Source organism: Panicum virgatum, chromosome 3K, assembly GCF_016808335.1.
Source record: "Panicum virgatum strain AP13 chromosome 3K, P.virgatum_v5, whole genome shotgun sequence".
Taxonomy (NCBI): Eukaryota; Viridiplantae; Streptophyta; class Magnoliopsida; order Poales; family Poaceae; genus Panicum; species Panicum virgatum.
Window position 1 is genome coordinate 672636 of NC_053138.1, and position 114315 is coordinate 786950.

Genomic DNA, 114315 nt, shown 5'->3' on the forward strand with positions numbered 1-114315 from the left:
GAAATAAACTGAGGCATTAGAAGACATCAACAGGAACCTTGACAAATAATCATTTGTTTTCATCTTATTTTGTTTTCCTGTTGCAAAAAAATCAACATTCTTCTACCCATGTTGTCAATTTAAATAACTTATCTAACCTCAGTGTGATCCCACACCCAACGTGCTTGATATATTCATAATTTTCTTGTTAGAAATTTTGATTTTTCCGACCACGGCCCATACTCTTTCCAAGGCAAATGGATTTCTTATGTAGTCCAATATGCTTGATATTCATAATTTTCTTGTTACAAATTTTAATTTTTTGGTTACAATAACACGTTTACGGTTATTGAATCTTTATTTTCCTGTTTCAGCCTATCTCGAGTAATTTTCTGGGTAAGTCACAATTTTCTGGTCTGAGAAATACATTTTCTGGTTCCAGATCCCTGAATAGAGGTGTGTCATGTTCTTTTCCGGTTAAGATTACAAGTTTCCGATTTTGAGATTTCATTTTCCAGTTTTAAATCCCTGTTCATGTGTTTTTCCGGTTGAACAAAGAATTTTTAGGTTTCGGGATTCTATTTTCGGGTTTTAAATTTCTATTCATGTGTTTTTCCAGTTGAACTAAGAACTTTTCGATTTCGGGATTCCATTTTCCGGTTTCAAATCCCTATTTATGGATTTTTCCGGTTCAACAAAGAATTTTTCAGTTTTGAGATTCTATTTTCCGGTTTCGGGTTGAGGGCTGGTGTGTGTGGGGGGAGGGGGAGGGGCGCTAAATAATAATCCAACACCCAGCGCACTCTCTCTCTCTATATATATCTATATATCTATATATATATCTATATATTTATATATATATATATGAAGAAACCGTCGATCGGAACGACAGCTGCTAGCTGAATCCAAAATACCTGAAATCCGATAGGTGCACAAGTTAGCGCCCCATGCATAACGCCCTTCAGTTGTTCACATGGAAACAATGCAAAAATATGTGTGAATGCATATACTTGAGATGCATGCCTTTTCGTCTATATATGACACAAACATTTTGATTTAATTTCATTCTACCTTCACAACTTTACAGCAATATAATTGCAAGAATAGCGAACGCATGCGTAGCGCGTTGGCAAGGCTGCTCAGTGGAGCGCCTGCCACCTGCGTTCGAGCGCTGCTCGGCGCGGGTTCGCATCCGAGAACAGTATTCTTTTAATTAAATATGCAGTCTCTCACACGTGGAGCCACAAAAAGAATGCGACGAGCCCGTCGCACATGGAGCCACAAAAGGAATGCGACGCGCCCGTCGCCTACGGAATCTTCCGGTGATCTCGAGAAATCTGCAGCCTCTCACGCGTGGAGCCACAAAGGAAATGCGACGCGCCCGTCGCCTGCGAAATCTTCTGGTGATCTCGAGAAGGACGCGGTCTTCGATTCTGAGTGTAGTTGTAGGGCTGTTTGTACGTGTATAGTGGTATGTGTGAGATGTGCGTGTGTAGGGGTGGATGTGTGTATACATGTATAAACATATACTACAGCTGTACTCAGATGAGAAGCGTCAAAATATAACTGCAAGAATAATAATCGCATATATATGCATCAACACATCTATCTGTGTACACGCAGGCCAGGTAGTAGAAAGAAAGAAATGGCGGCGGGCGAAGAAACCGTCGGAACATCCAAAGTCTAGTCCACACGTACGTACGGTTACATTTCCTCCAGTAGTAGCTAGCTACTAGTCAAGTTGACTAGAGGTTGTACTATGTAGCCAGCCACATGCTGTTCACTACTAGATGAATATGTGGCGACGACCACAGATTTTCATTATTGTTTCAGCTGCGATGACAACCACCATGCATTACATCACGTCGCGTCGACGACGTGTGTGTGTCCTGTCCTCACGCTGACGAGGAGTGAGGGCCCACACCATCACCTTTATTTTTTTTTAAGAAGATTAACATTATATTGTTTGTTTCCACTCCATTAAGTTTATTCAAGATGGACGCCGGCAGCGATGTTTCCAAGGCCACGGAGCAGCACTTTGTCCTGGTGCACGGTGCCTGCCACGGCGCCTGGTGCTGGTTCAAGCTTGCGTGCCTGCTCCAGGGCTCCGCCCACCGCGTCTCCTGCATCGACCCCAACAACGTCCGATCGTTCCATGACTACGACGCGCCGCTCCTCGAGTTCATGGCGGACGCCCACAAGGTCATGACCGCCATATCTGTCCTATCATATATACTACGTGAAGCATGTTTTTATTAACAACCTTAAACCTTGATTGATTCAGAGCATCATCTGTTGGATATATAGTACTCGATCGATCTTAAACAACCTTCACGTACTGATGCAGAGCATCATCATATCTCTAGTTTGGATGATCATTTATCTAGGTCTCTTCTGTTTGGATTATTAGAGTTTTTCCTTGGGAAATTCAAAGGGCTTCTACTTTCTTAGCTCAAGCCCCAAGCAAGTGCCGAATTGTATGACAAAAAAATGGAGGCCTGGCCGATGTCTTGCGACCGCCAGTTGCCCATCCACGACAGGGAGAGGGTTGACTGATGACAGCCACAAGAGATGCATGGGTGAGATGAGCGAGCCTCGCTCTTACTGCAATGACAGCTGGATATGGATTTGTTTTACAGACCGTACGTGGATTTTATCAACCACATGTTTTGTGATTTCAGTGATCCAAACACCTGTTTCTCTAGTACTTTCCTATGTCTCCTTATCTTTCGTTTTGCCACGGCACACTGATCTTATATCATATCCCTTTGTTTTTCTTAATTAAACATCTACATCTTGTCAATACTTCAGTTCAGACAATACATTGCTTCCAGAAATTAGAGACAACTCTGTATCGTTGTTTGTCAGGTAATTCTGGTAGGACACAGCGCAGGAGGATTAAGCGTGATGCATTTGTTCGGAGACAAAATTAAGCAAGCAATCTTCATAGCAGCAACCATGCTCCCGTTTGGCTACCAAACAGAACAAGACATCAAAGATGTGATTCAAAAAATTTCCCTCTGCTTTCTTGTCACAACTTTGTTCAAGTATCCCTCTTGTGTCTGAGAATAAGAAATGTTAGCATGCACGGCCTAAAACTTTGATTGAAAATGAACAGGGTGTACCTGATTTATCAGAGTTTGGTGGGGATGTGTACGACCTGAACTTTGGTCTGGGAGAAGATCATACGCCTACAAGCATGGTGCTAAGAAAGGAGTTCCAGCGCCCAATCCTGTACCAACAATGCTCCCAAGAGGTTTGTATAATATAATGCAAGGTCAATGAATAAATTGCTGCAGCGAATCATTTGCCAAGGATATTTTCCAGCACATTCATTGTTAACATTTGTGCAGGACTCCACGCTTGCTTCCATTCTGCTGCGCCCATTTCCAGCCGTGCTTCAAACTGCAAGGTTTGGTTGCATCGATGATGGTGTCAAGAGCCCTGTAAATGCAGTCCATCGTGTATACATAAAAACGGCAAATGACCGTACGTTGAAGGTGGAGCAGCAGGAGGCCATGATTCATCGTTGGCCACCGAGAAAGGTGATGGTCATGGACACAGACCACAGTCCTTTCTTCTCTGCACCAGACCATCTCTTGGAGCTCATCCTCGGGTCATTGTGACTGGTGGCGAACCGTATCGGCAATCCAATTGGAGGCTTGATCTGCTCATTAAGTTATGTTATATGCCAATTTGAGTTGCAATGTATCAATAGATTGTTTGTCAGCTGTCTACCACAAAACATAATTAGTTAAATATATGTATGGTGCATGTCTATATTACCTGTATGTACTACAAGGTTTTGTAATGAAGGATCAACTATATTTGAGCCTTTAATATACCAACGAGCAACTAGATTACAGAAAGATAGGAGATAGAAAACCATCAGAAGGCCAAATGTCAATCAGTCACATAAACCGCAAGGAGAAAAACTAGCTGGTCCACACAATGTACCCTGCGTCATCTACCATATTAAGCCGTTTTGCATACCACAAATGGAGACACGGCATGAGACCCCCTCTATTTAGAGTAGAACTCACTGGATGCCTGCTTGGTTTGACATTTGGAATTGGCCATGCAAATGCAGTTACCCTGCTGCATGTCCATCAAATAGTTAATATCCATGGTAACAGAAACTTGGATTGATAGGGAGAGGCCAAACTAATGGGCATGGCAAAGGAGCACTTTGTGCTTGTTCATGGGGAAGGTCATGGAGCCTGGTGCTGGTTCAAGCTCCGTTGGCTCCTTGAGGGCTCCGGTTACCGCGTCACATGCATTGACCTTGCCGGAGGTGGAGTTGATCCTACCGATCCCAACACTGTCCGATCATTCAAGCAGTACGACAAGCCGCTCATGGACCTCATCTCAACCTTGCCAGAGGGTGAGAAGGTGTGTGCCTTGTTCTCCCTTTTTGCCAGAAAACTTATATTAAATGGTTGAGTAACATCTTGGTATATAATCTATAATATTAGTAATATGAATTGCAACAGAAATGGCCAGAAACATAATGATTTATGCTATTTTTTAAAAAAAAAACACATTACATGAAAGTAGGTGGAACCAGTTTCAACTAACTCTTAATTGCACTTAAGTCATGATCCTTGTAGTTGTATCTACAACAATACCTGATGAAATTACACGCTTGCTATACAATATTAATAAATGTCAGGAATTACAGTTGGCTCCAGCAAAAATGCTTAACTAAGGATCTATTTATGATTAATGCTCAGTGTACCATGCTAACTTTCAATCTTACTCCAGGTGATTCTAGTCGGGCATGGTGCTGGAGGGCTGAGTGTAATTCATGCAATGCATGAATTTGTTGACAGGATCAGTCAAGCATTTTTTGTGGCAGCTACAATGCTACCATTTGGATTGCAAACTGATGAAGATAAGAAAGATGTAATGTTTTCAACATTCACTTTCCTTTCTTTGTAAATTAAAGCATAGACCCCGTAGGAGCTGATCAGAATGTAACCCATAAACAATACAACAAATAAAGATACATATAGCACAAATGCGAAGAACATCAACATTAAGGTCGAAATGTAATAACTCATGAGCATCACATAGTTGCAATAGCTAAACTATTTATGATAGAAGGTAGGGCAAAAATTGACTTAGCCGTGAAGCAAAAAGTACAGAAGATTTCGATAGAACTCTGAAATAATTATATGAACTTACCTTATTTTTTATTAAAAAAAATCGAACACGCAGGAGAGACCTTATTTCTTTATGAGTTCACTATTATTAAAAATCTTCTGTCATAATATTATGTGCGGCGAATTACATCCTTTGAATATTAACATGTAACAGGGATTACCAACTTTGCCTGAGAATGAGATTGAATTAACATTTGGTGCAGCAGCAGATGATCCTCCAACAACCGTTGCCTTGAGACTAGAATTCCAACGTGATCGACTATCCCAACAAAGCCCTGAAGAGGTATTATACATCTATGTTGTATGAAATGTACCTTGGGAGAAAAATGTTAACATACCACCCTCTTTACTAAACTACTACTTATACGACCAAAATCTAAACGTAGTATTACAATAATCCAACTTCTGAAATGATATTTTTTTATTACTTCCTATTCGTATTTCTTTAGCAATAATTTCTTGACAAACTTAATATCTGCTCCAATGAACAGGTGAATTCTAATGTGAAATTTACTTGTACATACTTTTTTTATCTGGTAGGAATCAGTCCTTGCTTCAATGCTGATGCGACCGTGGCCTGCAGCAGCTATTAGTACTGCAAGCTTTGAAGGAGACGATGAGAGATTAAATCGAGTCAAACGGATTTTCATAAAGGCAGAGCGTGACCATATGCTGAACCCTGAACAGCAAGATTCCATGATCAAGAAGTGGCCACCCAGTGAGGTTTTGGTCATAGATACAGATCACAGTCCCTTCTTCTCTGCACCAGAACAGCTCTTTAATTTAATAGCCAAATCTCTATGATACAAGTATGCAGAAAGCTACAGTGTGGGGCCTACCCTACTCGTAATATTAGCCACACACAATAATCAGCACCAGATTTAGGATCTCACTTTTGTGAAAGATGTTTCTAAGTGAATATTCAAGGTACATCTGCATAAATGGTTCAAGGGTGCAACTAAGATATGGTCTTGTTCCATTTTAAACATGATCACAAGTCACTCATGAAAAAGGGAAAAATATACATGTCACTTCGGTAGCAGTTTTAATTGCACCGGAGGATTCAGATCTATATACCTTAGGGCCTTTGGTTGGTTAGTGTTAATCTAACAAAGACCTTTTATGAGTTTTTGATGTCATAAAGTACATATCTATAAGGAATCATATTTCTTACATGTCTAAAAGTTCACAGATGATGGACAATATAACTTTCACTTCAAACAATTTCATGATAGACAACCAACTCAGGGCATATAAAGGATGAAACAACAGTTTGTATTCAAACAAGAAAATACTCCAGTACATAAGGATATTGTTATGATGCCATTAGGTAAGTGCATGATGGAAGGGTGGAATTTCACCTTACAAATTAGTATTTTAGCTTTTCTTTACATAACATAACATTAGTTTTGAGAGCCAAAAGACAACATATACTAGGGCCTTACAATTTACACACTGAGCATTCAAATTTTCAGATGTCTTTGGCTTGAAAAAGAAACTTAGAACATGGACCGTGTAATATAGGTAAGAAGAAAAGTAGGCAGCACATTCTCAATATTCCAGAGTCCTTGAGTGATTTGAAAGCACATTTAATGTGGATGATGATTTTCTGAAAATAACTGCATAACCATCATCCATGTGCTCTGCACTTTCAGGGAAGAGCTGCCAAACAAGGCAGCCTCCCCCAATCACTCCACTCTTCCAAGAGCTCGAGAAAATTGTGTAAACTGTCTCCATGAAAGATTCTCGGAATTCATTGCCGAACCTCCCGTCCTTAAGTGATACCCCAAACTCCCCAATCAAAATTGGCATCCCAAGCAAGTTGGCTGCATCATCAATATCCCAAGCAAGTTGCCACGCATTTCATCAAACATGCATCGTGCCGTGCCCACCCGAAGCAGCCAAAGCTCACCTGGAAGACCTCTTCGTCGTAGGAGGAGGGCTTCAGCTGCAGCGCGCGGTCGCCGCCGTCGTTGAAGGCCCAGGTGCGGCAAACGTTGAGCCCGGCGTCGGCCGCCTCGGCGAGGGCGGCGGTGACCGTGGGGCGCGTGGCGGGGTCGGCGGCGAAGTACATGAGCCAGTAGGTGTTGAAGCCGTGGACGACGAAGGGCCGCCCCGACTCCAGCAGGTGCGGGCCCCGGCGCTCGACCACGGCCCACTCATCGGCGTCCGGCGGCATGACGGTGATGCAGGAGGCGACTAGGATGCAGCGGAGGAGAGACGCGCGGCGTTCGTTGCGAAGGCAAAGGTTGTTCCATCGCACATCGCACAAGAGTGAAAATATTGTTGGATTTCGCGGGCAGATACAGACATTCTAAATTTCTAATCTAAACTGATTCGGCTCCCAACCTCCTTAAACAAAACAAAACAAGATTACTATGCGACAAGTTCTGTACATAATACTCCTCTCATCTCACGATTTGTTAAAGACGAAAATTTTCCCCAGGGAAATTACGGCTCGCCGGCTCCGGCTCCGGCTCCGGCGAGAAGAGGTCGTCGAGATCACCGAGGTCGCCGAACTCACACTGGCCAGCCGTCGGCGCCGACGGCAGGCAGAACTCCATCGATTCGAACGCAGGCTCGTCCTCAAACCACCGCATCCCCGCCACGTCCTCGTCCGCATCGACCACCGACGACGATTGGGTGGACGGAGGAGAGGCCGAGGAGCTCTCCGCCTCGGAGAAACGCACCGGAGGAGTAGGAGTAGGGGCGATTGCCGTCGAGCTCATCGGCGACGGCACGGACGAGAACGGCGTCGCGGAAGACGTCGAGAAGGGGAAGTTGGTGACTGCCCGGCGGCCGCGGAGGCGGATCGCGGCGGCGTCGTAGACGGCGGCGGCCTCCTCGGCGGTGTCGAAGGTGCCGAGCCAGACGCGCTTCCCGAGGTTGGGGTCGCGGATCTCCGCCGCGAACTTGCCCCACGGCCGTTGCCGCACGCCGCGGAACTGGCGGCGGCCCCTCCCCTGGCCCTGCCGCTCCCCGCCGGGGCGATCGTCGCTGGGGTAGTGCACAAGCTTCTTCCTTTGGGGCACCCTTGCGGAGGGCGGAAGCAGATCGATTACCCGGACGCTGCGGCGGCGGCCGTCGTCGGAGTCGGAGTCGGTGGCGTCGTCGGGGTCGGCGAAGTGGGCGCGGACGACGCGGCCGGGGGCGTCCATGGCCGAGTATGAGGTCGGCACGGCGGGATCGCGAGGAATTGAGGGGATCATCACATCACATGAAGGCAATGCAAGTGAATCGGAGCTGGTGGTTTTGGAAGGGTTTTGGGGGGATGCGGCCACGGGAGGGGAGGGACAAGGAACAGACACGGGAGGAGGAAGGAAGGTGTGAATTCGCCAGCCGGGCGGGCAGAGGACGATCTGAATTCCATCTCTCTCTCTTTTTCTGTGAAAACCAATCAATTTGAATATCAACAAAGAAGACCAAACCAGGAGGCCTAACAACTGCGATCTGGACTAAATTCTTAGGGTACCTCAACATAATTCTTTCATGTTTCTACCCAGGCTTTAATTCGTTTGGGCAAACAACTTCCGACTTGATTTCTCTGCTCATGCCAATTGCCTCCGGTGACTGCTGACTAGGGGGCTCCCACTGAATTTGCTTCCACCAGTCACACCATCATCACCAACCAAGAAATCAAATACAAACCGCTACCAGTCACATCAGCTCCAAACTTTACAACACGGTTATAAAAAAATCCATTGAGTTTCAAAAACACACAAATCATGCAAGGACAAGATCATCAGGATTCAAGAAAAGAAACACAACCACTGCGGGCAGTAATCGACTTCACTAGCAGTCACTCATACCAAATGTAAAGAGCACCTTTAATTAGAACAGGGTGTTTGAAGTGCCACCGTAGACATGAAAACACAAGTATAACGGCAACAACAGGCCAGGCATTGTTTTCATGTAGCTCCCAGCTAGTGATATCCAAGCATGCCAGACTACTGTCGTAGCCATTTGTGTAGGAACACATGGCTACATGAAGATTTCTTTAACCAACCCTTCCTAGCAGTTTCGCTGAGCAGTAGAAGCACCGGCAGCACAAGTCACTCCATAGTCAAGGCGCCTGAGGATCGTCTTGTTCTGGTTCCACAATTTCCTGCAGATGCTCCCCTGCTGCTTGCAACTTATTTGTCTCACCTGCATTTTGCCAGAAACCACAAAATCACAAGGTGTTCGTGCCTCAAATTACCAATAAGGATTATTTTATATGACAGCTACCACATACGCCGCTTCTAACGCTGTTGCTACTCTCGAGTCAATTCTTTTCTTAGGATTGCTCCAGGGTATAAGCTATGTCTTGACTAAAACACATTTTCATCTAGAAAATATGACGTCATTTTCACATCCCATTATTATGGAAATCATAATGCAACACTCATAAGACCATCAACATGAGGTAATGTTGTGCGGGCCTTTAGCTTTCATGGAAGAAGAGCTTCATCTTTCAGTATGATGCATGTGTTTTATTGCACACCTGTATGTGTCAGCACACTAGATACCCAAATAAGTATATTTTAGACCCTACTTATAACTACATAGCTATACCATTTTGGTGCTTTACATGATTTTAGACTCTAGTTACCTACTAAACATTTAAACATATGGGAAAGAACCTACAATTATTCAGAGTCTGACCCTCAAAAAAAATTATTCCCAATCTAGGACAAATAATTTGATTCTGCTGAGAAAGAATGGAAGCAATTATAACGTTTTAATATATTGCTAAATCCTGCAGGGGGAAAAGTGTGAACATGTGTACCTTGTGAGAAAAGCCAGGTTGCTGGGACATCTCCACTCTTCCAAGATACCATAGGCAAGGCCGAATAGACCTTCTCATCTTTCATGTCATACACTCCGCAAGATGTGGTTGTTTTCTTCCACATCCAGTTGGTGTAATCATCTACGAAGAAGATACAGTCCCGTGAAAGATCATATGGAGACACACAGACAGCCCTCGAGCATCCTCGCCCAAGGAACAACGCTTGGTCATTCCCCAAAGTCCTCACTTCAGACCACAAGCCCTCCTCAAAGTCAGCCTCAAACACTTTAAACTCACTGTTACCAGCCACAAAAATGCCGCCGCATCTTCTTTCAGACGGGTGCTCTGCTTTGTAGGAAAGCTTTCTGTGGATCATTAGTAGTGTGCCATGTGATTCAAGAACGTAGTGCTGGTGTTGAAAATATTTTTTGGGTGGCAAGGAGGCACCTACAATGAGGCGCTCAATTCTAGACACAAATAACAAAATAAAATAAAAAAACAAACATAGTAATAGCGAAACTACAAGCCACACTCTTCTTCCTAAATGAACATGATCGTGAGATGACTAATGATTAGCTTATGGAGGACCTTCTCCTCTTGGGCTTCATCACATGCGTCATGGCGTCCCTGCTGCTGTCAGCGAAGCTTGCCGTGTCCTGCTTGGCCCACCCGCCCTTGAACGGGTTCAGCCGGCTCAACGTCCGCGACACCGACCCCAGGAAGGTCGCCTTCTTCCCCGCCGGCGACCTCGACGACCCGCTCCCCTTGCTGGGCTGCTGCGTCCCCGACACGAGCGCCCGCATCCGCGCCAGCTCCGACCGCAGCGCTTCGTTCTCCCGCGCAAGCGACGCGTCCGCCCTCGCCTGCGCGCGGGCCTTCCCGGCGGCCGTCGTCTGCGTGTCGTCCCACCTGTCGTCGCCCTCGCCGCCGGCGCCGGCGCTGCGGAGCTTGAGCTGGTCGTAGTAGAGCGCGCTGAGCACGGCCTGCAGCGGCAGCCGCCTGTTCTGCGACGCGTGCAGGCGCGCCTGGTACGACAGCTTGAGCGCAAATGTTCTAGTGCGCACAGCGGCCCGTGCCCACGCGGTAGCCGACGGCTGTGATGAAAAGTAAGACGTCAAGATTCGTGTTCCTCTGTTGAGTGGTTACTGACTAGGAAGCTGTAATTTAAATCTAAGCTTCAGCGGTATGTTACAAAAGTCAAAGCGAGGAAGACGGTTTGTGTTGAGGAACTGCACTGTGGTGTATCCAGGTGGGAACGCGTAGACTTTTGGCTGCAGTCATCTGCTTGCATCCAGAACGTTCGAACGTTTGGAGATGCAGAAATGCCGTCAAGCAATCCGATCTAGGGGGGGAACGAGAGTCAGAGCGTGACGCTGGAGGCGGCTGCATGGAAGTAGGAATGAGATGGAGAAGGTAGAAGAGGGAGCTGTTCATCGGTCTGGAAAAATCGATATCGAGTTGAAGAGGTGAGAAGGTTGTACGGTTCTATATGGAATTTGTGCGAGGTTCCACGAATCCAATCAAAGCAGGGTGTCATAGCGGCTATGGAGATCAAGTCGACCGAAGGATATATGGGAGAATGTGGCGAAATTTATGTTCCACAGCCTAGCACGGAAGATCGCCTTGGTGGTCGTGAGCAGCAGATTGTGCATTGCCCGGTGACAGAGGCATCGCTTACAGGCAAGAAAAGCTATGGTAATTTGGAGGTAATTTAGCATTTTGCTGGACTTGTGTGATGCAACGAATTCATTTGCTGATGGTACGCAGTAGGTGGCCAATTAGTGGTGCAGATGCAAATGCTCATACATTTTTGGGAACTAGGATGCTTTGCAGTGGTTCAAGGCATGTTTAGTCCTGGTGTGCATATACATGTATAGTATGTAGTTACTACATGACACAATTGTGGTAGTTTAAGTTTAGCTTATATGGGTTTATCCAGTTCACTGGTATTCCTAGACTACCTACTGCAGCAGCAAACAACTAAAATGAAAAGGTTGGTTTTTTGTTTCATCTGTTTAAGACCTATAGTGATCATGCCTACAGATTTTAGGATGAATCTTATTCGATCTTGATTATCATAAAGAAGTACTTTATGGCGATTTAATTTATAAGGGCATATGAGCAGACTATTAGGCATTGCTGCATTTCCTTGCTAATTGGGCATAAGGCCCTCCAACTTGTACTTTTGTATTCATTTTGTTTATACTCTTGTTCTTCCAAATTCCTAAATCATTGTAACATTGCTGGGAGATAGGTCATCATTTTTGGATGGCACTGTCAGGTCTGGAAGTACATTGGTGTTGGTCAGCTCAACATTGCAAGAAAAAGAGTGCTGAGGTAGTCCAATATTGAAGTGCACATATTGTGCGTGATCTCCATTCTGCCACTATATCTTTCTATATCTAATAGCTGAGATTATTAAATGTTGGTCTGATTGAATGAAACAATTCTTATCCTGATGAAACAATTAGTTTGTTGTAGTGGAATACTTTCTTATCTGTGCTTGCATTTTCATGCCTAGAATAAAACTTGCTGACCTATTACTACTTACTTTGCTAATTGTGCTTGCAATCAGATTGTTATTTTCATGTTGTGTAATTTTTTTTATTTTGGCACAGTCAATCCTACCACAGTGCCTCTTGCAGGCCTGAAGCCTGATGGTTGCATGCAGATCCTTGCCCTACGGTATCCAGAAGGCAGGAAAGCCAAAGATATTCTGGTGGTTTATTTAATTGATGAAAATAGGCATCATCTCACAAAGCCATTTATGGATATCTCTTGCCTGAATGCCTTGTATGGGATGAAAAAAGAGATATAGATTAAGCCTAATTGCCTTGTATTGTTTCTTTTTGCTTCAAGTAGATTGATGTATTGTTTCCTTCTGAACTTCCATAATGCAATGATCTCTGCTATTTGTATCTACTAATCAATTTGTGAAAGAAACAAAGATGGCAGATTCTTACTTTCAGTTTTGGTTAACTGCAAGAGCGAGATTGTATGATCATGTGTTATTTTTGGACTATGGATCATGTGTTATTTTTTGTATGTTTTAAATTTATCCGTAGCGTTAGCACGGGCATACTTACTAGTAAGCACCTAAAGCACCACCACTGCTGTCAACAAAATATCCGCTTGATCAAGAAGCCTGTGTCTGGTATAGCAGAAACTTTGTCAAGCATTTGAGACACCAGCTCCTGGCCCGTCACTGGTGGAGGGCGCTCCCAACTCTGCTGAAAATACTTGAATCAGGAAGGCATCAACTGACTGACGAGCCAATGGAAGCTGGCTAATCAAGTAGAAAAACATCACTACTTCCCTATCGAGAGTTCCACCGTTCATGTAACAGCACCGATAATAGAGAGAAGATTGATTCATAGCATGAAGGGAATACGTATATCATAATCCATACTTCTGTTGTTACTAAATAAATGAAGCACAGCATAAGCTTAATACCTGTGGAGTGTAGAAGCTCTTATAGGGAATAACAAAACTGACGTCACTGAGCGTGGCTATCTTGGTGACCCGGCCCAACTTCAGATCAGTAGCAAAGACACCAATGCCACCATTCCAACAAATTAAACCAGCACCGCCCGCAAGGGCAGCAATGCCCAAATCATAATCCAGGATCCAGAAGTTTGGCTGTAAAATGAAGTAGAGCCCATTCCGGATGAAGGCATTGTGCCCAGGCGATACATAGTTTCGGGGGTCCAGTATTGGTACTGTAGCTCAAAATAGAATCCTGAACATCGTTCATGATTCCTGACCCAATTCGACGAGCAAGACGAACCATGATGCACGATCAACACCTGCCGAATTGCCGGTTGAAAAATTGTTCCATTCAGACTGAACGGAAGTGCAGAACCATGCTGATGGGTGACGAATTGTTCAGGAAAGTGAAATAAGCAACGATGAATGAGATTTCTATGTATTACGCGTTAAGCAGACCTTCGAACGACTACACCATACTGAGTGGCATAGCTTGATTCATCATCACCGGCCGTAACTGCTCTGAAAATGGTGAAGCTTAACTTGCAATGCTTGTTTGCTGAACCTGAACCAGAGTCATTTTTGAGGAAAGAAATGTGCTCATGTTCAGTTCAGCACAACCAACTTCATTCCCAAGAGGCTCTGCCGAGCATGCACAGAAATTAAACTTTAGCAACTCAAAGTGGAAACCATGAACAGTGTCCATGCTTCCTGACCATATTCGATGAGTAAGACAAACCATGATCCAATATCAACACCTGCCTACAGAGTCTTGTCCCATTCAGACAGGAACACAAGTCCAGGACCATGGATGCTCATTCAAAATCAGGGTATCGAACTTCAGATATTGCAGCAAATTTAAAAAAAAATCTCACTTCAGATATACAAGCCATAAGAAGATGAATTATGCGGATAACATAAGTATATAAATTACAATGTACTAATTTTGTAATCCTCAATTTCTTGTGCCTAGATTTTTTTTAGAAAGAATAATATGCACATTCCAAGCTATCATTGCAAGCAGAAATACTGAAGAACATTTAACATTTAGTCACGGACCAAGTAAGGCAGTAAAATGTTAAGAGCTTACATACAGAGCTGGTATAACTCGAAATCAACGATCAAGGTGAAACGTTAATAACAAACTACAGCTGAAACACTGAAGGCCAACAAGTCCAGTCCACGAGCATGCTAAAAGTCCTGTCACACCATAGCTCGCGTGCTGTTGACAATTGCTGCTACCCAGTTTTCCCTTGACCGAGAAGCTCCCACGAGGACCTTAAGCTTTTTCATGCGCCCGCGGAACCGGTGCTTGATCCCTCACCAGTACAAGCTGCTCCTAATGCTGCAGAAATTTACAAATTTTGAGAACATTAGTTGACTAAGGAATCAAATCTGCCCTTGATAAACACTTGTTTCTCACCAACTAAACAGTAGAAATTCACAGCAACAGCAAGAAACATCAACACTAGTACAAACTCTCAGTACGGTGGGTATCAAGATAAGCCCAATGCTCCACAGTACGGAAGGATTTCAGCATATCCAAGTCGATGACTCTCCTCGCAACAAAAGAAGACAGCTAGCTGAGTCGAAGATGCCAGATGATAATGCAGAAGCTTAATTGGCATGGACTTTCTCTCCTCCCCCACTTCTATGTATTATCTTTTGGTTGTCATGCAAATCGGTTAATGTGGTTCTGAACCTATGTTTCTGTGAACTTTTGCTGTGGACAATGTGGACCTTTTTTTCGGCGACAGTGCTTCTGCTGCTCACCTCCAACGAGCCAATCTATCGCCGCTGCCCGCTGGAATACTGGAGATCTAATACACCCAAAGGAACAAGTATGAGACTGCAAATGGATGTGATGGGGCAGGAATTAACACACCGCGTCTATGGCGTTCCGACCTTGGCGAACCGGACGCAGGAATGAATCTAACGACTGCACCCTCTTCCGTTTTTTTAGAAGAGGACACTCCACCCTCTTCTGTTAGCTTCCGGATAAATTTAGAACAGTCCAGTACACGGCCCAATGCCATGTCAGGCCCATTTGCTAGCTTACCGGCCCTTTTCAAATGTGCAGCAGTGTGGATAGGTGTGAACGGTTCTGATTTTATTACAGTCTGAGCACCATCTGTAATTACGGGCCACATAGCTGATCCTCTTTACCGGTTGGGCCGTTCGCAAATCTTGGAATGCATCCAACGGCCAGGACATCGGGTGGGCACGGGCCGATACGCTCCAAAATGGGGTGGGCACGGGCCACTGTGCGCACAATCGGGTCCATGACGCTGCACACCTTCTCCCGCTCCATCTCGTCCAGCGCCGGGTGCGTCTTCAGGTAGATGTCCACCGCCCTGTACACGCCGTCGTGCTTCGCCCGCGCCTCCTTGGGCACCGCCCCCGCCACGCCCACGAACTTGGAGATCGCCAGCGACTCCTCCGTCGCCAGCTCCGCCGCCACCTCGTCCACCATCCTGGCCACCTTCTCCATCGCGCCCGGATCGACCTCTGCAGCTCGGCTGCCGGACAGCGACGCCCGCCGGCGGCTCCGCCCGCTTTCCGTCGACGCCGCCGCATGCCGCTCGACGAAGGCGGCGATGACGCGCCGCACTGTGTCGGTGTTCCTCACGCGCTCTCCGGCGCCGTCGAGCGCGACGCCCAGCAGGTCCCCCGCGGTGGCCTGCTCCAGCACCGCCGCGACGCGGAGCTCCAGGTCGCGGCACGTCTTGGCGGAGGCCTCGGTGGTGACCGCGGCGTGGAGGAGGCGGCAGAGGAGCGCCGCCGGGATGGGTGCGTCGGCGGCGGAAGGGAGCACGTCCACCACGGACTCGACAAGCGCGCGCTGGTCCTCCTTGTCCTGGGGGTCGGCGAGGACCTCCGCCAGCGTGAGCTCCGCGTAGGCGCTCGCCGCGTTCGCAAGCACCTTGGGGTCCGCGCGGCGGCACCGCAGCGCCGTGGCGACCTTCTGGAACGACGCCGGCGAGAGCGCCGCGAGCTCGGTCGTCCACCACCCCGGCGGCGTCCTGGTCGGGAACAGCGCCGCGTTGCAGATCCTGAGCGCGACGGCGTCCGCGGCCCGGCGCACGACGCCGAGCTCCTCGGCGGCCGGGAGGAGCGCCTCGCAGGAGCGCAGCACGGTCACCGCGCTGGGCAGCGCGCGGAGGCCGGCCTGCGCGAGGAACTCGTCGACGCGGCGGGCCAGGTCCGCTGGGTGCTGCATGTCGAGGAACGCCGCGGCGCAGCGGAGCGCGGCGGCGTTGCGCGAGGTGATCTCGAAGTTGGCGCCGTAGCAGTAGCGCGCCGCCTTCTCGAACGCGTCGGCGCCGCCGGGCAGCGCGGAGAGGTTGAGCTCGACGGCGGCGGAGGGGTCCTCCTTGGCGATGGCCCGGCGGATGTAGCCGCGCCTGGGCACCATGACCGCCTGGGAGTATACAGAGAAAAACAAAGTTCGTTCACGTCATCAGACGTCGTTCCTGATCGTGTTTCATTGTGATTGTGTCGATCAAAATTCAAAGCAGAAGTCGTTCCCTTGATCGAATAAAAGCAGAGTTTGATTACTGTGATCGTCAGAGGACGTGGTTTCAAACTTTTGTTTTGTTGAGATTGAGATGGATCGTATGTAAATTTACAGCGGTTATGTTTTGCCGCCACAAAAAAAAAATAGGGGGATTCATTTTGTGAGGAACAGCAGCGCAGTACCTTGTGGAGAGGGAAGATGGAGTCGGCGATCCGGATGGTAAGGTCGGCAGGGACATCCTGCTGGGACGAAACCCTGCAGGCAACGCATGCACATAAGCATCATCATTCACCCTGGATTGCAGCAGCAAGCTACCAGGCCATGAATGAATTATGTACGAGATTGCGAGTTGTTGAAGATGCATATCTTACCACTGGGTGACCCTGTCCATGGCGGAAGCAGAGATGCTGCAGCCTTGTTGTATACAAGGATCAGAAAAAGATAGCAAGTCGCAGCATGAGCTACGGAGCTCACACTGAAGCTAGGCAAGGTCTGAGGTGAGCAGGAGGAGCAGTCTTTTTGACCCATCTCATCTCATCTCATATATAGAGATGCTGGCCTCTCTCTTTCAGCTACTAGTATATGTTATTCATTTTAGTGCAAGCAATGGATTTTGGGAAGAAGGAAGATCCAAGCAGATCTGATTGGGTCCGTCCTACTAGGATTTTTGCATGGCTGGTGTTTATTGGAGCTCGGCAACTCGATCGATGAGCAACTAGAAAATCGGGCGTCCGTTTGCAAGTTGGGGCTTGGAATGGCGTCCTGGTCTTCTTCATCGTTGTTTCAGTTCTGGGCAACTCAACTCAACTAGTGGTCACTGCTTGCTGAGAGTCGGTCTCTTCTTGGTCTTGGACCAGAGCAGCAGACAGGCCTCCGTCTTGATGGCTACGTACCTAAAATTTCCATGTTCTCCTACAGTATCGCTGTTTCAAAGTTGCGTTGTTCTCAAGAACGCTGTGTTTATTTGCTTAGGTGCAACATAAGCATCCAAATTAAAGTTGAAGAAAAATAATGCGATCTAGTTGCATGCATATACTCTTCCAATGCAATATCAAATAAATAAATAAATGTAGCTGTATTTACGGCTCCTAATCACTTGCACACAAACTGTTCAGGAAAAAGAAAGTGATCATGAGAGAAAGCAAAGTACTAAGCTGATGCATCTCATCAGTGTTTCCCATTGCCACTTTGTGATATTGTTTTGCAGCGATGTTTGCCAACTCCACGCACGCATCAACGTCAACTAGCTAGCTAGTGTCCAAGAAAGTGCCATCTCATCAACTAGATAACTGAATACGTCCACAACTTTCAACAGCGCAAGTATACAAAACTCGTGCAGCAAGCAAGTCCATCTCCGCCGGAGCAGACCTCGCCGGAGACTACTCTTCCCTCCCGTCCCGTGGACTCCGGCCAGCCACGTCGGAGGATAACGCTGCGGGCCCACGAGAATCCAGCCGCCGTACGCTGCACCAGTGGGAGCTTGCCACGTCGGGACCAGCATCTCGGGGGTGCAATGCGATGAGCGCAAAAGATTTAGTAGTAGGAGGATCAGATACTGATTGCTTCCATCACCTGCAGGAGCTTTCTTCTTTTTGCTGGAAGCAGCGCAAAAGATTCAAAGAGATATTCACGATTTTGGATACGTTATTATTCAAAGAGATTCAAAGGATTCAGGTTCTCTTTTTTTTTTTCTATCAATCTTTCCCCTTTCTCCAAAGTATCCCTTTTCTCCTAACTATCTCGATTAGGGGAAAGGAAAAAAGGACAATCGACCTGCACTGCACACAAATCAGACGATATATTTTGATTACTGAATTGAATTTCACTCAACAACAGAGGTGGCTGAAAAACAACAACCTGTATGAACATATTTCACTTCAACCTCGCTCGTGATACTTGTAAATGTTTCATTAATTATCGGCTTAAACACACTGATTATATAGGCACAAAAGAAACACAATAATGGACTTATATATAGGATCGAATATTGCTTGCTTTAACCTTGGGCTAGAGCTTTCTTTTTTCATTATTGGAGGAGCGGTGGTAATAAAGTAAAAGATTCGAAGAGATATTCATGACTTGAGATGGGGTTTGTTGAGTTCCCTTTTCCTTTTTTTTTTGTCCCTTTTTTCTCGATAAAAAGATACCCTGTGGATGTCTGGACCTTGGGCTTCAAAATAAATCAGCAAAGAAGAAAACAAAGGGCCGGCCCATGGGCCAAGTAGTTGATGAAGCCCAAGAGCGCACAACGAACGATTTGTGCACTGCTCTCTGGACGCACGTACTATAGTAACTAGTTGAATACCCCGCGCGTTGCTGCGGGATAGCATTGGAGATATACATGTATATAAGATATATGATTAAATATTGAAGTCAATGTAAGGATAAGTTGAAGTTGATGAAACTCATAAAAAGAGGAACCATAATAGGTAATAAGGTTGCTTTAATTTTATTCTAGGAGGAAATGGAAATGTCTGCATCATTTTGTGAAGTGATTGGACTTTGTATTGACTATCTTGGATAAGTGAAGTTATGGATTCTCCACTATCGTTATCTGCATTGGTGTAGGATAATAGGGTGTTAGTAATGGGTGTGATAAAAATGAGTGAGGGAGTGAGGGATGTTAGCACTTACATTATTTTTTTGACGTTTTGCATCATCTGGCGTGGATGGTGCATGTGTTTCGCTGAATTGAATGGTGTAATATCAATACCAGGCAAATGGAAATTTTTTAAAAAATTGCAATAAGTAGGAGTGCTTGAACAACTGTGTACCTATGATCAAAGTCTATAGTTCTCTTCGCAGCAGAACTTGGTTTTGTGTTGAAAGGAAAAAATGAAATAGTTAGAACATATTAGAAATACACATGAGGTAGTTAATTTTAAATTGTAATTATTTAAAAAAAAACTGGTGACGCTGGATGTGTCATTAGTTGCTGGAAGAGGTAATATAGGCGATGCAGGTGTATTCTGAAAACACATGTTTTCCATAAGATATGGTAATAAATATAACATGATACATTCAGAATAGTTGGCTAACCTCATTATGTGACAGAAGTGATGTTGAGGGTGGTTTGTCGATTGGAAAACTCTTCCGGATGACATATTTAATGGAGAAGTTTGATGACATATCAGTACTCATTCCTATGTGGAATAGTCTTATTTTCCCAACAGCTGTTTGTAAAGACGCTGCATGGTCTGTTGCATGTATCTTCATGTTTTGAGAAGCTTGGTATGCATTACGCTCTACTAAATCTTCAGCTATGGAAGAGAAAGCTATTGCTTCTATGCTTCCTGTATCATCTGTAAGTGCAAGAGGAAGCTTGAACCTGTTGTATTGATACAGTGTTAGCAATGTGACTAATATGTTGGTTTGGAAATTTTTGAAAACATATTTGAGAAATAAGGAAGTTACATAGGCATGGGCTGTGAAGTAGCACAATCACATCTTGGAGTTTCTGAAATGCTGTTGTATCCTATTTTGCAAGATAGGCAGGCTTTGTAGTACCATTTTATTGACGGTACTATGGCTGTTATCTTTGCGATGCAGCTATATATAGCACCCCTCTGTTATTTGCATGGAAGAGAAAGGAATGAGAATATGCAGTAGTATAATTTGGTTTAGGACAAACTCATTGTCAGGACAGAATAGTAAAGAAAGAGCAGACTATGTTTGACTAAACAGTAAACAACTCAATGTACGAAAATTAGCTCAAAGTCATTGCTACAGAAGTAAGGTAGCAGTTCCAGAAATCGTTATGTGATGAGGAACATGTAGTGTTACCTGGAAAGAGGAAGGCTGCAGTGCAGTTAGCTGCTCAATCTTGTATATTTGACCAGCTGCTTCAATTGGTGATTTTTGTAGAATTTGAGGTAAATGTCGTTGTAAAGCTGGAGGTTCCCATTGGTAGCTTGAGAAAACATTGGTATGTATGTATTAATTTGTTTGCTATAGTTTTTTGTTTCACTAATATTGGAGATGAACATTTCTAGAAACATACCTTTCACGAAATTTGACGATTTCCTGAAGGTCCGAGTCAATGAATACTTGAGTTGCAGAACTGGATGATGCCTCTATTTGTCCTATAAAGTATGATGGTATTATAGAGGGCATATATGCATAAGGTTAGTTTTGAGAAAGAATTATTTAAATTACTAACCTGAAAAGTTTCCTACAGTTAAGCCTGCAAATATTGCCACCACAATTCCATTTTTGGATTGTTGAATGATGTTGTCCCCATCAAATGATTCACCATGTTCAGACCAGAGGAGCAATTGTTGCGTTTGTTCCCTATCATAGTACAAATATTCATAAGAAGGATAGTGGTCAGGTTGCTAGAAAATCATATCTTTGTGAAGATGCATACTCTAGGTCACAAATTTGGATTTTTCGCAGTTTTTTATTTGATGTAGGGCTAGCAAAGTCATATGGACCAACATCACTGATGACTCCAATTAAATCTGTAAAAAATGAAGCTTTGTTAAGATATATCGGTACAAACAATTCTAGGTAAAGATAGAAGGGCATGAAATACCTATGAGGGGTTTTGAGCGGATGTTTTTTGATGGAAGTTGATCAAATGGGCATAGATTGAATGCAAATCTGGGGATGGTTCCTCCTCGTGTTTGAAGACGATTAACCATCGAGGTGTGTTGGAACTGGAGCATGTAGTCCTGATGGTGATATATATATGCCTTTTGTTTTGTATCAACAGCAATGAGGTTTGTAAACATATAGACAGATCCTTGAGTGAGTGAAGGTCGAAACTGTTTTTCAAGTTTTTTGGGGACACTAATGTGAGCCATTTTTCCCTGGATCCAAAAGGAAATGGAGGTTTGATTATGCTTAATCCATATAAATATGTGCAAATTAGCTGGAAAAAATAAAGTAAGCCAATAGAGAATGTACATCTTCGTCAAGGATGACACCATCAATGCTAATGAGGGGATCCGCAGCTCTAGAGTTCATATTTTTAGAATCCCATAGTCTTGTAATGCGGGCTAAGACCTTGCAGTTTTGCTGCCCTGAAGTAATGTCTGCAAGCTTTGTCATTGAGCTCATGTCTAAGGATCGTCTGAAAGAAGGGCGAAGATAAATTAGAGGAATTTATAATGAAATTACATAACAAAAATAGCAAGCAGCAACTGGGATGTAACTGAAGAAATACCTGTAACAATAGGTTATGATACTGGTCAAATTTGTGAGAAGACTTCACCATATACTATGTTATGAGTGCAATCTTCAAATAAAGGAGGGCTGTTTTCAATTACTATTCGCAGACCCTTAGGTGAAGTTACTCGGGAAAAAGCAACATATAATTGACCATGTGAGAAGACAGGAGATGGTAAATATACACCGACTGTGTTTAGTGTTTGTCCTTGGCTTTTGTTGATGGTCATAGCATATGAAAGTCGTATTGGGAATTGGCGACGTTTCAATTTGAAGGGCCATTTGGATTGATTTGATGTAGTAATAATGCGAGGAATGTATGCTTTTGAACCCCTGGCTTTTCCTGTGATTATTTCACCTTCAATGACACGAGTTGTAAGCTGAGTGACAATTAGTCTGGTCCCATTGCAAAGGCCTCTGGAGGGATCAAGATTGCGTAGAAGCATTATAGGAACACCAATTTTCAATTTTAAGACATGCTCTGGAAGGCCATTGATTGTAATAGTATTCAGGAATTCAGTCGGGTATAGTGACTCCAAAGTAGAATGGTTGGTTGAGGTGTCGTCTATTGAATCTGAGCTATAGTATGACATCTCATATGTTGTCAGCTGAGAAATCATTTTATTGTTTTATTTCTGTCACAACTTCATTTGTAGGAGCTAAAATTGCACGATCACAGAAGTAAGATGGTATATCTGTAGGTTGACATCCAGATGAGTAAACGAAAGAAATCAATCCATCAAGATTTCTATAATCTGGGTGCAAAAGAAGCGATTGTGGTATTTGTATGTAAGTACTGCTGGGTTCATTTTGGATCTGAATAAAAGGCTCTGTACCATTCCCAACACGTAGAAGCCATTCAGAAAACAGCCGAAGGTCTTCTCTGTCAGAGGGTGTAAGGAATGTTGATGTTAGTCTCATATTTTGAGTCAACTGTAGAACTATGCAGTGCCGCCATAAATAAGAATTAACTATGCAAGCTCTTAAGATTTGGCGTTTTGTTGCATTCTGGACAACAAGAAGAGTTTGTCGGAAGTCTCCACCAAGTGCAACAGTTATACCACCAAATTGTTTATCTTGTGCATTAGGTCTGTTCTCTGAAAGTATATCCCTAAGTGAGCGATCCAATGCATCAAAAAGATACTTATGGTTAACTGGTGCCTCATCCCACACAATTAGAGATGTTTGCTGAATAAGTTCAGCAAGATGTGTGTTTTTCTTAATACTGCACATATAATTCTCACGTATGTCCAAAGGAAATTTAAATCGTGAGTGTGGTGTTCGACCACCTGGAAGTAGTAGGGATGCAATTCCTGATGATGCAACAGCTAGAGCCAATTATCCTTTGCTCCTAACAAAGTTAAGCAAAGTTGTCCATAAGAAAGTTTTTCCTGTACCTCCGTATCCATAAACAAAGAATGTTCTGCCTTCATTATTCATAACAGAACTGGTAATGGCATCAAAGACATCCTTCTGATTGTTATTTAGCTTTGGAATATCATCAGCTACAGATGCTTCCAAGATAGGCATATCATAGCTAAGCTCATCTAATATAAGTCTATTGTCTGAGGATGCAGTACCAATATATTCAGGGATGGGTAAGTTAAAATGAGATAAAGAATATCCAGCATCTTTTAATAACTTATCCAATTCAAATAGGAGGGAAGAAGTAACGAAGGAGTCCAGAACAAAATTATTTGTTTGGGAAGAGTTGCGATTGATCTGGTATAAGATATCTTCACTCATATGTGATGCATGGTCGTCAAAAAGTTTTGAAGGATTTGTTACTTCACAAAATAGCAACAAAGTGACAAAAAGTTGTCGCAATTGTTTAGCTGTGGCCCACTGTGCAGCATCAGTGAGAGCATGGGACCACTCTTGATCATCTCCAAGAAGACCTAAAGCCTCACATGTTGCACGAAATGTAGGGTACTGGTGGCCTCCTATAGTTTGTATTTCAGAGAATGATTTTGCGCCTTTGACTATGTGGAGTAACATGCGCAAATAATAAGTTTCACCCTTTGCAGGATTGACATGTGCTATACGACCAATTTTGTTGGATCCTTTTTGTGTATCCCAAAATTTTCCATTTGAATGCCATGTGAAGTACTCAGGAAATTCAATGTATGTGCGTTCTCTTGCTGCTGGGAATTGATTGTTGACTTCAAACCATGCAGTGAGTTTAGTAATCAAATTGTTTGGATTTTCAATGACTTCTTCAAGATCATCTTCTTCTGTAAAGACAACACTATTTTCAAAAGGCAGGTGGACAGGGAGCCTCTCTACTGATGGATCTGTATGATGGATGTCATATTGAAGCAATCGCCAAGCAGCATCATGTGGTGTCACATAACGACACTCTAGATAATTCTGTATTTCATTAACAGTGTCATTGGATGAGCCTTGGGTTGAAGAATTGCCATGAAATCCAACTCTAGCACAATCAAATCCTTTTGTTACATACTTGAAAAGGTACTTGTGCATACCATCATGGTTAACTCTCTCTACATTTATGTGAGCTTGATACTTAACTACCAGGTCAACATTGTGAGGAACAATAAATGTGTTGTCAATATCAACATTGTTTTTGGTGACAACTAAACCATTGTTAGGGCGGGCATACTGGACAAAACCATTTTCAAGGATGGTTGTCTTCTCACAAAACTGTTTGGGGTAGAATTTGGAGCATTTTCCTTCAGACATGCATGGGGAAGAGGTGTTTAGAGCACCGCAAGGACCATGGACCATGTGGGAAGAAACAGCAGCATATCCAATTGGGTCGGTTGTAGGATCTGGCAGTTGGGCAGAGATGAAGTTATCTATCATTGCAGCATCAAAGGGCCCTTCTTTTGCTAACCATATAATAATATGCACATGGGGAAGGCCACGTTTCTGGAATTCAATTGTGTAAACAACTGCACATAGATATCTTGTTTTTAGAGATAGGAAAATTAAGTAATGTGAACAAAGCATGGGTAGGGAAATTTTTACCTGCATTGATGGGGCCAAAGAATTTTCTCTTCTTTATATCATCCATTAGAATATTAAGTTTCATTTTGAAAACTCGATCGATAATATCTGGTCGGTCAGAAGGTTGGAGGCCTGGAGGTAGAGCCTCCATAATTTCGGGCCAAGTAGGATTAGAAGTAAATGTGATGAACAAATCTGGGCAACCATGCTTTCTGCAAATCCCTATGCAATCTTGGTATTTTTGATATAAATAGCGAGGGCTTCCAGTAAATGAGGCTGGTAGAATAATTCTTTGGCCAACGGAGGAAGCAGATCTAATACCACTTGAAACAGAGTTTGCTAAACTGTTGTATGGTGCTGATCTATATTTTCGTTGGAAACTTGGGGTTCGATAGTGATCAATTCTTTCTCCCTCAACTGAGCAGTAAGCATCCACTTCATATGCTTGGGTTAATCTTCCACACCTTAATGGAGTGTTGAAATCTGATGGCCTATCATGTAGCCTATAAGCAAAGTACTCAGCCATAGTTGCCTTTGAACGCTTGAGAGAGAGAGACCTTCCTATTTGACGATACATAAGCGATTCATGGTAACCATCCTCTCCATATGGAAATAATATTGGATATTGCATGGCCATGAACTTGCAATGTTGTTCATTTATTCGTTGCAACCTTGAAGAGCGATCCTCTATGATGATATCCCTACCAACATCAGTTTGGCCAATATCACCAACTATCAGACCAACAACTTCAGATGCGACTGGAGCACTATAGATATCTCCATGTGCGTCCGCTTTACCAAATAGCCTAATGTGGTACTGATCAGATGAATCACCTAATAATCTTTCCCTTGCTGTTCTAAATAGCTTGACAATTGGATTGTGCATGTCTAACATTTCTATGAGAGAAGCAACGATATTCTGATTGGCGTGAAATGGAGCGCGAGAAGAAGATGAAGCAACATTTATTCGATTGGAGACCTCATGCTCTGTATCAAATATGTACAGCTGAGCATATTCTGGTCGATGGCCTTCAGATGGCATTAAAGAACCCACTCGATGGCAGACCTGACCACTTATCTTGAAAACATATGGAGCACGACCATCATTTATGGATTCAATTACTTTAGCTCCCATTGATGTCATTGCAAACATGGTGTTGTACTGTCGGATATGGTCAAAGAAGTGTCTTGTAAGAGGGTTTCCATGTTGCGTTAACAAATCTAGGAGGGGTTGTGGGGGAGGCTGGTATGGTGGAAGAAGGATGCGGCCATCTTTACAACATAAATTATATTTTGGGTTTGGTGTGTTCCTATCACGCCGAAGACGCTCTTCATACCAAAACAAAGCACCACAATGTTGACAGGAACAATGGGGACCTCCAAGATTTAAAGCACTGAAGATTGTTCCTAGGAAAATATGGAGGTTAGAAGAATAAGATGTTGAGGTGTAGTAGGTCACCTAATTGAGTCTGTAATGAGAATTCTTACTTTTGTGGTTAAATATTTGATTTGAAGTTGTTGGAATAGACTCTGATGAATGGGAGGCTGTGATGGTACCAATAATACGGTGCTGGGTGTGTGAGGCTGATGTTAATATCGGTGAAGGAGGTGTCCGAAAGGTGTCCAAACTTGTAGTGTTTGATGTTGACATCAAGGAATCTGTAGGCAATTTTATAGAAGATATTTATTTGCATAATGCTAAGGAGCAGATTGGATTGTACGATGAAGCAAAAAAGGGTTAAGTAGAAAATATCTAGACAGACCTCCTGTTCTCTTAGCATACATAAGCATTCGTCGTTTAAGGCGATTTTGATGAGCAGATGCAATGTCAGGTTGCGGAACCAAAATTTGTGATGCACGGCGGCGTGGACGGCCACGGGTAACTGGACGTCTTGACTCTCTTGAAGTACTTGGTCCTTCGTCCATTATGAACTGATTTCACATGGTTTTTTTTATTTGGGAATGAATAAGACTGAGGTAGGAATTTTTTTTAAAAAAAAGCAAAGTAGCAGAATAACACTAAGTATAATATTTCAATTTCATCAAAGGTGTCACTGCAGTGTACACGAAGTAGTACTAACCTGATTGCATATGTTTTTTAGTATTTGGGAATGCATAAGACTCAGGTAGAAATTTTTTTGATTAAAATAAAGGAAAGTAGCAACATAAGACTAAGCACAATATTTAATCAGAGGAATGACTGCATTGTAAATGAACGATTACCAACCTGAGGCTTGCGTATCCACGATCAGGAAGAGGTAGTGCACCTGTCCCAAAATGAGATCTAGAATGGAAGAGTAAACTAAATTAGAATAGAATGGTTTATACATCAGTAATAACCTAAACCAAATAGGAAAATGTTGGATATGCTAGCTAAACATTTCAGCAAACATTTAAGAAGCATCAAAGCAAATAAAGAAGAACATTAGCAATATAATGTATCGAGAAGGCAGGATTCAAAGAGACTGAACAAAAAGGAATAAGGGAAGGAATATGTCCCTGCTAGAGGCTGACGAAACGGAGGGGGATCTGTAGGCGGAAATGAAGATCAAGCCAGCACAGCAGCCAATAGTAGAACACTCGTGGGAGCAGCAAGCTGGGAGTCGCGGCGGCAGCACAGAGGAAGAAGAGAATATCGACAGAACGGAGGAAGAATAGAAGAATCGCAATAGTAATTGCGTGGGTGCCGTCCGCCGTCCGGCAGGCGCTGGATGCCGGTAGGGGCGAGGGTGCCATCCGCCAGGCGCTGGATGCCGGTGGGGGTGGGGTAGGAGGAGGGCGAGCAACTGAAGGGTCGGCGTAGGAGGTAGCCTGAGCAAGTGGTGCAAGCGGTCGGCCCCGACGCTCGACGACGGTGCCGGCGGCGGGGGCATTGGCGGCGAGTAGGCGGTGGAAGTGGTCGGCTGCGACAGTGCCATCGGCCCGCGACGCCCGGTGACGGTGCCAGCGGCCTAGGTGTTGGCGGAGAGGTGAAAAAATAAAGGGAATCAAAACAAAAGAAGAATCATCATCTCTTACCTCAACACACAGCAGACGGAGGAGACATATTGCTACAACTGCCGGTAGCAGGAAAAAATGCAGGGGAATAGGAAGGATCCAGATGCGCTGGGAAGAGAAATAGAGTAGTAAAATCTGTTGGGGAAATAAATGAATCATAATTTTGCATGAACAAACTCTTGGGCTCCTGGTAGATGAATGGTCTTGTGTGAGATGGTGGATATATTGGATTATAGAACAAACGCTTCGTCTGGTCGATTCAATCTAGGCCAAGCGTCGAGGGGGATCATCCAGGCAGCCAGCTCGAGCATCCAGATGGTCGGCTCCAGGCCAAGCGTCGGGGTGGAGGGGGCATCCAGGCTGCTGGGTGTGGGGCGGGATCCAGGAGGCTCACCGCGCAGGTGCGGGTGTTGCCGAAGGGGTGGGCGCGCTGCTCTGCACCGGGCAACCCAGGTGCGACGGTGCGCACGAGATCCACGGAGGCGCGAGGGCCGGCGCGGGATGCGAGGGGCGGCGTCGCAGTCATCGAGCTGGTATGCGAGGAGGGGCGACGCGGGTGCGGGGCGAGGAACCCGCGGCTTACTGATTCGGTGCACTGACCGCTGGTGCGCTTACCGGATCCGATGACATGGTGATTCGGTGCACTGAGCGTTGGTGCGCTTACCGGATCCGATGACATGGAGATGACACGAAGATGACGTGGACGGGTTGCATGTCAAGAGAAATACAATAAATGACAGGTAGTGGGTTCTGTTTATATAAGATATATAGATAACACGTGTGAATGATTTGCACAAAGACTAGGATAAGAATATTACAGTGCTAGTTTTGTTTGCTGCACCTTTTCTTATTATTAGCAACTTAGCAAGCAAACGCATGCATGCAATTGACCCGGCCCGGTCATAGACGATCGAGCTGACCCTGCCCTCCCTGCCCAACAACTCCCATCTCTTTCTGCATGCGTTCCTCCTCCTCGCCTCGCCGCCTCTGTTCGTACGGCCACCGCCCCAACAACCAGCCAACCATTCCAATTCCATCCCTTGCCCACTCCACTCCACTCCACGCCGCAGCACGCGCTCCTCCGATCGAGCCGACCTAGAGGCGAGGCAGATGAAGGGCCGGCATGCCGTCGGCATGTCCCGCCGCCACGTGCGCGACCGATGCTTGGAACTGGAGCGTGTCATCACCGGCCGCTTCCACAAATTGCTCCAGGTCGCCAGGCCTGCCTCGATTAGCGCCTTGAACCATATCCTCACGGTCGTCTCTCGCGCTCAGGGAAGGGGCTCTGCGCTCCTCGTCTCCCTCTTCAACCAGATCCGGATGGTCCGTGCCTCCCCAAACAAGGTAGCTGTAGCTCCCGACCTGCACACCTACAGCATCATCATCTACACCTTCTCTACCATGGGCTGCCTTCATCTCAGCTTCGCCGCCTTTGGTCTCGTCATTAAGACGGGTTTTAGGGTGGATGACATAGTCATCAGTCAGCTTATCAAAGGTCTCTGTGACAGCAAGAGGGTTATTGCTCCGACGAATGCCTGAGTTTGGTTGCACGCCTGATGTATTTTCATACACCCAAGTTCTAAAGGCTTTATTATGAGACGAAAAGAGAGTTGAGGAGGCACTTGACCTGCTCCACATGATGGAAGATGATGGACGTGGTAGCTGCCCACCAAATTAATGTTGTGTCATACACCACCGTCATCAATGGCTTCTTTAGAGGCGGCCAAGTGGACAGAGCTTACAACCTATTTTGTGAAATGGATGATCGCGGGATTTTGCCGACAGTTGTGACCTACAACACGGTCATTGATGGCCTGTGCAAAGCACAGGCAGTTGATAGGGCTGAGGGTGTCCTTCAACAGATGATTCATAAAGGTGTCAAGCCAGATATTCAAACATATAATTGTCTGATCCATGGATATTGCTCTTCAGGACAAGAGAAAGAGGTGGTTCGGGTGCTCAAAGAAATGTCCGCACATGGTCATCAGTCAGATGTTGTCACTTGTAATTTGTTGCTTGACTATCTTTGCAAGAGTGGAAGATGCACAGAGGCTAGAAAGTTTTTTGATTCTATGATTGACAAGGAAACAAAACCTAATGTAAGTACATATAATACTCTGCTCAATGGGTATGCTACCAAAGGATCTCTTTCTGATATGCATGGTCTCTTGGATTTGATGGCAGCAAATGATATTTCACCTAACCATTGTACCTTCAACATAGTTCTCTGGGCATATACCAATGGTGGTATGATAGATGAGGCAATGCATATATTTGTCCAAATGAGGCAACGAGGGTCGAGTCCTGATGCAGTCAGCTATGGAACATTAATAGATGCACTTTGCAAGTTGGGAAGAGTGGATGAGGTGATGCTTAAATTCAATCAGATGATCTATGAAGGGGTGACTCCTGGTATTGTTGTTTTTACCTCACTAGTTTATGGGTTGTGCACTGTTGATAAATGGGAGAAGGCCGAGGAATTATTTTCTGAAATGTTGAATCAAGGGATCCATCCCAACGCCACATTTTTCACCACATTAATGCGTAACCTTTGCAACGGAGGACATGTCACAGAAGCTCAGAGTCTCTTTGACTTGATGGTACGTGTAGGTGTGAGGCCTAACGTTATCTCATATACTACGTTACTAGATGGCTATTGCTTAGCTGGTAGGATGAAGGAAGCAATGAAGTTACTTGATGATATGGTCCGAGTTGGCTTGAAACCAAATGCCTTTTTTTATAATACTTTGCTTCATGGCTATTGTAGAGCTGGCAGGATAGATGATGCAGTTAGACTATTCAGAGAAATGTTAAGCAGTGAAGTTAGGCCTGGAATTGTCACTTATAACATGGTACTTCAGGGTTTATTTCAGTCTGGAATGTTTTCTGAAGCAAAAGAATTCTATATCAATATGGTCAAAACTGGAATGCAACTCAACCTTCTCACGTACAACATAATTCTGAATGGTCTTGGCAAAAATAGATGTGTTGATGAGGCACTTAAAATATTTCAGAGTCTATGTTCTAAGGGTTTTCAACTTCACATTATTACCTTCAACATTTGAAAGCGATCGGGTGCTCTAGCCTAAGAGGGGGAGGGGGTGAATTAGTCACTATTAAAACCTAAACATATGGCTCCAACTAGTTTGCACAAAACTTAAACTAATTCAAGCTATCTAGATGTGCAACTACGGTTCACCTTAGTGTGAAACCCTCATCCCAAAAGAGTTTTGCAACCTATAGCCAATCCTAGCAAGATACTACACTAAGAAAGTAAAGGCACACAAGTTGCAATATGAAATGCGGAAGCTTAATGAGAGGGATGAGAGGAAGCGAACTCTCGACACGAGGATTTATCCCGTGGTTCGGATTGCCACAAAGGCGCCCCTTTGTTGAAGCACTCACGAAGAGTATCGCTTCCCGGCAATCAAGTCTCTTCCGTGAACACAATCACGGTCACCTTGATCCCGATCTTCACTAAGGGAGATTGCCCACGAAGGAGGGGTCTCCGTCCCCTGCACAATGTCGTCGACGCTGCTCCACACCAAACCGGAGGGTCGTTGACTTGCCGGCGAGCCACCAAAGCTCCAAGGATGGCCGGCGCACCAAGATACAAGGATGGTTCACTCTAGAACCACAGCACAAGGATCTAAACCTTGCTTGATCACTCACTCAAGATCTAACCTAGCACTAACACTCACAAAGCTTGTGCTAAGGACTAAGAATTTGATCTTTATGCTCTTGGATGGCTTGGAGGTGTGAGTGGGTGTGAGTGGGATGTCCAGCAACTCCAGCAAACTTCAAATGGCCAGGGGAGCACATATATATATAGGCCTCCAAGTCGAACTAGCCGTTTGTAGCCGTTGACAGAATTCTACGTAGGCATCGGAACTTCCGGTGAAGAGGCGTCGGAACTTCCGGTCACTCACAGCAACTGAAGTAGCCGTTGGCTTGCTGACACAGTTGCAGCGACTCCAGAGACCATCGGATGAACCGATGCTACGGGCGTCGGTTAAACCGGTCACAACAGCAACTGGACTAGTCGTTGGACTTATCTCTTCTGCTGACGTCATTGCTCCGACGCACCACCGGGTCAACCGGTGCTGAAGGCTTGGCTCCTGCGCAACTTGCATCGTCTCTGGAACACAATACATCGATTGCATCGATGTCCCTTCTTAGACCGTCGGTTCAACCGGTGTTTCACTTGTTTCTTCACTTGATCTCCAGAGGCACTCAGACTTGCACCAATGACAAGGTGTCGGATCTTCCGACAACCATCGGATGCACCGATTCTATAGGCATCGGTTCTTCCGGTGCTACTGATTTCAGTAGAACTCATCCAATTCAGCATTTCTTTGAGTTCTTTCTCCGTGTTTTGCTTTGTATGGTCTTTTTACTTCATCTCTGGGATCTAGAAATGTTCACTTAATAAAAGCATTAGTCCCATTGATTGCATTGTCATTCGATCACCAAAATCACTCGAAATGGCATAAATGGTGCCATGTTCGTTACAACATTATGATTGATGCTTTGCTCAAAAGTGAAAGAAAGAAAGATGCTATGGATATGTTCACTGTTGTCTCTGCCCATGGTTTAGTCCCAAATGTTGTGACCTATGACTTAATGATACAAAATCTCATTAAAGAAGGGTTGCTCCAAGAGTCTGACAATCTGTTTCTAGCAATGGAAAAGAGTGGATGCACTCCAGACTCATGTATGCTCAATGCTCTAGTTAGGAGGCTGTTGCACAGAGGTGAGATAATCAGGGTTGGTGCTTACCTCTCCAAAATTGATGAGATGAACTTCTCGCTTGAGGCATCCACTACTTCCTTGCTAATATCAGTTTTCTCGAGTGAGGAATATCATCACCAAATGATGTCCCTGCCTAAAAAGTATCATTTTGTTATGGATGTCAATAAATGAGTGTTGTGTTCAATGAATCAAATTCTCAACAATGCTGATACATCATAATGGGATATGTTAATTGGTTGAAGTAATTATTCATGTCTCATGCTCTAATTTGCTTATAATGTTCTGTTGTCCCATTTGTTTTTCTCTAGAGAAATGCTGTTGTGTTGGTGCAGTAAAGTGTTTATCTCCAGGTAAAATTATCTTTAAGCTTTACAGCAGAATCAGTTTACAAAATTAACTGACAGAACTTAAGTCTATGCATTTTGCTGCTTGTTTGTGAAGATACCCTGCACTCATGGTGATAAAATATACGGTCTGGACCTCTTGATCCTTGAGGTGATTCCAATAATTTAAGCTGCGAACTGATCTATTTCCTTGTGGTTACAATATGAGGGGAAGCACGTTGGTGGTGAGCTGAGTACAATTGAGCAGAAATGTTTTATACTCTCTACTGCAAGTAACTTATGAATTGAATGAAAAAACGTTTCCACATCTGATTGGCCGAGGAATGTTCATGAAAAGGATGAGCACCGATCAGATATTTTGGTCACTAATAGTTCTATCTTGTTGGTAGAAAACAGACCGTTACTGACTTTCACTCTGACCCTCACAACACCTGCCTTTTATGGTTCTCCTGGATTTCACTTCACTCAAGTCTAACCACTCTCGTCCTCTGATGCCATCATTGTTACCATGAGACGTGTCTTAGTTCTCGCTTTCGTCTCCGTGAGCCCTTATTTAAAGCAAATCCATTCCCTGAGTGCCGAGCAAAACTGAAAAATGAGAGGCAAAGTTTGCAATCCTGCATTCGGGCAAAGGGAGCCTCACCAAAAATAAGCATACTCTACTCTCATATACTAGACTACTAGTAGTATTACGTACAGTCAGGTATGAAGATGCGTACAGGTACGGTTGTTGGTGTCTACATATTCATGATCCTGCATTCCCGCTAAAATCTCGCTCACAAGCAATTAAGCAAAGCTTGTGGCAAGCACAGCTATCTTCATCTGCTCCTCCATCCTATCCTATGAGTGATGAACTGAACGCGCAGGCATGCATCCTCCCCAGCCCGCCACTGTTATCCGGAGTATCAGTGTTGATTCCAATAAGCTTCAGACGCCTTGTGCCGCCTCCGGTTCTTCCCCTCCGACCCCTGCGAGCTCTTCTTCCTCCTCTTCTCCGGCCCGCCAAACATGCTTATCCGCCCGAACCCCCTCGACAGAGACGCCAGGAACGCCCGCCCGTGCTCCCCGGCCCGCCCCTCCCCGCCGCGCATCCCCTGCTGCTTCATGAGCCCCTGCTCCCGCTCCAGCTCCGTCAGCCGCACCCGCATCCGTGAGATCTCCAGCTTCAGCTCCCGGTTCTCCCGCCGCAGCGACGCGTAGTTGTCGCGCTGCGGGGACACGCACGAGCTCGGCACGCCGCTGCTGCACATGAACCGCTGCGACAGCCCGCCGGAGCCGCCGCCCGAGAAGGAGGACTTCAGCCGCAGCTGCTCGAAGTAGAGCACGCGCACCACCATCTGGATCGGGAGGCGGTCATTCTGCGCCGCGTGGCTCGACGCGTCCGGTGACAGCTTCTGGCAGTCGATCAGCTTGCACAGCTTCTTGCATTCTGATTCTGTCAGGGATGGGTGTGCCTGATCATGAATAATAAACACAGGATACATCTGGTCAGACATAAAGAATTAAAGATTGGCCGGCCACATTTTTTTTAAATCAGGCACAGAGAGAGCAATGCCCAGTGATGATCAGCTAAATATATTCACTTTGGTCATATAAAAAACACATTTTTCTTTTTCATCTATGATACTAGCTTTTTTTCTAATGCAGTTTATCTTCAGACTTCAAGATTGATTCAGGCATTCAGCAAGTTTTAATCAGCTAGAGTTTATTCTATTTGATTGCACACATACATTTTCATCAAGAGTGAATAATTTTGTCTATACGAACATGGTAGTATTGGAGTACTTAGATGGGAAACCTGTCTACTAACAATATGGAATTCGTTGCCACTGAATCAAATATATGTATATTAAACCTCTGCATTTTCTGAAACAGCCAAATCTAGTGCACATTACCTTCAAGTATATGTCAATGGCACGGTAGAGTCCGTCGTCAACAATGCGTGCATAATCTGGCAATAGTTCAATAAGCGCCATGAACTTCTGCAGTTTCAGATATGGATCTGGTGCTATCTCTGCTAGATAACCATCCATCAGCCTTCCAACCTTCAGGACCGAACTGTGGCTTGGAGATTTTAGTCCTTCAGAATCATATCCACAAGGTGACAACTCTCCTGAATCATCTTCATCAATCCTTTGCAAGAAGTTTACCAATATGCGATGGACAGTGTCAACGTCAAACATTGAGTCACTTGTTTGAGTGGAGGGGATCAGAAGATCATCTAGTGATGCCATCTCAAGCTGTAGACCAATCCTTTTCTCGACTTCGATTCTACAATCTAGACTTGCATCAACTTCAATTGCCATCCTTAGCATGCCAAACAAGAAGGACAAAGTAACCGTCGTAATATTTTCAGTCGCCAACAGATTGATGAGTGTTTCAACAACCATTCTCTGATCGTCTCCCACAAAGGGACCTGAGTCCCATACATGGCGTCTTTCAACACCTTTTAGAGATGTTTGGGCATAGTGCGTAATAGAAGTGCCAATACTCTCTGGCCTCACCCCAGTTTTCCTCATTGCAGAAATCACACGCCGATAGTGGTCGATTCTCAGTGCAGAAAGGTCTTCAACCCACCAATCCTGGGAGTGCATATGCAACTTTCCAGATCCCACATGACATTCCAAGTGCGCCAAGCCCGAAACTAGCTGTTCCTTGCTTGCATTCATCGCAATTGCATCAACACACCTGTCTACAAGACCGACTTCCTCCACTGATGGGTCCAATCCATCACATTTACAAAGAACTTCCAGGGATTTATCAAGGTTCTTGAGCACAATCTCGTTTAAGTATGTCTCTGTCCTGAAAATGAGGTTCTCCTCTTGATAGTCCTCTGTCATTTCCAAGTACTCTGCAACGCATCGGAGATGGGCCACATTTGCCGTGGTTATCTCAAAATTGCTACCATAACAAAACTTAGCAGCAAGTTCGAATGCAAAAGCTCCCCCTGGTACATTTACAAGCTCCAGCTTTAAGAGATCTGGATCCTTTGAGTCCACTACCATTTTTCGTACTCGACCACACCGAGATACTAAAGGAAACTGCAAAACAAGTGCAGGGCAGATAAGTATGATGAAATTTATTCCAGGAAGCATAAAACTTTGCTTCAGTTTATGTAGTCTGCATGGAATATGTAGAGAGATGAATCAACAAAATTTTCATAGTTTTCCAGTAGCTCAATAAGCATCTGCATCATAACTGAAAAGAAATATAGATAAGGGTCAATCCCCTGATGTATTCGTTGATTGTTTACTTTTCAGCTATTCGAGAAAAGCTGATACTTCAACCACTAACGGCACTACAAAAGAACTCTGTCCATGTCACTAACAAAATTGCAAGAAAAAATCCCATTTGATGTCTCATTGATAACCAATGTTCATTTCAAACTGCACATTTTTTTTCAATTTATTGAACCCGTGCAATACGGAATTAAATTTGGGATTCAATTGCTAGGGAACAGAAATACAACCACCCAACTGAACAATTGTAACAATAATCTAAACAGGCTGACACTTTAAAGTACTAAATTCAAAAGAAAGAAAGACAAGACAAATGTTGTATTGAGAAGGAAACAGAAAATAAAAATAAGTAAAGCTATTGAAATGGAACCTTGTGCAGGAGAAAGGACTGTCCATCCACTGATACCGTTAAATCCTCTGCAACATCTGAAAATATCCTGCAGAACGGGCATGTTCGAAAAGTTTTAAACATCAAGATTAGTATTTCAAATGGCAATGCATAAACATCTAGTACAATGTTCATTTCCCCTTTGCCACACACTCTCCGGAACATGAGATGCTGCGGAATCAACTAATGGAAACAAATAATTCCAATCGACACTGCCTGTTCCAAAACTCTGCTTTACCAAAACTTTGTTGATGAATTTTTTTAGAAACTGCTCAGGTGGTGTAAGAAGGGATGTCCTACAGACATGAACCTAGACAATTCTTGACGTTCTAGGAAGCAGAAAAAGTATCTAATGTTTTGATTAAGACAGAGTGCCATCTGATGATCTTCAGAGGGGGGATTTTTTTTTTTTTTGACCGAGCAGTGGTGGAGCAAATGCATTTTCAGAGTAGCAGTTTGGTGCTTCCTTCCAAAACCTGCAACTGGTTCAACTTTCAATTGGTTGTGAAAGTGAAACCTGGAGATAGCATTTATTTTGCCTCCTCTTCGTACTTCCGTTCCGCCGAATGCGGCGTGTTCAAAGGAACAGCCCGTGGCGCTAGGGCGTCGTCGAAATCGGTGGAATGCAAACTTGAGCAGCCACAGCAAAAAAATTGTCAAAGGGGACAAGCCGGCTCCACAACTGGTGAGGTGATCTAAGACTACATACGAAGGCATTGCAATCTGTCCCTCCAACCAAGTATGCAAAGCCGATTGAACTCTGGAAAAGGAAGTGGGGAAAAAAGAACAAGAGATGGGAATCCTCACCTCCTATGGCTGATGGGGTTGCAGAAGCGCGGGGACGTGGTGGTGGTGGAGAAGGGAAACGCAGCGCTGTCGCTGCCCATCCCCATTGCTCCTCTACTTGGTCGTCCTCCTTGATCCGCCGCCAGACGCCTCCTCCCTCCCTAGGGATGAGGTGCGAGAGCAATGGAGGAGAAAAGGACGAGGGGAAAGAATGACGGCTGGTCGTCGGCGCGTGGCATTAACAAATTCTCAAAGAAAGAAAGCAGCAAGGTTATGACAGAGTATTCTCGTGTCTTGCTCTTGATGTGGGGGGATTGAGAGATTAGCTGAGGAGGAACAGAGAAAAGTGACTCGCCGGAGCAATAGTTGGGTGACTAGGGAACAAGGCCTGCTCCAGTGTCAGCTTGTGTGTGCTTGATTGCATTGGAGCTACTTGATCTTGTGCGGCCGTGCTCATGTAGCCACGATACTTATTGCTCGTACCTTGCAGAATTATATTGCTCATACACTTATCCAAATATCCATGGCTATATGCGATTGATGAGTAATCCAAAGAAAAATAACCTACTTGTTTTTAGAGGGTGCGATGCACAAATGAACCATACATAGTGAACTACTTGTACGCCTCACAACACTACAAATGGGTCAGCTTTCTTCCATGGTTATCCAATTTGGAATGAACAGCTTTAATTTCATAAATATTATAACAGCTTTAATTTGAAGAAACTGTTTAAATTCTCCAAAACGCTTTAGGATTAGTTATGAAAACGTAGAGTAGATAGAATAACAATGTAGTAGGTGGCAAGAAATCCATGAAGCAAGTAAAACAAAGTAGGAGTAGTATTATATTGCAGCAGCAGAGTAGCTATAGAGTGGAGTCGGGTAGAAGGCCGTCTGTCGGTGAAGAAAGGAAATGATGTTGAAGCATGCATGTTGGTTGTGCAGCGTTGCCTGGCTGCTGCTGCTGCTGCTGTCCACCGATCGAGATGGAGAGCGAGTGGACGCTGGTGCCCTTTACCACCTTTCACTTTGCCTTTCACTCATCAGCCTTGGCTTTCTTGTATTCATATGATTAAGGGCCCCATTGCCTTTGCTACAAATGCGTATTCCTTTGGTTACATACACATGGTCATTTACAAACATTGAGTTTAGCTCTTAATAAGTGAACTATATTTTGGTCTATATGATTATATTATACGCAAGGTGACCTTTGGTAAGAGGGAGGCCCTGCTAGCTAGCTACTACTAGAGCAATCCAGTATCCAGAGGAATTCAGTGCCCGACGAGCCATCCGCCCATCCCGTTGTGAAGCAAGGAGCAACGTAACATATGATCGCAGGACCCGCGCAGTGGCCAGGCACGGAACTCGAGAAAAGTTACCGAGCTCTGACCTTTTTTTCCCCTCCTTGGCCGGGTCCCCCAACGTGTCTTCATTCTTCAAAGGATTTCACGCGCGCGGATTTTTGCTGTTCATTCTTTGCATGCGATGCAAGTAGCTCCCAAAACCGCTGTTTCTTCTCTTCTGACAATGACATTTCCATCCATCCTCGCAAAAAAAAAACAATGACACGTCTTTTGCAAGTTAGCAGTAGGTGACACCTGATCAGCATTCTTTTATTATTTATAAAATAAAATGCTGAAATAGTTCCCGAAAAATTGCCGAGCCCAAAGGACAACCACAAGGCCAACCAGCAGCAACAGAGCACGGCGTTTTTTTATTTTTTATTTTCGTTTTTTACAAAAATATATTTTTGTTTTCAAAATTTACAGAAATATACCCCGGCCGCCCCGCTGCCGGGCGGCCGGGACCTGGCCGCCCTGCTGCGGGGCGGCAGGGGCTGCAGAAAAGCCCCTGGAGGACCGGTCGCCCGACAGCTGGGCGGCCGCCTCCCGCCCCCCTATATAAGGGGTTGGCTGCCCCCCACCCCTCATTTGCCTCACTAAAAATCCAGAAAAAAAAGAGAGGGAGGGAGGGAGAGGAGAGGTGAGGGAGAGGCAAAGCGGTGAAGCCCTGTTGGATTTTCAAGCCGGCGATTGCAGGTAACCAAAATTTTCTACACTTTATAAATAGATTATGTTATAATTATTTTTATTGACACATTAGATTAGCAATCAGTTTAATTATTATTAGGAGTGATTAGTGGCACATTAGCAATTATTTAATTAATGTTAGTAGTGATTAGTGTTAGATTAAAGATTTAGGTTCGGTTATGTATGGATATGTATTTGAACCAGATGGTAGCATGTAACAATATAATTTTATTATGTATGTGTGTAGTTGAACCAGATGGTAGCATGTAACAATATAATTTCGTTATGTATGGACATATAGTGTTGTACGATGGTACTATTTAATTTAGATGTGTGTGATTGTATTGCATTGTTTTTGATCTTACATGGTAGGTATGCCGGGGTTACTCCTGCGTTGCTGGACCCAACAATAGACTCGGGTCACCTGTCCTTTCTTGCTGTGGTTCAGCACCAACAACTCAACGTGCTGCGTCCACGTCCACTTGCAGAGTTGATTCCTGTAGACCCACGATGGCTGCCCAGGTGATATATCGTTTATTTTCTGTTTTCGTCCGTTATACATTTCGTTATATAATGTACTAACGTTTGTGCACTATACGATGCAGGCTGAGCGAGGCATGTCTTCTTACTATGGCTCGTCTTACTGAGAGTGCCTTGATGAAGCTAGACAGGTCTCTACTTTCAGCTCTCGTTGATAGATGGAGACCTGAGACACACACGTTCCATCTCCATTGTGGGGAGATGGCACTGACCCTGCAGGACGTTGCGATGCTGCTTGGCCTTCCTATCATCCGGGACGCTGTCGGGCCCCGCGTGGTACCTTCTACGTGGCTGGAGGACCTTGTGCAATATTTTGCAGGTGTTGCCACCACGATTGATCCTGAAGACTTCAATGAGCACCCACAGTCGAAAGGCCCTTCGAAGTCATGGCTCCTACAGTTCCAGGTACAACTTCCTACAAAATGATGTGTTGATGCATTTTATAGCTTTGAAATACCTCATATGTTTCTTATTCTCAATGTTTGTACTTTATTGCAGCCAGACCTGTTGGCAGCCGATGCTGATGACTACAGCGTGACTAGATCACTCGAGGCATACCTGTTGTGGTTGTTTGGGTACATTATGTTCAACAACTCACATGGCCACTTTGTGGATAGGGTGCTTGTGTCCTACGCACAGGAGATCGCCGATGCAGATGAGGATGCCATACCCTTATATAGTTGGGGTTCAGCGGTTCTTGCATGCACATATCGTGGACTCTGCAAGGCATCACGGTAGAATGATAGCAATGCTGTCCTAACGGGGTGCCCAATTCTACGATGAGCATGCCGGCGCAACTCGAGGCTTGGACCACTCAACGTGATAGAGCCCGAGGCATTCTTTAGGCCTTTGGTACGCGGACGGAGTACGAGGATTTCTACGGATCGTCGCAAGCGTCCACGCCGGTTCCTTGTGGTGCCTCAGTGCCGCAGCCTCCCCCATACCACCAACAGTACGAAGGTATGGTGTGATATTTACTGATCCGTATGTTTGTAGGCAATATTTAAGTACGACTCCACACAGGGTACAGGTACCCCGGTCCTCAGCCCTATGGAGGGTCAGGTGCCTCGCAAGGGGCTCTGTTTCAAGGAACCCAGTTTACCTCTATGACACCAGCTGCAGGGACTTTAGTTAAATATGTGGTGCATAATTTTATTTGCTTATGCTTTATGGTTGAAGGCTCATACATGACTATTTACACTCAGGATCACAACAGTTCACTGGAGCGGGGCCTTCTTCGTATCACCCTATGCCGCCACCAGGAGGATATCAAGGAGTTTATTCCTATCCACCACCACCACCATCTCCAACACAGGTACTGTAGCAGCACCGTCTAAATTAAACCGGCTTAAGTGCACTAACCATCATCTTAATACTTAATCAAGTTATTGTGCACTTAAAACGGTGTAATCTGACTGGCTGTCAGGTAAATTCCGATTAAACTAATGTACTCCAGGATCACAATTGCACTAGTAGACCCGTACAAAGACGAGCACAGGTGATACAAGCATACAACAAAACCAAATTAATTTACAACACTGAGTTTTACAGATAAGTTCGATATATCAAATACGGTGTTTTTAAAAGTACAGCGGAAGTTTAAAATGGGGTTTCAAATACAATACGGCAGAAGCAAACGACGATACAAGGTGAACTCCACATCCTGCCCACCGATGTGATGCCGATCTGCCCGACCTTCACGGAGAAGACGGGACCCACTCGACAGTCCACCCAGGAGGAAGTGGTTGTCCAATCCAGGACGCATAGACCTCTTCGAAGTCAGCGGAGACACAACCTGCTCAAAGGGGTTACAACAACAACCCTGAGTATACTAATACTCAGTAAGTCTTACCCGACTATGGTATATACTTAGCCGACTCCTAGACATGCAAAGCTGTTTGGCTCTGGAGTTGTTTTGCTGAAAAGCTACTAATAGTGGATCCTTACTTTCAGTATTTTAGCTTAAGTTTATTATACAAATACCGACTAGATTTGCCTGTACATCTAGAGCACGCATGGTTGATCACATTATCTTTTCTGAATACCACAGCCATATCTCATATTCTCAACTTTCCATTTCCAATTCCATCATTTACTACGATGTGACAGAGAGATCAAGGTTCTCATATCCGTGAGTCACGGCGAATCGATTCGATTTAACCTTGCAAGGTAGACCTAACCAACACGACACATATAAGCCCCGTCGGGCCACACGCATCAACTGTTTCCATCGTTACCACGACATCTGAATCGCGCCTGCTAAAACCCAGGTGTTGGACCCCTCACGGTGAACTCCCAGAGAACCCGAAGGTGGCATCCATCCAACACCCGCCAACTCCCACGCCCAGCGTAGCTGGTAGGGATTCAAAATATCGTTGTAAAGCGGTACACAACTTACCGGTTTCGACTACCTCCTACTTCCGGCATGTGGTTAGTACTATTCAATCCTCGATCAGTAGTGCCAACAACGGTACGGTCCTCAATCGACACAGGCGGAGACTCACTTTCCATACCTTCCATACCCATAACCAAATTCATCTCTGCCCGGTCTCCATTTTTCCTTTCTTTCCCAATGATTCATTCTCTAGCAACCCTTTCATAAGTAACAAGGACCTATATCTCGCGAGTGACAGGAATCACTCGACTTCTACCGAATCCTGATTTAAGCATTGCAGTACTAACGACCTGTACACTAGTAGAGACTCATAGGTACCTAGGGAGAGATATGCATACTAGGGTTTCATTCAACTCCTAGAAAACTTAATGCACAATATTTAAATAATAACATTGAATACTGAAAGTAGGGGTTATGCTCCGGGGCTTGCCTTGCAAGTCAGCAGGGTTAGTGACTTCTTCGGGAGATTGATCAATGACTTCTCCTGGCTGCGGTTCTCCTACGGAAGGCTCCTGGACCGGTTCGGCAATAAGCTCGTAGGCGACTTCGGTTTCAGCATCTATACGAATAAGAATATGCCATGCATGAACCTCGTGAAACGATGCAATGAAATGCAACACACGCAATTAAAAGCATAGGCATGACCGATAAACAACACTCTCAAAACTACGGTCTAAGGAATGGTGTAGTGCTGAGATGGGGTTTCGGTTGCTAATTCCTTTTAGCCTGAAGTGTCTCCCTCAAAGAAGACTGGAGTTGCCCTTGCTCAAATCAAGCTCAACTCTGAGGTAGATAATAAGTGTTCTAAACCTCAGCGGCGATTAAACAAGCCTAAGCAAAACCACCTAGCAAAACGGTGTGAACTACCCATTACAAGAGTCTAACAGATAGAATATGAAATTACGAAGCTATTGCAACAGGTTTTGCCTTTTTAGCATTTTTCTAGGATTTTCTACGAATTTTGGAAGATTTCAGCCAAAATAAACAATAATGAAAACATTAAAGGGGGGGCTGACAGCCGGGCCCCACATGTCAGTGGGCGCCGGCCCAGCTCCCAGTTTCCACCCCCTCCCCTATTTTCGCTCGCGCCACTGCCGGCGCGCGGCTAGGCGGCTCGCGGTGGCGCTTCCCTCGCCGGCGATGGCGGGCCGGCGGCGCTGCTTGGCTGAGCCGCGGCCAGGGCGGCCGGGGAAGGCAGGGGCGGCCGGCGGCCGAGCAGGGCGCGTGTGGAGGTGGGGCAGAGGGGCGCGCACGGCCTGGCGGCGGCGCACACGGGGCAGAGGCGGCGGCGGCGGCCCGGATTCCGGTGCCGATGATCGCCGGTGGCGAGGGGATGTGGGGGAAAAGGAAAGGGAACCGAGTGCTACCTCTGGGAGGTCTTGGGTCGCGAGGAAATGACCCGAGGTGGCCTGTCCGCGGTGAGGGGCAGCCGGCGGCGGTTCTGCACGGCGGCGACGGCGCTCCGGTGTGGCTGGGCGGTGGTGGCCGGGTCGACGAGCATCAGTGGGCGATGGGGAAGCTCGCTAGCGGGTCAGTTGGGGCGGAGGAGGGTCGGACAGGGGAGCTCCATGGCGAGATAAGGGCGGCGGCGATGTGCCATGGCGGGAGCTTCGATTCCCGGCGAGGGAAGGCTCACCGGCGGTGGAGAATGGGTCTTGGAGCAAGAGGACTTCGAGCTCTACCTATCGGGGGGTCAAATCGGGGTCGGGGATGGCTGGATGGGGAAGCTCCGTGGCAAGCTCGGCGGGACGGCGACCATGGCGTGCGGCGGTGCCTCTGGGCAAGCTAGCAGGGCTGGGAAGGTCGGGTTCGGGGTGAGGGCGAGAGGGAAGAAGCGAAAACGAAATTGGCCTTGACGGGAGCTTAAGCGGTGGCCGAGACACGGGCACGGCGACGCATGGCATCACCGGCGGCGGCGTACACTGGTCTGACCGGAGCTCGCCACCGGTCTGACCGGTCACTGCCCAAAAATTCCCCAACATCTCCTGATTTGATCTTCCACTTCCCAGAACTCGATTTTTTGCATTGTAACTTGAATTTTGGCCAGAATAAAAGTTGTAGAGGAAAAGAAGAGCTACAACTTTTGTTTTGGGCAAAAGTTGATTTGAGGCTCGGATCAAGAAAAAAAACATAGTCGAACACGGCTAAAATGATGTTTAACACGCGAACTCAGTTAACGCTAATGACGCGCTTAAGCCATGATTAACGATTAAACACGGGTTTAGCGAGCACAATTAACACAGGGGTGTTACAGGTACGTACAATCATTTGTACGGAATTGCATTCACCTATTTAACATTGCTTTAAAAAAAGTTTTTTGTGATCCATAGGGTGGTCTCAAGACAACGACGAGGTCTCCTTCAACTACTTTACACGGTTGTTTGCTACGCCTGCCCAGGACGCTGATCCCAGCTTGCATACACCTCTGGCTCAGTTACGCCATCCTGCCAGAGACGTGAGGCCACCGGACCATCATAGCTATCCTACAGATCACATACACGCACAACGTAAGAGAGGTCGGCACGGTAGGGGTGGTTAGTTGTTGCCACTTGTTTATCTATTGTTATTATGGATCAGTCGTCTTGGTGTAGTCGTTGATCTTCTAAATGCACGAGACTGCGCTGATCAGTTCGAATTATGAGTTCAGAATGCTGCAAGTACGGGAACCGCCATTGGTTACAAACCAAAGGCATATTCTTTTTATTGTCTTTTATACAAATAGTATTACGACAAACCGAGAATTTTTTTTTGAATTTTTGGTGAAGCAAATGAGGGTCGGCGGTATCTGGGAGGCGGCCGCCCCGCTGCCGGGCGGCCTGGGGGCCGGCCGCCCCGCTGTCGGGCGACCGGTCCTCCAAGAGCTTTTCTGTAAAAAATTTCGCAAATTTTTGCAGAAAAACCCCTGCCACCCTGCAGCGGGGCGACTAGGTCCCGGCCGGAGTATATTCCTGTAAATTTTGAAAACGAAAATATATTTTTGTAAAAAACGAAAATATAAAATATAAAAATAAAAAAACCGCCAGCGCACGGGCCAACAGAAACCCAGTGCAGGTATTATGGCACAAGACAGCCCACCATGTTGCGGTTCAGGAGGAGGCCCACCTGATGATCGCTCTTGTTGGAGGGGAGGCAGCAGCCCAGCAGGAGTCCTGCCTTGCTCCTGTCTGCATTTGTTGAACGCTGCTGCAGAGTTCCCACTGTTTGCTCGCTTGTTGTTGCTGCAGCCCGTCCATCAGCTTATTAATCATCAGAATCAGTGGTACCTACTAGTACTTACTGGCACATCGATCGTCATCTGTGACGTCTGAAAAGCATTGCATTCCTAGTACCATGAAGTAGCCGACATTATCCTTTGCTTCAGCAGCAGTTTTTTACTAGGAACAATGGTTATTACTACTTAATACTACATCACAGCTAGTATAGTATGCTAGTCGATCTGGTGATTCATCAGTCTACCGCGCATCTCGATGCTCATCAAGTTACCAGAGCAGAGCAGAGCTGGCACCGGCACCAAGACAATACAAAATTAGCTCAAACACAAACTGCATAGTACTAGTCCAACAACAATTAGAGTAGTTTAACACCCCCAACCAGTACACGGCATGATGTAGCGTTCCCATTAGAAAACAAACATACCTTCCACCACTACGGCGATCGACTAATCATGATTAGTCACGACTAATCGTCCTTATCAGTCAGCCGCTACCGATAAGGGCCACCGACTCGATTACCTCGACTAGAACTCTAGTCGTCCGACTAATCGTCGACTAACCATGATTAGTCATCCGATTAGCGTGTGGACGACTAGTTTTAATGTACAACAATTTAGGCCTGGGCAATTTTTGGGCCGGTAATTTGGCCGCCATCTGCCTGTCCACAATCCGTATGAGATGAGGTCATTGTCTTAGCTCTAGTCTAGTGCTATTTTAGTCTAATTCATAAATTAAAACTCACAAATTACAAAGTTAGTGACCATATGAATATCTGACCATCAATATTAATTATATTAATATTTTACTTTAAACAACATACTACATTGTATATGAGTCCGATATATATAGTATATATCCTAGAATATATAGGACGACTAGATTACGACTAGGCTCGACTAATCGAATGACACCTACAACTATACCAGCAGAGAGAGGTTTGAGTTACATTTTTACCACATTTACTGATGTGGCACGCCACACCAGCCGCATGTGTTGTCGCTCGGTCAGCAAGCTTAGGTGAAATGTCCTTGCTGCCCTTGCCCCTGATCTGGTCCTCTCTCTCCCTCTCCGATAGCTGGGTCCTGCACCTCATCTCACTTCCATGTGGGCCCCACACGGTAGCTCCGTCCCCTACCTCCAGAATTCGTGCGACTGGTGCTGACTTGGTGACTGATGTGTGGGCCTGTACGTCAGTGAGGGTTCTTGTGCCGTTCCTCCGCTGCCTTGGGTCCCCTTGCTTCCGTTTCCGTCGCCCCCTCTCCTCCCGCTCCGCCGCCGCGCCAGATGCGCCTCCTCGCCGCGGCGGCGAGGCAACCCAAAACACCTCACCCTCTTCTCGTCTCTCTCCACCGCCTCCTCTCCACGGCGACCACCTCCTCCTCCTACGATCCAACCGCGCAGTTCCTCCATCCCGACCACCGCCTCGTCCTCTCGATGCCGGCGTCGCTCCGCCATGACGCCCTCCTTGCGCTCGCGTGCCTTCTCAAGACCTCCCCACAATGCCACCTCGCGCTTCACGACGTCAACCGCCCACCGTCCTCTGGCTCCCCCTCCTCCACCCCACTCGCTGCTCTCGCTTCGCCGCCGCCTCCCGCCTCGCGGCGTCGGCGTCCGCGCTCCGCCCCTTCGCCGCGATCCTCCTCGCGGCGCTCCTCCCCGCCGCCTCCCAGGACCTCCTTTCCTGGTCCTTCTCCTACGGAAGCGCCAGCGGAAGCGCTCGCGTGTGCTACGCCGCGCTCCGGCTCGCGCTCCACGCGTTCCTCGCCGCGGGCATGGCAGCCGAGGCGCTCCACGTGCTCGCGCGCGTCCGCAGCTCCGGGAATACGCCCAGCCTCTCCGCGCTGGCGGCATTGCTGCGCCTTCTATTCCGCAGCGGGGAGGTCCGCGCTGCCTGGAACGTGTTCGAGGAAATGGCCACGAGGGGCCCACGCCCGAGTCTCGCCATTTTAAACGCCCTGATCCTCGGGTTGTGCCACAGGGGGATGCGGCGCGTTGTCTTGGGGCTGCTTGGGGTCATGGGAAAGAAGTTCAGTATCATCCCGGACGTTGTCAGCTATAACATCCTCATCAAGGGGCATTGTGTGTTTGGGTGGTCAGGGGACGCCTTCAAGCTGTTTAAGGAAATGTGCAGTTCAGGATGTGAACCGACGGTCGTGACGTATAACATACTGGTGGATGTTCTGTGCCATGAGGGGAGAATGGTGGAAGCGAGGAGGCTGTTCGATGAGATGGCACAGGTGGGGATCAAAGAAAATACAATAACCTTCAATGTCTTGATCGATGGATATGCGACTGGACGGATGGATGAGGCCAGCGCAGCCTATAGGGAGATGAAAGTGAGGGGACTAGTGCCAGATTCCTGCACCTTTAACATCCTTGCTGCTGGAGCATACAAGTTTGGGCATGCTACCCAGTTAGTCCATGATTGTGAAATATTTGGTTCACAGTTGCCGGTTGATGGGTTGGATGTGTTGGTCTGTAGGCTTTGTTGGGACGGCCGGTTGGATGATGCCTGGGAGCTTCTACGTGGTGCTATTGAGCAGGGTGTTCCAGTTAGTGTTACTGGATTTAATGCATTGATCGCTGCTTATAGCAAGGAGGGACTCCATGAAGCTGCTTTTGAACTATACAGATTTATGAACAAGTTAGGGCTGGCACCGTCAACACATAGTTTTAATTACTTGATAATGGGTCTGTACAATCAAGGAAGGCTTGATGAGGGGCAGCTAATTTTAGAACACATGGTTAGCAAGGGATACTGTCTAAGCACATCATTCACTGTCTACTTGGATGCATCATTCAGAGAGGGCGATGCAGTCCTGCTTTGAAATGTTGGGATGATATGGAAAAAAATGGTATACAGCCTGATTTTATTGCCTTCTCAGCATATGTCAATGGCCTATGCCGTTTAGATTATGTGAATGAGGCCTATCAGGCATTTGCTGAGATGACAACAAGAGGACTTGAACCGAACAATATTACTTACAACTCCATCATATCTGCATTTTGTCGGGCAGGCAATATGGCTGAAGCTTTGAAGTTACAGCAGAATATGAGGCAGAGTGGCCTTGTTCCCGATGTTTACACAAGCAACATTCTAATCGATGGTTTGTGCAGACAAGGAAACTTGAAAATGGTGGACAGCCTTTTATTGGACATGTGCAGTAATGGTCAAATCCCAGACACAGTGACGTATAATACTATAATCAATGCGTATTGCAGGGCTCAGGATATGAATGGTGCTATGAATTTCATGAATAAGATGTTAGCAGCTGGTTGTGAACCAGATATTTTCACATATAATATTTGGATGCATAGCCTCTGCAGCAACCATATGTTGAACCAAGCAGGGAAGGTGTTAGATGAGCTTGTTGCTAGGGGTTGTCCTCCTAATTCAGTTACATACAATACATTGATTGATGGCATTTGCAGTGATGTTCTTGATCGAGCTATGATACTGACTGGCAGGTTGATTAAGATGGCTTTTCAACCAAACACTATCACACTTAATGTTTTCCTTTCTCATTTCTGCAAGCAAGGATTTGGAAAGAGAGCCCTTATATGGGCTGAGAAGCTCAGGGAAGATTCTTTTATTTTTGATGATGCTATTAGAAATATAATTGACTGGGCACAAAGGGAAATGGAGAATGGTCCCCAGGTTAACAATGAGGACATAGATAGGTGCCTGTTTCTCGAATTCTTGATGTTCATGACATATGAGACTATGCACAACAATAGATCCTCAAAGGCTAGACATGTGCCTGCAGATAAATGTTTTGCTCCTGCTAGCAGCAACACGATCAAGATTTTGGATACTGGTTGATCAATGAATTTTATAACCACAAGAGATTCTATCACAGATGTACTTACAGGAAAGACATGATCGGTGCCCTGCCATAAAGCAAGTCCAACGCAAGGACACTAGCGATCTACCATTGTTTTCTTTCAGTTGCTTCAACCATCACACCTGCAGCACCAGCTCAAATCCCACTGGCAGCACTACAGATATTGCGTCGCAATCATCCTCAAGGAAGGCAGTATCAACCTACTTCAGCCCGCACACGGCTAGTGAGCAGGCCACATCTTTGATATGCTCAGCTATGCTACAGTCCCCAAACATAAATTCTTTCAGAGCCAGTCAACAACTAGAGAGAGGCCGCTCCCCTATCTCCAAGACAGTTTCAGTGGTTATGATGGAAGTTGTCAGTTTTTCAGCAGCGAGCAAGTAGTCCAGCAGCAGGGGTGCTCTGCTGAGAAAATTGTTGCTGGTCAGTCAATCGAGATGCATCAAGTACTTCCATTTCTTGTGATAATTTTCGAGGAGGAAGAAGCATATATGATGTGACGCTTTTGGTGCCTTTTGAAGTGCCTAGTGGAGTTTTTACTGCCCGAGTAGGATGTGACATTCATGTATCAACCAGAGATTCTTTCAGAGCCAGTCATCAACCAGAGAGAAGCCCCTATGCAAGCCAGTTTCAGTGGACAGACACGTCGACTCCTACAATACTGGTTATGATGGAGGTTGACGGTTTTGCAGCAAGCAGTCGTCCAGCAGCAGGGGTGCTCTGCTGAGAACATTGTTGCTGGTGAGTCAATCGAGATGCATCAAAGTACTTGCATTTCTTGTGATAATTTTCGAGGAGGAAGAAGCATATATGATGGGAAGCTCTTGGTGCCTGTTGAAGTGCTAATTGGAGTTTGTACCTTCCGGAGTGGGAGGCAACATTCATGTCTCTGGCGTCAACTAGTGGGACCAAGGACCGAACCCACTGAACCCCATTGAGCGATAGTGATTACCTGAGTTGCTTTTTTACATGCGCATTCGAGCCAAATTCGTGCTGAATGACGTGAAGAAAGGGGCTGGAATTCCTTTATAGACCAAAAAGAATGTGTACTAAAGGCAGCACAATTTATTTGTTGTACAGATTTGCCTGGTCATTCTGATAATACTGTTGGAGTATATTGAGCCCATGTATAGGACTATATATACCCACCCATCTAGGGTTTGGAGGAATACATCCATTATTTCCCTCCTACATAGTATCATTAGTCTAGGGTTAGCCTCTCTCTCCTCTCTCCCAGCCGCCGCCGGCAGCCATGGCCGGCCGCCGGCCGCCGGCGCCCCCTCCTCTCTCCTCCTTCCCTCCCCTTCCCTCCTCCCCTTCCTTTGCTGCTTCCTCTGCTGGCGCCGCCTGGCGCCCAGCTGCCGCCGCCCTGGTCGCGCAGCCCGCCCTGCAGCAGGCCGCCGCCGCCGATCCAGCCGTGCCCGCCGCCCTGCAGCAGGCCGCCATCGCGGATCCCTGCTGCCGCCCTGCAGCGCGCCGACGTCGCCGTCGGAGCCCAGCAGGACCCCCTACGCCGCCCCCTGCTGAACGCCGCCCAGCAAGGTACCCTGCTGCCCGCCGCCGCCGCCGCAGCTGCTGGCGTGGGCGCGGGGGCCCAGCAGCGCGCCGCCGCCGTCGACCCGGCCGCCTTGCGGGCCGCGGCACAGCTGCTGCAGGCCGCGGGCGTCGATCCGGCCGTCCTGCAGGCCGCAGCGCAGCTGCTGCATGATCCCGCCGCCGCCGCTGCGGCCCACCACGCCGCGGTCGCTGCGGGCAAGCGGCCCGCCGCTGACGCCGCGCCTGATGCCGCGTGGACCGGGCTCAGGATGTCGCCCGCGGATGCGCCGCTCTCCGCCGCCGCCCTCTGCGGGCAGCAGGCCGACGCCGCTCTCGCCGCGGCCCTCCTCGCTGCCAAGTCGGAGGCTTCGGCGGCCCAGGAGCGGGTCCGCATGGCTGCCCTCGCCTGGGAGCGCGAGCGCGCCGCGGCCGAAGCCTCCGCTCTCCGGGTCGCCGAGGCGGAGCGCTTCCTCCGCGTCTCCTCCGGCCAGCCCGTCGTCCCCGAGCCCGATGCCTCTTCCTCCCGCCAGGCCCCGCCCGCTGGATCTGGAGCCCGATACGACCCGACCGACCCCATGATCGCCCAGCTCCACCGCCAGGCCGCCGGCGTCCAGAACATCAGGGCCCTGGTCACCGTCCTCCTCGACCCGACGTCCTCCTCCTACGGACGCTGGCGGGACCAGGTCCTGCTCGCCCTCCGCCGCTACGCCCTCGACGACCACGTCCTCCTCGACACGCCGATCGAGGCACAGGACGTGGCGTGGCTGCGCCTCGACAGCGTCGCCATGTCCTGGATCTTCGGGACCATTTCCCTAGATCTTCAGGACCTCGTCAGGACCCACAGCAGCACCGCGCGACAGGCCTGGGTGGCGCGCGAGGGGCAGTTCCTCGGCAACGCCGAGTTCCGCGCCCTCCAGCTCGACGCCACCTTCCGCACCTTCGAGCAGGGGGATCTCTCCGTTGGTGAGTACTGCCGGCAGATGAAGGGCATGGTCGATGCTCTTCACGACCTCGGGGATCCGGTGTCCGATCGGGTCTTGGTGAATGTCCTGCGGGGCCTGAGCAGCACCTATGACCACCTGAAGACCTAGATCACCCGCCAGAGGCCCTTCCCCTCCTTCCTGCAGGTCCGGGAGGACCTCGCCCTCGAGGAGATCACCAAGGGTCTCGCGCCCGGATCGTCCTCGTCCACCCCCACCGCGCTCTTCGTTGCTCCACCGGCCTCCTCCGCCGCTCCTGCCTCCTCCCTCCTTGGTGCTGCTCCCGTCGGGCAGACCGGAGGTGTGGGGGGGGGGGGCGTCGGCGGGTGGGACGTGGTGGTGGTGACACTGGTGGCCCTGCCTCTGGGGGTACCGGTACCGGTGGGGGCCGTTGGGGCGCGCCGGCTCCGCCGACTCCGGCTCCGGCTCCCTCTTCTGCCCCTGCCTCTGGAGGTATGTCCTGGCCATCCTTCAGCAACCCATGGTCAGGGCGCATCTCGATGTGGCCGTTCAAGGGTCCGGGAGGGGGGCCTCGTCCTCAGCTCCAGCCGGCGGCCATGGTCACCGGCGCTGCTCCCCTCTTCGCGCCGTCTTGGACTCCGCCCGCTCAGCCCAGCCAACAGCCGACCTGGCCTGGGGGGTGGGACCAGGCCGCACTGGCGCAGTCCTTCAGCACCATGGGGCTGACGCCGCCGGTCAGCACCGAGTGGATCGCCGACTCGGGTGCCTCCTTCCACACCACCCCAGACGCCGGTATCCTCTCTTCTGTCCGACCCCCACACCCCTCTTGTCCTTCTTCCATCATGGTTGATGATGGGTCTTGCCTTCCTGTCACCGCCGTGTGTTCTGCTCCTCGTCTTTATAATATTCTTGTTGCTCCTCAGATGGTTCACAACCTTCTTTCCATGCGCCAGTTTACTGCTGACAACTCTTGTTCTATCGAATTTGACTCTTCTGGTCTTACTGTGAAGGATTCGGCTTCCCGGCGTCCGCTCCTCAGATGTGACAGCCCGGGGCCCCTTTACACTCTTCGGCTTCCTGCTTCCGCTGCTCCGCCTTCGACTTCTTCTTCGTCTGCTGCTTTTGCCGTGACGCCGTCTTCCACCACCTGGCACCGCTGGCTTGGACACCCCGGCCGCGACGTTTTGGCTCAGCTCAGTCGTAGTACCGATGTTTCATGTACTAAGGCTCTTGCTGAGCACCTCTATCATGCGTGCCAGTTAGGTCGTCATGTTAGGTTTTCTTCTTCTTCTTCGCATGCTGCGCATGCTTTTGATCTTATTCACTGTGACCTGTGGACATCTCCTGTTCTCAGCATGTCTGGCTATAAATATTATCTGGTCATTGTTGATGATTTTTCTGATTACTATTGGACTTTCCCTTTGCGTGCCAAAGTCTGAGACCTTCCCCACCCTTCTCCACTTCTATGCCTGGGTGTCCACTCAGTTCGGTCTCACCGTTAAAGCCGTCCAGTGCGATAACGGGCGTGAGTTTGATAACTCCACCTCCCGTTCCTTCTTTCTCTCTCGGGGTGTTCAACTGCGTATGTCTTGTCCGTATACCTCTCCTCAGAACGGCAAGGCTGAGCGGATGATTCGCACGACGAACGACGTCGTGCGCACCCTTCTGATCCAGGCCTCTCTGCCCCCGAGCTTCTGGGCTGAGAGCCTCCACACCGCCACCTACTTGCTCAACCGTCTTCCTTCCACTGCTTCTCCTACTCCTACTCCACACCACGCTCTTTTCGGTACCCCTCCTCGCTACGACCACGTTCGGGCCTTCGGGTGTGCGTGTTACCCTAACACCTCCGCCACCGTTTCTCACAAGCTTGCGCCCCGCTCGACTCGTTGTGTGTTCCTTGGGTACTCACTCCCCTGACCACAAGGGGTATCGATGCTTTGACCTCACCTCTCGCCGCGTTCTGATCTCTCGACACGTCGTCTTTGACGAGTTGAATTTTTCCTACTCCACCTCCTCCACACCTTCTCCTGACCCCGAGCTGGAGTCTCTGTTTCCGACTGACCCGGTGGTTCAGCCATCGTTACCTGTCTGTCCTTTCTCTGCAGATTTTACCGGTGCACCGGCACCGCTTCCGGTGATCCCTGTTGCGCCGAGCGCGGCCCCGGTGCCCGCAGTCGCGCCACACGCGGCCCTTGGACCTCCAGTCGTGCCGCGCGCGGACTCGGTCTCTTGCTGCGCCACGCGCGGCCCCGGTGCCTCCCCCTGCACCTACGCGGTATGCTCAGCCGGTGCAGGTGTACCAGCGCCGCTCGGCGCCGACACCGGCGCCGCCGTGGTACGCTGAGCCGGTGCAGGTTTACCGGCGTCGACACCGGCGCCGCCTCCTGCTCCGGAGGCTCCTGCGGCGCCTCCACCGGAGCCGTCGCCGCCGCCGCCTCCGCCGACTCGCTCTCGAGCCGAGCCAGCGGTGTACCACCCGCCAGTCATGCATCGGGATCCTCGGCATATCCATCCCATGGTGACTCGGCGGATGGCGTCTCAGGCTGCGACTCTCTCCGCCACCGAGGAAGAGCCGCGGGTCTCTCCGGTACCCTCCTCTGTCCGCGACGCCTTGGTAGATCCTCACTGGCGTCGCGCGATGGAAGAGGAGTACGCGGCTCTTCTTGCCAACCAGACGTGGGACCTCGTGTCGCGTCCGTCTGGTTGCAATGTGGTGACTAGCAAGTGAATCTGGACGCATAAGCGTCGGGCTGATGGCACGCTGGAGCGCTACAAGGCTCGCTGGGTTCTCCAGGGTTCACTCAGCGGCCTAGTGTGGACTATGATGAGACCTTCAGCCCAGTGGTGAAGCCTGCTATTGTGCACACGGTCCTCTCACTTGCGCTCTCGCGCTCTTGGCCTGTGCACCAGCTGGACGTGAAGAATGCGTTTCTTCACGGCACTCTGTCTGAGACTGTCTACTGCTCTCAGCCTGCGGGATTTGTGGACTCGAGTCGTCCGGATATGGTCTGCCGGCTCAACAAGTCTCTCTATGGTCTGAAGCAGGCTCCTCGGGCTTGGTACTCTTGGTTCGCCACGTTCCTGCTGTCATTGGGATTCACCGAGGCCAAGTTTGACACGTCTCTCTTCATCTACCGCCGTGGGGTTGAGACTGCATATCTGCTGCTCTATGTCGATGACATTGTGCTCACAGCCTCCAGTCAGCAGTTGCTTTAGAGTGTCATCTCCTCTCTGCAGCAGGAGTTTGCTATGAAGTATCTGGGTCAGCTCCACCACTTCTTGGGCGTCACTGTTTGAGCCTCGCCCGTCTGGTCTTCTCCTTCACCAGCGGCATTACGCACTGGATATTCTGGAGCGGGCTGGGATGACTGATTGCAAGCCTTGCTCCACTCCTGTCGACACAGGCGAAGCTGTCTACTGATCTGGGTGATCCGGTGGCTGATCCTACTGGCTACCGGAGTCTGGCCGGCGCGTTGCAGTACCTTACCTTCACCAGGCCGGACCTCACCTACGCTGTTCAGCAGGTCTGTCTCCATATGCATGATCCCCGGGAGTCACACCTTGCTGCGTTGAAGCGTCTCCTCCGCTACGTCCGTAGCACTGTGGACCTCGGCCTGGTGCTTCACCGCTCGTCCTCAGCTGAGCTGGTTGTCTACACCGACGCCGACTGGGCTGGCTGCCCGGACACTCGCCGCTCCACTTCCGGCTCCGCCGTCTTCCTGGGCGGCAACCTAGTCTCCTGGTCGTCCAAGCGGCAGCCGGTTGTCTTCCGCTCCAGTGCCGAGGCGGAGTACCGTGCTGTCGCTAACGGCGTGGCGGAGGCGTCCTGGCTACGACAGCTCTTGGCGGAGCTCCACAGTCTGCTCGCCAAGAGCACGCTCGTCTACTGCGACAACGTCAGCGCCGTGTATCTCTCCACCAACCCCGTCCAGCACCAGCGGACGAAGCATGTGGAGATCGACCTACACTTCGTGCGCGACAGGGTCGCCATCGGCGATGTTCGAGTACTCCATGTCCCGACCACCTCCCAGTTTGCCGACATCTTCACCAAGGGACTACCCTCTTCGACCTTCTCGGAGTTTCGCTCCAGCCTCAACGTAGCAGGTGGCTAGTTGTGGCTACGCGGGGGGGGGGGGGGGGTATTTGCCCTTTATACTTTCCTGTCCAGTCTTGAACACCGCTGCGACGGTAGTTCAGACTGCGGGGGGTGTTGTGTTGGTTTTCTTGTTGTCCAGTGTTGAACACCGCTGCGCCGGTAGTTCAGACTGCAGGGGGGTGTTGGAGTATATTGAGCCCATGTATAGAGGCCCATCTAGAGGCCTATGTATAGGACTATATATATCCACCCATCTAGGGTTTGGAGGAATACATCCATTATTTCCTTCCTACAAATACCAAACTACTGTTAGTCTGCTACGTAGATTGTACACATACTTTACTTTTTCTCTCTTGACATTTGCTAGTGTAGAGTTTCCAGAATCTGTTTGGCTTTGGTATGCCTCAAAAGGTATGTTTCATCTATGTATGGTGTTGGAATGCGTAAATCAATATTATTCCCTCTATTCCAAATTGTAGGTCGTTTTGGCAAATCTAGATGTATAGAGTTTCCAGTTGTAAGTCTTGTCAGTTTAGCTCTAGTACTGTGCTTCACCAACTCTGCAGGCAATGTTAGAAGGCAACTGTGCCGTAGATCCAGAGTAGAACTATGACACAGCATGTAGATACAAGAAGAAGTTGGTGGTCTCGTTCTAAATATCCATTACATAACTGTTGACCCCAATTGCTGTATGATGGCATATGATTGTTGCCAGTGTTGTGTCACTTTTGTGTGAAAAGTTTCAAGTTTAATTTGAACTTTAAACTTTGTGTTTGCTGACGAGATCCACCAAGGTGTTTTAGTAACCAAGTTCAGGAACATATATGTGCTTGCTGCTGTTTGACTATTACCTTTTCCTTTTAGTTTTCTTATGTCTGGTTGCTTAGACTGTAACTGTAAGTATGTAGCTAAGACTGCCTCAAAGTTTGTTCATGCATTCTTCTGTAAGTGCGTAAAAAATCTGTTGTCTTGAAGACTTGATCATGATGCTTGCTATGATTTGACTGCTACATATGACTGTAATGCTTAAAGTTTAACTCATGATTAATTGTTTTTTTGTTTTTTTATGTTTGCATTATTTTAAAAAATGATAAGGGGCGTACCCAGTGCGAGTGCTCCCACGTTATGTGGGGTCTGGGGAAGGGCCACGGGTGTTATCTAGCAGCCTTACCCTTGCAGTGCAAGGAGGCTGGTTCGAACCCAGGCTGCCAGGCCACAAGTGGAAAGCTCTACCACTGCGCCAGGCACGCCCTTCATGTTAAAAAAATGATACCAGTCTGTAATTCCAAGATGATTCTTCATCTATAATTTGAAGCTCGTGCATATGTTTAATTTGTAACTTTGTTTTTCTTTCTGATGTAGAGCTGTTGGCTAGATAATCTAGTCTCCTATGTCATGCCAGTTACAGAATGCAGAGTTATATATACTACTGTATGGGAAGGTAAAATTTTGCAAGCAAAGAGCCAGAAATCAAGGTGCTACAAGTCTACTGATGAATACTTGCCATGTTTTCAAGTTGTATCTATCCTGCACCCAGGATCGGAAAGCGATCTAAACAATGAGAAAAGGACGGTAGGTCAGGAAAAAGGACAAACCATCACTCGTATAGTCAAACCATTACTCATATGTTCAGTACTAAGTAGCTTTTGAGCTAGAGCACTATACAAGTACTTAATATTTTTATATTTGATGTAGTATATGCTGTTGTGTATCACAATACTGTATTTATATTTCTTATTTACTTGCATGTAGTGAAATTAAGAAATTTACATTCCAGTGCTAAGTATTCTGGAAGAACAGCTTCCATTGGTTCTGTTGCTGGCTGATTTATTCTTCTTAACATTAGCTTGAGGTATTGTTTCCTGCTGTAATCTCTTCTTCAGCCTTCATTATTTCAGTTAAATTTGTTATGTGCTTTCATAGTGTTTGGAAATTGGAACAGGGCCCATATTCCTTTACTCAACAGGAGCAATGATGTCACGCACATGTCCACACATTGCAACCATCTGCATGCCATTAATAAATGGATGATATCGTACAAGTCATCTGGTGAACTGATTGTTAATGGTTGCCAAGGTTTGGAAGGAGCCTATATAAAAGTGCAAAGGTCAAACAAGTGAACTCACATGCTTATATAGAGGTGGTTTCTTGAAGACCTAGCGTACTCTAGCATATCTGCCATTGCCTCATATCTGAATATTTCCCCAGAACACTTTCTTCCTCTCTCTTCCTGTGCCTCATGGAGGATTTGCCTGCTTTAACCATTGCTCTTGTTATTCTTAGCTTGGTTCTGTCATACTTGTTACACCAGGTATGCTTAAGATCAGAGAACATAAGGAAGAAACTGAGGCAGCAAGGTGTAAAGGGTCCCAAGCCTACCGTGTTCTTCGGCAACACCGGAGAGATGAAGAGGATCCAGCAAGAGCTCAAGATTGTGCAGATGCAAGATGCCAACAATTACTTGTCCACCTTATTCCCTCACCTCCTTCTCTGGAGAGAAACTTATGGTAGGTCTGATGCCTGCAAGTGTTATAACTGTGATTTGATTATTTGTTCAATCAGACTTATGATATTTAATTATGTCTTTGAACAATCATATATTGGGGAGACATTTCTTTTATTCTGGTACAACTGTTGAAGTATGAATTGCCATGCAGAATGAGTTCTAGAATGCCATTGCTACAAAAATGTAGTTAACTTAAGCATGGATTGACACATTCTCTTGAGGAACGAAATTTTAACTGACAACTCACCTCTTTTGACTCCTTTTCTATATGAAAAACATGAATGAATCATCAACAGTTTAAAACAGCCTTTTCTTTTCTTCTTCTAGTTCAACTCAGTTGTGAATAAATAGGAAATTCTTTAATTTAAAGATGTGGAGAAGTACTAGCATGAAATTCATTAGTAGCACATAACTCTGTGAATAGATATTTTTGGGTGCTTACATGCACCTTCCTAGGAATTTTACAGGAAATAATTGGATTTGATTAGGCAAGTCTAACTGTTTAGTAATATAGTTTTACTTGGAATGTCATGTCATTCTAAAATAATTGGAGGCGGACAAGATGAGGTGGAGGCTGACTCGTGGGTCCCACCGCCACGCGGACGCCACGTCAGCGAAACCGCCGGCCAAAACCGTCCGATGGTCAAATGTGAATGGTTTTGATAGTTGGATGGTCGAAGTTACCCGGTTTTGTAGTTCAATGACCAAAATCGGACTTCTGCGATAGTTGGATGGTCAAAAATGGACTTTACCCTTTAAAATATGATAGGATTTCAGCTGTTGAGGGTCTGGGCTTGTGTGCATCTTCCTAGAAATTTCACTGGATATAAATGCATTTTATTTATGAATCTGGTTAAAATGCAGTTTTACTTGGAATTTGGGTTCACTTTGAAATATTATAGCCATCACCTCTTTATAGTCATCTGGATGATCATCTTTTGACTTTTTCTTTGAAAGGAACATCAGCTGACTTGCGAATTAAATTTCCACACTGATTCTATATGTTGTGTTTCCCATTGGAGATTGTGCATTTCCCAGCTAATTGATATGGAAAATCTGCTACATTAGTGAGAATTGTAGAACAACAAAAGTTCTATAAGTGAATTGTTAATTCTTCTCACAATGAGATAAGTGAATTGTTAATTTTGAACAGGCCCGGTGTTCATATACTCAACGGGAGCTCTAGAGATACTGCATGTTTCTGATCCAGAACTGGTGAAGGACATTGGTCGCTGCACGCCATCAGAGCTGGGGAAGCCTAATTATCTAAAAATTTCTCGCAAAGCCTTATTTGGTGGAGGTTTGCTTACAGTGAATGGTGATGAATGGGCCTTTCAGAGGAAGCTCATCGCGCCGGAGTTCTTCATGGACAAGATTAAGGTACTGCAGCACAGTTGCTTATGCTATCTTGTGCTAGAAAACATGGAATGCCGTCATGGATGAAAGAAAACTATACTATATGTATATGCAGGGTATGATAGAGCTGATTGAGGATGCAACTGCTCCATTGTTGGAATCATGGGAGAGCATTCTCGACAATGTGGGAGGGAGTAGGGATATAGTTGTTGATGATTACTTGCGGAAGCTGTCAGCAGATGTAATTGCCAGGGTTTGTTTTGGGAGCAGTTTCACAAGAGGAGAAGAGATATTTTGCAAGCTTAGGCAGCTTCAAAAAGTTATTTCTCAGCAAGATGCCCTGGTGGGACTCTCTGCATTTTGGTAAGTAGGGGTACATACTTTGTTGTGGCAAGAAGAAAGCACTTGAAATATAATTGATGTTACAGGTCGTCGTTAATGCTGTTACAGGAAGCACCTGCCTACCAGTGCCAACCGAGAAATAGGAAAGTTGGAGGAGGAAGCTCGTTTACTGATCCTGGATGTCATGAAGGAACACAATAACAGCACAGACAATGACCTTCTTCGCGTCATTATCGATGGTGCACAAGGTTGTCACCTGCAAGGGCGTGATGCTGAGGACTTCATCATGGGCAACTGCAAGGGCATGTACTTTGCAGGGCATGGGACCACAGAAGTCACCATGATTTGGTGCTTGATGTTACTGGCCGCACACCCTGAGTGGCAGGAACGCGCCCGAGCTGAGGCTGCAGAGGTCTGCCAGGGAGGAGCAACACTTGATGTCGACGCTCTACGCCGATTAAGAATCGTGAGCAATTCATCCATCCATCCATCGCACTGCATTATTGGGAACGCCTAATGTTACCAGTTACAAATGCATGCAGATCACGATGGTGATCCAAGAGACTCTCCGGCTGTACCCTCCGGCATCGCTGATGATGCGTGAGGCCCTGACGGACGTCAAGATAGGCGGCCTGGACGTCCCCCGTGGAACGATCATCCAGGTGGCCAGATCGATGCTGCACCAGGACAAGGACGCCTGGGGCCCCGACGCCGGCGAGTTCCATCCGGACCGGTTCGCCAACGGTGTGGCCGCGGCGTGCAGGCCGGCGCACATGTACATGCCGTTCGGGCACGGGCCCAGGACCTGCATCGGGCAGAACCTGGCGATGGTTGAGCTCAAGGTGGTGCTGGTCCGCCTGCTGAGCAGGTTCGCCTTCGCGCCGTCGCCGAGGTACCGGCACGCACCCGTGTTCCGGCTGACCATTGAGCCTGGCTTCGGCATGCCCCTTGTGGTGACAAAGTTGTGATCATCGCTCGCACCCTTGTCTGTATGTGCTGCAATGTTTGTGATGCTACTCTTGACAATGCGCCGAGTACCAAGCCTACCTAGTGAAAGTAAAACCGGTCAGGCACTCAGGCTGTCAGGCAGCTCTCCTGCAATTATGAATTCTGTCTGTCTGATTCTGAACCAATTTGACCTGTCTATGAAGCAAAAGCGAAATGCCACGGTGCATCGTGTACGTTCAATCTCTTATCTCCTGCCCCCTTTTTTCAATTCTGGAAGCAATTCCGTGTATTCAGTTCTAAGCCTGTCTCCTCCATGCGTCTGGACTATAGATTCTTCGTGCTCAGAAAAGTCAGGGGTGGTTCTAGATGATCCCCAAGTTTCAGGAATTTCTTAAAGGTATCTAATGTTAATTTGAGATGTTGAATTTGTTTTAGGACTATCATATTCTGGGTTCAATAATATTAGTCAGTCAAGTTCACTGATGACCACGTTTGAGTCCGCGTGATTGCCTAGATTTGTTCTGCGTCTTTTGCAATTCCGTCGTAAATGAATACACCTTCTTGCCGCCCTACTCTTAATTATAGTCCCGGTTGTTTGAAAACTTGCAAAGCAGTTTGTTATTAGTATATATATCGCCTAATCAAGGGGCCACATCTCTAATCCCTTGCTCGCTGTATATTATTTTTTATCACAGGGTAGTTCTGTTGACGTGAACTAGTTTCGTCATAGCAAGCAGACAGAAGTTAACTAATGTTTTATGTCCACTACTGTTTCTTTCTTCTTTCTTCTTGTTGTATATGAAATGGCCGTGTCATAGTGCGTGAGCTTTTCTGTAGCTGTCCAGCCTTTACTCTCCCAGCTGCGCAACAAACATCTCTAGTATGAATATGTAGCAAGGCCTCTCTCTCTCTCTCTCTCTCCAGTCCACAAACATAAATGGAACTAGTCTTCTCACCGCTCCAATGGCTGATACTCCTACCTCCGGTCTTCCTCTGTGCTCTCCTCTCCTACCTGTACACCATCCTATGGCTGAGACCAGAGAGGCTCAGGGAGAAACTGAGGAGCCTGGGAGTGAAGGGGCCCAAGCCTTCTTTCCTCTTTGGAAACATAGCGGAGATGAGGAGAATCCAGAAGGAACTGGCCATGTCTGTCCAAGAACTGCACGTAGGGACCACTGATAAGTTCTCCTTGGATTATACGGCCACCCTGTTCCCCTACTTCCTCCATTGGAGCAGAATTTATGGTATGTGAAATATCACAGACTTGTCCTCGATTAGGATGCTCTACTGTTGAATTATGTGCATTTGATTTTTTTCGAAAAAGATGTGCATTTGATGGTAATTCTCTGGCCATATAAAGATTTGATGCAGGTGAAACCGCTAAATCAATGTTTGTTTGCTTTTATCTCTCTCTTTTTTTTCCGACTTCAGTCTTATGTCATGATGACGTTCAAGTTCTACACTGGCTTCCCTGTGTACTGTGTAAGGATTGAGCCCCACCTGAATTTTCATTGCCACGGATCTGGCAAGCCGGTGATGGAAATGTTTGTTAGGTTGAAAATTGTTGATACATAGTTCATGGTTTCTCCTGACTCCTGGAATCTGTTTTTTTGTTCAGGTGCACTTTTGTGACTTTAGTTTTTGTTTCTTCATGTCAACCCCTCACAGTCACATGTCTGAATTTATCCACTTTTGAGCTACCAAACCAGTGCATTACTATGAACTTGGCAATATTGACCGGATAATTCGGTTGGACATGACTTGGCGAGAATTTGCTTTTGCATTTCCTATTCAAATGCCAATAATTTTTGTATATTTCATACTATGTCAGGTTCCATCTTCTTGTATTCAACTGGGGGCATACAAGTTCTGAATACGACAGATCCTGACATTTGTGAAGGAGCTGGCCAATTCCAAATCTTTTGATATTGGAAGGCTTGTGTTCTTGCAAAAAGAGCGTGGGGCTCTTCTTGGCATGGGGATATTGTCATCAAATGGTGAGCTTTGGGCGCATCAAAGAAAGGTGATTGCACCAGAGTTCTTCATGGACAAGGTTAAGGTAAAATCAAGCCTTAAAATCAGAGGAAGTTTGTCATGAAATTGGCCTATGCAAGGATGTCAGACGGTTATCTACTTGTTTCCTGGAAATATTTACAGGGCATGTTGCACGTTATGGTCGAAGCTGCAATGCCAATGTTGACTTCATGGGAAAACATAACTGGAGAGGAAGGGGGGCAATGCAGAGATTGTGGTGGATGAGTCCTTGAGAAACTTTTCAGCTGACGTCATATCACGGACTTCATTTGGAAGCAATTTTGCTGCAGGTAAAGAGATATTCAACAAAATTTGGCAACTTCAGATTGCAATGGCAGCACAAAGCATGCTTAGTGTTACTGGAGTAAGGTATGTTGAAGAAATAAATCTCGTAACAGTTTCATGTCCGAAAGGTTTAGTATTTGTCTGCTTACTGCTCATGCTCACCCACACAACTGCTGCTCTAGCACTCATATTAGAAAGTCAGACATGGAATTTTCAAATGCAGAAAGTAATGTTCAGAGCTAGTTACACTGCAAATAAGCTTTATAAGAGTGTAATTAGCCTTTGCGAATGACTACCTTGCTTTACTCTTGTTAGCTTAGCTCCATACAAATACAAGATTGCTAATTCCTCAAATTTTCAAGTTGGTGGCATAAGCTAAGCAATTGGCCCTCAATAGGGTCACTTCTATTCCAACTGACAAATTAAATAAATATTGTAGTATTGTACCTTATTGTGTTTTCAGTACGTATGTGTCTAACACCACTCATCTTTTTTTCCCTTATTGAAAATGATGATATAAATCCAGATACTTGCCAACAAAAACCAATAGAGAAATCTGGAGTCTGAAGCACGAGCAAGATTCAGTCGCCTTATCAACTAAGGATCTCCTGCACTCTATAATTAAGGGTGCTAAAGCCCGCCACTTTGCTTCACAGACGCCTGAGGATTTCATCATCGACAACTGCAAGAACATCTACTTCGCAGGGCATGAAACAACCTCAACCACTGCTGCATGGTGCTTGATGCTTCTTGCTTCACACCCTGAATGGCAGTCCGGTGCTCGGACTGAGCTATTGGATGTTTGTCAAGAGAAACCAATAGAATTTGACATGCTGTGGAAGTTGAAATGGTGTGCCTATTATAAACACAATCAACCAAGTATTTGTCCTTTACCTGACAAACGTATCATCGATGGAAGCTTACTATACAATTACAATCATCCTTGTGCAGATAACAATGGTGATCCAGGAGACCCTTCGCCTGTACCCTCCAGCAGCGTTTGTGGCACGAGAAGCTCTGAACGACCTAAAAATCGGCAGCCTCAACATTCCAAAAGGAACCAACATCAGAATCCCAGTTGCACTGGCTCACCGGGATCCTGTTGTCTGGGGTCCCAATTCCGTCAGGTTTGATCCTGGCAGGTTTGCCAACGGCATAGCAGGCGCCTGCAAGGCCCCTCATATGTACATTCCCTTTGGTGTGGGTGCCCGCACCTGCGCCGGCCAGAACCTGGCCATGGTTGAGCTCAAGGTTGTGCTATCACTTGTGCTGTCAAAGTTTGAGTTTGCACTTTCGCCAAACTACGTGCATCGCCCAGCGTTCAGACTGACCATTGAGCCTGGCAATGGCGTGCCTTTGATTCTCAAGAAGCTTTACTAAACCATGATTGGTGTCGGTGTATGTATACAGTAGAACTTTGTGCCTCCCCTTCTTGTCTCAATTGTTGGAACGTTACTCTAGCTTAAGTTGCTTGTTGCTATGGATGTTACATGGGATGAACAATTCGGTAATCGTGAATGCTTTGCTGTCGGACATCCGCATTTCTGAAATAGGTAGCTGCTGGAAGCAAGGCTCGGTCAAATTATACTGAGGGTGTTTGGTCAAATTACACTTTTATTTCTTTATTATGAGAAATAAAGCTGAAGCTATTTTGATTTTATAAAGTTAAGTCTTCGATTTTATATAAAGTTATTTTTCCTAAAGCCGCAACTTTACTAAAAGATAGGCTAGCTAGTAGCAAAGAAAATACGAGAGCAGTATATTAGAAAAGAAAAGGGTGTCACCAAAACGTAACAGAAGTAGTCTAGACAAAAAGGCAAGCACCTGCACATCCATCCATTCAACCTATTGTGTTTATGTACACAAGCGGGCATTGATCAAACCCAGAATCATACATACAGCAGTAATAATAACCCACTAAAAACTAGAGGGCCTAATCAATCTCTGTTGTCTCTGTTACAAAGTAGTAGTAGTCTAGTAATAATACAGTCTCGTGCTCTACTGCAACGTGAGATGAGGCGAAGAATGCCGACGCCATGAGAGGGCATGTGGGTGCGTGTGGGCGGTGCCGACGGCGACGGGCAAGCACGACCAGGAAACGGAAACCAACCAACACGGTTGGCATGGATGCCATCTTCCTTGCATGGATGATGGATCATCAATCATCAGAGCTTTGTGCGATCATGGCACTGCTGGCTGCGCACCGCCATCTCCGCGACGCCGAAGACGAAGCTGCAGTCGGAGTAGGCGACGGCGTGGCGCTTGAAGATGCCCAGGATGGTGACCCTGCCGGGGATCCTGGTGCTGGCCTCCATGGCCACCGACCCGCTCTCCACGTCCGCCACCAGCTGCGCCAGGTCGGCCGCGAGCCGGTCCGCCTGCACCGTGAGCGCCAACTTGACCTCGCCGTCGCCCTTGCTGGGGATGCGGCCCGGGTCGATGGCCGCGTCGCCGACGTGCGAGCCGCGGTAGGTGAGGTCGGTGTGGCCCCCGGCGTCGTAGGCGAAGGAGGCCGGGTTCGGGTTGTGCACGGCCACGGTGAGCAGCAGCGTGACGTTGAGCTGGAGGGAGACGGCCGGGAAGGTGAGGCGCGGGGCGACGCCCGCCAGGCGCGTGGAGACGAGGCGCGTGGTGGGGTCCCGGACCTTGAGGACGGTGAGGAATAGGACGAGCAGGGTGATGGCGAGCGCGAGCAGGACGGCCAGGGTGACGAGGAGGCACACACAGAGGCAGCGCCGGCGGCGAGGGTCCTTGGTGGGCGGGGGCTTGGAAGTTGAAGGCCAGGCGGGGGCGGCGGTGTGCGTGGGGAGGATGCCGCCGGTGCCGTTACCGGCGGCGGAGGAGGAGGCCATTGAGATGGATAGATTGATTGGTGGATTCGGGCGCCTGGGATTTGGGGGATGAAATCTTGTAATAAAAACTGATGAATTATATAGGGAAAGCACGAGAAGTCGATCGTTACGCAAAGAGAGAGAGAGAGAGAGAGAGCTGTGAGGCGGGTGGGAGTTAATGTGGGGAGGGCGGTTGACGGGTGACTGTTATCTGCTGTGGCCTCCATTGACGACGATACGACGGAGGCTCTCTTAGTTGACGACGAGAGAGGCAGAGCCCGTTGCGTCTCCGAGCCTTGGTGTTGGAAACCAACAAAGCCAGGCCAGGCCAGGCCAGCAGTCAAACTGCTTCTCCTGCGATCGCAAACGCAACCCAAGGAGCCAACGGCAAAGCTGTTTTTCATCCATCCTTGTTTTTTAGATGAACATCCATCCTTGTTTATTTGTTTCCTTTGCCACAACAAAATTGGATCAGAATTCTCAAAAAAAAAAGGATCAGCCGAATTTCTGCTACTATGACTTGTGTCGGATGATATGATGCACAACACAGGAACAAATCAATTCCAGCGCTTTAGCCGGCACCAGTGCTTGCTTGATGCTTCTCAGGTCGCTGTTGGATTCCATGCCTTTGTATAGATGGACAAAAGTCCGTGAATTCCGTTGGACGTCGCCATCCACACATTACTGCTTACCCGTGCTCTGATCTGCAGGCGTCAGGTTTCTACGCTCGTCCACATCCAAGCAGAGAAATAGAGAGGGCGACTTCTGACTTCTCCCTCCAGGCTCCAGCAGCCTCATTCACCGTCCAGGACAAGGCTACAGATGAATAACTGCCAAACCATCATACTACGGGGACTAGCTACTATTAATTAGCTGGATTCTTTTAACAAATTAATTAGCTGGACTGGATTGCAAACAAACCGTTACCAATATGCCTGACCCACTTGCCTACATTGCCAGTGAATTCCATAGCCCCATAACAAATTTCACTCTTCAGAGACCAACTTTGTCTGAATCACATGGTAAAAAGTGTAGTTGGCCAAATGGCCTTTCGTCCTGTTTGTAGGATCACGCTGATGCATTTTCTATCTACATACAACACATAAATTAAACATCTTGTTCAAAGGGCATCACACAACATCCCAAAGTCCGAAGCATTTTTTTTTTTGCAATGTAATGCATCTCACACATACAGTATGATGCAAAGGTTCAGGACTTCAGGCACTCATCCTGATCCAGGCGCTCTCAGTTCTGGATCAACCGATGACCTGCTCTTCTCCGTGCCCAGACAGAACCCACCAAACAGTGATCGACAGGTGGTTGTAGCTTTGTTTTCTTTAGCACACAACTTATTGGTACGGACAACAAATACTCACCCTCGCAGGGAAAAAAAGGTGCCTCCAACTTATAACTTGTGTTATGCTACCAAGACAGCTTCTGGTACATGAAAGAATAATAGTTTATTCAGTCACACACATGGCTCTATAAAAGACCCTGAAACGAAAAGGTAGGCACACCAATTTTACACTCGGTAAGACGTCACTAATAGACTATGAACCAGTTGCCTAGATGGCAAGTGAAACTCATAGCTCCATCGGAAAGCTCACTTCTTGATAGTAGCAGCTTCAGACTAGAACTAGAACTTGTCAAGGCTGTTAAAGTAAGGATGGTCGATTGCGGCGATGGCTGATATCCTGTTTGCAGGATCAAGCTGAAGCATTTTCTGCAAAACACCAATCACAAAACCATCAGCACAGTTCCTTTCTTTCTTGGGGGTGGGGAGAAGACTACGCAGTTTCTGGTTCAACAGGAATGATGAAACATCCTAATAAATCCATAAGCAGACTTTTCTTTTTCAGGGCATAATAAGATACTAATCTACCTATCAAGTGACAATTTAGCCAATGTTGTCAATGACAAACGAACCAATAAATTGAAATGCAGCATGTTCAGAATAAATGCACTCCACTATACATCAAGTTACAATGTTACATACAGGGCAAGATACCAAAAGAAAATATGCAGAGATAATAGACCCATTTCAAATGTGAGAAAAGAAATGGATCAAATTCAGATTCCAAGTACAGTGAACTTACTGATAGCAGGTCAATGCCCTCAGGTTCCAGCGTTGGGACAGCACAAGCCAAACTCTGGGGCTTCCATTGTGGAAACTCGTGCCAATCCCTCAAACCACTTACTCCAGGCCACTGCTCCTCAGTAGGAGTTCCCAACAACCTTTTCCAGAAGCAGATTTCAGTAAATCCATAGTGCAATATACATTGATACAATAAATCCAGGCTGAGATTATATGTGCATAACTGGCTATTCCTTGAAAGTTGAAACAATCAAGACTAATAGTAGTGTCTAACAGAGACGAGTAACGAAAATCAAGCTATTATGACATATAGTAACATATTCAGATTATGCCAAGCAAGAACTCATTTAATACGACTCTTGCACCAAATGCTAAGTGCCAGCATCAGATCAACTTGATAATTGAACAATAACTTCAGGATTAACAGAACGACACTATCCTAGGCTTCTAGCAACTAAGCAAGGTACCACACATTATGGCACCAATGTCTGAATGCGAAGGGGGGGAAAGACCTGAAAATGCGAAGCAACTGTTGCAACTCAGAGTCACCAGGAAAGAGAGCTTGTCTTCTGACCATTTCAGCTGCATTAAAAAGTTATGAACATCACAATAAGGTAAAAGTTTTCACTATAAATGTCAAACCCTTTAAATACATCATCTCTTAATTAAGAGCAAGCCAAAATTTTAAGTGTAAGCACAATATGGTATGTGGTTGGCCATAAATTCAAAGATGATGTAGACAATGTGGATTCTGGGGAAGTATTAAGTTTCTTGTACAGCAACATTGGTTACTGCATTTTTTTACCCAAACATTGTACATTTGAACCTATAATGCATCAATTATTCAGTACAAGGCAAGGTAATTGGGCATCAGCACTCAAAAGGAGAACGGGCATACCAAAGATACATCCAACAGACCACATATCAACACCAGTTGAGTAATGTGTTGCTCCAAGCAAAACTTCAGGAGCTCTATACCAAAGTGTCACAATCTACACAAAATACAGAATAAGCAAAGGTTTACTGGATCTGCTAAGAAAAATTCTGTCGAAAGCTTTAAATGTTATTGTGTTGGACCATACAACTGCCAGTACCTCATGGGTGTAGCTTTTCATTGGCACGGTGAAAGCTCTACCAAGCCCAAGATCTGCAATCTTCAGTATCCCCTTCTCCTTGTCAACCAGAAGGTTTTGAGGCTTTAAATCCCTAAAAAGTGAACAGGAATAACATTAATGAAATGGAATGTTGTGCTTGACTGATGAGTTCAGCAACATAAATCAGATGAGAAATCCAACCGGCGAAGAACACCATGGCCATGGCAGTGAGCAACTCCTTTGCATACCAACAACAACAACAACAACATAGCCTTTTTTCCCATGCAAGTTGGGGTAGGCTAGAGATGAAACCCGAAAGAAATAAGTTCAAGATTCAGGCACATTGATAGCTAGTCTCTAAGCGCTCATATCCAAAGCTATCTCTTTAGAGATATTCCAATCCTTAAGGTCTCTCTTAACCGACTCATCCGACGTCAGTTTAGGTCTACCTCTACCCCTCTTTATATTATCGACCCGCTCAAGAACCCCATTACGCACCGGCGCCTCAGGAGGCCTTCGTTGGACATGTCCAAACCATCTCAGCCGATGCTGGGTAAGTTTCTCCTCAATTGGTGCCACCCCGACCCTATCCCGAATAACTTCGTTCCGGACTCTATCCCTCCTTGTGTGCCCGCAAAACCACCGCAACATCCGCATCTCTGCTACACTCAGTTGCTGGACATGTCGCCTTTTTGTAGGCCAACATTCAGCACCGTATAACATCACCGGACGAATTGCTGTCCTATAGAATTTGCCTTTTAGCTTTTGTGGCACCCTCTTGTGAGCAACTCCTTTGCATAACTGAAACAAAAAATTCTAGAAGGAAGTAAAGTAAGTACATTAGTCCAAATGAAACCAAAGGAGTGAACTTCTGAACTTGGCATCTAATGATCATGAATTGACTACAGACTATAAAATTTAAACAAGTAGTCAGGAAAATGAAGCTTGCACAGAATGCAATATTGCTATCAAGACTAATCCAAGATCAAGAAAATGCTTCACTAGTCAAAATATGTTCTGTGAGAACTTTTTTCTTGAATTGCAAGCACATAATGCCAATGAAGGGGACTGGGGACCAATCTGGGTCCTCTCACAAATATCAATAAACATCACTAAGAATTGCTACCAAAACCTAACTTCCTTAGCATAAATTTGGGAAATTTTAAACACAGACTGTCACATCATCTGTACAACTTACTGCAAAACATAATCGGTACATGTCAGTTTCAGTTTCCAATCATTAACTACATAATCAATGCGGCATCAGAACAAGTTAGAGACACAAGATCCGCATTTAATTTCACAGTTAAGTGCTTTGATTTTAAATTTGGTCGACATTTATATGGCCCAACATTTTCGTTTTACAGTCCTATTAGGATTGCACCTTTTGTGAGAAACTGAGAATACCATTCGCAATGTGCAAGAAAGTTTGCTCTGATCATGAAGCGATTAATTGCTGAGATCAATTGGTGTAATGCACAGGTTACTTAATTCTGAATCTCTGACCACGAGGTGGCCAATTTTTGCTTAGATCAACTGGAGAATCAGTAGACAAGGTGTTGTCATTTTTGCAGTTGAGGGAGTTGAATTGAGCATTTTTTTCAATAACAGTACTAGATGAAAAAAAAGAAGTGATGAGAATTACGATGGGTGAGTAGTATTGTCAGTTGGTTACCTTGACTTGGTGCGGGGGGAGCGGCCTGGGGTTGGGCCCCCTGCGGTAGACGTTGAGGTACTTCTTGAGGTCGGTGTCGAGGAACTCGAAGACGAGGTAGAGGATGGGCTTGCCGTTCTTGGCGGCCTGCTCGACGGCGAGGAGGCGGACGACGTAGATGGAGTGGGAGAGGAGGTTGAGGAGGGAGATCTCGCATAGCGTGGTGGGCGGGATGCCCTCCTCGTCCATCTCGAGAGGCGGGTCTTCTTGAGCGCCACGAGCTGGCCCGTGGCCTTGTCCTGCTCCTTGTACACCTTGCCGTAGGTGCCCTCCTCGACCTTCTCCAGCTTCTCGTACTTGTCCACGATGTTGATCTCCATGGCCTTGCTTGCCCCCTTGGATCGCGAGAAGAGAGGGGCCGCGCCGCGCCGCAAAGGCAAACCACAATGCATATTCACAGATCTTAAGTCATAAATTATATAAAAAAAAAGACACACCACTACTACAAATGTAGCCCACACCACTTCACTGTTGAATTGGATATCCTTACTCCAAAGAAAAAAATGGCAATCGAAGTCAGCTTCAGAGCATGAAGTATCCCTCAACTCCTAAATGAAACTGAGACAGAGCTCTCAAATGCAGACCCCATGTGGCTAATGACAAACCCATAAATCTTGCGCTTCAAGCACTCAATCTTCTCCTTTGTTTTCTCCTCCTCAGCAATCTTCCTAACTCCATCCAACCAGTCACTGATCTTCTTGAATTGTGAAAGAACCACTGTTATGTGGCTGCTGTGTTTTCCCTTACTTGCCACATTCTGGTCTTCAAACAAGTGGAAGCCCGCATCCAGTGCCTCATTCACAAAATTCAGGAACCACATATGCATCTCGCGCCACAAGGCCTTTGCAAGCTCAACTGTCTGATACATGCTCTCAGTGTTGTTCCATGTGGAGCTTGCTGGAGAGCTCAGTGAGACCTTAGGCTGGACTTTTGCTGAAGCTCCAAGTGATGGCTTCCTGGTCAGGCTTGTTCTTGGTGGTTCCACTGAAGGCGCCTTTGGCCTATTGGTGCTCTTCAACCGAGAGATGGATTTAGTGGCACCATTCAGTAGCTTGAGGACTTTAAGATCAGTGGCTAAGGCAGCATGAACCCAGTCATGAGATGATTTCTCCAAGAATGCCTCGTCAGCCTCAGCGGTCACCATAGACTCAGCAATTGTCTTCCACTTGAGAGTATCTTCATAGACAGCAAGGAAAATATCGACTGTTGGGAGTGGATTGGAGGTCTTTGATGACGAGCAAATTTCAGAGAACTTGCTGTAGACAACAATCAACACAATATAATTAACCACATCACTTTCAAATGAATACAATGCATGCATAGGTTTTGTCTTCACAAGGTCAGATGGGGAAAAAAGATAGCTCTCAATGCCTTAGGTTCCTGACAACTGATTCAGTGAGCATCGCCTCTTGCAGAGCAGTAGCAGCAGCAGCTGCTGCTGCTGCATCTCTACGCTCAATAGCTTCCTGCAAATTCAGTAAAGAAATTATGTTAGAGACTCAAGTCAACAACAACAAATGGAGATAATTAGCTGACAAACTAGAGTGCATAGTGCTTACCCTTCCAATTTTTGAGAGTTTATCAGAAAGTGCATCCAATGGAATGCTTCCATCAGTCCATTTAGGATCATGAAGTTTAATTTTTGGAACTACGGTTTTCACCTTTGCTGAAGTAGAGTCTAGCTTCTTACGAGGCTTTGGCCGCTCATCAACAGAAGAATCATCATTACTGGATTGTTCTGTTGTAGCATCACTTAATCATCTTGAAATTGCTTCCTGTTGATACAGAAGCAGATAAAAATGCTTACTGCACAGGTAAAAATACAACTTTCTAGTGTACTCTGAATATGTGTACCTTGCGCCTTTGAGTTGAAGCTAAGTTTCAATTTAACTTGGTCTCGACAAAAGTTCAGAAATTAATTCGTTTACTGCCTATTCTAGTCACAATGCAGGCAGTAATAAAGTTTTACTCCTTGAGTTCTCAAATGGAGTATTCGTCCCTATGCTTATATTCAGAAAGAATTTATGTTTGGGGACTGTAGCATAGTTGACGATATCAAGGATGTGGCCTGCTCACTAGCCGTGTGCCGGTGTGCGGGCTGAAGTAGGTTCATACTGCCTTCCTTGAGGATGATTGCGGCGCAATATCTGTAGTGCTGCGGCTGCCAGTGGGATTTGAGCTTGTGCTGCAGGTGTGATGGTTGAAGTAACTGGCAGAAAACAATGGTAGATCGCCGGTGTCCTTCTGCTGGACTTGCTTTGTGGCAGGGCACTGATCATGTCGTTCTTGTAAGTGCATCTGTGATAGAACCTGATGCGGTTATAAAATTCATTTATCAACCAGTATCCAAAACTTTGATCATGTTGCAGCTAGCAGGATCAAAACCTTTATCCACAGGCACATGTCTAGCCTTTGAGGATCTGCTTTTGTGCATAGTCTCATATGTCATGAGCATCAAGAACTCAAGAAACAGGCACCTATCTATGTCCTTATTGCTAACCTGCGGATCATTCTCCATTTCCCTTTGTGCCCAGTCAATTATATTTCTAGTAGCATCATAAAAAACAAAAGAATCTTCACTGAGCTTCTCAGCCCACATAAGAGCTCTCTTTCCAAATCCTTGCTTGCAGAAATGAGAAAGGAAAACATTAAGTGTGATAGTGTTGGGTTGAAAAGCCATCTTAATCAGCCTGCCAGTCAGTATCATAGCTCGATCAAGAACATCACTGCAAATGCCATCCATCAATGTATTGTATGTAACTGAATTAGGAGGACAGCCCCTAGTTACAAGCTCATCTAACACCTTCCCTGCTTGGTTCAACATATGGTTGCTGCAGAGGCTATGCATCCAAATATTATATGTGAAAATATCTGGTTCACAACCAGCTGCAAACATCTTATTCATGAAATTCATAGCACCATTCATATCCTGAGCCCTGCAATATGCATTGATTATGGTATTGTATGTCACTGTGTCTGGGATTAGACCATTACTGCACATGTCCAATAAAAGGCTGTCCACCATCTTCAAGTTTCCTTGTCTGCACAAACCATCGATTAGAATGTTGCTTGTGTAAACATCAGGAACAAGGCCACTCTGCCTCATATTCTGCTGTAACTTCAAAGCTTCAGCCATATTGCCTGCCCGACAAAATGCAGATATGATGGAGTTGTAAGTAATATTGTTCGGTTCAAGTCCTCTTATTGTCATCTCAGCAAATGCCTGATAAGCCTCATTCACATAATCTAAGCGGCATAGGCCATTGACAAATGCTGAGAAGGCAATAAAATCAGGCTGCAGACCAATTTTTTCCATATCATCCCAACATTTCAAAGCACGGACTGCGTCGCCCTCTCTGAAGGATGCATCCAAGTAGATAGTAAATGATGTGCTTAGACAGTATCCCTTGCTAACCATGTGTTCTAAAATTAGCTGCGCCTCATCAAGCCTTCCTTGATTGCACAGCCCCATTACCAAGTAATTAAAAGTATGTGCTGACGGCGCCAGCCCTAACTTCTTAATAATTCTGTATAGTTCAAAAGCTGCTTCATGGAGTCCCTCCTTGCTATAAGCAGCGATCAATGCATTAAATCCAGCAACACTAACTGGAACGCCCTGCTCAATAGCATCACGTAGAAGCTCCCAGGCATCATCCAACCGGCTGTCCCAACAAAGCCTACAGACCAACACATCCAACCCATCAGCCGGCAACTGTGAACCAAATATTTCACAATCATGGACTAACTGGGTAGCATGCCCAAACTTGTACGCTCCAGCAGCAAGGATGTTGAAGGTGCAGGAATCTGGCGCTAGTCCCCTCACTTTCATCTCCCTATAGGCTGCGCTGGCCTCATCCATCCATCCAGTCTTTGCATATCCATCGATCAAGACATTGAAGGTTATTGTATTTTCTTTGATCCCCACCTGTGCCATCTCATCGAACAGCCTCCTCGCTTCCACCATTCTCCCCTCATGGCACAGAACATCCACCAGTATGTTATACGTCACGACCGTTGGTTCACATCCTGAACTGTGCATTTCCTTAAACAGCTTGAAGGCGTCCCCTGACCACCCAAACACACAGTGCCCCTTGATGAGGATGTTATAGCTGACAACGTTCGGGATGATACCGAACTTCTTTTCCATGACCCCAAGCAGCCCCAAGCCAACGCGCAGCATCCCCCTGTGGCACAACCCAAGGATCATGGCGTTGAAGATGGCAAGACTCGGGTGTGGGCCCCTCGTGACCATTTCCTCGAACACGTTCCAGGCAGCGCGGACCTCCCCGCTGCGGAATAGAAGGCGCAGCAATGCCGCCAGCGCGGAGAGGCTGGGCGTATTCCCGGAGCTGTGGACGCGTGCGAGCACGTGGAGCGCCTCAGCTGCCATGCCCGCGGCGAGGAACGCGTGGAGCGCGAGCCGGAGCGCGGCGTAGCACACGCGAGCGCTTCCACTGGCGCTTCCGTAGGAGAAGGACCAGGAAAGGAGGTCCTGGGAGGCGGCGGGGAGGAGCGCCGCGAGGAGGATCGCGGCGAAGGGGCGGAGCGCGGACGCCGACGCCGCGAGGCGGGAGGCGGCGGCGAAGCGAGCAGCGAGTGGGGTGGAGGAGGGGGAGCCAGAGGAGGGTGGGCGGCTGACGGCGTGAAGCGCGAGGTGGCATTGCGGGGAGGTCTTGAGAAGGCACGCGAGCGCGAGGAGGGCGTCATGGCGGAGCGACGCCGGCAGCGAGAGGACGCGGCGGTGGTCAGGATGGAGGAACTGCGCGGTTGGATCGTAGGAGGAGGAGGTGGTCGTCGTGGAGAGGAGGCAGTGGAGAGCGACGAGAAGAGGGTGCGGTGTTTTGGGTTGCCTCGCCGCCGCGGCGAGGAGGCGCATCTGGCGCGGCGGCGGCGGAGCGGGAGGGAGAGGGGGCGACGGAAAGGGAAGCAAGGGGGACCCAAGGCCTGCAGGGGGCTCTCGCGGGGGGCGGGGGGCGACGCCGCCAGGAGCGCGGAGGGAAGGCCGTCGACCTCCCCTCGCGGGAGCGACGGTGGGTTTGTTCCTCATTTCTTTTCCAGAAAAAAAGTTTTGCGCCAAATTTTTTCCCCAATTTCTTGTTCATCATTTTTCTTTCAAAAACTTTGTTTCTGATCTTCAAATTTTTTTCAAATTTTGCCTACAACGTTTTGTTTTAAATTTTTTTGTTCACAACTTTTTGTTCTATTTTTTTTGTTCGGGAACATTTTTTTCCAATCTTTATTTCAGATTTATCAAAATGTTTGTTTCTATTTTTTTAAAATCTTTTGTGTATATGTTTTTTAGATTATTGTTTTAGGGAGCAGTGTCCGAGATCGACCGTGAGGAGCGCTCCTCACGGTTGACTGTAAATTAGGGTGACCCGACCCAAGGCCGCGGAGGAACGGCACAAGACTCCCCTCTCATTGACGTACAGGCCCACACGTCAGTCACCAAGACAGCACCAGTCTTGTTGACTCGTTGGACTCTTTTCATCGTTTGAGCTCCCATGTCCAAGTTTGAACAAATTTTGGCGATTATTATGTTAAAATTTGGAGTAAACAATATCCCGGCATAAATTATGCTGCATTTTCTCCTGATAGAGAATCCAACTTGCTTCTAAAACTCGAGACAACTTGATAAAATTATTATTTCAGTAGTAGCAGAATGACCAAGCGACTATGAGGATTCAGGAATTCGAGACATACATATACTAGTCTAATAATCTCTAGATGGCAAGTGAAATTTATAGCTCCATCGGAAAGCTCGCTTCTTGATAGTAGCAGCTTCGGACTAGAACTGGGACTTGTCAAGGCTGTTAAAGTAGGGATGGTCCATCGCAGCGATGGCTGATATCCTGTTTGCAGGATCAAGCTGAAGCATTTTCTGCAAAACATCAACCATTAAACCATCAGCTCAATTCATTTCTTTTGGGGGTGAGGGGAAGACTACTCAGTTTCTTGTTCCATGGGAATGGTCAAACATTCTAATAAAGCAATAAGCAGACTTTCCTTTTTTTTAGGGCATAACAAGATATTGATCTACTTCTCAAGTGACAATTTAGCCAATATTGTCAGTGACAAACGAACCAATAAACTGAAATGCAGCATATTCAGAACAAATGCATTCAACTATAAATCAAGTTACAATGTTACATACAGGATCACCAAAAGAAAATATGCAGACCCGTTTCAAATGTGAGAAAAGAAATGGATCAACTTCAGGTTAGATAATTGAAGAAAGGTCTCTTAAGTAGGTGGAATAACACGTCCAAGTACAGAGAACTTACTGATAGCAGGTCAACGCCCTCGGGTTCCAACGTTGGGACAGCACGGGCCAAACTCTGGGGCTTCCACTGTGGAAACTCGTGCCAATCCCTCAAACCACTCACTCCAGGCCATTGCTCCTCACTAGGTGTTCCCAACAACCTTTTCCAGATGCAGATTTCAGTCAATCCATAGTACAATTAAATTGATGAAGAAATCCAGACTCAGACAGAATGTCGTGTATTCCTGACTAACAACTAAGGTATTACTCATGTTATGGCACCAATGTCTGAATGCAGAAGAGAAGAAAAGGACCTGAAAATGTGAAGCAACTGTTGCAACTCAGAGTCACCAGGAAAGAGAGCTTGTCTTCGGACCATTTCAGCTGCATTAAAAAGTTATGAACATCACAATGGGGTAAAGGCTTTCAGTATAATATGAAATCCTTTGAACACGTCATCTTTTTAATTAGGAAGAAGATTTAAGGCCAAAATTTTAAGGCTAAACACAATATGTTATTTAGTTTGGTTGACCATAAATCCAAAAATAATGCAGACAATGTATATTGTGAGGCATTATTAAATTCCTTGTACAAGGTCATGCATTGTTTACTGCAGTTTTACTCCATAAGTTTTACATATAGTGCATCACGCTTTACATATATGACAAGGTACATGGCATCCAGAGTGAAAAGGAGAACTTGCGTACCAAAGATACACCCAACAGACCACATATCAACACCAGTTGAGTAATGTGTTGCTCCAAGCAAAACTTCAGGAGCTCTATACCAAAGTGTCACAATCTACACAAAATGCAGAATAGGAACAGGTTTACTGGATCTGTTAAGAAAAATTCTGTTGAAAACTTTAAATGTTAAAGTTGTGTTGGACCATACAACTGCCAGTACGGCAATACCTCATGGGTGTAGCTTTTCATTGGCACAGTGAAAGCTCTACCAAGCCCAAGATCTGCAATCTTCAGTATCCCCTTCTCCTTGTCAACCAGCAGGTTTTGAGGCTTTAAATCCCTAAAAATTGAGCATGAATAACATCAATGAAATGGAATGTTGTGCTTGACTGATGAGTTGAGCAACATAAGTCAGATGAGAAATCCAACCGGTGAAGGACACCATGGCCATGGCAGTGAGCAACTCCTTTGCATAACTGAAACAAAAAATTCTAGAAGGAAGTAAAGAAAGTACATTAGTCCAAATGAAACCAAGGGAGAGTGAACTTGGCATCTAATGATCATGAATTGACTACAAATTATCAAATATAAACAAATAGTCAAGGTAATGAAGCTTGCACAGAATGCTATATTGCTAACAAGACTAATCCAAGAAAATGCTTCGCTAGTCAAAATATGTTCTGTGAGAACTTTTTTCTTCAATGCAAGCACATAATGCCAATGAAGGGGACTGGGGAGTGGGGACCAATCTGGGTCTTCTCAAGAATATCAATAAACATCACTAATAATTGCTACCAAAACCTAACTTTCTTAGCATAAATTTGGGAAATTTTAACCACAGACTGTCACGTCATCTGTACAACTTACTGCAAAACATAATCGGTACATATCGGTTTCCAATCGCTAACTACATAATCAGTGCGGGATCAGAACAACATAGAGACACAAGATTCCCATTTAATTTCACAGTTAAGTGCTTTGATTTTACATTTGGTCGACATTTATATGACCCAATGTTTTTGTTTTACAGTCCTATTAGGATGGCACCTTTTGTCAGAAACTGAAAATAGCGTTCGTAATGTCCAGGCTGATTTGGTCTGATCACAAAGTGATCAATTGCTCAGATCAATTGGAGAATCAGTATAGAGATCGTCGTTTTTTCAGTCTGATCAGGAGCACAGGTTACTTAGTTCTGAATCTCTGACCACGAGGTGGCCAATTTTGCTTAGATCAACTGGAGAATCAGTAGACAAGGTGTCATTTTTGCAGTTGATGGAGTTGAATTGAGCATTTTTTTTTCAATAACAGTACTAGATGGAAAAAAAAAGAGAAGTGATCAGAATTCCGATGGGTGAGTATTGTCAGTTGGTTACCTTGACTTGGTGCGGCGGTAGCGGCCTGGGGTTGGGTCCCCTGCGGTAGACGTCGAGGTACTTCTTGAGGTCGGTGTCGAGGAACTCGAAGACGAGGTAGAGGATGGGCTTGCCGTTCTTGGCGGCCTGCTCGACGGCGAGGAGGCGGACGACGTAGATGGAGTGGGAGAGGAGGTTGAGGAGGGAGATCTCGCGGAGCGCGGTGGGCGGGATGCCCTCCTCGTCCATCTCGAGGCGGGTCTTCTTGAGCGCCACGAGCTGGCCCGTGGCCTTGTCCTGCGCCTTGTACACCTTGCCGTAGGTGCCCTCCCCAACCTTCTCCAGCTTCTCGTATTTGTCCACGATGTTGATCTCCATGGCCTTGCCCCCTTGGATCGTGAGAAGGGTGGGAGAGGGGCTGCGCCGCGCCGCAAAGGCAAACCCTAGTAGGGGAGGTGGATTTTGAAATTGGGGAGGGAAACGGAAACGATGGGAGAAGGAAGAAGAAGAGGAGGAGCGTGGGATGGAATGGGCCGGTTGGGTTGGGTTGGGTGGGCAAAAGCAAACGGTCGGATCGGGCCCACTTCTGTCTGCATAGGAGGAGTATGCAGGCGAGCAAAAGCCCATGTGAGCCGGCCAGCTCCTTCGTTCCCAAATCTCAGCTGCAGCTTTCGACTCATCAGTGATGACGATGGTTAGGTTAGCACTAATCTTTTTTTTTTGAAAGGGGAACTTTATTGATTTTAAGATGTTACATCCAGAAGTTACAACGTTTTGAAAACGATCCCGGCCTCTGCCTCAAAAGCACACAACCTAAAGTGAGTCCGACACAAAGCCAAACGCTAGTGACTATCAATCATATGATCGCCACCCATGCGCCTGGGAGAAAATATCCTTGGCCACCTGCCCCAATAACCGAGAGGCCGCAACAAGCGCCTCCTGCGAAGTAGGCTGTTGAAGGGTAGCCCAAGTACACAGCCAGTGCGTAGTCTTGTAGAGTACCTGCAAAAAAGAAGAATGTTTGTTTTCGAATACCGCAGCGTTTCTGCAGAGCCAGACAGACCAGCATAGGGCTGCCGCACCTACAAGGATGAGGTTTTTGAATTGTTTTGGTATTCCATTAAGCCACCCTCCGAATAGATTTGCAACACTTGAAGGCCTTCTAATGCCCCGGGCTGCATGTACTAATCTGTGCTACAAGTTCCTAACATTTCTTTTCTTCATCTTAAGAAATATTTGTTTTCACTTCAAAAAAATTAAACATTTGTTTTTCTTAAAAAAGGCTTGCAGCTATAGTTATAGTGTGTTGATTTTGCTGCTATTGTTTCCTCATTATTATTCAGCTCCACGACCTATGAAAGATGAAGCGATCTACCAAGTACTAACTTAAATTCAAAGCGATACAAGTCTATAGGGTGATTTTGGTTTTCAGGCGGCAGTTTTCACAACATGCGCTGATCCTTCTTTTAGCAGTGCTTTCAAAAAGATATATATATAGTTGCAATATATTGGTAAACATAAGATCCTAATCTTACCGGTTGCTCACTACTCACTAACTTGTGGCCAAGTCACACAAAATGCAAACTAAACCATGAAACGGTAATGTGATTATCTTCATAACTGGTAATTTGAAGATCATAACCACAAAACAATGCATATTCACATACCTTAAGTCGTATTTTTTTAAATAAAAAAGACAAACCACTGCTACAATTGTAGCCCACACCACTTCACTGTTGAATTGGACAGCCTTAATCCAAAGAAGAAGAAAAAATGGCAATCGAAGACAGCTTCAGAGCATGAAGCATCGCTCAACTCCTAGATGAAACTGAGACAGAGCTCTCAAACGCAGACCCCATGTGGCTAATGACAAACCCATAAATCTTGCGCTTCAAGCACTCAATCTTCTCCTTTGTTTTCTCCTCCTCAGCAATCATCCCAACTCCATCCAACCAGTCACTGATCTTCTTGAATTGTGAAAGAACCACTGTTATGTGGCTGTCGTGCTTTCCCTTACTTGCCATATTCTGATCTTCAAACAAGTGGAAGCCCACATCCAGTGCCTCATCCACAAAATTCAGGAACCACATATGCATCTCGCGCCACAAGGTCTTTACAAGCTCAACTGTCTGATACATGCTCTCAGTGTTGTTCCATGTGGAGCTTGCTGGAGAGCTTGGTGAGACCTTAGGCTGGACCTTTGCAGAAGCTCTAAGTGATGGCTTCCTGGACAGGCTTGTTCTTGGTGGTTCCACTGAAGGCGCCTTTGGCCTATTGGTGCTCTTCAACCGAGAGATGGATTCAGTGGCACCATTCAGTAGCTTGAGGACTTCAAGATCAGTGGCTAAGGCAGCATGAACCCAGTCATGAGATGATTTCTCCAAAAATGCCTCGTCAGCCTCAACGGTCACCATAGACTCAGCAATTGTCTTCCACTTGAAAGTATCTTCATAGACAACAAGGAAAATATCAACTGTTGGCAGTGGATTGGAGGTCTTTGATGACGAGCAAATTTCAGAGAACTTGCTGTAGACAACAATCAACACAATATAATTAACCACGGCACTTTCAAATGAATACAATGCATAGGTTTTGTCATCACAAGATCAGATGGGAAAAAAATATAGCTCTCAATACCTTAGGTTCCTAACAACTGATTCAGTGAGCATCGCTTCTTGCAGAGCACTAGCAGCAGCAGTAGTTGCTGCTGCATCTCTACGCTCGATAGCTTCCTACAAATTCAGTAAAGAAATTATGTTAGAGACTCAAGTCAAGAACAACAAATGGAGATAATTAGCTGACAAACTAGAGTGCATAGTGCTTACCCTTCCAATTTTTGAGAGTTTATCAAGAAGTGCATCCAATGGAATGCTTCCATCAGTCCATTTAGGATCATGAAGTTTAATTTTTGGAACTACGGTTTTCACCTTTACTGAAGTAGAGTCTATCTTCTTAGGAGGCTTTGGCCGCTCATCAACAGAAGAATCATCATTACTGGATTGTTCTGTTGTAGCATCACTTAATCGTCTTGATATTGTTTCCTGTTGATACAAATGTAGATAAAAATGCTTACTGCATACATACAACTTTCTAGTGTACTCTGAACAGGTGTGCAACTTTATAGTTGCTTAGAATTATATTCAGACAGATACTAGCTCTGAACAACATAATGATTGATACACAATGGGATTAGAGTAAACATGGCGTCACCATTGTATATCCATGTCTCAATATGTTTGAAATTTCAAGCTGATTGCAATTTGTAATCATAGCACCATGTCTATGGAGCTTTTTAATTCATGGTGCTATGTTTTACAAATCTTGTTGCCATCACTGCATGCATATCCACATACCAAATTTGCAAAGAAAAAAACATTGCCCAGAACAGTACGTAAAAAGGATTACAGTTTACCAGAGTTATGATCATATTAATCAAATATTATGTTTACAGTAACTCTTTACCAATTTTATGTTTTTGTCAACTATCTATTCCGAATCCATTTAAATGAGGTAATTGGGTTTTCAATATTATGCGAGCACTTGGGACAGTTCCCTCATATGAAGGCAGTTATCTATTTCTAACCCCATCTGAATTTGCATTTTGCTGTTCATGGTCAATTACTACTCTAGATTTTCCCTTGTATGCGTTTCACAACCACCCATTTCTTATCACATCTGAATGTGTCTTGCAAGATCTCTGATATGTATAACAATATGTGTAATTTTAATCTTCGAGTTCAAGCTCAGTTTCAATTTAACTTAATCTCAACTAAAGTTTAGAAATTAATTCTTTTACTACCTATTCTAGTCACGAACTCACAATGAAGGCAGTAACAGAGTTTTACTCCTTGAGTTCTCAAATGGAGTATTCGCCCCTATGCTTATATTCACAAAAAATATGGCACTAGTACTAGCAATTAGGCTAGGAGATAAACTAGCAAGCACAATGTTGCAAATGTACCACAATGATTTAGTAACGGGATTCTGACCTGAGTTCTAAGTATCGTATCCTTGTCAATCTTGGCCCTGGATTTCGTCAGAGAACCTGCAGCTGCCGCTGCAAGGGATATTGTTGGATCGTCCCAGCTCTTCCTCACTGGCTTCACGGCCGACCCATTTCCCAAATCTGTCATCTTGGAGATACCAGCCACCAGGACCCCAACCTTCTTATAGCCAGTCCCTTCCCCGGACAGCCGCTGTGAACTAGGGGACAAGGATGCCCGCCTCCCACCAACGGATGAAGACACCGCTCCCCTTCTTCCTCCCGCCGGTGAAGGCTGGCGGTACCTTGATGAGATGACAATCGCCGGCTCCCAAGCCGCCCTGCGGTTCCCCTCCTTGGACGCCACGAGGCTGGGCACGACGAACTTGGAGGGCACCGGCGACGTGGCCCTGGGCGTGCCCCTCACCGCGGGCGAGGACGCCCGGGACGAGCCCTTGGCCGATGGTGATGGCGCCCGTGAGGCGGAAGCGGATTTCATGGAGAGCAACAGATCTCACTGCTTGGATGACGCCGAAGATGAGAACCGCCGATTGACGGCCGAGCTAGGCGGCGGTGGCTCGGGCTCGGCGGCGGCGTTCTTGGGCCCAAGGACCGTCCTTTTGACGGCATCACTGATTTTAGAACCGGATGACGGCATGAGTGGCGGCACGGCGTCGGAGGGCGAGGCGGCGGGCTGGATGACGTACCCGCGGGCGCAAGCGGCGGGGCGGGCGACGAGCGGCTCCAGAGTGGCGGCGCAGGGGAGGGCGCGGGAGGAGGGGACGAGGCGGAGGCCGAGGGCGCGGGGCACGGGGCGCGCAAAGCGGAGGCGGTTGAGGTGGATGAGGTAACCGACGAGGTGCGGTCGCGCGCGACGAGGAACGCGTCGGCGTCGGCGGGCAGGAGCTGGACGTAGGTGGAGTGGTGTCGGTGTCCTGACCCGGCGATCCGCACCCAACAGATGATGCTGCGTGTTCTTTGTCCCAGATATTGATGAAGGAGGCAACACAGTAACGCACGGGTTTATTCTGGTTCCGGCAGTGGGGCCGTACGTCCATCAAAGGAGTGTGCGAGAGCACTGTACTATCTTGCACCGGGGGTGCCTGTAGTAGGGGGTACATGCGAGGCGAGAGAGGGAGAGAAGCTCCCAAGTCTCTACTAGAGAAGGAGTTGATTGAAGCGAGTGCCAATATCGGGGTTCAGAGGAGCATGTGTGCTCTGGTAGCAGTGCGAAGCGTTGTGTTCTACCGAATAGGCCGACCCCCCTAAGGGAACGCCCGCCTCCTCCCTTTATAGACACAAGGAGGGACGGTGTACATGCACAGGGGGTTATGAAAGTCGTCGTCTTTTCCCCGAATCACGGGGGTGCAGTGGTCGAGTACTGTGGGAAGTACACTGTGGGGTATCGCGCCAGGCGTGGCAGTCGTCCTGGGCTTCGTCCTTGGTCGTGCGAGGATTGTGCCGGCGTCCTGGTGGCTCCAGCGAGCGGCGTGGCGGCGTTCCGAAGGTCCTGCAGGCTAGGGTCTTGTCTTGGTCAAGGCCGGAGTCGCTTCCGAGAGTCGTGCCCATGCCGTTCGGGGGTTCCGCGGAAGGGAAAGTACGAAAGAGGCATGGGGAGTTGGCAACATAGTAGCTGGAGCAGTGCCGAGCACGTCTTGCACTGCGTCGCAGGTTCCCACAGTGTCGTCACAGCGTCCGGAATGGTAGAAGTGACCGGAGTTGGCGGAGAAGACTCCAGTCACAGCCACTGTGGGGGGTGGCGGTCTGGCACCGTCAGACCCAGGCGCTGTGGAGAAGTGGTTGGCATTAATGCCTCCCCACGGCGGGCGGGTGAGTGGAAGGACCGTTTGTCCTTTCTGTCAAGGGGTGGCTTTGCCCGGCGTCAAAAGAGCACGCCTCAACCACTCGCACTTAATACGGGTGGATGAGGGAGCTCCCAGCAGAAGGCTTGTGCCCGCGCCCACGTCCGCGTGACACGTGGAGGCTCCGGACCCCTCCCGAGCAGCTAGCTGAGCCGAGAGCTCATGGGGGTCCGGATAGGAATGTGGAGGTCCCGAACCCATCTGCGAGGGTTCGGGTCCAAGGCCACAGGTGATGAGTATTTCTGTCTCTGGGACACGTGGCGACACCGGACCCGTCCCCGAGCGGGAAGCGGGTCCGGGACCGTTGGTCCGGTGAGATGGAGTCGGACCCCAGGGGTTCGACAGCTCAGCTCCTTATGACGTAGACGATCCGCTTTCTCGAGGGCAGGCTCTCTACCCTCGAGCGAGGCGAAGGCACGGGGTGCAGTCGAGGGCTTCGGCGGGGAGACCTCGAGTGAGGCGGAGATCACCCCGCGGGTCCGAGAAGGGTGCGGACGGGCCGCACTGCGTACGTGGGCCGCGAGCTAGGCTTCTTTGAGTCCTTTCCTTTCTTCCAGATTAGAAGGGGGCTGCAGGCCTTCGTGGGCCCGATTGCCCAGCATGCGTTTGTTTTTAGGGCGATTTTAGTCCCCTGATTAGGGTGCCCCTAATCATGGTATCTGACAGTTGCCCCCGAGCCTTTGGTCGAGTCAGGGGATTCAGCCAAAGGGTACTTCGGCGATTTTACCTCATGATGTGATCGATCGGTCGTTGCGTTCCCGCCAGGCGCATCCGGATGCTGGTCTGGCGGGCGTGACAACTCACCGGTCAGGGTAGTGTGCATGCGGAAAGAGTTCTCCAAGGCGCGCGCGTGCCTTCTTGTCTTGTTTCGGTAACGAGATGCGTCAGCGCGCTGAGCGGGCTAGGGCCATGATGGCGCCTGCTGCTCTGCAGCTGGTGCTATTGCCGCACTGTCCCGCACTCAAGGTCTCAGCCCTGCTCTCCCTGGTCGCCTTACGATGCGCTGTTCGAGGGCAGTCGGGCAGCGCCGATGCTGGGCTGCTCAGCACCCAGGGGCTCGGCTTTGTGTTGTTTAGTCACATCTCGGCATGGTAACTGAGGGCATCTTTTGCTCGTGGTGTGTCGCACCGTCACGGACGGTCCAAGCCTTCCCCTTGCGACAGACTCAAAGCTTGGCGCCCGATGCGGCTATAAATAGGGATCGTGGGACTCCCTTTCGTCTCCAACTTCCCTGCTCTTACTTCTAGCATCGCCTAAGTCTAATAATATTTCCCTTTGCCTTTCACGGTCGTCCCCTGGACGGGGTGGCCTGGGTTCTTTAGGGTTTGGTGCTAGAAGAATGCTTGCGAGCGGCGGGGGAAAGCTGGAGAGGGCATGCTCACCATACCTCGGCTTCAGTGGGATTAGCAGAAGAACACTGGGCCCAAGGGGTCCTGCCTTTGCGATGTCCCTCAGCCTGAAGGGGCGTTGAGATGCCTGACCACGGCGTCGGCGCCAGGTTTAGTGGCCGTTCTTCGCATCGTCCCTCTTGGCGACAACGTCGCTCCTGGGGAGATGGTGCAGAGGGTGCTGTCCGCCAGCTTGACTCCCCGCAAGGTCTTTGATGGAGGAAACGTTAGAAGAAAGCTTGCGAGGAGGGCATCCCGCCGGACCCGTGCAGTCTGGGGGCTGCTCCTCGCAATCCCGAGCTGCCGGGTCGCGTTGTCGGCCAAGGACTCGGTGCTCTTCATCGGCGCTCGCTCCTCCCCAAGATAGGGAAAATTGCCACGCAGGTGGCAACGCATTCGTACTTTTCGACGGCTTCGAGCCGGTAACCCTTTGTAATCTTTGTTTGTAAAGAGCAATGAATTCTCCTTCTCCTTCGTGAAGAGGATGATCGAGGGTGTAAGGGTGAGCGTCACCCCTGCAGAGGATTTTGGTCCTCGAATGTATGAAGTTTCCTCCGCGGGGGCAAGTCAGCGCACCCGCGGGTGTAGCCCCCGAGGCCTTGGAGGAGTGTTTGCACTCGTCCAAGGGCTATAAACGTCGCCTTGCTTGGTTGCTTCACTAAGGTGGCCGTCCAACGTCTTTTTCAGCCGGCCTCAACGTTTTTCATGCTGGCACAAGGACCCAGTGTCCAGCTGAACCATCTGGCAGGCGCGCGTCAAGAGTGGGAGTTTTGGTTAAACACATGGAACTTCATAATCGACGGTCGTCGATCCATTCGAGGGTGCGGCTTGAGCCGCGGTGTGCGAGGAGCCCCCAAGCCCCGGCCTGCATGAAGGCGTTCGGGGAACCCTCGACTTTTATTATGATCCTCGTCGCCCTTCCGCAGGGAGGAGGGGTGAAGCGCACCATGCTACCTATGCCCGGGCCGCAAGCTATGGCTGCTTCAGTGAGCTATTATCGGGTAGTTCAAGTGGACGTCCGTGCCCTGTTCGATAAGGGTCAGCTCGTGGTCCGTGGACACGTCACATAAAGTGCTCGCAAAGGTTCGGTAGGCGGGGCTCGGACCCATTCAATAGGGTCTGAGGGCTCGATGCTCTCAATCGATGGGATCCCCCTGCTAGGCACCCTCGACTGGCCTTGAACACTACGTAGGATGTCTCGAACTCCGCATTCGAGGGTAGTTTGTACGGCACATCCATGTAGTCCATGACTCTGGTGATCTGGGGCGCCTGTCGAACCCTCGACGGGCCAGGCTTCGAACCCCTGATCAGTAAGGCCTTAGAATGAGGTTCCTTCGAGGGTGAAGAGCCCCCAAAGGAATATTCCGTCAAGGTTCGAAAACGGCAGTCGCGGGTCGTGCGAACAGGTCTTTCGTTGGTCGTGGGCGACGTGGCCCAGTACGTGCGGTGCAGTGCGGGCGCGTCTTTTCAGGCGACTGCCTTAGGTAGGCGAAGAGGCATGGGCGGCGGCTAATGGATAGTACAGTGCTGCAGTTGCACCGCGCCCGTCGGTTATCGCTCCGTAATTATTGCCAAGTGCGCGCGTGGGAGACTCCGCGGTCGTGGGCCCAGCCGTCAGCGACGGCAAAATCTACCGCATTGAATGCGGCGGATTCGGGGCCACGGCGGTGTATCCACCCGTTTTGATGACTAAAAACAGTGAAGGGGGATTGTTTGGGCTCACCTGGCCATTTTGCCTTCGTCTCCCCTGCTTTTTCCGCCTCCCCTGCATCCTGAGCCCAGAGCCGAGAGCGAGAGGAGGAAGAAGGAGAGAGCGAGAGTGTATCTTAGTAGCCGTAAAGCTTGCCTTCCTGCACCCCCCCAACGGTTCGAAGCGATGTCGGATGTCCAGGAGCCGTTGTCGTGGGGGAAGTCCACCACCACCGTGGCGGTTTTGGAGCAGCTGGTCGACGACAGGCTGCTGCCAGTGAACATCAACTCGGAGCGGCCGGCGTGGATCCCCCCGCGGCCAGAGGAGACTGAACCGAATCCCCCCGAGGGCTACGTCGTGAGTCTCATGCGACTCCACGAGCGGGGATTCAACATCCCTATCGGCAGATTCATGCGGGCGCTGTGCGAGTACTACAGGGTGGAGCTGCACAACTTCGGCCCCAACTCTATCTCGCAGGCGGCGATCTTCGTCGCTGTCTGCGAGGGGTATCTTGGGATCGAAGCGCACTGGGATCTGTGGATCCATTTGTTCTGTGGAGAGCTCTTCATCAAGAACGTGCGGGGCCAGCCGAAGAGGTTCGCCCGCGCTGGCGGTCTGATGCTCCACTTGAGCCCAACCCGGAGGAGTTTGTACATCCCCAACAGGATGACGACGAACAACGTCGGGTGGACTCGAGGGTGGTTTTACCTGCGCAACTTCGGCAACCGGTTCCCGGTGTTCACCAATAAGGTGCTTCGGGAGAGGCCGGAGAAGTGGGACTGGGGGGTATCGCCCCCAACACATCAGGCCAGGCTTGAAGTGCTCACCAAGGCATTGCGGCACCTGGCGAGGAAGGGGTTGACGGCCGCAGTCGTCATCATGAACTTTCACCGGCAGAGGGTGATTCCTTTCACGGAGAGGAGCCTGCCGATTTTCGATCTCACCCCCGAAGCCCGTGCCTCGGGCTCGCGGACGTCGCCCGTGCTACTCCCCCGTGACGTCGCTGCTCGGAGGGCGAGGAACGTGGTGGCGGAGTTCCCTGACAACCCCGAGGATCTTTGGAAGATCAAGATGCGCCCCGAGGCGGGGTACCTTTCTGTGGTGAGTTCCAGTTTCAATTCGTTGCCGATTTGTGCTCCTCCTCTCCCCACTCCCTGATTCTGACTTGGTTGCGTTTCGCAAGGGTTGAGCCGCAGGGGCTACACCTCGAGGCCTCCGGTCCCGAAGGAACACGAAGTCAACCGCCTGCACGCAGAGGCGGTGAAGAAGCAGAAGGACGCGGCGTAGGCGGCCGCCACCAGGAAGAGGAAGAGGAAGGAAAAGCACGATAAGGCGTGCAAAATTGCGCACGTGGAGAAGCCACGGCCCACTACGCCCGAGTCCACTGAGGAGGAGGAGGGCTCCTCAGATGCTGAGATCAACTTCTCGGACGACGACGAAGCGGCGACAGGTGCGGGTTCCCTGCTGGTCTATCGAGGGGCTGGTGACGAGGATGTGCCCGTGACGCTGGGTGAGGCGAGGCTCACACCAGGGTAGTTGGTGAATCCGTCCCCCATAGGGGCAAAGCAGAGATCGCCCACGCCAGCGGCGGGACGAAGGTCGCCCATGCCGGCAGCAGGCGGGAAGTCGTCTGCGCCCGTGACAGGGCAGAGGTCATCTCCACCGGCGACGGGTAGGAGGACATCCGCACCCGCGGTGTCGATGGGTGGTGGCGGGTCCGCGGTGAGTGCAGAGACACCCGCGCAGACGGCTTTGAGGCTCCAGGCCAATCCGAGGACGACGCCCTCGTGTCAGTCGTCGAGAGGTGTCAGTGTGCTGTGGGCCCGATGGAGCGGCTCGGGCAAGCACGGCATGAGCGCCCGATCAGGGTGAGTGATTTTGACTTTATCCTTCGCATTCATTTAATCGCCCCCCCCCCCCCCGATCCTACTGACTTCAGCGCTTCTTCCCTGATCACCAGCTCCGGGGCCATCGCTAGGGATGCAGCCCCGCTAGCGCCGACCAAGGCCCTCAAGACCGGGGTGCGTGCCACACCGCACACGGCACCGCAGCCCCTGCCCGTCGTGGACATTGTGGCGGAGGCCGCGAAGCTCCAGGAGGCGATGGCTCGAGGGGCCCAGAAGGCCCAACAGGCTCAAGCGCCGGAGAGCAGGGGCAACGCTGGCCATGGCGGCGCTGCAACAGCCGCTCAGGCTGACGCCGAGGGGGAGGTCGACCGGGGCGGCGCAAATGACGCCACCCGGCCGGACGTCGAAGTCGGGGCTGGTCAGGACGACATGGATAGCGCCTCCCGGCCGGTCACAGGAGAAGGGGAAACTGGTGGGGGCGCACAGGAACGCCCCGCCAGCCAAATAGGGGTGGAGACCCTCATCCTCGAGCCCTCGAGGGCTGGGGTCGAGGGTGTTGTGGAGGAGAAGCCGGCGCCAGGGGCGCTGGCAAAGGAGGAAACCTGCGTCCCGGAGCCTACGGGGGCCCGGGACGACGGGGTTGTTGCGGCGGTGACGGCGCAAGCGGCGCCGGAGAACGTGGCACCGGTTGTGCAACTGCCGGAGAGCAGCGAGGAGTACGGGGACTCGAGGGACATCGACCCTGCTGCTGCTGCCAGCGCCGCCGACCGGATTGCCAAGTTCACATTGGCCTCCGAGGAGGTACTCAATGCGGGGACGTCCGAGGGGCCCAGTCCCGGGGCGATCGTCCAGTCCGGGGTCCCTCTGGAGTTTCTCCGCAGGTAGGAGGAGGAGGAAGCTGTCTGGAAGGCGCAGTTCGAGGCCGACTCTCAGATTCTGGGCCACCTTGACCGCGCCTTAGAGCTTCATAGAACGACAGATTTCCAGATCAGCCAGGTAGGTGGCTCTCTCCCCGGAATCGTTAGTATTTGGCCTTGATTTTGTTCGTTTCATTCACGCTCTTCCACTTGCAGCGGCTGAGGAACATCTTGCGCAAAAAGAGAGACGAGCTGAACCGGCTGTACTCCCAAATGCGCTGGCTTGGGCAGCACAATGCCGACTTGGTGCTAAAAAACATCGACGCCAACATCAAGATGACAGATCTGGGGGTGCGTCAGCAGGCTCTAGAGGAAGAGTTGGCGTGAACCGCAGGCGAGCACGATGTCCAGAGGGCCGCGGCGGAGCAGAAGGCTCAGGAGGCCGAGGCGCGGACTGTCGAGCAACAGCGTGTGAGGACGGTGCTCGAGCTGAAGGAGGCCAAGCTCCAGCACAAGGAGGCCGAACTCCAAGGCAAAGAGGCCGAGGTCCAACGCGAGAAGGTGACCGTCGCCATGCTCTCCGGGACCCTCGAGGAAAAGGGCAAACCCCTTGAGGAAAAGGAGGTGGCCATCCGGAACGCGGAGGCCGCCCTCAAGGAGAAGGAGGACTCCTTGTCCTCGCTCGAAGGGGCCATCCGAGTCCAGCAGGCGGAAGCGCAGAAGAATATCACGGGTGAGTGCTCGAGATTTCGCTATTGTCGGATCCTAATTCATCACAGCTTATCTTGCTTCTTTTGACCAGAGCTGAGGCAGAGAGTGGCGGATGAGACTGCGGCGAAGGAGGCAGTTAGCACCGCGCTCATAGCGGTGCAGGCTGAATATACGGACCCGGAGCGGACTGCTGTGAGCGTGTGCCAGGAGCTCGAGGGGGAGGGCGCCGTGTCTGGTAGCTTGGTGATCAGCCGCCTGCGAGCGCTAGGTAGTCGGATCGCCGAGTATGCTAAGAGCACCTTCCGCCTTGGTGTCCTGCGAGCCCTCGTCGTGGCCTCGACGCACTACATCATGGACCTCCAGAGGGTGTCATCGGGGTACGTCGTCCCAACTGACACCGATGCAGATGCTGCGTCGACCATCATGGATGACGCCGCCGCCGCCGCCGAGGAGTTCGCCACCGTCCTGGCCGCGAAGCTGGAAGCCGACATCCCCCCCATAGCCGAATTCGATGCCACTGAAGACCCGCAAAGGGGGGATGATAACCTGTAGGTAGTCTGGGCCTCGAAGCCCATGTAATGAGTTAGTACTTTATCGTAATAGTACTTCTGGATTAAGTAATTCATACTTATGAATCGATAGTGTGGCCCATCGAGGCCTTGTGCGTTCGAGACCACATTTTCTCTAATCTATTTCCGTGTTCTCGCATACGACTATAGTAAACTTCTACGAGGAATTTCGCATTCATAAGCGACTTAGGCGTGAGGTGGTGAGGGGGTGCCGTATCCCGGAGGCGTAGGCGGCCCCACGACTCGGCAGGCCTCGTACCGTAGTTGCTTATGCCTCGCGTCCGTTTTTCCCAAGTATACGAGAAACTTAGATACGGAAATTCTGTGTTCGTGCGCTTCTGAGCCCTCGAGGGTCCAGAAAGTTCCCCAAAAAATAAACAACTAAAGTATACTCCTTTATTGTTTTGGGAAATCGTAAATGCTAGTACAAACGATGTACAAATAGCTCGGAACTCTAAGGATAGAAGCGACGTAGTTGCTGTATGTTCCAAGCATTGGTGAGGACTTCACCATTTTCGTTCGCCAGATTGTAGCCCCCGAGGGTGGCCCTCAAGGGTACACGCGACGGAGAGGGGGGCCTATAGAAAGTCGGTGGCTCGTAGAGCCCATGCAGTCGGATTAGCAATTTACCTTGAACATGTTTCTATGCGAGAAGACAGATTAATGTAAACCGACAGTGTTGGACGCTCAAGGCGTTGTGCGTTCGTGCGCGCCATTTTTGTTACTAAGTTTTCGTGCTCTCGTATGTGACTTAGATAAATTTCTGCGAGGAATTTCACATTCATAAGCGACTTAGGCGTAGGGTGGTGAGTGGAGATGTCGTATCCCGGAGGCGTAGGCGGTCCCGCGGCTCGGCCGGCCCCGTACCGTAGTCGCTTACGCCTCGCATCCATTTTTCTAAGTATACGAGAATCTTAGATACGAATTTTTTTCGAAAAATGGTGGCGATGCTTTGGGGAAGTTCGAGGGTTCCCCCCGTAGTAGCCCCCGAGGGAGGCTTGGCTTTGCCGAGGGTAAAGCCAGGCGTACCTCAGTGTTTGTGTGCATCCGAGCCCCCGAGGGTCCGGAAAGGTTCCCAGAAAATAAATAAGTAAATTGTACTCCTTTATTATTCCAGGAAATACGAGTACAAATGGTGTACAAAAGGGTTTGAAATTTCAAGGATAGAAGTGACGTAGCTTAGCATGAATGTTCCAAACGTTAGTTTTGGGCGTGGTTCATCGGAGTAGCTGCTCTGGGCACAGTGGAGTTCGTCGGTGGCTCAACTGGTCGGTTCGTCGGTGAGTCCACCGTGTCTTTTGCCGCGTCGTTGCCCCGCTCCGCCAGCTCGACCATGGAGAACTTTCGGGCGAGATCGTAGTTCTCCTAGCTGGAGTCATCGGAGCAGGCGAAGCAGTAGTCTGCCGTAGCCTGGAATGCCAGGAGTGCTTCACGATCGCGAACTCCGGAGAAGTCCGGGGCGACGCGATCACGCACGAAAATGTACCCCTCATCCGAGGAGTCGGGGTACGAGCTGCCAAGTGGCGGTGCCGTGAGGTTGTGGATTGAGATGAGGCGATAACCCGACAGATCCTCGCACTCACGTTGGTGCAGACGGATGAAGTCTGGGTCGCAGCGGGGGTGTGCGTCCCGGAGGGAAGGGGCGACGTCGCGGTCGCGCCCTCCTCGGAAGGCACCGTCGCTGCAGTTGGTGGTGGTGAAGCGGTGACGTCCTCCGCCACGGCGCCGGGCTGCGACTCGCCAGCCTCTACCCATGTGGGGGAGGCAGGGCGAGCCATTCCCCCAGTCGGTGATGGTGAGGTGACGGCGTCCTCCATCGCATCGCCAGACTGCGACCCGCTTGCCTCGACCCATGTGGGGGTGGCAAGGCGAGCCGCTCCGCGCCGCGCCGTGCGCACACGCCGCGCCGGGACGGTGGTGTCGGGGTTGGCTCCGGACGGGAGGATGTCCGTGCCGTGGCCGTCACCGGTCGCGATGAAGTCGGGACTCCCGAACCAAATCACGTATCCCGCTGGGAGCAGATCCGAGGTGCCCATGGGGAATGGGTTGGGTCTGCTCGCCATCCCTGGAGATCAAATGGGAACAAAAAGAGAAATGTCACGCACGGCAGTCCCCCTACCTGGCGCGCCAACTGTCGGTGTCTTGACCCGGCGATCCGGACCCAACCAGTGATGATACTGCGTGTTCCTCGTCCCAGATGTCGATGCAAGAGGCAACACAGTAACGCACGGGTTTATCCTGGTTCCGGCCGTGGGGCCGTACGTCCAGCAAAGGGGTGTGCGAGAGCACTATACTATCTTGTACCGGGGGGTGCCTGTAGTAGGGGGTACAGGCGAGGCGAGAGAGGGAGAGAAGCTCCCAAGTCTCTGCTAGAGAAGGAGTTGATTGAGGCGAGTGCCAATATCGGGGTTCAGAGGAGCGTGTGTGCTCTGCTAGTAGTGTGAAGCGTTGTGTTCTACCGAATAGGCCGACCCCCCTAAGGGAACCCCCGCCTCCTCCCTTTATAGACACAAGGAGGGACGGTGTACATGCACAGGGGGTCATGAAAGTCATCGTCTTTTCCCCGAATCGCGGGGGTGCAGTGATCGAGTACTGTGGGAAGTACACTGTGGGGTATCGCGCCGGGCGTGGCAGTCGTCCTGGGCTTCATCCTTGGTCGTGCGAGGATTGTGCCGGCATCCTGGTGGCTCCAGCGAGCAGCGTGGCGGCGTTCCGAAGGTCCTGCAGGCCAGGGTCTTGTCCTGGTCAAGGCCGGAGTCGCTTCCGAGAGTCGTGCCCATGCCGTTCGGGGGTTCCGCGGAAGGGAAAGTACGAAAGAGTCATGGGGAATTGGCAACATAGTAGCTGGAGCAGTGCCGAGCACGTCTTGCACTGCGTCGCAGGTTCCCACAGTGTCGTCACAGCGTCCGGAATGGTAGAGCAGTGACCGGAGTTGGCGGACAAGACTCCGGTCACAGCCACTGTGGGGGATGGCGGCCTGGCTCCGTCAGACCTAGGCGCTGTGGAGAAGTGGTTGGCGGGCGGGCGGGTGGAAGGACCGTTTGTCCTTTCTATCGAGGGGTGGCTTTGCCTGGCGTAAAAAGAGCACGCATCAACCACTCGCACTTAAAACTGGTGGATGAGGGAGCTCCCAGCGGAAGGCCTGTGACCGCGCCCACGTCCGCGTGACATGTGGCGGCTCCGGACCCCTCCCGAGCAGCTAGCTAAGCCGAGAGCTCGCGGGGGTCCAGATAGGTACGTGGAGGTCCCGGACCCATCTGCGAGGGTCCGGGTCCTCAGCCACAGGTGCTGAGCATTTCCGTCTCTGGGACACGTGGCGACACCGGACCCGTCCCGGAGCGGGAAGCGGGTCCGGGACCGTTGGTCCGGTGAGATGGTGTCGGACCCCAGGGGTCCGGCTGCTCAGCTCCTTAGGGCGTAGGCGATATGCTTTCTCGAGGGCAGGCTCGCTACCCTCGAGCGAGGCGGAGGCGCGGGGCGCGGACGAGGGCTTCGGCGGGGAGCCCTCGAGCGAGGCGGAGATCACCCCGCGGGTTCGAGGGGGGGTGCGGATGGGCCGCACTGCGTACGTGGGCCGCGTGCTGGGCTTCTTTGAGTCCTTTCCTTTCTTTCAGATTAGAAGGGGGTTGCAGGCCTTCGTGGGCCCGGTTGCCCAGCATGCATTCATTTTTAGGGTGATTTTAGTCCCCTGATTAGGGTGCCCCTAATCATGGTACCCGACAAGTGGTGACCGTCGTTGAGGTTGAGGAGGAAGCCGTTGGAGGGGAGGAGGAGGGAGTCGGAGGTGGAGGCGGTGAGGGCCGGGACGACGGCGGTGACCTGGAGCACCGGGGAGCGGTGGTCGCCGGCGATGCGGTCGTCGGTGTGCTTGGACTGCAGGAGCTTGAGCAGCACCCCCGTCGTGAGTGTCGCCATGGATGCTCAGATCGATCCGCTCCTGGATGGGGGAGATGGTGGAACTGACTGCAGAAGTATAGAATTGAAGAGGAAAAATTGGATCCATAGCATCAAAAGAATCAATCTTTTGATATGTATCGTCAAAAGATCCAACAACAGATTTATACCATCAAAAGATCACATTTCTTAGCAAGTTAGCACTTCTATCAACTCGACGTTAGCTTCTGTTAAGCTCGAGGACCTAGTCGCCTGACTGAGCTCATCTCTGCGTTGCCACCGCTCGTTGTCGCATGGACTATGCTCACCACCGCGGCACCGCCCTAGGCTCATTGCAGACCGTGTGTGCGCGGAGCCTGATCTCCGTTTGGTTCGAGCTCCGCGCAGACCATGTGTGCGCGGAGCTCCGCTATGAGCGTGCGGAGCTCGAACGCTGCCGCGTGGGGAGCACCGCCAGTTGTGCGTCCGAGCTTGAAGCCACACATGCGAGCTTCGCGGCTGCGGGTGGGATTCAAGGGCAGGCACCACCCCCCTGACAGGGTCAAGGTGGGGCCAAGCCACCTTGACCGTGGCCAGAGCACTACCATGGCGTACCAGGGGCGGCGAGGAAGGCAATCGGGGCAGGGACGGCGCGCGAGCAAGGCAGGTGGTGGAGCGGCGAGGCACCCACGGCCCGGATGGCGGAGAGTGGCGGCGGGAGCCAGCCCGACAGAGAACGGCGGTGGCGGGCAGAGGTGGCCGCCGGGAACTTTGTGCGACGGAGGAATCGAGCAGGTGAGGGCTCAAATGAGCCACGGAGGGGAAGAGGAAGGTGCTGCCGTGATGAATCGAAGGTAGACTCATCGTAGGCGACGAATTTCGACGGCGGCCGGCATCGGGGAAGGAGGTAGTGACAAGTGGCGGAGCTTCAACAACTAATCAGGGGGGGCAGCTGTGTTAATTTTCTCTTAAAGTCGATGAATAGTATCAAATTTACTATTCATATAGTGGAGATTTGCAATAGCCAGGGGGGTCATGGCCCCCCTTTGCATTACACTAAGCTCTGCCAGTGGTAGTGACGGCGGCAACGGAGGAGTTGACAGAAGTGCTAACTTGCTAAGAAGTGTGATCTTTTGATGGTATATATCCATTGCTGAATCTTTTAATGATACATATCAAAAGATTGGTTCTTTTGATGCTATGAATCCAATTTTCCCAATTGAAGAGGATGTTGAGGCGGGGAGAAGAAATTGGAGTTTGGGGAGAGATTTGGGGGCGTAGTGGCCGGTCTGCGTGACTACTGAGAGAGACGTTGGCTGTTTCAAATTTCGAACGGCCCGCGTGTCGTCGGCCTCTCACTTGAAGTTGGTGCATGTGACAGGCAGACAGGTGGGGTCCACATTTATTGTACCATTCTCGTTGGGCCATGCTGACTAATGGGCCTTACTTAAGAGGCCCCCAGTTTCAAGTTTTTCGATGGCCGAATTGTGCTGTAAATGAGTCCAACATATTTCATGGAAAATGGTATATACATATATATTTTTTTAGAACTGCCATCACTTCATACAATACAAAATACTATGAAGCTCTACCAGCAACACATTTATTCTTCTACTACATATTATTCTTCATTAGGCCGCGCTGTCTTCCTGAATTCTCACAGACACGCGCAGCCTTATTATGGCGATCGTTGTGTTTCCACGGTCAAACCTGAGAAACATACATACATATATAATCCGTATCATATTGGATTGTTTACATTAATCATCAATGAGGCTTTATTAACAACAAAAAACAACTTATATATAGCATCAAAGATATATATACTTACTTCCACATTTGCTTCCGACGGGCAACGCCTGGCCACAATCACTTGAAAGGCGAATTAGTTTAGCCGCGCTAACGACGTGTTCATCCGATGGCCATAGTACGCGGCATATACAAGCCATGTCAGATGTCCCCACCAGATGACGGCACAAATAACTTGGAGGGGCGTAATCCCCACTAATTTTGATGCTGTTTATGCATACCCTCAAAATAGTTCTTTTATCTGCGTAACAATCCTGCTCACCCAAAGCTTTATGCGATGATGCAAACATGATACCAACTACACCAACGACAATGATGAGTTGGAGGAGTTTCATGCTGCCCATCGTGTATAATTAAGCTTTGTGATGGAGCGAGGTATGTGCTCCAACTCTACATTTCTATTTATATAGCGTACGTGTGAGAATCCGCAAGTTGTTCTAAAAAAATGCTCAGGTATCCAAAGAACGTCCTTTGCTACAGCACTAAATAAATAAGAGTCTCAACAAAGGATACCATATTAAATGGTTAAAAATCTTTGAACCAACTTATGATACTTCATTCAGCAAAAATAAGTGCACATATGTCATAGAGGATGGAAGTGGTTAGCTGGTAAGCACATAACATTGATGAAGCTCATTTTCTTGTGATATCCATCTTAGAATCCTCATTTTAATAGGAAAACATAAAACATGAATCTTAGTCTCTTAGCACACAAATAAATTCTGAAATGTCCATGATCATGTAGGTATTGAGCATTGATAAGTCTCTTTTTCTGATTATGATATCAGTTCAGGTTCCACTTTAATAAGTTCAGAGTACTGAAGTGAAAATAAATACTCCAACAAAACAAGAACATATAGAACAGTAGTACCTGACAAGCATATTAATAAATGTTAAGAAACCTTAGAAGAGGTTTGGCATATAGCCTGGACAAGCCTCATTTAATTCTACATGTTATATGGCATGAGACGCATTAATATTCCAAGGATGTTGGATGCACAGGAAATTAAACTATATATGCATTGTTATTACTCCTTCTATTTTAAATTATAATTTGTTTGACTTTTTTTACTCTAATTTTGATCACTCGTCTTATTCAAAAATTTATATAAAATATCGCTTTTTTTGTTTTGGCTTGCTTTATTAGTAAAAGGTCATAAAAATGACTTAAATTTTTGCATAATTTTTTTTGAATAATATGAGCGATCAACGGAGTGAGTATCTCTTGACTATACGAATTGGTATGTGTATTCGTTGACCACACGTGCATGATCCTTAGTTTTACGGTTGGGTGGGGTGGCCAACGTACTATACTACTTCTGGAGCCGGAATGAAGATGGATCGGATCATTTGAAGGTGTGCAGCATATAAATCAATGTTTTCGATCGATCCGAAAAAGTTGGCAAAATCATCTCTTCTGTAATTTCCAGAGCGTCTCCATATATATATATATATATATATATATATATATATATATATATATATATATATATATATAAACATTGTGAGAGATGCATGGCACCAATTTTTGTGCCAGCGAACCGACCGAGCGATAGGAGATTATAGTTTTTATGTGCCTGAATAATGGAACATGTGAATAATAAGACTGGTTTGAAAATCAAATAACGCTTAGTGACGAGCATGCAACAACAAAAAAATCCCACTATTTACCAGGTACTAGCTACGATGCAGATTCATTCCAGAATTAAATCGACCACGTTTTTCTTTAACTTTTAGATAGCTCACCGCGGACCTTGTGATGAACGAACGCCGTAGCTGACTTTGCAGGCGGGCAGTTGCCGCGGTGCTACCTGCCTAACTCTGACCATACATGCACTTCAGCCAGCAGCTAGCTGCAACGAGATTTTCCTCCAATTCTTCGGCCAGTCAGGGAAAAAAAACGCAACAGAGGCCGCACTATCTCAACAGTAGCGCCTGTGAATGACTCTCGACAGACAGATGTATTATGTTAGCAGAGAAATTTCGTTGAAGAAAAGGTCCGTAGCACTAAAGACAGGTCTCTGCTTGTCCTGCATGACGTTAACTGCTTGAACAATTAAATCAAACATGCATGCAGAACCGTCGCTGCAATCTTTACTACGCAATTGCCAGGATGAAGCACGGGTGTGGGCATGGAGAATGCCTAGAACTGACACAGCAATAGTTGAGATCTGGTGTTCACGTCTGTCTCCAATGTAATAAACTCTGTTTATTTTTTGTACCCTCTGAAACCACTATCTGCTGCTATATCTGGCTAATTGAGAGCCGAAATCAATGAAATATCAGGTGGGGAGCCTCCCCCACTCCGCCGACCATCAAAAAAAAACATGCATGCAGAAAATAAGGCTTCTGGATTCTGATGTACACCACAACCTAGTACAAATAGAAAACCTGAGTGAGGCTGTATAATTAAGTAAGGAGATTCTGCACAACTCTTCTCCAATTTCTGGTTGAAAAACTGCATAAAGTGCGCCAGATGTTCTTTTCCATCTTGGCTAGGAATAAGCGCAAAAGCTCTCCACAAGTCGCATGAACCTCCTGGCACATGAAAATGACAACCTGCAGGCTCAGCTGGCAACAAAGAAAACGAACCAACAGAACGGATGATCGAGCAGCCAAACAATTCAGCAAGGATTTCAGACAAAGAACTTCACCGCCAGAGGTGGCACCATCGGTGGTTTGATAAGCCGCAAACAAGGAACGGAACTGTCACTCGATTTTGTCATTGACATGATTGAGCTAGCAACAAGGAGTGCACAAATTTTTGCACTATCTAAGCTGGATTAGTGGCAGCCTATGACCATGCATCTATCCATTTTGTCAGGCTGCAGGCATGGTCATCTCGTCTGGATTGCTGCTGCTCCTAGTTTGGCTGGCTAGCTACACTACGCATGGCATGGCATGACACACATTCCACGACTTGCTTGTTGATGCGCAGGAAGAAGCTGCATTCTTGCTTCTACTCTACTGCAGTAGTCATGATGAACACAAGGACCAGGAGAATGCATGTTATGTTAGTTAGTCAATAAAAGTGCACAGACTTTCCTGGGAAACTTGTCCCATTGCATTTCGGCTAGAGAAAAAAAAGCGCAAAAGTTCACCACCTGAACGTGACAATCTGAATCTGGCTGAATGAACAAACAATGAAACTATAGTACGGGTCAACATCACTGTACTAATCCTCGTAGTCCATCTTTTAATTGCTTTTTCTGCTCTCCTCCTAAACCCAGATAGCTAGCTACCATCTGATCTGATCTGATTGCGCATCCTGAATTAATGTGACCAATAAACAACCCACGGAAAACACGGAGCGGCGATGAAGGCGATTCCTGGCGACTTGGCGGCGACCTAATCTGCCCGGTCTCCTAGATGGATTTCCAGGGGAGAAAGAGCTCATAATCTCTGCGATCTCTTCCTGGTTGCTGGCCGTGCGGCTGCGGTGAAGTCGTGGTAGGATCCGATCCTGTTCTTTACTCCGTGTTTTCCCTATCTGCTACGATAGGGTCCGTGGGAGATCGTCTTTTACTTCCTGGGGAAGTTTTGGAGGTTGGCTCGTGATACGGTGGAAGACCGATTCCTTTTTGTTTCCGGACGTCATTCTGCTGCCTACATCTGCAACCCTGCCTCTCCCATCTGCTAGGGTTTTTCCGTTTTCTTTGCCGACGTCTTGACTTGCCTTTGTCAGTGGGGGTGATCAAGGGGAACCCGGTGAGGGATCTGCCCACCCGAAGCTGCAAGCGACGATAGACCCGGTAGAGAACGCGATTAACTGGCGCGAGATGATGCAAGGTGCGGTGTTGCCAAAGGATATGGCGAAGGAGACAGAGTTGCCGCTGGATGATACCCAGTCAGGGGAGAAGATGATAGCTGGGGATGTACAGGCTGCAACGGAGCAAGTCATGCAGAAGGAGGCGAAGGGGAAACAGAAGGTGCCAGAGGAGGATGATGAGTTCGAGTTCGATCCGTTCGAAGGCATGAAGGAGCAGGCTCCAAAGTGGTATGCCATGGCGCTGTTCTATTCTAGTCATCGTTCCAGATTCTTATTTGTTGAGATGGGTGCGGCTTGGAAGTGTAAGAATCCAATCCCGGTTAGACCCCTGGAGGACAACAGATATATTCTGGAATTTGATGTGGAGGAGGAATATAACTACGTGATCAATGGTGGTCCATGGAGGCATAAGGGCGACGCTTTGATCGTTGTGCCTTATGATGGTCTCAGCAGGCCGTCAGAGGTTATCATTGATTCCATTAATCTATGGGTTCGTCTCTACGACGTCCCGGCTCATCTGATGAGCATGGTGTTCACGGGAGTTCTAGCAAAGAAAGTCAGCTCCAAGGTCTTGGTGGTGGAAGGACCAGTAAAGAATTACTTACGTGCTAGAGTGGCTTATCCTCTTGATGAGCCAATAAAGCCAACTGTGGAAGTGAAGGTTAAAGGGTCCGGTGAGATGAGCTTCGACGTTAGGTATGAGAATGTACCTTTCTTTTGCTTTGCATGCGGGAGGATGGGGCATTCCAAGAAAGAGTGTCCAGATGTTGAGGAGGAGTCTGAGGATGATGATGATGAGTCCACCAAGGTCAGGAAATTTGGTGACTGGCTACGGCGCTCGCCACAAAAGAAGGGGGAAGAGCGGGAGCTAACTGTGCCGGCAAGCCAGCGGCCAAATTGTGCTCTGAATTTTAGCGGTTCTCAGCGAGACAAAGTGCAGGCAGCCTCAAGCGTGACAAAAGGTGGACTGGGTTCTACTTCGGCAAGAGGCGGGGGAAGCAAGTTGCTATATCTGACAAACAACAACCATGCCGGCCCCAAGCAGGTGGCAGCGAGGTCAGCAATGCACTGTCTAACAGTGTGCAAAAGTTAAATATGAATGCTGATGCGGGCTTGTCAGAAGTGCAAGAGGAAGCTGGTGGACTGCGCAAGAGGGTGTCCGGGATTAATTCCTATGTTGGATCAAGTGACGCCTCACTGTCTACACTGAATGGCGTCAAGGGAGTGGGGCCACGCTCACTCCAGGAAAAGCTACAGATGACAAAAGCTCTACGTGCACAAGACAGGAAGGTGGGTGCAAAAGGGCCAAGCCCAGTCAAGGAGATAAATAAACAGAAGAAGGCGAAGAAGGCGTCCGTAGCAGGAATTGCTGCGACGATCAAGGAGCTACAGGATGGGCTGATGCACGGGAGTAGGGCCAAGGCGGATGATGGACTCACTGATGATGCAAATGAGGCTCTAGAGAAGGTGGCAGATCAAGACGAGCTTGGCGCCGGCCAGCCAGGAGACCCGACGGGTGCTCTGGAGGAGCCCCGTCAGGAGAAATGAATGCGATAGTCTGGAACTGCCGGGGGGTGGGGAACTCCCGGACAGTTCGTGACCTCGACGCCTTAGTGCGTAGTCATAACCCCAAGCTTGTTTTTCTTTCAGAAACTATGATAAGTGAGAGTCGTGTCAAGAGTCTTAGATAGAGATTAGGCCTAAAAGGTTGTTTAGCAGTAGATAGTCATGGTAAGAGAGGAGGCATCGCGTTGTTTTGGGATGAGAACATTCTTATTGATCTTTTGTCGATGGGTGATCGCTATATCGATGTCTCTGTCAGGGAAAGCCCGAGCTCTGCCCCATGGAGAGCTACTTTTATTTATGGGGAACCTCGGGTGGAGGATAGGCATCGTACTTGGGAAATCCTCCAGCGCCTAAAAAACTGGTCGCGGGATCCTTGGGTGGTTTTGGGTGATTTTAATGAAGCTATGTGGCAATTTGAACACTTTTCTGAAACTAAAAGGGGGGAGAAACAAATGGAAAATTTCAGAAATATTTTGGAGGAATGTGATTTGCATGATATGGGCTTCTCTGGGGTCCCTTGGACCTATGACAATAAGAAAACTGGGAATCGCAATGTGAAAGTCAGATTAGATAGAGGGGTGGCTACCCAGCAATGGTTGGACCGTTTCAATAATGCTACTGTGTAAGGATCACCGGGGTGTCCGACCCTAGAGGGGGAGGGGGGTGAATAGGGTCGCTAATCACTTTTCTATCCTAGGGCTCAATCTAATTGCATAAGATAAACCTAACACGTCCTACACATGCTAGTTATGACTAAGGTTTATCTATGCTACTCTCTACTAACCCCTAAAAAGACTTGCAACCTAGCTAATCCTAATCAAACTAACTAGGAAAGTAAAGGTATGCAAGGTAGAGTAAGTGCGGAAACGTAATGCGGTAAGTAAAGAGGTAAGTGCAAGAGGGATGCAAATTCCCGAGTAGACACGGTCATGTAACGTGGTTCGGCATAAACGCATACGTCCACGGGACACCGAGGCTCTTCCGATCACCGTCTTGCACTACGCCACCAATGGCGATGCCGGCAAGCAAAGGCAAGTGCCCACAAGACACCGAGTCTCGTGCACCGCCACCGTCTCTCTCGGTCACCCGGCCGAAATCCACTACGGAGCTTCTCCACCAAGGAGGGGGCCTCCTCTTCCCCCGCACAAAGTGTCGTTGCCACTCCACACCAAGACGGAGGGTCACACGACGGATCACAAGTTGCTTGCCGCAGCAAGACTTCTCTCAAGGGAGCTCTCGCAAGAACTAATCCCTATTACAAGCACTAAGCACTCTCACAAGTGTGCTTAAGCCTATATGATGTACAATGAAGCTCTATGGTGGTTGGAGATGATCTTTAGCTCTTGTATACTTCCTTGAACTCCAGCACACTCAAATGACCCGGCCTTGGGGGTATATATAGGCAGCCCAAGCAAATGTAGCCGTTGGAGAAAAGTTGCCAGAAAAACGCTTAACGCCGGTTAATCCGACGTACCTCCAAAGCCATCGTCGGTTTAACCGGTGTATGTAAACTGCTACTTGAAAAACTAGCCGTTAGCAATTAACCGGTGTATCGCCGGTTTAACCGATGCAATCAACCGGTGTATGTAAAATTAGCGTCGGTTTAACCGGTGATTGTAACTTCTTCACGTTCCTCCAAAAACCACCTCTCTGGACAACTGAACCGATGCAATTGACCGATGCATCGTCGGTTCAACCGGTGTATGTATTTTCATCGGTCTTCGTTTGGCAATGCACCGACGTATGCATTTTCTTCAACGTCGGTTAATCCGGTGAGTGTACCTTCAGTTTCCAGCTTCTGGACAATTACACTGGCGTGTGTATTTTCCTTAACGTCGGTTCAACCGGTGTATTGAATTTCTTCACAGTCTCTTCGATTCTTGTCCTTTGGACCGAAGAGGTTTCAGGGCGCTGCCCTGAGACCCGCGAGGGGCGGCTCCCCCTCGACCCCCGTCCGCTAACCGGGTAGCGGAACCCCCGTAGGGGTGGCCCTTCGGGCCTTGCTACGCCTCTCTTCTCTTTGTCATCACTTGAACCTAAAAGCCTGAGAATAGTCATCTTAACAATCACATTAGTCCAAGTGTTGTGTGTGTCATCAATCGCCAAAACATTATATTGAAATATGGCATGAGAGGCCATTTTCGCTACATACTGTTTATCATCTAACATCCCCTTGCTCAGATCATTGTCCCCTGCTCGTGCAAGTACTACAGGAGGAAAATGGGACCAGGCCCAGACCACAGTCTTATTACGAGATCATGTGGGAACGGGATGCATCACTGGAGGACTGCATTCAACAGGCATGGGCGGGCGAGAGTACCAGGGGTGATCTGGGGACGATCTGCAGTGCGCTGAAGGGGGTGATGCGATCCCTAAAACAATGGAGCACGAAGAAGTTCGGATCAGTCCGTAAGAAACTTGAACAATTGCGCTCTAACCTTGCTGAGTTGCAGGCTGCTGGAGATGATGAAGCAGCTACCAGGAACGTTATCCATGAGATGAATGAGCTCTTGTACAGAGAGGAAATGCTCTGGTTACAGAGGTAACGTGTTTCATGGTTGAAGGAGGGGGACCGCAATACAAAATTTTTTCATCAGAAAGCAACATGGAGAGCAAGAAGAAATCGTATAAAGAGATTAAAGAAGATGGATGGGGAATGGTGCTCCTCCCATGAAGAGATGGCAAGTATGGTAAATGAGTTCTTCCAAAATTTATATACTAAAGACCCTAGTGTACACCCGCAGGAGGTTGCAGATCTTTTTGCGAGGCAAATCACAGATGATATGAATTTGGAGCTATGCAAACCCTTCTCTGAAGAGGAAATTGGAGACACACTTTTTCAGATCGGCCCTATCAAAGCCCCAGGGCCGGACGGCTTTCCTGCTTGGTTCTTCCAGCGGAATTGGGGTGTCCTAAAGGACGACGTGGTTGTAGCGGTAAAAACCTTTTTCGCAGAAGGTTGTATGCCTGAGGGTGTTAACGATGCGGCTATTGTACTCATCCCGAAGGTGGCCCACCCAGAGCGGTTGACAGAATACAGACCGATTAGTCTGTGCAATGTTATTTATAAGGTGGTCTCCAAATGTCTGGTTAACAGGTTGCGGCCCCTCCTTGAGGAACTAGTAGATGAAAATCAAAGTGCTTTTGTTCCTGGGCGTTTAATAACTGACAATGTACTAATCGCTTTTGAGTGCTTGCATGCTATTCAGTAGGGTAATACAGATAGGAACAATTTCTGCGCCTTTAAGCTGGATCTCGCCAAAGCTTATGATCGGGTCGACTGGAATTATCTAGAACAAGTTCTTGTGAAACTGGGCTTTCATCGGACCTGGGTACAGTGGATCATGTCATGTGTCACCACTGTGCGTTACACCGTCCGTTTCAATGGCGTCCTACTGGACACATTCCAACCGACCCGTGGGTTACGCCAAGGTGATCCGCTATCCCCTTACTTGTTCCTTTTTGTTGCTGATGGTTTATCCAAAATCTTGCAGCAAGGGGTCACAGATCGAGCGCTCGAGGGCCTAAGAGTGAGCCGCCGGGCCCCTGAAATCACCAGTCTGCTTTTTGCAGATGACAGCTTGCTCTTCTTCCGAGCTTCCTTAGAGCAAACAAGATGGGTTAAAGAGGCTCTAAGCAGATATTGCAGGGCCACAGGACAGTTAATCAATTTTGATAAGTGCTCGATTTTATGCAATGAAAACAAAGGTGCAGAAGTAAAGGACATGTTGATACGGGAGCTGAATGTACGTACTGTTAGCTTCGAGGCAAAATACCTGGGATTGCCCACACCAGAAGGGAGAATGAAAGTGGAGAGGTTCCAAGCACTGACTGAACGTCCAACGAAACGATGCAACGCATGGGATGAGAGATGTCTGTCAGCAGCCGGCAAGGAAGTACTTATCAAATCGGTAGCGCAAGCTATTCCGGTGTATGTGATGAGTGTCTTTCTATTACCGGCATCGCTGCATGGGGCCCTTGAACGCCGGATCAGGCAGTTTTGGTGGGGAGAGTTGACTGGTAAAAGGAAGACGCATTGGATTCCTTGGAACAGATTCACCAGATCAAGAGGAGAAGGTGGACTGGGTTTTCGTGATATCAGGTTGTTCAACCAGGCGCTGCTCGGCCGCCAGGCATGGAGACTGATTGAACGTCCCCAAAGCTTATGTGCAAGAGTACTGAGTGCCAAGTACTATCCGAATGGAAACCTGCTGGATACGGCTTTCCCAACAAACCAGTCGCCGACATGGAGAGCGATAGTTCATGGACTAGAGCTGGTAAAAAGAGGAGTGTGCTGGAGGATTGGTTCGGGGGAGCAGGTTCGTATTTGGAGAGACCCGTGGTTCCCGAGAAATTGGTCCAGGAGACCAGGACGGAGGAGGCGGGCTTGCCGCCTTAAATGGGTTTCACAGCTTATTGACCAAGAAAGAATGGCATGGAGAACTGACGTTGTACACAAGTACTTCATGGAGCATGATGCAGAACAAATTCTCCAGCTGAAATTGCCCCGATCAAAAGCAGAGGATTTCATTGCTTGGCTGCATGAAAAGTCAGGTGCTTATTCGGTGAAAAGTGCATACAAGCTAGCTAGAGATCTCCAGAGCGAAGAAGATGGCACACGTCAAATGTCATCGAGCAACCAGAATGGAAGCCCGGTGTGGAAATCCTTTTGGAAAATTCCCCTACCTCACAAGGTGCTCATCTTTGGATGGAAGGTAGCCAACAATGGGCTAGCTACGCAGGACAATAAAAAGAGGAGAGGAATAGAGGTTACCAGCATGTGCAAAATATGTGGTGTTGAGGAGGAATCGTGCATGCACGCCCTGATCAGGTGCAACCATGCCAAGACCCTAAGAGACGAAATGAGAGCGGTCTGGATGTTACCGGATGAGAATTTTTTCCTTTCCCTGACACCGGAAAACCTGGTCGTCTCCGTCGATAATCAGGATGTTGATACAGGGGCAAAAATACTCTTGTTGCTATGGAGAACCTGGCAGGTGCGCAATAACATTACACACGAGACAGAAAAGCTCTCCTTTGCAAAGTCAGTTGGATTCCTGACGAAGCACTGGACGGAGCTATGCTCAATCCGGCAAGACCATCGACTCGACGACACAAAAGGTAAAACAATAATAAGCGATTCTCTGGTTGTAGGGCGTCGAGAAAGGGAGACCACGAGAGTGACTCAGTGGGAAAAGCCTGGAGATGGCTGGTGCAAAGTCAATGTTGATGGGGCCTTTGAGATCTCCACTAGAGTTGGAGGCATAGGTGTCGTCATCCGGGACCAGACAGGGAGCGTCATCCTGTCTGCATGGAAGTACCTGGCACACGGGTCGGATGCGGAAGAGGTGGAGGCATTAGCATGCCGGGAAGGCATGCAGCTAGCTGCCGAATGGTGTCCCAGCAAGGTGATCCTGGAATCGGACTACAACTACGTGGTGGGTCTGCTCCGACACGGCAATTTCCAGAGATCGCGGCTAAAGTTCTTGCTAGAAGAGACGAGGGAGGCTGTCAATATGCTCCCAGAGTGGACGACTGTCTACGTGAGAAGAGAGCGCAATCGTGCGGCACATGAGCTTGCACAGTTGGCGAAGCGAACAACACACTCTGCGGTTTGGAGGTTCACGGCGCCAATTTGTGTAGAGCAAATTATTGCTCAGGAGTGTAACTTTATTTCTGAGTAATAAAAAGCGCTCTTTCTCCTCAAAAAAATTAATGTGACCAATACATACACTACCGCTGAAGATTAGGACCATGACCCCCACACAACAATAGTATAAGCAGACGCGGAACTGAGAGTTGGACCATGCATGGAGCTATCTCGTCTGCACAAATTCCTCGTTGCCATAATTTTCCTGCTTGAACGAACAAAAACACAGAGGCGATTAAAACGTGGCTCTGTGATTGCCACTCTGATTGACAGAGACGACTCAACGAGTAGCTAGCAGGCTGGCAAAGGCCGGGCTGCTTTCTGCTCATTTAAAAAAATGTTGAGTTGAATTGGACATACTGTAATACTGCATATATCACACTAGAGACGCATTGCAGTAGAGATTGGTTTGTGTATACGGAAACTAAAACAGACAATAATACAAGCTCAGATCAGAGTATGAACCCTGACTTTAAAAAGTTGAATCAGCAAACTGAAGCTGAAAACATTAATCCTGGGGGAGATTAATACAAAATTAGCCAGATTTGCCTAGGGCTGGCTGAGAGCATCGGACTCTGTATTGTTGCTAATAAAGTAATAACGGCTGCGGCTCACAGCCGGGATCTCTATGTACAGTGTACTACCGCTCACAGCCTCAGAGAGACTAGAGAGGTCTGTACACGTGGGTGTCCTTGGGCGCCTGCACGGCTGCTACACGGACCATGTCCTTGGCAGCAGGGACCGCGCCGAGCCATGGCCGGCGCCGAACATCTCGTCCAGCGCGATGACAAGGCCCATGGCGAGCGGCGCGCCCAGGCGTGGGTCCGCCACCAGCCGGAACACGTCGTCGCCCACTGACTCCTTCCGGCGCACCTCTGCCACCACCGCGGCGCCCCCGCCGCGCGCGTCGCGCACGGCGCAGGCCCGCCGGCCGTACGACCCCTCCACCACGTACGAGTACTCCGCGGCCGCAGAACCCAGCGGCGTCACGTGGGCCAGCGTCTTGCTGGACGACCGGAGGCTGGCGTGGCGGCGGACGGAGAGGAGCGGCCTGGCTGTGGTGCCGTCGCCGTCGTAGATGACCCAGCAGTGTTGTGTGAGGCTGAGCCTCTTACGGCGGCGGACGGTGAGGAGCGGCTTGCCGGCAGCGTCCATGAGGACGACCTCGGCGCGCCGGCTGAAGGCGGTGGCGTAGCAGTCGACGCGGAAGGCGAGGTCGCCGTTGGCGTCGAAGACGGTGAAGCCGTGGCAGTTGAAGAGGAGGGACTTGCGCCACACGGTGAGCACCAGCACCGTGGGCGGCTCCTCCTGCTCTGGGTCGGCGGCGTTGGGGTGAATCTTTGCCATTATTATTGTTTTGATTGGAGGTGCAAGAGAAGAGGGAGGAGTTGTGAGGAGGCGTGGGGTGGGGACTTTATAGCTAGCTAGCTAGAGGATCCATCCATCGTCCTGGTGGGTGGGTGGCTGACTGGCTGGCCGCCGTGTCCAAGGCTTTCGACAAGTGACCGGCCGCCTGACCTCACACGCTGCCCTGCATCTGCATGGATCGAAGGCGCCGGTGGCTGGCTAACCTTTTTTTTTAATTGAGTGCTAGCCTCTTTATTTGTCTCAGCTTTTGTATATGCTGCCTGCCAAATTCATTCCTCGCCGCCCACCAGTGGCGGAGCTGGATCAAAGAATTAGGGGGGGGGGGCGGTTTTTGTAATTGAAGTGCTAAACTAATAAATAGTGTCAAAATTACTATTCATCTAATGGAATTTTTGCATGGCAATAAGAGGCTGTGACCCACTTTAGCCCACACTTGGCTCCGCCAGTGCCGCCCACGCACACCACCACCCACCCATCCACTTTCCTCACAGTATGTTTACAAAAGGCAAGCTTTGAGATAACGAAGAATGTCCTAGGGATCGACTAAAGTCATTGGTCACCTCCAAAGCTAGCACAGGTCCACAAAGACCAACGCACGCGTCCTGCTTCTATAAGCCATGCCATGCCATGCCATTCTCTATTTGCTATCCAAAACACACACAACATGTTATGTACATCAAACTTTTACTTCTATATCACAAAAATCACTTCTTTCAAACTTGCAAAAAAAAACACTTCTTTCAACGGTGCATCTATCTATGTCTGGTATATGCCCCCCCTTTTTGAAACATATATGTGGAAACTCGCTCACTCACGCACTCCTACTCCCTTTGTCTTGAAACAAGTATTCTTTTAGATTTTTTCTAAGACAAACTAATTTAAATTCAATCAAAATTATTAAAAAAATATTAATAAAGCTAAATAAATATTATTTGATTCATCATGAGATATATCTATTATATTGGCAACATGCTACTCTCCACAAACCAAATTTGCAGAAATAAACACGAAAATAATTTGATATCTACCAGAAATAGTGTGAAAGATCAATGACGTCTTAGCGAGAGGAGTCCAGATAAGAAAGGAAAATGTGTGTGTCAGGGTGGCATGTGCCACTTCCTTTTTGTCTGGTACCACTCGCAGATTCTAATAATGAACATGCATGGCTGGATGCTGCTTTGAGCTTTCTCTCGGCGATACTAGCTGTTTGCTGCTGACGCGTGTATGGTATGGATGGAGCCATGGAAATGGCTGGCCCACCCGATCCAACGTTTTGAATATATATATATGGAGAGACTGTTGAAGTGCACCAGAAAAAACCGGACCCGGTTTACCTTCCCGGATCGGACCGGAAACATAAAAAAAAAATCTAAAAACCGGCGTTCCCGTCCGGTTTTTGAAACCCTCAATGCGAGAGACAGAGGGGAAGGAATGAAAGATCCATGGATTCGGACGGGGCTGCACGGGCGGCTACACATTTTCCCATTGTGCAGTTCTCTTTGAAAGCCATGTACGGCCATTGAGTTGGTTGCATCCGGATCCGGTGCCTGAACCAAGGAACACGCACGCGGCGTGCTTCAACTCTTGGCCTTGTTAATTTGTCCGATCCCCGCGCAAGGGAACAGTGCAGCGACCAGCTGATCTCTAAATACGATTCACCAACCCGGACGGTTGGTGAATCGGCAATGCCGCGAGGTTTTCTAGTGGAGACGAAGGACGCTTCAGTCCAGGAGTGATAAAGATCCGTTCCGTTCTCAGAACCCGGACGGGGGGTGGGTTTGCATACCATTGGATCGGAGTTGAGAGCTGCAACTGCAAGCGTTCCGTATGACGACACATGTCCTTGAGCAGTGGCTAGCAACTGTTGCACATGCAAAGATGTATCTATCTAGTATCATCGCAATTCGCAAGCAAGCAAACAGTTGATCTACAACATGAACAGACTATAACTAGACTGACCATCATATTCATATGGATGGGGACAGCACGCGACATGTAAACTTAGAAGGGGACAACACCGATCCAGAGCCAATGCAATGCCCCCCTTCCAAGTTCTTCCAAACCATCACTACAACTACTAGTCAAGTACAGAGCCCCTTCTTCACAATATACATCTTCTATAGGTTACACATGCATGGATGCATGCACAGATGTCATCGATCAGATATTCAGATAGATGGTCGCAAGCAAGCAATGTACTGTATACTAGAGCAGCCATTCGTACCGATGGCGATGCCACGATGGCATCGATCAGTTGGAGCTACCTCTCGATCTGCTTCCAGCCAGCTCTGATATACACTAACTAACATTGCCATCTATCTCACCCTAGCTGCTCTCACAAATTAAATCCTAGCCTCCTACAGCAAGCAGCAGTGCATCCAAACAACCCAAGCTTAATTAGCTAGCTTGCTGCCATGTGTCTACTCCACATGCTCACCACCGGAAATCGCACATATGCCGAGTGTCTGGGCTTTGCCGAGTGCGAAAAATCGAGCACTCGGCGAAGAACGTCTTTGCCGAGTGTATTCTAAAAAGCACTCAGCGAAAGGTGGACACTCGGCGAACATATTGTTTGCCGAGCGCCTACAAGACAACACTCGGCAAACCTATTTTTTTGCCGAGTTCCTACAAGACGACACTCGGCAAAAAAAAAAAACTTTACCGAGTGTCATCCATACTACACTCGGCAAACCATCACGTGCGTCGCACGCCTGTTACGTTACGACCCTTTGTGCCTCCACCCCCTGTTATGTTTGCCGAGTGTCTATTTGCGGCACTCGGCAAAGGCTCTTTTGCCGAGTGTCGAATCTTTTGCACTCAGTATCAAGGTGTCTTTGTCAAGTGTATTTTGTTGCTCTCGGGAAACTAATGAAAAAACTTCCTCTTCCGCCCTCCAAATTTTTTTCTTTGTTATTACACGATGTGACAGAGTTCATATCAAAATTTGGTAAATTTCCCTTTTTATGTTTACTATATTTAATTAATTGAATTGATTAAATGGATATATTGGGAAAAAATTAAATTAGAACTGCAAAATGTGGTAGAATAAATGGAAAAATGATATTCATGTTATTGAGTCCAATTTGACGCATTGTAGAGTTATTCAAAGAAAAAAAATCAAACATATGATTCACGTAACATGCTCAAGAATGTGTGGCCGAATAGATTTTAAATTCTATAAAACTCAAAAGAAGTCTGAAAATTATGAAATTTGTCATGCTATCATGATATCATAAGTGGAGGCTGTGGAAAAAAATTGAGAATATTTTGCAAAAGTTGTCACATACATTGGTTAGAAGACGAAGCATCTCCGAAGAAGTTGCAGAGAGTTGTGACTCATTCGTTAAGATTTTGAGTAGAAGTGATGATCGAATTGAGATTTAACTTCAAAACTTTTTGTATAGGCAATAGTCATGATGGAATGTTTTATGTTAAATTTTCGTTATTTTTTGAGTCCATTTGATAATATTAAAGTTTTTTACTTATATATTAATGAAATTGATGTAATTTGAATTTGAATATATACTACATGAAAAAAATGAGATTTCTTTCGTTGACGCATCAAATATGAGCTATTTAGTGAACTAGTAAAGTTATTTGTCAAAAAAAATTCAAACAAATTTACTTACACACTTATTAGATAAGAATATTAGATGAAATTAAATGAATTTAAGGTATAACTACATAAAATAATAGATTTTCCCTCTTAGAAAC

The 114315-nt window shown here is 48.0% G+C and overlaps 16 protein-coding genes, 1 long non-coding RNA gene and 3 pseudogenes across 26 annotated transcripts; 6 read left to right on the forward strand and 14 right to left on the reverse strand.

Moving 5' to 3' along the window:
- The first annotated feature begins 1974 nt into the window (after positions 1 to 1974).
- Positions 1975 to 3821, forward strand: LOC120696554 (methylesterase 17-like). The gene is made up of 4 exons (XM_039979505.1): positions 1975 to 2181; positions 2848 to 2979; positions 3098 to 3235; positions 3333 to 3821. The coding sequence occupies exons 1-4, from the start codon at positions 1975 to 1977 to the stop codon at positions 3603 to 3605; spliced, it is 750 nt and encodes a 249-aa protein (XP_039835439.1). The 3' UTR covers positions 3606 to 3821.
- Positions 2736 to 8395, reverse strand: LOC120696552 (ethylene-responsive transcription factor 11-like). Its single transcript, XM_039979503.1, has 3 exons — positions 3473 to 8395; positions 3105 to 3384; positions 2736 to 3041 (listed from the first exon to the last, which is right to left on the reverse strand). The coding sequence occupies exon 1, from the start codon at positions 8351 to 8353 to the stop codon at positions 7568 to 7570; it is 786 nt and encodes a 261-aa protein (XP_039835437.1). The 5' UTR covers positions 8354 to 8395; the 3' UTR covers positions 2736 to 3041; positions 3105 to 3384; positions 3473 to 7567.
- On the forward strand, positions 4036 to 6102 carry LOC120696553 (methylesterase 17-like). The gene is made up of 4 exons (XM_039979504.1): positions 4036 to 4371; positions 4744 to 4884; positions 5299 to 5427; positions 5685 to 6102. The coding sequence occupies exons 1-4, from the start codon at positions 4147 to 4149 to the stop codon at positions 5946 to 5948; spliced, it is 759 nt and encodes a 252-aa protein (XP_039835438.1). The 5' UTR covers positions 4036 to 4146; the 3' UTR covers positions 5949 to 6102.
- On the reverse strand, positions 6696 to 7323 carry LOC120700308 (mannan endo-1,4-beta-mannosidase 8-like). Its single transcript, XM_039984536.1, has 2 exons — positions 7017 to 7323; positions 6696 to 6970 (listed from the first exon to the last, which is right to left on the reverse strand). Exons 1-2 carry the CDS (start codon positions 7321 to 7323, stop codon positions 6696 to 6698), a joined length of 582 nt encoding a protein of 193 aa, XP_039840470.1.
- A 1906-nt stretch (positions 8396 to 10301) lies between the features above and the next one.
- Positions 10302 to 17703, reverse strand: LOC120696555 (root phototropism protein 2-like). Of its 2 annotated transcripts, XM_039979507.1 has the most exons (5): positions 17287 to 17392; positions 17098 to 17170; positions 15671 to 16819; positions 15031 to 15033; positions 10302 to 10949 (listed from the first exon to the last, which is right to left on the reverse strand). In XM_039979507.1, the coding sequence occupies exons 1-5, from the start codon at positions 17304 to 17306 to the stop codon at positions 10485 to 10487; spliced, it is 1710 nt and encodes a 569-aa protein (XP_039835441.1). In that variant the 5' UTR covers positions 17307 to 17392; the 3' UTR covers positions 10302 to 10484. The 2 variants fall into 2 exon arrangements, with proteins under 2 accessions (XP_039835441.1, XP_039835440.1); XM_039979506.1 differs by lacking the exons at positions 10302 to 10949; positions 15031 to 15033 and adding an exon at positions 14373 to 14743 and having other exon boundaries at positions 15565 to 16819; positions 17287 to 17703.
- Positions 17704 to 19270: 1567 nt separating this feature from the next.
- Positions 19271 to 20478, reverse strand: LOC120696556. Its single transcript, XM_039979508.1, has 6 exons — positions 20330 to 20478; positions 19955 to 20243; positions 19823 to 19884; positions 19690 to 19725; positions 19550 to 19601; positions 19271 to 19469 (listed from the first exon to the last, which is right to left on the reverse strand). The coding sequence occupies exons 1-6, from the start codon at positions 20335 to 20337 to the stop codon at positions 19446 to 19448; spliced, it is 471 nt and encodes a 156-aa protein (XP_039835442.1). The 5' UTR covers positions 20338 to 20478; the 3' UTR covers positions 19271 to 19445.
- A 154-nt stretch (positions 20479 to 20632) lies between these two features.
- LOC120700309 lies at positions 20633 to 21585 on the reverse strand. The gene is made up of 6 exons (XM_039984537.1): positions 21450 to 21585; positions 21282 to 21375; positions 21075 to 21205; positions 20916 to 20997; positions 20699 to 20825; positions 20633 to 20638 (listed from the first exon to the last, which is right to left on the reverse strand). The coding sequence occupies exons 1-6, from the start codon at positions 21580 to 21582 to the stop codon at positions 20633 to 20635; spliced, it is 573 nt and encodes a 190-aa protein (XP_039840471.1). The 5' UTR covers positions 21583 to 21585.
- LOC120696557 lies at positions 21586 to 27479 on the reverse strand. Its single transcript, XR_005684218.1, has 3 exons — positions 27282 to 27479; positions 21824 to 21989; positions 21586 to 21726 (listed from the first exon to the last, which is right to left on the reverse strand). It is a non-coding gene; the product is annotated as an uncharacterized LOC120696557 (long non-coding RNA).
- A 1829-nt stretch (positions 27480 to 29308) lies between these two features.
- On the forward strand, positions 29309 to 33005 carry LOC120700505 (annotated as a pseudogene).
- Positions 33006 to 33769: 764 nt separating this feature from the next.
- Positions 33770 to 37902, reverse strand: LOC120696558 (BTB/POZ domain-containing protein At3g08570-like). Its single transcript, XM_039979509.1, has 4 exons — positions 37582 to 37902; positions 36757 to 36823; positions 35043 to 36188; positions 33770 to 34601 (listed from the first exon to the last, which is right to left on the reverse strand). Exons 1-4 carry the CDS (start codon positions 37665 to 37667, stop codon positions 34053 to 34055), a joined length of 1848 nt encoding a protein of 615 aa, XP_039835443.1. The 5' UTR covers positions 37668 to 37902; the 3' UTR covers positions 33770 to 34052.
- A 9334-nt stretch (positions 37903 to 47236) lies between these two features.
- Positions 47237 to 49560, forward strand: LOC120700310 (protein Rf1, mitochondrial-like). The gene is made up of 2 exons (XM_039984538.1): positions 47237 to 48381; positions 48960 to 49560. Exons 1-2 carry the CDS (start codon positions 47237 to 47239, stop codon positions 49558 to 49560), a joined length of 1746 nt encoding a protein of 581 aa, XP_039840472.1.
- On the forward strand, positions 49376 to 61750 carry LOC120696559 (cytochrome P450 714C3-like). 9 transcript variants are annotated; one of them, XR_005684219.1, is made up of 9 exons: positions 56263 to 56566; positions 57251 to 57430; positions 57518 to 57727; positions 57908 to 58662; positions 59815 to 60041; positions 60133 to 60380; positions 60468 to 60825; positions 60902 to 61537; positions 61638 to 61750. XR_005684219.1 is itself a non-coding variant. In XM_039979512.1 (9 exons), exons 5-9 carry the CDS (start codon positions 58395 to 58397, stop codon positions 61325 to 61327), a joined length of 1527 nt encoding a protein of 508 aa, XP_039835446.1. In that variant the 5' UTR covers positions 56263 to 56566; positions 57251 to 57430; positions 57518 to 57727; positions 57908 to 58007; positions 58079 to 58394; the 3' UTR covers positions 61328 to 61552. The 9 variants fall into 9 exon arrangements, 8 of the variants coding, with proteins under 8 accessions (XP_039835444.1, XP_039835447.1, XP_039835446.1 ...); XM_039979512.1 differs by lacking the exon at positions 61638 to 61750 and having other exon boundaries at positions 57908 to 58007; positions 58079 to 58662; positions 60902 to 61552; XM_039979511.1 differs by lacking the exon at positions 61638 to 61750 and having other exon boundaries at positions 57908 to 58007; positions 58098 to 58662; positions 60902 to 61552.
- A 221-nt stretch (positions 61751 to 61971) lies between these two features.
- Positions 61972 to 65159, forward strand: LOC120696565 (annotated as a pseudogene).
- A 272-nt stretch (positions 65160 to 65431) lies between these two features.
- Positions 65432 to 67158, reverse strand: LOC120696564. Its single transcript, XM_039979521.1, has one exon. The coding sequence runs from the start codon at positions 66476 to 66478 to the stop codon at positions 65792 to 65794; it is 687 nt and encodes a 228-aa protein (XP_039835455.1). The 5' UTR covers positions 66479 to 67158; the 3' UTR covers positions 65432 to 65791.
- A 616-nt stretch (positions 67159 to 67774) lies between these two features.
- LOC120696562 lies at positions 67775 to 71999 on the reverse strand (annotated as a pseudogene).
- On the reverse strand, positions 71593 to 73521 carry LOC120696563. The gene is made up of 4 exons (XM_039979520.1): positions 73215 to 73521; positions 72920 to 73135; positions 72732 to 72826; positions 71593 to 72616 (listed from the first exon to the last, which is right to left on the reverse strand). The coding sequence occupies exons 3-4, from the start codon at positions 72761 to 72763 to the stop codon at positions 71902 to 71904; spliced, it is 747 nt and encodes a 248-aa protein (XP_039835454.1). The 5' UTR covers positions 72764 to 72826; positions 72920 to 73135; positions 73215 to 73521; the 3' UTR covers positions 71593 to 71901.
- Positions 73522 to 73695: 174 nt separating this feature from the next.
- Positions 73696 to 76866, reverse strand: LOC120700311 (pentatricopeptide repeat-containing protein At5g39710-like). Its single transcript, XM_039984540.1, has 2 exons — positions 76810 to 76866; positions 73696 to 76119 (listed from the first exon to the last, which is right to left on the reverse strand). Exons 1-2 carry the CDS (start codon positions 76864 to 76866, stop codon positions 73696 to 73698), a joined length of 2481 nt encoding a protein of 826 aa, XP_039840474.1.
- Positions 76867 to 76922: 56 nt separating this feature from the next.
- LOC120696561 (cyclin-dependent kinase B1-1-like) lies at positions 76923 to 80188 on the reverse strand. The gene is made up of 7 exons (XM_039979519.1): positions 79682 to 80188; positions 78738 to 78799; positions 78537 to 78648; positions 78330 to 78423; positions 77937 to 78006; positions 77645 to 77783; positions 76923 to 77241 (listed from the first exon to the last, which is right to left on the reverse strand). Exons 1-7 carry the CDS (start codon positions 80036 to 80038, stop codon positions 77149 to 77151), a joined length of 927 nt encoding a protein of 308 aa, XP_039835453.1. The 5' UTR covers positions 80039 to 80188; the 3' UTR covers positions 76923 to 77148.
- A 1064-nt stretch (positions 80189 to 81252) lies between these two features.
- LOC120696560 lies at positions 81253 to 84502 on the reverse strand. Its single transcript, XM_039979518.1, has 4 exons — positions 83650 to 84502; positions 82486 to 82701; positions 82298 to 82392; positions 81253 to 82186 (listed from the first exon to the last, which is right to left on the reverse strand). Exons 1-4 carry the CDS (start codon positions 84139 to 84141, stop codon positions 81472 to 81474), a joined length of 1518 nt encoding a protein of 505 aa, XP_039835452.1. The 5' UTR covers positions 84142 to 84502; the 3' UTR covers positions 81253 to 81471.
- Positions 84503 to 109581: 25079 nt separating this feature from the next.
- LOC120700506 (protein LURP-one-related 8-like) lies at positions 109582 to 110601 on the reverse strand. The gene has a single exon (XM_039984770.1). It carries the CDS (start codon positions 110578 to 110580, stop codon positions 109945 to 109947), a length of 636 nt encoding a protein of 211 aa, XP_039840704.1. The 5' UTR covers positions 110581 to 110601; the 3' UTR covers positions 109582 to 109944.
- Between the last annotated feature and the right edge of the window lie 3714 nt (positions 110602 to 114315).

Coding starts and splice junctions, on each gene's coding strand:
- LOC120696563 (XM_039979520.1), bottom strand. CDS start 72,763: ATGCTCACTGAATCAGTTGTCAGGAACCTAAG. Junction 72,617..72,731: donor TCAGTTGTCAGGAACCTAAG/GCATTGAGAGCT, acceptor TGTTGTCTACAG/CAAGTTCTCTGAAATTTGCT.
- LOC120696555 (XM_039979507.1), bottom strand. CDS start 17,306: ATGGACAGGGTCACCCAGTG. Junction 17,171..17,286: donor ATGGACAGGGTCACCCAGTG/GTAAGATATGCA, acceptor CGTTGCCTGCAG/GGTTTCGTCCCAGCAGGATG. Junction 16,820..17,097: donor CCATCTTCCCTCTCCACAAG/GTACTGCGCTGC, acceptor GTATACTCCCAG/GCGGTCATGGTGCCCAGGCG.
- LOC120696552 (XM_039979503.1), bottom strand. CDS start 8,353: ATGATCCCCTCAATTCCTCGCGATCCCGCCGTGCCGACCTCATACTCG.
- LOC120700310 (XM_039984538.1), top strand. CDS start 47,237: ATGCCACCTCGCGCTTCACGACGTCAACCGCCCACCGTCCTCTGGCTC. Junction 48,382..48,959: donor CTATACAGATTTATGAACAA/GTTAGGGCTGGC, acceptor TGCGTATTGCAG/GGCTCAGGATATGAATGGTG.
- LOC120696554 (XM_039979505.1), top strand. CDS start 1,975: ATGGACGCCGGCAGCGATGTTTCCAAGGCCACGGAGCAGCACTTTGTC. Junction 2,182..2,847: donor TCATGGCGGACGCCCACAAG/GTCATGACCGCC, acceptor GTTGTTTGTCAG/GTAATTCTGGTAGGACACAG. Junction 2,980..3,097: donor CAGAACAAGACATCAAAGAT/GTGATTCAAAAA, acceptor GAAAATGAACAG/GGTGTACCTGATTTATCAGA.
- LOC120700506 (XM_039984770.1), bottom strand. CDS start 110,580: ATGGCAAAGATTCACCCCAACGCCGCCGACCCAGAGCAGGAGGAGCCG.
- LOC120696560 (XM_039979518.1), bottom strand. CDS start 84,141: ATGAAATCCGCTTCCGCCTCACGGGCGCCATCACCATCGGCCAAGGGC. Junction 82,393..82,485: donor AACTCTCAAAAATTGGAAGG/GTAAGCACTATG, acceptor CTGAATTTGTAG/GAAGCTATCGAGCGTAGAGA. Junction 82,187..82,297: donor TCAGTTGTTAGGAACCTAAG/GTATTGAGAGCT, acceptor TGTTGTCTACAG/CAAGTTCTCTGAAATTTGCT.
- LOC120700308 (XM_039984536.1), bottom strand. CDS start 7,323: ATGCCGCCGGACGCCGATGAGTGGGCCGTGGTCGAGCGCCGGGGCCCG. Junction 6,971..7,016: donor GTGGGCACGGCACGATGCAT/GTTTGATGAAAT, acceptor TTGATGATGCAG/CCAACTTGCTTGGGATGCCA.
- LOC120700309 (XM_039984537.1), bottom strand. CDS start 21,582: ATGCTCCAGTTCCAACACACCTCGATGGTTAATCGTCTTCAAACACGA. Junction 21,206..21,281: donor ATCCAAATTTGTGACCTAGA/GTATGCATCTTC, acceptor GTACTATGATAG/GGAACAAACGCAACAATTGC. Junction 20,826..20,915: donor ATCGTCAAATTTCGTGAAAG/GTATGTTTCTAG, acceptor TGTTTTCTCAAG/CTACCAATGGGAACCTCCAG.
- LOC120696553 (XM_039979504.1), top strand. CDS start 4,147: ATGGGCATGGCAAAGGAGCACTTTGTGCTTGTTCATGGGGAAGGTCAT. Junction 4,372..4,743: donor CCTTGCCAGAGGGTGAGAAG/GTGTGTGCCTTG, acceptor ATCTTACTCCAG/GTGATTCTAGTCGGGCATGG. Junction 5,428..5,684: donor CCCAACAAAGCCCTGAAGAG/GTATTATACATC, acceptor TTTATCTGGTAG/GAATCAGTCCTTGCTTCAAT.
- LOC120700311 (XM_039984540.1), bottom strand. CDS start 76,866: ATGGGAGCTCAAACGATGAAAAGAGTCCAACGAGTCAACAAGACTGGT. Junction 76,120..76,809: donor ACAAGACTGGTGCTGTCTTG/GTGACTGACGTG, acceptor CCAACCGCGCAG/TTCCTCCATCCTGACCACCG.
- LOC120696559 (XM_039979510.1), top strand. CDS start 58,395: ATGGAGGATTTGCCTGCTTTAACCATTGCTCTTGTTATTCTTAGCTTG. Junction 60,042..60,132: donor TCTTCATGGACAAGATTAAG/GTACTGCAGCAC, acceptor ATGTATATGCAG/GGTATGATAGAGCTGATTGA. Junction 60,381..60,467: donor GTGGGACTCTCTGCATTTTG/GTAAGTAGGGGT, acceptor ATGCTGTTACAG/GAAGCACCTGCCTACCAGTG.
- LOC120696556 (XM_039979508.1), bottom strand. Junction 19,885..19,954: donor CACTTCTGTCACATAATGAG/GTTAGCCAACTA, acceptor ATGTGTTTTCAG/AATACACCTGCATCGCCTAT. Junction 19,602..19,689: donor ACTATAGACTTTGATCATAG/GTACACAGTTGT, acceptor CATTCAATTCAG/CGAAACACATGCACCATCCA.
- LOC120696564 (XM_039979521.1), bottom strand. CDS start 66,478: ATGGCCTCCTCCTCCGCCGCCGGTAACGGCACCGGCGGCATCCTCCCC.
- LOC120696558 (XM_039979509.1), bottom strand. CDS start 37,667: ATGGGGATGGGCAGCGACAGCGCTGCGTTTCCCTTCTCCACCACCACC. Junction 36,824..37,581: donor AACCCCATCAGCCATAGGAG/GTGAGGATTCCC, acceptor CCCGTTCTGCAG/GATATTTTCAGATGTTGCAG. Junction 34,602..35,042: donor CCATTGACATATACTTGAAG/GTAATGTGCACT, acceptor ATTCATGATCAG/GCACACCCATCCCTGACAGA.
- LOC120696561 (XM_039979519.1), bottom strand. CDS start 80,038: ATGGAGATCAACATCGTGGACAAATACGAGAAGCTGGAGAAGGTTGGG. Junction 78,800..79,681: donor TACCGCCGCACCAAGTCAAG/GTAACCAACTGA, acceptor ACTTCCTTCTAG/AATTTTTTGTTTCAGTTATG. Junction 78,649..78,737: donor GGCCATGGTGTCCTTCACCG/GTTGGATTTCTC, acceptor CTCAATTTTTAG/GGATTTAAAGCCTCAAAACC.